At 47.3% G+C, this 143,692-nt stretch overlaps 2 protein-coding genes, 1 long non-coding RNA gene, 2 other non-coding genes and 1 pseudogene across 6 annotated transcripts; 3 read left to right on the forward strand and 3 right to left on the reverse strand.

The window, feature by feature from the left end:
• The first annotated feature begins 5,804 nt into the window (after positions 1–5,804).
• LOC115899220 lies at positions 5,805–18,711 on the forward strand. The gene is made up of 3 exons (XR_004058930.1): positions 5,805–6,698; positions 7,787–9,841; positions 18,366–18,711. It is a non-coding gene; the product is annotated as an uncharacterized LOC115899220 (long non-coding RNA).
• A 4,474-nt stretch (positions 18,712–23,185) lies between these two features.
• On the reverse strand, positions 23,186–23,372 carry LOC115892291. Its single transcript, XR_004052187.1, has one exon. It is a non-coding gene; the product is annotated as a U2 spliceosomal RNA (small nuclear RNA).
• Positions 23,373–34,846: 11,474 nt separating this feature from the next.
• Positions 34,847–36,845, forward strand: LOC115899706 (the record flags this gene model as incomplete). Its single annotated transcript, XM_030938126.1, is given in 3 exon segments — positions 34,847–34,978; positions 35,665–35,812; positions 36,808–36,845. Coding segments are annotated over 3 exon segments (318 nt in total), but the record flags the coding sequence as incomplete, so codon positions are not given.
• Positions 36,846–67,433: 30,588 nt separating this feature from the next.
• On the reverse strand, positions 67,434–99,928 carry TFRC (transferrin receptor). Its single transcript, XM_010381200.2, has 19 exons — positions 99,806–99,928; positions 94,746–94,808; positions 92,827–93,028; positions 91,607–91,802; positions 89,421–89,570; positions 88,808–88,910; positions 86,758–86,871; positions 85,366–85,464; positions 84,856–84,995; positions 82,412–82,569; positions 81,171–81,290; positions 79,721–79,806; positions 79,449–79,512; positions 77,669–77,736; positions 75,952–76,010; positions 75,664–75,745; positions 72,936–73,157; positions 71,436–71,576; positions 67,434–70,313 (listed from the first exon to the last, which is right to left on the reverse strand). Exons 2-19 carry the CDS (start codon positions 94,779–94,781, stop codon positions 70,071–70,073), a joined length of 2,283 nt encoding a protein of 760 aa, XP_010379502.1. The 5' UTR covers positions 94,782–94,808; positions 99,806–99,928; the 3' UTR covers positions 67,434–70,070.
• LOC115892153 lies at positions 90,245–90,305 on the forward strand. The gene has a single exon (XR_004052039.1). It is a non-coding gene; the product is annotated as a U7 small nuclear RNA (small nuclear RNA).
• A 39,620-nt stretch (positions 99,929–139,548) lies between the features above and the next one.
• On the reverse strand, positions 139,549–141,552 carry LOC104676387 (annotated as a pseudogene). The gene has a single exon (XR_004059595.1). The product of XR_004059595.1 is annotated as an RAF proto-oncogene serine/threonine-protein kinase pseudogene (transcript).
• Between the last annotated feature and the right edge of the window lie 2,140 nt (positions 141,553–143,692).

Genomic DNA, 143,692 nt, shown 5'->3' on the forward strand with positions numbered 1-143,692 from the left:
CCTGAAACCTCACCAGACCTACAATTAAAAAAGAGTGTTTTGAAAGTCACAGGCCCCTAGGGAGCGGGGAGAATGGTAGAGGAAAAAACCACCACAAAACCTCGGAAGCTAGAAAGCAGACGGGCTAGTGGCAGTTGAGAGCTGACCAAGAAAGTCACAAATCCCAGTGTGAGAGACCTTAACCGATCCCACTGAATCCTCAAAAGCCCAGGAACAGGCAGCCCCAGAAACCTCTGGAAGAAGAGGTGAGTGTCAGAAGGGCAATGCTCAAATACAGGGGATTACTGAAAAGCTATTGAAGAGTTAGTAAGGAGTTAGTAAGGACCAGGCACGATGGCTCACGCCTGTAATCCCAGCACTGTGGGAGGCCGAGACGGGCGAATCACTTGAGGTCAGGAGTTCATGACTAGCCTGGCCAACACGGTGAAACCCCGTCTCTACTAAAAATACAAAAGTTAGCTGGGCGTGGTGGCAGCCCAGCTGTAATCCCAGCTACTTGGGAGGCTAAGGTAGAATTGCTTGAACCCGGGAGGCAGAAGTTGCAGCAAGCAGAGATTGCGCCATTGCACTCCAGCCTGGGCGACAGCCAGATTCTAGCTCAAAAAAAAAAAAGCACCTCTCGGCAAAGTAGGAATTAAAGGGAGCTTCTGCAACCCGGCAAAGATCAGATACGAACAATCTGTAGCTCATACCACTTTTGTTTTGTTTAGTTTTGTGAGACAGTTTCGCTCTGTCACCCACAGAGGAGTGCGATGGTGCGATCTCGGCTCACTGCAACCTCCACCTCCTGGGTTCAAGCAATTCTTGTGCCTTGGCCTCCCAAGTAGCTGGGATTACAGGCACTCACCACCACACCCAGCTAATTTTTGCATTTTGCGTAGAGACAGGGTTTCACCATGTTGCCCTGGCTCCTCTTGAACTCGTGACCTCAGGTGATCTGCCCACCTGGGCCTCCCCAAGTGCTGGGATTATAGGCGTGAGCCACCACGCCTGGCCAGCTAATACCACTTTTTTTTTTTTTTTTTGAGACAGAGTCGGAATGCAGTGGCACAATCTTGGCTCACTGCAACCTCCGCCTCCCAGGTTCAAGCAATTCTCCTGCCTCAGCCTCCCGAGTAGCTGGGACTACAGGCACCCACCACCACGCCCGGCTAATTTTTTGTACTTTTAGTGGAGACGGGGTTTCACCGTGTTAGCCAGGATGGTCTCAATCTCTTGACCTCGTGATCTGCACACCTCAGCCCCCGAAAGTATTGGGATTACAGGCGTGAGTCACTGCACCCGGCCAGCTAGCACTACTCTTAATGGTGAGAGACTAAATGCATTCCCTGGAAGACCAGAAACAAGGTATCTATTCTATTCAACATTATATTAGATGAGGCTGGGCTTGGTGGCCCACCCCCATAATCCCAGCACTTTGGGAGGCAGAGGCGGGCAGGTCACCTGAGGTCAGGAGTTCGAGACCAGCCTGGCCAACATGGTGAAACCCCCATCTCTACCAAAGATACAAAAATTAGCCGGGTGTGATGGCGGGCGCCTGTAATCCCAGCTACTCAGGACTCTGAGGCAGGAGAATCGCTTGAACCCAGGAGGCGGAGGTTGCAATGAGCTAAGATCGTGCCACTGCACTCCAGCCTGGGCCACAAGCACAAAACTCATCTCAAAACAACAACAACATTATACCAGAGGATCCAGCCAGTGCAATCAGGCAAGAGAAAGAAATAACAGGCATAAAGATCAGAAACTGTTTATTAGCAGATGACATGCTGCTCTATGTAGAAATTCCAACGGAAGTCACAAAAAAGCTTACTAGAACTACTAAGTCAATTTAGCAAGACAGCAGGATTCAAGCTCAAAGTACAAAAATCAATGGTACTAGCAACAAACAACTGGAAAGTGAGGTTTAAACAACGGTACCATCTTATAACAGCATTACTGACAAGAGCCAAAAGGTGAAAGCCGCTTGGGCCAGGAGTTGGAGACCAGCCTGGGCAACATGGCAAAATCCCATCTCTACAGAAAATTCCAAAAAAAAAAAAAAAAAAAAAAAAAAAAATTAGCCAGGCATGGTGGTACACACCATAGTCCCAGCTACCCAGGAGGCTGAGGTGGGAGGATCACCGAGCCCAGGAAGTTAAGGCTGCAGTTAGCCATGATCACACTACTGCTCTCGGGCCTGGGAGACAGAGTGAGACCCTGTCTTAGGGAAAAAAAAAGGTGAAAGCAACCCAAGTGAACAGATAAACAAAAAGGGGTATATTCATACAACAGAATATGATTTACTCTTTAAAAAGAAGAAAATTCTGACATATGCTGCCATATAAATGAACCTTGAATAGGCTACGCCGAAGTGAAATAAGCCAGTCACAAAAGAACAAACACTGTAAAATTCTCCTTCTATGAGGCACCTAGAGGAGCCAAATTCTTAAGAGTCAGAAGGCAGAACGGTGGTTCTCAGGGGCTGCAAGAGGAGGGAATGGGAAGTTACCATTTAATAGGTACAGTTTCAGTTTCACAAGATGAAAAAAGTCCTGGAGATGGAGGCTGGGGATGGCTGTGCAACAGTATGATATATTTACCACCATTTCAGATGGTTAAAATGGTAGTCTATTATGTATATTTTACCAAAACTAAAAGTTTTAAAAATAAAAAAAAAATACTACCAAGAAAAACCAGTATCATTGACAATAGCATAAAAATAGGTACTATTTAAGGATATGTTCAATAAAAGATGGAAAAGACTGATATACCAAAAACTACAAAGCACTGCTGAGAGACAGTAAAGAAAACCTAGATAAATACAGAGATATACACTGTTCACCGGTCAGAAGGCTCCATACTGCTAACCTATCAGTTCTTCCCAAATTGATCATAATCCAAATCAAAATTCCAGCAGGCTTTTTTGTAGAAATTGACAAACTAATTCTAAAATGTATATGGAAGTACAAAGAACCCAGAATAGCTAAAGCAATTCTGAAAAGATAAAAACCAAGTTTGAGATCTTAGCCTGATTTCAAGACTTACTATGGTTTATAAACCCACAGTAATCAAGATAGTGTGATACTGGGATAAAGACAGACAACTGATCAATGGAACAAAACAGAATCCAGAATTAGACACACATAAACAATTGATTTTTTTCTTTTTCTTTCTGAGACGGAGTCTCGCACTGTTGCCCCGGCTGGAGTGCAGTGGAGCAATCTCAGCTCACTGTAACTTCCGCCTCCCGGGTTTAAGCAATTCTCCTGCCTCAGCCTCCCAAAGAGCTGGGATTACAGGTGCCCGCCACCACGCCCAGCTAATTTTTTGTATTTTTAGTCGAGATGGAGTTCCACTATGTTCACCAGATTGGCCTTGAACTCCTGACCTCGTGATCCGCCCACCTCGGCCTCCCGAAGCACTGAGATTACAGGCGTGAGCCACCGCGCCCGGCCAACAAGTGATTTTTGACAAAGGTTCAAAGGCAATTCAGTGGAGAGACACATCTTCCTAACAAATGGTGCCACTAGATCAGTTAGATCTCTACATGCAAAAAACTGGACATTAATTCACACCTTATACCACATACAAAAATTAGCCCCAAATGAATCCTAGATCTCACTGGAACACCCAAAACTATAAAATGTCTACAAGAAAACACAGGGGAAAACTGTTGTGACTCTGGGTCAGACAAAGATTTCTTGGACATGACACCAAAAATGCAATCCACAAAGTAACAAATTAGTAAATGAATCAAAATTTAAAACTTCTCTTTCAAAACACACCATTTTGCATCACTGATCATGATAATTTTTTTAGAAGACATTGTTAAGAGAATCAAAACACAAGCCACAAGCTGGAAGAAAAGATTTGCAAATCACATACCTGATAAAAGGCTTATATCCAGAATATATCAAGAACTCTTCAGAACTCAACGTGAAAAAAACCCACACAATTGAAAACGGGCAAACAATCTGAACAGACACATCACCAAAGACATACATATGGCAAATGAGCACATCAGAAGATGCTCAACAACATGAGTCACTGAGGAAACACAAATGAAAATCATGAGACACCACCACAGACATTAGAATGTCTGAAATTAGACACTGACCATATGACGGTGTGGACATATCAAAGACGTGGACAAACCAGAACTTTCAGACACAGTGGGTGAGTATATAAAATGTACAACCACTTTGGAAAACAGTCTGGCAGTTTCTTAAAGGTTAAATGTATACCTGCCACACGACCCAGCCATTCCAGTCCTAGGGATTTACCTAAGATAAATAAAAGCATACATCCATACAAAGACTAACAAAAGAGTTCAGAGCAGCTTTCTCTGAAAACCCATCAACAGGTCAATGGATAAACAGACTCTGGCACAGGTGTACAATGAACTGTTGATATGTGCAACCATGTGAACCAACTCCAAAATACTTCTGTTGAATGAAAGACGAGATTCCGTTTACAGTAAATGCTGCAAACTCAGATACAGTGACAGAAAGTAGACCAGCCTGTTACCCGGGGTGGGAGATGGCAGCGGAGCGGGGGATGGAGGGATTCCACGAGCAAACTTTTGGGGACTGGGGAATAAGGGGGATGTTCACTATCTTGACGGTGGGGGGTGGTTTCACAGGTGTATACATAGGCCACAACTTATTAAATTGTATGTTTTAAATATGCTCAGTTTACCATATGTCATTATATCTCAACAAAGCTGTTACTTAAAACGAACAAAAAGAAACACTGCATCTTCTAGACGAAGCACAAGGTGGGGGCTAATCTCGGGCTCAGGGGCCAGAGGGAAGAGTCTGACCCTTCCTCCCCAACGTCCGCTGGGCTCCTGGGAGGTGGGCACCAGGCTCCAAAGGGCCTGAGGTTTCTTCACTCAGGACACTGCAGGGGAAGCCCTGGCCCACCGCACACACCAGGAAACTGAAACCTAAAGACACTATGTTGCCCAAGGAAGTTCCACAGCTTGTAAGCGATATAACCAGATCAAAAGCAATCTGTGTGATGCCAAGGCCTTTCTCCCATTCATCTACCACAAGTTCAAAAACGTCGACCTGAAATAAGTAGGTGAAGATGTGTGTTGTGTGTACGTGTTTAAAACAGACAGTTCTCTCCACTGAAGCCAGACACTGAGAGCCGCTCTGGCCATTCCAGAAGCGTCAGGCACCCTGGGCACAGCAGCTGAACTTCCGGTGCGTGAGTGTTCGGGCGGCAGCGCGACAGGCATGGGATGAAGCTGACAAGCGAGTTTGAGTTTGTATGAGGAGTAGGCTAACCGGCTCCTCCAGCAGCTACCTCCAGCACCACTCCCTCTGCCCCCATAGGAGAGCAGCCAGTCTGGTTCAGGACAGGGGCCTGGGACCATCTGACTCAGAGCCACACCTCGGGCTGGGGCAGAGAAGGGTCCTAGCTAAGGCCTTGGGCAGACAGCAACCCTGCACCCATCCCCACCCAGGGGCAGGGGAAGCAAGAACCTGACAGTGCCAGGCAAGAGGTGAACAGCTCCAGGAGAGTAAGGCCCACAAGCAGCCCTCCAAGCCCCCCTGGGAGCACGAGGCAGTATGAGTAGGTCTGGCACTCAGGCCATGAGGTCTTGGCCCCTACAAGCCCTACCTCTAGACTGGGCTGGGAGCTCCTGCCCTGACAGGTGCAGAGCCCAGGATACCACAGCGGCCCATCTGCAAAACCTCCCCACGGTGGGGCCACAGAGGCAGCCCAGAGTCCTCTGGTGCAGATGCACCCTCCTCTCCCGCCCCTCTCACGCTGGGGTAGTGAAGTCACACCCAGAGACTCACCAGTTGCTCTCCCACCTTCTGCCCACTAATCATCCTTGGCTCTGGGCCCTCAGGGTAAATCAGCTGTGACAGGACAGCGTGGCAGGAGCGGGTCAGGCTCGTGCCGCGTCCAAGCCACTAGCTGTCACACTCACATCTCAGCTCACATGACCAACAGGGTTACAAGATAAGGTTCTGTTAATCCCATGCTGCCCTCTTCCCTTCTGTGGAACGTGTTTTGAGGACTTCAGGCAACCTGTGCTGACTGTACCATGCAGAGCAAATACCATGGAGGCACCCTACTGCCATCGAGGGGCAGGTGGAGGGGTGACCATCCTGTAGCTCTTCCCTGGGGCTACCCCTCTCTTCCCTCTGCACAGACCTGGCAGCCACCCAGACGTCCCGCGAGCTGCCTAGACTCTAAGAAGATGCCCCATCACTCCAACTACCATACACAGTACTGGTGGGGAGAGGTCCTGCCTTGCAGCTGAAAAGTGCACTGCTTCCTCCCTCCAGGGATGAAAGGCCGAGAGAACGAAGGCAGTGTGGAGACTACCCTCTTGCCAGTGACCTGCAGCTTCTCGCTTCCAAGCACACGAACTCCAGCTAAAAGAACTGGGCTTCTTACCTGCCGCCTTCCGCTGCCTCCCCGCAGACACAGCTTCAGCGATGCCCAGGCTGAGCGAGCAGAAGAGGTTCCCGCGGGCCGGGCCTCCCCTCAGGCAGTGGCTCGCAGAGCTCCCCGGTTCCCCGCACTCTTCTGTGCCCGACTCCCCACGCCCCTACATCCTGCGTTCCCTTTAGCTCCGGAGGCACCGTGGGGCCCGGGCGGCGGCCTGCCAGTCACCACCTCCTCCTCCGCCGGCGCCTCCGGGTCCTGAGCCCCTCGCCGGGTCCCTCTCCCTCCTGGGGCTCCTTTCCGTTCAGGTAGGTTTCCTGGACAGCCCGCACCACCTGTCCCTCCTGCACTCCGGGCAGCCAATTCGCCTCTTGCACCCCCAGGCGCCCCTCCCCCGCAGGCCCCCGGGGCCCCACCGGCCGGGCCCTCCCCACCAGCTCCGGGCGGCTTCGGCGCTCCGGGGCCGCTCCCAGGACCACCGCCTCCCGCCCCACGCTCTCCCACTGCCGCTCCCCCGGTTCGCCGGAACTTTCCGGCCCTTCCCCGCGCTCGCGGGGGCCTTCCCCAGCCTCGGGCGCCGGCTCGGGCTGCTGCAGCAGCCTCCGCGGGCTCCCCTCTCCGCGCTCCTGCACCCCGGCCCGGGCCTCGCCGCGCTCCTGCACTGCGGGGCTGCCTCCGCCCTTCTCCTGGTGCTGCCCGCGGGGCCCCAGCCCCTCCTCCTGCGCCACAGGCCAGCCCGCCGAGCCCGTCCACCGCGGCGGGCGCCCCCAGTCCGCGCCGTCCGGCGGCCCCCACACCACCCCCCGGCTGGGCTCGTGGCCGCGGCCGCCGCGCTCCTGCAGCCCCGGGCCCACCCCGCCCTCCTCCTGCACGGCCGGGCCCACCCCGCCCCGCTCCTCCACGCCGAGCTTCAGCCCGCGGAGCTGCTGCGGGCCCCAGCTGAGAACCCCGACGCGCTGCGGCTGCTGCTCCGGCAGCGCGGGGCTCAGCCCACCGCGCTCCTCCTGCTCGCCCCGCCGGGGGCCCTCGACCGGCTCGGCCCAGCGCACTCGCTTGCCCCCCAGAGGCCGCGCGCTCCCGCCCCTCCAGATGGTGCTGCCCTCGGCGCCCGCTCACACCGCCCGCCCGCCCCGGCCTCCCCTCCCGCCCCGGGCCGCCCCCGAGTCCCGCGCCCGCCTCCCCGCCTCGCCTCCGGGCGTCAACGTCCGCCCGCCCGCGCCCGCCGGGCGCCCGCCCCGCGCCGGCCCCCGCAGGTGAGCGCCCGCCCGCCCGCCGTCCCTCCTGCCGAGCTCCCCGAGCCCGCCTGCGCCTGCGCCGCCCCGGGGTGGGGTTGGGCGGCTCGGCCCGCCCCTTAAAGGGCCCGGCCTCGTCGCTCCTCCCCCGGCTCCTCCCTCAGCCTGCGGGCCCCACCCCGCTTTCCCCGCACCCCCAGGCCCGGCCTGCGCCTTCCTGCGGTGCCGAGGGAACTCGGGTGAGGAAGTCCCGCCGAGTCGAGGGGCGCAATGGAGGAGCGCCGGAACGAGTCTCTCATTCCGAGTAGCTACCGTCGCCCTGTGCAAGTGTGAAAGTCACTTCCGCCCGGCGCAGTTGTTGCAGCTCTGAAGTGAGGAGATTGGACTGGAAGGTTTCTCGGGTCACTCCAGTGAGGCTGGGATTCTCTAGCCCTAATATCACTGGAGCAACCCAAAGGCCCAGAAACCGGACCATCACCTCTCCTTCCCCGGGGCCAACGGAGGACTCCTGAAGGAGGGAGGATTTGTCTCAGGCCTGACAACTCCTGATGAGGACTTGGGCAGAAATAGCCCCAGGCGAGGGGACCTTCACCATTCCTGCACTGGAGCGGTCTCCTCCCTGCCCCACCCCATCCCCCACCCCAGAAGGGGAAAACCCAGAGCTCTGATTCCCAGCGCGGGGCAGCCTGCAGGCCCGGGTCCCAGCCCAAACGGAGGCAGCCCTGGGCAGCGGGCGCTTGGAACCCAAGGGCTCAGGGCCACTCAGCCCTTGTGACTGTCCCTCATCTAAAAGATGAGTGTAATAACAAGACAATTCGCTGTAGATGGCAGGATCAGACATTGGGAGCTGTGTAGGGCTGGCTCTTTCTGCACTCACACTGTCCAGCAATGGGCCCCAGGGCCATGGCCCGTGGGCAGTAGGGCAATGAGAAAGAGGTGGCTTCCGGAAACCTACACGAGACGCAATCTGGGTGGATCTGGGTGGCGGTGCCTTGCTTGCGAGGTGGGCAGAGCAACTTTCTACTGAATTATCTGACACTGTAAGTAATGGCAGCCCTGCCCCGGGGAGCTGTGAGGCTGGGCCAGGACCACCCGCCTGTTGCCTGGCTTCAGGAAAGAAAGTGGGGAAGACAACAGATTTGGGAGAAGGAACCTGAGGAGGTTTTTTCGCAGTCTCCCTCACACTGCCTCAGTCATGGCCATTGCTAAGGCTCACGGAGCCCAACTGTGCAAGGCCTGCACTCTGCACTTCTTCTCATCCAACCCCACAACAACCCAAGGAGAAACATAATGTCCCCATTTTACACGTGGTAGAACTGAGGTTCTACATGGCCAAGTGACTTGTTCAGCACCATACAGCTGGTAGTAGTGAAGCCAGGATTCAAATCCAGTTTTCCGACTCTAAAGTCTAAGTCACAGGCCAAGTGTGGTGGCTCACGCCTGTAATCCCAGCACTTTGGAGGCTGAGGAGGGCAAATCGTTTAAGCTCATGAGTTCAAGACCAGCCTGGGCAACATGGCAAAACCCTGTCTCTACAAAAAAATACAAAAATTAGCAGAGCATGGTGGCACACACCTGTAATCCCAGCTACTCGTGAGGCTGAGGCGGGAGGATCGCTTGAACCTGGGAGGTGGAGGTTGCAGTGAATAGAGATCACACCACTGCACTCCTGCCTGGGCAATAGAGCCAGACCTTGTCTCAAAAAAAAAAAAAAATCTGAGGCACAAAAAAGCAATGCCAAATCCAGGAGCCCTGCTTCAGGAAGCATCAGGACTAACTAGATTTTATTGGTCAATAGATGCAAACAACTGATTTAGAGCAAACTTCCCCTCCAGTAAATCAAGCTCCAAATCAAACAAAGCTAGGGGTCAAAGCGCCTCCACCGTGGTTGGTCCTGCTCCTAGGGCAGCCCAGCCCCCCATTTCCCCAGCCCCTCATCTCTCCAGTTTCCCTCAAGAAGCCAGAGTCACGCCCCATATGACCTCTAGTGTAGGGTTATCTGGAGCTTTAGGTTCAGAGGAAAGAGTGAGGTCTCCTGCTCCCTTCCTCCCTCCCACCCTGTTCCTCACCAACTCCTGGACGGTCCCCACCACAGGGTTGAGCACTGGGGCTATGCTGGGATGTATCCGTGACGCTGACCGTGGTGGCCAGAGAGACACCAAGGGAGACTGCTCTGCCACTAGGGAGCTGACATGAGGAATGAGCCCCAGACTAAAAACGTAAGTCTCAGGAGATTTGGGAGGTGGCCACAGGGATAACCCCAAGCCTCTAATTAACGTGCCTGAGCCAGTCTCCTCCTACATCTGGAACTGTAGGAGAGCTGCCCACAGCAGAATGACTCGGCAAGGAGAAGGGCTTGTCAGGTCTAGCTGGGAGCGGAGGTGGGCCAGGCTGCCAGAGGGAGGCTTTGGGTGGTGCCCTTAAGAATCTCCACCATGGGCAGTTTTGCACTGTGGGGTAAGCAAGAGGGCAAGGAAGGCCATTGCTGGGGAGCGGGCAGCCTGGCTCACACCTGCCGGCAGCTGCTAAGCCAAGAGTGGGTGGGTGCTGCTGAGGGATTGGGCTTCTAGTTTGTTTGTTTTTATTTTTATTTTTTGAGACGGAGTTTCATGCTTGTTGCCCAGGCTGGAGTGCAGTGGTGTAATCTCGGCTCACTGCAACCTCCACCTCCCGGGTTCAAGCGATTCTTCTGCCTCAGCCTCCCTAGTAGTTGGGATTACAGGCGCCCACCACCACGCCCAGCTAATTTTTTGTATTTTTAGTAGAAATGGGGTTTCATCATGTTGGCCAGGCTGGTTTTGAACTCCTGGCCTCAAGCAATCCACTCATCTCAGCCTCCCAAAGAGCTAGGATTACAGGCGTGAGCCACTGCGCACAGCTTGTTTTTAAATAAAGCAGTTTTAAAAACTGCTGTTGCAACCTTTTAGTGGGAGGTAAACTGAATATGGTGGATTTTGAATGACTTTTTTTTTTTTCATGAAAGAGGATAATAATAGAATAGAAAATATGAGAATGTTTGGCCAGATGTGGTGGCTCACACCTGTAATCCCAGCACTTTGGGAGGCCGAGGCAGGCAGATCACCTGAGGTCAGAAGTTCAAGGCCAGCCTGACCAACATGGTGAAACCCCATCTCTACTAAAAATACAAAATTAGCTGAGCGTGGTGGTGCATGCCTGTAATCGCAGCTACTTGGGAGGCTGAGACAGGAGAATCACTTGAACCTGGAAGGCGGAGGTTGCAGTAAGCTGGGATCATGCCATTGCACTCCAGACTGGGTGACAGAGCAAGACTCTGTCTCTCAAAAAAAGAAAAAAAAAAAATCAGAATGTAATTTTTGAACTTTTTGTTGACATACAACATGACTCCAGAGAAGTGCAGAAAGCTTGCATTCTTGCAGGCAATACACTCAGCACGCAGATCAAGAAACGGAACATAACCAGCACCTCAGAACCCCACCCTCCAAATGTAACTTTTAAAGAGATTTTAAGAAATAACCTTTAGCATGCCCTGTATATACATGGTTTACTTTTAACTTTCTGACCCCCTTGCCCTCCTAGAATAGAAACCTCCCAACAACAGGGACTTTCTTCTGGACACAGACAGCTAGAACGAGGCCTGGCACAAAGCAGGTGCCAAAAGTACCTGCTGAGTGAATGAGAGTGCAGAGTGCACCCCAGGTAGTGAAGGCATTGTTTCTGTGGAGTTCATATCTCATCGTTGTAAAGTCCATTTCTTTCTGTAGGTCACAGTCAAAACATTGAGAGCCACAGCTACAACTGGAGCGAGTCAGACACGCTGTGATTCAGGCCAGGGAGATGAGCATGGGTGAAGAACGATATACCAGCTAGCTCAGGGCTTCTGGAACTGTGTGCAGCTGATCACCTGGGCATCTTGGTGAACCGTAAATTCTGATTCAGCAAACTGGGAGGAGGATGCTGAGATCCAGCATTTCCACCAAGCTTCCCGTGGACCACACTCTGACTATCAAGGCCTTAGACGCAGACAGTTTAAATACAGCTGCACACAAGCATCACACAGAAAGCTTCAAAAATGCCGACGCCAAGCCAGGTGCGGTGGCCCACGCCTGTAATCCCAGCACTTCGGGAGGCTGAGGCAGGCAGATCATGAGGTCAGGAGTTCGAGACCAGCCTGACCAACACAATGAAACCCTGTCTCTACTGAAAATACAAAAATTAGCTGGGCGTGGTGGCAGGCACCTGTAATCCCAGCTACTCGGGAGGCTAAGGCAAGAGAATCACTTGAACCTGGGAGGCAGAGCTTGCAGTGAGCTAAGATCGCACCATTGCACTCAAGCCTAGGCAACAGAATAAGACTCTGTCTCAAAACAAAACAAAACGAACAAAATGCTCGTGCCCAGGCACCACCCTAGGACCACTTGGATGGGGGTTGGCGTCTCATTTTATTGTTTTGTTTTTGTTTTTTTTGTAGAGACAGGGTCTCAAGATGTTGCCTGGGCTGGTCTCAAACTCCTGGGCTCAAGCTGTTCTCCTGCCTCAGCCTTCTCAAAGTGCTGGGATTACAGGCATGAGCCACCCCGCCCAGCCTTAGCATCTTAGTTCTTTTGTTTGTTTGTTTGTTTTTGAGACAGAGTCTCACTCTGTCACCCAGGCTGGAGTACAGTGGTGTGATCTGGGCTCACTGCAACCTCTGTCTCCCGGGTTCAAGCAGTTCTCCTGTCTCAGCCTCCCGAGTAGCTGAGATTATAGGCGCCCACCATCACATCACACCTGGCTAATTTTTGTATTTTGAGTAGTGACAGAGTTTCACCATGTTGGCCAGGCTGGTCTCAGACTCCTGACCTCAGATGACCCACCCACCCTGGCCTCCCAAAATGCTGGGAGTACAGGCGTGAGCTACCGCCTGGCCAGCATCTTAGTTTTTAAAAGCTCCCTAAGAGATTCCAACCTGCTACTAGATGTGGGAGGTGCTTGGCTGAAGGCAAACGCTGGCGGGGAGGAGGAGCCAGTCTGTTCCCAAGCACACCCTCACTGCCTAGAAGGAGGCCGGGCTAAGGCCCAGGGAAGGGAGGGCTGGGATCAGGACAGTCGGATTTGACAAAGGACCACCATTTCTGAGTCAGGAGGGGATCACTTGCCTCCTGGCAGAGGTGAAGAGAGGGATTTCTGAAGGATTCTTAGGCGTGGTGCGTATCTGCTAACCCCCAGCCACATCCTCCCAGGACCGAGAACAGACTGTGCCTTCACCCTATTGCCCAAGTCGGGGGTCCCTGGAGCGGCCAAGGGGGCTGTGCTCATGTGCTCCGGAGCAACTCAGTTTTCAAAACCTTACTAGGCCATTGGGAGGAGGCACTGCCAGCTGCTCCCACACACCTGCCCCCTCTGCCCAACCACAGCAAGAGCCAAATGAGCCAAGAGATGACAAACGCTGAGGTCATCATGGGCTTTTCCCAAACAGCCTCATGGAGCCCTGGGCTCTGGTGCCCCCTGGTGGACACCTAGAGTTGTGCTTGGTAACGGACCCGCGAGTTCAGTTCCTGGTCATCTGTTGGTGTCAGGCACAGTCATTCCAGGTGTGGCCCCATACACCATCAAGGAATTTCTAGCGTGGCACGGTGGCTCACACCTGGAGTCCCAGCACTCGGGAGGCAGAAGCAGCAGGATCAGTTGACGTAGGAGTTCAAGGCTCCAGTGAGCTGTGATCCGCGCTGCAGCCTGGGTGACAGAGGGACACCCTGTCTCTAAAAAAAATTAAAATGTTTTTGAAACAGTGTCTTGTTCTGTCACCCACACTGGAGTGCAGTGGTGTGATCTCGGCTCACTGCAACCTCTGACTCTCAGGTTCAAGCGATTCTCCTGACTCAGCCTCCCCAGTAGCTGGACTTACAGGTACCCACCATGCCTGGCTAATTGTTGTGTTTTAGTAGAGACTGGGTTTCATCATGTTGGCCAGGCTGGTCTCCAACTCCTAAGCTCAAGTGATCCTTCCGCCTCGGCCTCCCAAAGTGTAATCCCCAAAGGGATTACAGGCATGAGCCACTGCGCCTGGCCAAAAAAAAATAATAATTTTTAAAAAAGAGGCTAGGCACGGTGGTTTACACCTATAATCCCAGTACTTTGGGAGGCCCAGTTGGGAGGACTGCTTGAGGCCAGGAGTTCGAGACCAGCCTGGGCAGCATGGTAAGACTCCCTACATACAAAAAATTTAAAAATTAGACAATTGTGGTGGTGTGCACCTGTCATCTCAGCTACTCAGGAGGCTGAGGTGGGAGGATTGCTTGAGGCCAGCAGTTCAAGGCTGCGATGGGGTATCATCACACCACTGTACGCTGGCCCTGGGCAGCAGAGCAAGACCCTGTCTAAAAAATAAATAAATAAACAAACAAACAAACAAACCTCTAGTGGAGGAGTCGAGACTAATCGTATGCAGGACGGGCCCCTTTGATTCTTCACCTACTCCTTCTTTAACTCCCTGAAATCTGACTTCCCCTGGAACCTACCACACTAAGTGTGGAAAATGTTGTGGTCAAGGCTTGCCTTTAAATGGTGAGGTACTGTGTCACTCTTGCACCTTTCTTCTGCCCTCTCCTTTGCTCAAATCTCCCCATTTGCGGTGCAGACACTGCACAGTCTTTAGCTGACTGTTCGTCTTCCTTCTGCTAAAATAGTGAGCCTCCCAGGCAAGCCCATACCTGCTCCTTTTTTGGCTAGCCTCTCCAACTGGGTAAGATCATTTCCACCCACTGCCACTCCCCAACTCCCCTCCCACAGCTGAGCTAATGAGGCCCCCAGGTACCGAGCTCCCTGCGTCTGCGGCTGCCTGCCTGAGCACTGATGTTGAGTGGACACCCAGACTTTTGTTCCATCTTAGAAGGTAGCAATAGAACCCAAACTCTCAGTTCCAGCTCTGCTTCCCTACTCCCCTGGCTCTCTCATTTGTCCAGAAAGCAGACTCAGGTTCTTAGCAGCCTCCTTCACCCATCTCCTCCTTCAGCACCTAATATGCCTACTTCAGCCCCAAATACCTCAGGGGTCCATCCTTCTGCCTCCTCTCCCGACTCACTTCCTCTCAGCTACCACTTTATTCCACGTAGAAAGAACCTGTGACCAAGTCCAAGCTTCCCCACATTCATTTTTCAAACGGTGATCAAGTACCTTTGGGAAGCCAGACACCTAACCATGAAGTGGCTTCCACGTGAGCTGGATCAAATCCTTCCGTTAGCCAGCCTGTGTGTCTCAGCCATGACCCCTCACTGGGAGATTGTAAGAATTACACAAGATAATACCATGATATGCACACCCTTGAATGACATTATTACAACAAACATTGTGTAGATGACCTTGCCGACTTCAGTCCCTGTACCTCCTTAATTCCCTATAATCTTCCTAAAACATCGATTTCATCAAGTCACTCCCTTACTCAAGAACTCTGCATTCCTCCCCAGTTCCACTCAGCACTGCCCCCCAGTTCCACGCAGCACTGCCCCCCAGTTCCACGCAGCACTGCCCCCCAGTTCCACTCAGCACTGCCCCCCTGTTCCACGCAGCACTGCTCCCCTGTTCCACTCAGCACTGCCCCCCAGTTCCACGCAGCACTGCCCCCCTGTTCCACGCAGCACTGCCCCCCAGTTCCACGCAGCACTGCCCCCCTGTTCCACGCAGCACTGCCCCCCAGTTCCACGCAGCACTGCCCCCCTGTTCCACGCAGCACTGCCCCCCAGTTCCACGCAGCACTGCCCCCCTGTTCCACGCAGCACTGCCCCCCAGTTCCACGCAGCACTGCCCCCCTGTTCCATTCAGCACTGCCCCCCAGTTCCACTCAGCACTGCCCCCCTGTTCCACTCAGCACTGCCCCCCGTTCCACTCAGCACTGCCCCCCAGTTCCACTCAGCACTGCCCCCCAGTTCCACGCAGCACTGCCCCCCTGTTCCACTCAGCACTGGCCCCCGGTTCCACTCAGCACTGCTCCCCGGTTCCACGCAACACTGCTCCCCGGTTCCACGCAGCACTGCTCCCCAGTTCCACGCAGCATTGCTCCCTTGTTCCCCGTAGGTGTAAGTGTTCTAGAAATCCCGGCAGCCCCTAGGAGATGATTCGTCACAGTAGCAGAGTGGAAAGTTGGGTCTAGAAGAGCCAAAAAGCCAAAACACAAAAAAAGCCACAGTGAAGATAGGTCTGTGGGTTAAAACTCAAGGAAATGCCATGTCTAGAAGACAAGGCAGTGAGTATGTCAGAAATCAGGGAAGCAGGCAAAGCAGCAGATACAAGTCACCCTCTGTAAGGATGCTAATCTGTAACTTCTGCAGAGACGAGCTTGTCCATAGAAAAAGGCATGTTCCTGGAACATTCGCTGTAGTTGTCCAAGACACCTCACTACCAGCAGACCCAGAGAAGGTGGCCGGGTGGTTAGGCACAGAGGAACACTCGCAGGGGAACGCAGGGCACCTACGAGATAAGTACAGCTTCTACGGTCTCACCAACAGCACTTCTGTGTTACTGGGATGCAGAGGAAAAGATTATAAAAGAATAAATTTAGGCCGGGCGCGGTGGCTCACGCCTGTAATCCCAGCACTTTGGGAGGCCAAGATGGGCAGATCACCTGAGGTCAGGAGTTTGAGACCTGCCTGGCCAACATGGTGAAACCCCATGACGTTTACTTAAAAAAGAAAGACGGTTAAAAAAAAAAAAAAAAAGTTTAAAAAGCAAAGTTCAGGCCAGGCACAATGGCTCACCATCTCTACCAAAAATACCAAATTAGCCAGGCGTGGTGGCATGCGCCTGTAATCCCAGCTACTCAGGAGGCTGAGGCAGGAGAATCACATGAACCCAGGAGGCAGAGGTTGCAGTGAGCCAAGATCGCACCACTGCACTCCAGCTTGGGCGATAAGAGCAAAACTCCATCTCAAAACAAACAAACAAACAAACAAACAAACAAACAAACAGAAAGTTCAGGGGGAGAAAACAGTACAACCTGCTTTAGCCCCTGGTTTCCCAGACCCTCATGCAATTGGTATTTAAAAACCAATCGAAAGCTTTAAAAAAAGTTGAAAAAGACCAGTGACACCTTGGGAACAAGATTGAAGTTTTGTTATTGCACTGGACTTTAAAACCTACAAAATAAGACCACAGTTTTTTGTTGATAATTGTGAGTGCCAACAAAAGCTATGGAATCTATCCAAGATACATTAAGGTCAAAGAGGGAAATTTATCATAGAAAATAAAGCACACCGGTGTGAAAAAAAAATAATGCTGGCCAGGCGCGGTGGCTCAGGTCTGTCTTGTAAACCCAGCACTTTGGGAGGGCGAGGAGGATGGATCACTTGACCTCAGGAGTTTGAGGCCAGCCTGGCCAACATGGTGAAACCCCATCTCTACCAAAAATACAAAAATTAGCCGGGCATGGTGGTGCATATGTAATCCCAGCTACTCGGGAGCCTGAGGCAGGAGAATCGCTTGAGCCCAGGAGGCGGAGGCTGCAGGGAGCCAAGATTGTGCCGCTGCACTCCAGCCTGGGTAACAGAGTGAGACCCTGTCTCAAAAAATAAAAAATAATGCTGCTTTCTGCCTGCATACTGAGTCCTTCTCATTTAAAATCCAGTTATGTATAACTATGAATATATGACACTCCTTTTAAATGTTCTATCATGCAAATGAATTTTTAATTTGGCAGGTTGAGATCTATCCTTGCTGAAACATATAGTTCATTTTAATCTCCAGACACAGAGGATTGCATGAATATAAAATTTTCTCAATCCTCATTCATGGACATTTTGAGCGTTTCCAATTTTTTGCTGTTACAAATAATTCTGTGATGAACATCTTGTATGCACGTCTCCTTGTGAGAACTTGGATGGACCTCTCTTCCAGTTTAGGTCATAGGCGTGCTGTGCATTTTCAGATATTGTCTGCAATGCCAAACTCTTTTTCCAAATGCATATATCAGTTTTCACTCTCACCATCAGCGTTTATGAGTTTGTGGGAGATTCTTACCTTCTTTTTCTTACATTGATTAAATTTATTATGTTTTTTTTTCTTTTTTTTTTTTTTTTTTTTAAAGGAACGGAGTCTCACTATGTTGCCCAGGCTGGAGTGCAGTGGCTATTCACAGATGCGATCCCACTACAGGGAGTTTTGACCTGCTCCGTTTCTGACCTGGGCCATTTCACCCACTTTAGGCAACCTGGTGGTCCCCTCGTCCTGAGAGGTCACCATATTGGTGCTGAACTTAGTGCAGACACCCAATCAACGTAGGGCACAGCTGCCCAGAGCTCCTGGGCACCCTCCTTCTCAGCCTCCCAAGTCGCTGGGATTACAGGCGTGCCCCACCGAACCTGGCAAGATTCTCAGCTTCTTTGCGATCACCTGAGAACGGTGTTTTTCCTCAGAGCTATTAAAGGCGGCTGTGCTTCCTACTTTATAGACGTTTTTCCTGCAGCCTGAGGCCATTGAATTGGCACTGAGAGTCTGATGCCATCCTGGGGCCTGGGCCTCACTGGTGAAGGGTTTTCCCCAGAGTTTATGCCACCTGGTAAGCGATGGGGTGATACCCTCGGGCCTCTAAGCCTCCTGTGTGTGGTGATAGACAGCGTTGCTGACATTCAGCTCTGCTGTTCCCTGTTCCTGCTCCTCGTTGGTTCCTAGAGGGAGAAGAAGTTGCCCTTCTCCAACAGGAACTCTCAGCATTTTGAACTCCGTGGGGGTAAGGACACAACCTCTTTGCTCCACTGCATTCATCTCCAGAATTTTCTGTTCCTTTCCTTGAAGGCCACGCTGGAAAGTTTCCGGCATCAAGTTGGACCTGCTGGTGCGATTGGTTCTGATGCTGCTCCTCTGCTGGGCGCCACCCACCTCCTCATCCCGGTCAGTGTCGCGGGTTGGGAAGGGAGCTCAGCTTTCAGCCCTCCACCTTACCTGGAAGCATTCTGCATGTTAATTATGTACCCAGACACTTAACAAATCCTCCTTCTACCAAGTGTATGCAAAACGCTTCCTGCACACCTAGAAACGCTTGCCACACGTGGCAGAGGGGTCACGTCTGTCACCCAGGACACAACTCCGCACCAAGGAATTCAAGAACCTAACAGAACACAGAACAGAAAAGACTGTGATCAAGCTCTAATACCTTGATCTGAGTGATAGTTACTGTTACATTTTTCAAAATTCATAAAGTTTTCACTTAAGATCTGTTGTGGGGGGAGGGGGCGAAGGGAGGGAGAACATCAGGGCAAATAGTCAAGGCAGGCGGAGTTTAACACCTGGGAGACGGGTTGATGGGTGCAGCAAACCACCATGGCACACGTTTGCCTATGTAACAAACCTGCGTGTTCTGCTCATGTATCCCAGAACTAAAAAAAAAAAAAAATAAATAAAAATAAAAACAACAAACAAACAAAAAAAAACTGTTCATTTTGTTGTATGTAAAATATACATTAATTTTTTTTTTTAATCCAGCAAAGTAAAAGTAGGCAGTCCTAGTATTGGCCATAGTACAAAACAATGAATAACTGTCAGTTTCCTTCCTTCCAGGTGTAGGAAGGTACATAAACAAAATCAAAGATACAGGAGAATCCTAGGCATTGGAGGAACAGCAAGTAAAAACAACAGTTATAATTTGAAAATGTTATAGAGATCAGGCATTATAATAATGCTTTTTACCTGCATTATTTCAATTAATCCTTGAAACAGTTTTTTGAAGTAGATACTTCTCATTCAATACATACTGACTGACTTCTACACGCCAAATATTGGGCTGGCTGGAAATCCAGGAGTGAGCAAGTCAGATATTGTAGCTGCTGCTTTTTTAAAAAATGTTTTGAGACGGAGTCTCGCTCTGTCACCCAGGCTGGAGTGCGGTGGTGCGATCTTGGCTCACTGCAACCTCCCCCAGGTTCAAGCAATTCTCCCGTTTCAGCCTCCTTAGTAGCTGAGACTACAGGTGCACCAACACACCCGGCTAATTTTTGTATTTTTTTTTTAGTAGAGATGGGGTTTCACCATGTTGGCCAGGTTGGTCTCGAACTCCCAGTCTCAAGTGATCCACTTGCCTCAGCCTCCCAAAGTGCTAGGATTACAGGTGTAAGCCACCATGCCTGGCTTATACGAGCTGTTTCTAGGAAGCTTAAATTGTTTATTTTATAAAAGAAGAAACTGGCTGGGTGTAGTGGTTCATGCCTGTAATCCTAACACTTTGGGAGGCCGAGGCAGAGGATATCTTGAGTTCAGAAGTTCGAGACCAGTTAGCCTGGGAGAGATAGTGAGACCACGTCTCTATAAAAAAGAAAATTAGCCAGGTGTGGAGGTGCATTCCTGTAGTCCTGGCTCTCAGGAGACTTAAGGTAGGAGGATTGCTTGAGCCTGGGAGGTCGAGGCTGCAGTGAGTTGTGATCACGCCACTGCACTCCTCCTGGGTGACAGAGCGAGATCCTGTCTCAAAAAAAGAAAGAAGAAACCATGAGAACCCAAGTAAGTTGCCCAAGGACACACAAGGAGATGATGGCAAAGTCCTTTTTTTTCACTCTGTCACTCAGGCTGGAGTGCAGTGGCGCGATCTCAGCTCACTGCAACCTCTGCCTCCCAGGTTCAAACGATTCTCCTGACTCAGCCTCCCGAGTAGCTGGGACTATAGGCATGTGCCACCACACCCGGTTAATTTTTTTTGGTTTTTATAGTAAAGACAGGGTTTCAACATGTTGGCCAGGCTGGTCGTGAACTCCTGGCCTCAACTGATCTGCCTGTCTCAGCCTCCCAAAGTGCTGGGATTACAGGCGTGAGACACCACGCCTGTCTGCAAAGTCATTATTTTTTGAACAAACCTCCTTATAACTTCAAGTACTTTACTCTTAACCACTGTATTAAAGCAGTGGCATTTAAATATCAAATATTCCATCTGCTACTCCACGTTTTCCAGCTCCCTTGCAGTTAGGCCCACAGGACTAGTTCTGGCCAATGAACCGTGAGACAGGACACATGTCACTTATTTAGCTGAGGGAAAGAGAGCTCTGGCTGATTCTCCAGTCTCTTTTTCTCACGCGATGATGGAGAGTGCTGCATGTTCTAGATGCTGCTGTCACAAAATGTGGGAAGTTCAGTCATCAAAGACCCCACTTGACAGAGTGGACGAGAACCCCTGCCAGCTCCGGGAGGAGCACGAATGAAAACCAAGCTTCTGTTCTGTTTGGTGACACAATTCATTGACGAGCCGGGGGAAGAAATGGAAATGTATTCGTACACTGCTGATGGGAGCACAAGTTGGTCCAGCATCTTGGGAGGCCAACCTAAAAGTGACCTAACAAAATTTTACATGCATAAGCCATTTAGTCAGGAAACTCTATTTCTAGGTATTTGTCCTATGGAAAAACCCTCTACTTGTACACAAAGATAGATAAATAAATAGATAGAAACACACACATACACACAAATCAGAGGTACTCTGTTAAATATAACATGCAGTAGCAAAATAGTTCAACCTACTTAGATGTTCTTTAAAAGAGGAATGATTTTTAAAAATATATGGCATATCCATGTAATGTCTAATCTCCTGTATTTTTAAAGAATAGATTTATTTGTATAGCTATGAATCAGTCAAAATCTATAATTAAGTGAACAAAGCAAGATGCTATGGTGTATATGCACACTTTTAATTTTACTGTTTTATGGAGGTATAATTGATGTGTAATACACTATACAATTTAGAATAGAAAACTTGATGGATTCGAGAGGGGTGCACACTGTGACAGCACCCCCACTATCACATGTCCATCATCTGTAAAAGTTTCTTTGTGCATCCTGGGTGTCTCTCCCTTTCACCACTGCTCACATCCTCCAGTGCTGCTACCTGTCGCCAGGCAACCAGCGATTTTCTGTCACTATCAATTAATTTGCATTTTCAAGCATTGTATATGAATGGAAGCAAGAGTTCCTTTTCATAGCTGAGTCGTAGTCTATCGTGCAGATTCAATACATTTTGATCGCTATCTGAGTTGTTTCCACTTCTTAAAAATACGTATATTTAGAGGGTTCAAGTGTAGGCTTCTTACGTGCACACATTGCAGAGTGGTGACGCCTGGGCTGTAGTGTTCCCATCACCTGAATAATGAACATTTTACCCAAAAGGTGGTTTTCCAGCCCTCACCTGCCTCCCACCCTCTCATCTTTTGGAGTCTCCAGAGTCTGTTATTCCATCTGTATGACCATACATACCCACTGTTTAGCTCCCACTTGTAAGTGAGAGCATGCAGTGCTGGACTCCCTCCCTTCCTCCCTGCTTCCCTTCCTCTCTTCCTCCTCCTCCTCCTCTTCCTCTTCCTCTTCCTCCTTTCATCTTTCTTCTTCCTCTTCTCTCCTTCTCTCTTTCTTCTTTTCTTTGACTGAGTCTCACTCTGTCACCCAGGCTGGAGTGCAGTGGTACAACCTCAGTTCACTGCAACCTCCCAGATTCAAGCGATCCTCTCGCCTCAGCTTCCTGAGTAGCTGAGATTACAGGTGCACACCACCACACCCGGATAATTTTTTTATTTTTCGTAGGGATGGGGTTTTGCCATGTAGGCCAGGCTGGTCTTGAACTCCTGACCTTAAGTGATCTGCCCGCCTCATGACTTTCTGTTTCTGAATTAGTTCATTGTTCCCACTTTTGAGCTATTACAAATAAAGCTTCCATGAACTTCTGAGCACAGGCGTTTGTGTGGATTCAAGCTTTCATTTCTCATGGATAACCCTACAGATAGAACGGCTGGTCACATGTTGGGTATTTATTTAACTTTTAAGGAAACTACCAAATTGTATTCCAAAGTAGTAGCGACAGTTTATATTCCCACCAGCAGCATGTAAAATTCCAGTTGCTCAACATCCTCCCTAATACTGAGTATAGTCTGTCTCTTAAATTTAGGCCCTTTTAATGAGCACGTACCGGCATCTCACTGTGCCTTCACTTGCAATTCCCTGTGACCACTCATGGCGTTGAACATCTTCCACCTGCTTAGTGCTCATTTGTGCATCTTTTGTTAAGTCTTTATTCAAATATTTTGCCCTTGTTAAAAATTTTGCTTGTCTCATTGTTGAGTTATAAGAGATCTTTATCTATTCTGGATATACATTATTAGATATATAATTTGCAAATATTTTCTTCCCATCTGTGGTTTGCCTTTTCATTTTTTAAATAGTACCTTTGAAAAGCAAGTTTTTCATTTTGATGAAGTCTAACTTTTTTTTTTTTTTTTTTTTTTGAGACAGAGCCTTGCTCTGTGATTCTCCTGTCTCAGCCTTGCAAGTAGCTGGGACTACAGGTGCGAGCCACCACGCCCGGCTAATTTTTGTATTTTGTTTTGTATTTTGGTTTTACCATGTTGGTCAGGCTGGTCTTGAACTCCTGACCTCAGTTGATTTACCTGCCTCGGCCTCTGAAAGTGCTGGCATTACAGGCGTGAGCCACCGTACCCAGCCTATGTATCTATTTTTTTTACCTGAACCAAACTGTCTTGGTTCCTGCGAGTTTATAAGCTTTGAAATCAGGTAGGGTAATACCTTTAGCTTTGTTCTTCTTCTTGTCCTTCTGTCCTTCCTTCTCTTTCTTCTACACCTACTTCTCCATCTCCTTCTCCAGGCACCAGATACTGCAATACCAGATTAATGAGTGGAATGGACAGAATAAGCACCTATTCTATTTGCTTGCTCTAGACACCCATTTAATATATTGTCCTCGAATAGAGGACATATCAAATACTAAGCTGGTAATATAGACTACACTTTATCTTTGCCAAAAGTCTGAGAAAGAATTGTTCTTTTCTAAACAAACAAACAAAAAAAAAAAAACTGCTTCTGGCTGGGTGAGGTGGCTCACACCTGTAATCTCAACACTTTGAGAGGTTGAGGCGGGCGGATCACTTGAGGTTAGGAGTTCAAGGCCAGCCTGGTCAACATAGCGAAAACCCCGTCTCTACTAAACGCAAAAATTACCTGAGTGTGGTGTCAGACGCCTGTAATTCCAGCTACTCGGAAGGCTGAGGCAGGAGAATCACTTGAACCTGGGAGGCAGAGGTTCCCGTGAGCCAAGATTGTGTCATTGCACTCCAGTCTGGGCAACAGAGAAAGACTCCACCTCAAAAATAAACAAATAAACAAATAATAAAAAATTGCAACCGAGCGCAGTGGCTCATGCCTGTAATCCCAGCACTTTGGGAGGCTGAGGTGGGTGGATCACCTGATGTCAGGAGTTCAAGACCAGTCTGGTCAACATGATAAAACCCTGTTTCTATTAAAAATAAAAAAAATAGCCAGGTGTGGTTGCAGGCACCTGTAATCCCAGCTACTGGGGAGGCTGAGGTGGGAGAATCCCTTGAACTCAAGAGGCAGAGCTTGCAGTGAGCTGAGATCACACCACTGCACTCTAGTGTGGGTGACACAGCAAGACTCCATCTCAAAAAAAAAAAAAAAAAAAAAAAAAAAAAAAAAAAAAAAAAGCTTCTCTGGGTCCTCCATATTTCCATATAATTTTTTTTTTTTTTTTTTTTTTTTTTTTTTTTTTTTTTTTTTTTGGGACGGAGTCTCGCTCTGTCACCCAGGCTGGAGTGCAGTGGCCGGATCTCGGCTCACTGCAAGCTCCGCCTCCCGGGTTTATGCCATTCTCCTGCCTCAGCCTCCCAAGTAGCTGGGACTACAGGCGCCCGCCACCTCGCCTGGCTAGTTTTTTTGCATTTTTTAGCAGAGACTGGGTTTCACCGTGTTAGCCAGGATGGTCTCGATCTCCTGACCTCGTGATCTGCCCGTCTCGGCCTCCCAAAGTGCTGGGATTACAGGCTTGAGCCACCGCGCCCGGCCTTCCATATAAATTTTAATATCACATTGTCAATTTATGTAAAAAAGCCTTGAATTTCTTGGGGGGTTGTGTTAACGCTATAGATCAATGTGGGAAAATTTGACATCTTAACAATTGCTATGGATTGAATGTCTTTGCCTGCCTCCCAAATTTACGTGTTGAAACCTGATACCCAATGTGGCGGTATTTGGACGAGGGGACTTTGGGAGATGATAAGATCATGAGGATAGAGCCCACATAGATGGGATTCGTGCCCTTACAACAGAGACCCTAGAGAGCTCCCTCACTGCTTCTGCTACGCGAGGACACAGTAAGAAGACAGCTGTCCGTGAACCGGGAAGCCAGCCCTCACCAGATACCAAATCTTCTGCTGCCTCAATCTTATACTTACCAGCCTCCGGAACATGAGAGATAAATGTTTGCTGTTTAAGCCACCTAATGTATATTGCTGTAGCCACCCAAACAGATTAAGACAATCATACTGAATCTTCCAATTCACAAATCAGATATATTTTTGCCAATTCAGAAATGTGGTATATTAATGGAAATCTTTCATTTCTCTCAACAACATTTTGTAGTTTTCAGCATTAAAAATTTTAACATCTTTTGTTACATTTTTTCCTAAGCATTCCATGTTCTTTAGCACTATTGTAAATTATTTTTTAATAATTATTTGATGCCATTACATAATACAAATGATTTTATTTTTATTTTTTTATAGAGAGACGGTTTCGCCACATTGTTCAGGCTGGTCTTGAACTTGTGAGCTCGGGCAATCTTCCCACCTCTGTCTCCCAAAGTTCTGGGATTACAGGCATGAGCCACAGCTCCCAACCAAGAATACAAATCATTTTAATATAGCAATGTTGTATCCCGTGGCCTTGACAAATTCATTTATTAGTTCTAGAAGATTTTTCGTAAATTTCTTGGGATATTATACAGAAGCAATCATAAACTTTGCAAATAAAAATAATTGTACTTATTTCTGTCTTAAAAAAAATTTAAGTTCTGAGATACATGTGCAGAACGTGCAGGTTTGTTACATAGGTATACACGAGCCAGGGTGGTTTGCTGCATCCATCAACTCGTCATCGAGGTTTTAAGCCCTGCATGCATTAGGTATTTGTCCTAATGCTCTCCCTCCCCTTAGCCCCCACCCCCCGACAGCCCCCGGTGTGTGATGTTCCCCTCCCTGTGTCCGTGTGTTCTCATTGTACAACTTCCGCTTACGGGTGAGAACAGGCGGTGTATGGTTTTCTGTTCCTGTGTTAGTTTGCTGAGGATGATAGCTTCCAGCTTCATCCATGTCCCTGCAAAGGACACAAACTCGTTCTTTTTCGTGGCTGCATTTACTTTATTTATGTATTTATGTATGTATGTATGTATGTATGTATGTATGTATTTATGTATTGAGACAGAGTCTCCCTTTGTCGCCCAGGCTGGAGTGCAGTGGCATAATCTTGGCTCAATGCAACCTCTACCTCCTGATTCAAGCAATTCTCCTGCCTCAGCCTCCCAAGTAGCTGGGATTACAGGTGCCCACCACCAAACCTGGCTGATTTTTGTAATTTCAGTAGAGACGGGGTTTCGCCATGTTGGACAGGCTGGTTTCGAACTTCTGATCTCAAGTGATCCTCCCACCTTGGCCTCCCAAAGTGCTGGGATTATAGGCGTGAGCCACTGCGCCCGGCCCAATTACACCTATTTCTGATCATTATACCTTTTCTTTCTTTTTCTAATCTTATCGCATTGTCTAGGGCTTTCCGAACAATGTTGAAAAGGTGGTGAGAGGAAAGGGGAGCGAGATGCTCACGTAGAACCCTCCAGCAATCATCCCCCACCCCCGCCCACCCCTGCCCAGGACCACAAAACGGAAAACTCTCAAGGTGAGAAAGCGCCTTCGTAAGAACCAAAAATCAGATGAGCAGTTGCGGTATCTGGTTTTCATATCATCTCAAGAAAAGAGGAGCTGGAGAGGACAGGAAAGACAGTCTCGAAATGCTGACATCACCTGCTGACATCACCCATCCCCTATCCCACGGCAGCAGCCCCACGGCACGGAGAAAGAGCCCCTGTGCTGGCGGAGGCAGAGCACAGTGACGACAGCACTTCGCGTTGTAGTCGGTGCTGCCCAGCCGCAGTGGAAAGCAACACAGGGCAGCACCCACAGGCACTGCATTTACACCAGCCCTCGCAAAGGCAAATCCTCAGTCCCAGTGGTGTGAGCCTGAGTTCTAGCAAACCACACACTGCCAGCTAAAGGGCTCTGGAGTCCTACATAAACTTGAAAGGCAGCCTAGGCCACAGGGATTGCAATTCCTGGAAACGCCCTGGAGCCAGTGGACTTGGGGTACACATGACCTAGTGAGACAGCAGTGGGGGCAGCCCAGGGAGTGCTTGTGTCAACCCTCACCCACCCCCAGGCTGTGCAGCTCGCAGCGCTGGGAGAGACTTCTTCCTTCTACTGGATGAGCGGAGAGAGGAGGAGAAAGAGGACTTTGTCTTTCCGCTTAGTACCAACTCAGCCACAGATAAATAACTCATCCAGTGGAGTCCTGAAGCTCCCCTGTTCTAGGCCCCAGCTCCTGGACAACATTTCTAGACACATGCCGGGCCAGAAGGAAATCTGCCACCTGGAAGGAAAGGGTCCCGTCCCAGCAGCATTCTTCTCCTCCTGACTAAATAGCCCTTGGTCCTTAAATAAGTACCAGCAGTCCAGGCAGTACTCGCCACGGGCCTTGCGTGAGACTCAGAGCCTTCCTGGCTTTAAGTGGAACCCAGCACATCTCAGCCACGGTGGCCACAAAGAGAGGTGCCTTCTCCTTGAGGAAAGGGGGAGAAGAGTAAAGAGGACTTTGTCTTGCGATGGGGGTACCAGCTCAGCCATAGTAAATAAAGCACCAACCAGACTCCTAAAGTCCCAGATGCCAGGCCTTAGTTCCTGGTGCGGAAATGCCATCCGCACCTGCTCTGGGCTGGAAGGGAATCTGCTGCCCTGAAGAAAAAGACACAAGCCTGGCTGCATTTGCCGCCTGCTGACTAAAGAGCCCCTGGGGCTTGAAGAAACATCGGTGGTAGCGAAGAAGTTCTTGCCACGGGCCTGGGGTGGTAGTGGCCATGGGGAGAGACCATGCTTGAGGAAAGGGGAGGGAAGAGTGAAAAAGACTCTGTTTGTAACTCGGGTGTCAGCTCACCCACAGGAAAATCAAGTGCCAAGTAGATTCCAAAACTTCCCAATTCTAGGCCCCAGCTCCTGGAAAGCATTTCAAGATTCCCCCTGGTTTCTAGACGCACCCTGGGCCAGGAGGGAACCCACCACCCTGGAAGGAAAGAGACAAGCCTGGCTGCACTCACCTCCTGCTCACCAAAGAGCACCTGGGCCTTAAACAAACCTCAGTGGGAGTGAAGCCACAGTTGCCGCAGGCTATAGCGGAGACCCAGTGCCGGGCTGGCTTCAGGTCTGACCCAGCATGGTCCTGAGGAGAGAGGCCATTTCTCTTACTGTCTCCTGTCTCTGAAGAGAAGGAGGAAGTAAAAGCTGAAAAACAACAGGAATGAAGTCAGTGGCAAGACCAGCCGGCGCCACTGATGACCAGGCCTGCGGTTAAAAGATTAACCCAGGCCGGGCGCGGTGGCTCAAGCCTGTAATCCCAGCACTTTGGGAGGCCGAGACAGGAGGATCACGAGGTCAGGAGATCGAGACCATCCTGGCTAACACGGTGAAACCCCGTCTCTACTAAAAAATACAAAAAGCTAGCTGGGTGAGGTGGCGGGCGCCTGTAGTCCCAGCTACTTGGGAGGCTGAGGCAGGAGAATGGCGTGAACCCGGGAGGCGGAGCCTGCAGTGAGTTGAGATCCAGCCACTGCACTCCAGCCTGGGCGACAGAGCGAGACTCCATCTCAAAAAAAAAAAAAAAGATTAACCCCCCACTCCAACCACATGTGCTATCTACAGGCATTCATCAATCACGACCCTGTCATGTGGACCCTTCAAGTTGTAAGCCCTTAAAAGGCCGGGAACTCTTTCTTCGAGGAGCTGAGTTCTTGAGACGCAAGTCTGCCAATGCTTCGGGCCAAGTAAAGCCTCTTCCTTCTTTAATCCAGTGTCTGATGGGTTTTGTCTGCAGCTCATCCTGCTACAGTGCCAGTGCTGGTGGCCATGGGAGTGCTTGTGTCACCCTCCCCCAACTCCAGACAGCTCAGCATGGAGAGAGAGACTCCGTTTGTTTGGGGGAAAGTGAAGGAAAAGAACAAGAGGCTCCACCTGGTCATGCGGGGAATTCTCCCAGATCTTTCTGGAGACCACCAAGGTGGTGCCTCTATGAGTCTGCCAGAGTCATGGTGTTACTGGGCTTGAGGTGCCTCTAATGCAGATATGACTGCAGTGACCAAAGACTTAGATCACAACCCTCAGTTCCCTTTGAATACCAGGAAAGCCTTCTCAAGAAGGACGGGAGGCTGGGCGTGGTGGCTCAAGCCTGTAATCCCAGCACTTTGGGAAGCCAAGGTGGGTGGATCACCTGAGGTTGGGAGTTCGAGACCAGCCTGACCAACATGGAGAAACCCCCATCTCTACTAAAAATACAAAATTAGCTGGGCGTGGTTGGGCATGCCTGTAATCCCAGCTACTCAGGAGGCTGAGGCAGGAGAATCACTTGAACCCGTGAGGTGGAGGTTGCGGTAAACTGAGATCACGCCGCTGCACCCCAGCCTGGGCAACAAGAGTGAAACTCCATCAAAAAAAAAAAGAAGAAGAAGAAGAACAGACCCAAATGTGGTGGCTCATGCCCATAATTCCAGCACTTTGGGAAGCCAAGGAGGGAGGATCACTTGAATCCATGAGATCGAGACCAGCCTGGGCAACATACTGAGACCCTGTGTCTACAAAAAATATAAAACTCAGCTGGACATGGTGGCACGTGCCTGTAGTCCCAGCTACTTGAGAGGCTGAGGTGAGAGGATTGCTTGATCCCAGGAGGCTGAGGCTGCAGTGAGCCATGATCATGCCATTGCACTCCAACCTGAGTGGCAGAGTGAGACTCTGTCTCAGAAAAAAGAAAGAAAGACAGATGGGTACACACAAGCACAGACTGTGGAGATCACAATAAATAATTCTTTAATGCCCAGGTGTAAACCAACATCCACAAGCATCAAGAGCATCCATGAAAACATGACCACACAAAATGAACTAAAGAAGACATGAGTGACCAATCTCACGGTGACAGAGATATGTGAACTTTCAGGGAAAAAATTCAAAATGGCTGTTTTGAGGAAGCTCAATGAAACACAAGACAACACAGAGAAGGAATTCAGAATCCTATCAAACGTATTTAACAAAAAGATTGAAATTTTTTTTTAAATCAAGCAGAAATTCTTGACCTGAAAAATGTAATTGACATACTGAAGAATGCATCAGATCTCTTACCAGCAAAACTGATCAAGCAGAAGAAAGAATTAGTGAGGTTGAAAGCAGCCTATTTGAAAATACACAGTCAGAGAAAACAAAAGAAAAAAGAATAAAAGACTATAAAGCAAGAAATAAAATAAAAACAATAAAGGACAACTACAAGATCTAGAAAATAGCCTCAGAAGAACAAATCTAAGCATGAGGTAAAGAGAGAGGAGAGAGGTCAGCATAGAACGAGATAGTAGCAGCTTCCCAAACCTGTCAATATTCAAATGCAAGAAGATTATAGAACACCAAGTAGATTTAACCCAAAGAAGACGACCTCAAAGGCATTTAATAATCAAACTCCCAAAAGTCGAGGATGAAGAAATAATTCTGAAGGCAAAAAGAGGAAGGAAACAAATAACTTCTAAGGAGCTCCAATATATCTTGCAGCAGACTTTTCAGTGGAAACCTTATAAGCCAGGAGAGAGTGGCATGATATATTTAAAGAACTGAAGGAAAAAAACTTTCATTCTAGAATAGCATATCCAGTGAAAATATTCTGAGGTCAGGAGTTTGAGACCAGGCTCGCCACCATGGTGAAACCCCATCTCTAGTAAAAACACAAAAATTAGATGGGTGTTGTGGTGGGCGCCTGTAATCCCAGCTACTCGGGAGGCCGAGGCAGGAGAATCGCTTGAACCCAGAAGGTGGAGGTTGCAGTGAGCTGAGATCGTGCCACTGCACTCCAGCCTGGGCGACAGAGTGAGACTGTCACAAAAACAATAATAGTAATAATAAAAGAAAAAGGCAAAAATTAAAACAACTAAACACAAACTGGGCAAAAGAGCTGAACCAGCCCTCCACAGAAGAGGAAATGTGGATGAATGCCTAATGAAAACATGAAGAGGGGCTCAGCCTAACAGGCGGAGATATCATGTGACACTCACCAGACTGGCAAAAATCCCACAACCCAATCAATGCCAGTGTTGGGGAGAATGGAGAGTCACAGGAACACCAGGCACTGCTAAGAACGGTTGTGAAATATGTTTTTGTTATGCTTGTATATGAAAGGGTGTGTATTGGGGGTTATGAGGAAAATTACATTTCTCACCTGGGATGAAATTTTAAAACTTGAAAGCTACTGACCCGAAGAAACTTGCACTTGTATATAAAAGAAATGCCCAAGAACGTTCCTAGCAAAACACAGTCCTAAGGGCTCCACCCTGGCCAAACACTCATCCACAGGAAGATGAAGACATTTCCCACACTCCCCTCAGACGACGGGAGATCACGCAGTAGTGAAAATGAACCACGTCAGTGTGGGTGGGTCTCAGGGAGAGAATGGAGATGGGAGATCACACAGTGACAATGAACCACGTCAGTGTGGGTGGGTCTCAGGGGAGAATGGAGGACAGAAATAGACATTGAGCAGATGCTCAGAGCCATGCAGCATAGGAGCAGCCACGCAGGAGAATTTCCTCACATCAAAGTTCAAAACTACAGTTGAGGCAACAGAGCAAGACCCTGCCTCAAAAAGACAAGGGAAAGTTCAAAAACTAAATGGCATATTTTTTACGTGTTTAGGGATGTACACATACACTGTGAAAGAAACGTACTATGAAGAAAAGTACGGGAAGAATAAAGACGAAAGCAGGAAGTGATTCCCTCTGTAGGAGAAGGGAAGGGACTGCATTGAGGCAGGGCCTCCAGGGAGCATCCAAAGTTATGTCTCTTCAGATTCTATTCCCTAAACCTGGTGGAGGTCCTATGTGTCCAATGTGTCAATATTCTTTATACCTCACCCATATTTTACAAATGCTTTATTTCTATTCAATATTAAGAAGACAGTTATAAACAAGATGCATTAAATAGCAAGGTGGCCGATGAACATCAGGAAGGAATATCCATGAGGTTCCACCCACGGAACTTCACCATGGATACCCTTGTGATCTAGGGCCTGGTCTCCCCTCAAGACACAGTCAGAGAGCAGAGGCCACACCATCATAGCAGGGGAGCAGGACCAGCTGGGACAGGGTCCTTCTGTGAACCTGCTGCATCGCCAGGCCGTGTGAACGGATTCGCTGCCAGAACTCACAGAACATCAGTATCAGCACCGAAACCTCACAGGAAAAATGGTAAGTTCTAAGTTTCTCCATTAATAGTAACTCTCAGATTAATCTCTGTCATCCATCACTTCTCCATGAAATAACTTTTTATAGCTTTGCATGGGTCTATTTTTCAATTTATATTTTATTTTACTGATTGAAAAGATATATATTGTGTGGTGTGTGATTTTTGTCTCTGTCAGTCAGGATAATCATAGTTTTACTTCTATTATTATTACAGCAATATCACTTAGTTTTTTTTTTAAGCTTTTCAATTCCTGAGGGTATTAATCAGGTTCTTTCTGTCTCATGAGACAGAAAACAAATCCAAACTGTGTAAGAGAAAAAGGAATGTATTGATCACAAGGACTGAGAAGCTCCCAGGCTTAACTTGCTTGGGATTCAACTACATGTACAGTTTCCAGTGGGGTCCTGTAACACTCTCTCTCTCTCTCTCTCTCTCTCTCTCTCTCTCTCTCTCTCTACTTCCCCAACATTGGCTCCATGTTTAGCTCCACGAACTTCAGACTTAAACAGCATCACTGGCTCCTGACCAGGATTCCAGCTCCACGAACCTCAAGCTAGAACACCAGCCTGGCTTCTCTGCAGGTCTCCAGCTCCAAAACCTAAGACATCAGCGGCAGTACAAACACCTCCCAGGGACTCCAGCTCCGGGACCCTCAGACTTGAACCACAGCACCAGCTCTTCCCCAGATCTCCAGCTCCATGACCCTCAGACTTAAAAAACAGCAGCACCAGCTCATCTGTGAATCTCCAGCTCCACGACCGTCCAACAAGAAACACACCAGCTCCTCCCCAGGTCTCCAGCTGAATGACCCTCAGACTAGACCAACACCACTCACCCCTGGATCTCCAGCTCCACAAACCTCACACTAGAGCAGAAACACCGGCTCCTCCGTGGGTATCCAGCTTTACAACCTAAGACATCAGTGGCAGCTCCGGCTCCGCCCAGGGGCTCAAGCTCCGGGTCCCTCAGACTTGAACCGCAGCACCAGCTCTTCCCCGGATCGCCAGCTTGATGACCTTCAGACTTAAACAACAGAAGGACCAGCTCCTCCCTGGGTTTCCAGCTCCACGACCCTCAACTAGAACACCATCAGCTCCTCCCTGGATCTCCAGCTGCACGAAACTCACACTAGACACCAACTCCGGCTCCTCCGCAGGTCTCCAGTGCCACAACCTAAGACATCAGAGGCAGCACTGGCTCCTCCCATAGTTTCCAGCTCCAGGACCCTCAGATTTGAACCACAGGACCACCTCCTCCCCTGGTCTCCAGCTGCAGGGCCCTGAAACGACAATATCAGCTCCTTCCCGGGTCTCCAGCTGCGACACTCAAACTAGAAAAACAACAGCTCCTCCCTGGGTCTCCAGCTCTACAACCGTCAAACTAGAACAACATCAGCTCCTCTCCAAGTCTCCAGCTCCACGGATCTCAAATTAGAACATCAGCTCCTCCCCAGGTCTCCAGCTGCATGACCGTCAAAATAGAAAAACACCAGCTCCTCCCTGGGTCTCCAAGCTCCATGACCCTCAGTCTAGAGCAACATCAGCTGCTCCTCAGGTCTCCAGCTGCACGATCAGCAAAGTAGAAAAACAGCAGCAAACAAAAAAACTTCCCCTGGTTTTTCTAGTTTGAGGGTCGTGCAGCTGGACACCCAGGAAGGAGCTGATTTTAATCTATTTTGAGGGTCGTGGAGCTGGACACCCAGGGAGGATCTGGTGTTTTTCTAGTTTGAGGGTCGTGGAGCTGGACACCAAGGGAGGAGGTACTGTTGTTCTAGTTTGAGGGTCGTGGAGCTGGACACCCAGGGAGAAGCTGGTGTTTTTCTAGTTTGAGGGTTGTGGAGCTAGACATCCAGGGTGGAGCAGTGTTGTTCTAGTTTGAGGACGTTTGAGGGTAGGCTGCATGACCCTCAAATTAGAAAACCACTAGCTCCCCTTAGGTCTCCAGCTCCACAAACCTCACACTAGAAAAACACCAGCTTCTCCCCAGATCTCCAGCTTCACGACCCTCAGACTTAAAGAAGAGCAGCTCCTCTCCGGGTCTCCAGCTCCACGAACCTCAAAATAGGAAAACAGATCCTCCCAGTGTCTCCGGCTCCACGATCCTCTGATCACAAAAACATTAGCCCCTCCCCAGGTCTCCAGATGTAAGAGCCTCAAACTTGAACATCAGCTCCTCCTGGTGTCTCCAGCTCCATGACCCACTGATCAGAAAAACATCAGCTCCTCCCCAGGTCTCCAGCTGCATGACCCTCAAACTAGACCATCAGCTACTCCCTGGGTCTCCAGGTGCAGGAGCCTCAAACTAGAACATCGGCTCCTCCCCGAGTCTTCAGCTGCACAACCCTCAATCTAGAACATCAGCTCCTCTCCGGGTCTGCAGCTGCAAGACTTTCAAACTAGAACATCCGCTCCTCTCCAGGTCTCCCGTTCCATGACCCACAATCTAGAACATTAGCTCCTCCCTGAGTCTCCAGCTGAAAGACCCTCAACGCGAACAACATCAGCTCCTCCCGGAGTCTTCAGCTGCGTGATCCTCAATCGAGAACATCAGCTCCTCTCTGAGTCTCCAGCTGCACGATCCTCAAACTAGAACATCAGCTCCTCTCCAGGTCTACAGCTGTAGGGCCCTCAATCTAGAACATCAGCTCTTCTCCGAGTCTTCAGCTGCGTGACCCTCAATTTAGAACATCAGCTTCTCTCACGGTCTGCAGCTGCAAGACCCTCAAACTGGAACATCAACTCCTCTCCGGGTCTCCAGCTCCATGACCCTCAATCTAGAACATCAGCTCCTCCCTGAGTCTCCAGCTGAAAGACCCTCAATGTGAACAACATCAGCTCCTCCCTGAGTCTTCAGCTGCACAAACCTCCATCTAGAACATCAGCTCCTCCCCGGGTCTTCAGCTGCAAGAGCCTCAAACTACAACATCAACTCCTCCCTGAGTCTTCAGCTGCACGAACTTCAATCTAGAACATCAGCTCCTCTCTGGGTCTTCAGCTGCACGACCCTCAAACTGGAACATCAGCTCTTCCCCGAATCTCCAGCTGCACAACCCTCAATCTAGAACATCCGCTCCTCTCCAGGTCTTCAGCTGCACAAACCTCAATCTAGAACATCAGCTCCTCCCCGGCTCTTCAGCTGCAAGACCCTCAAACTACAATATCAACTCCTATCCAGGTCTCCAGCTCCATGACCCTCAATCTAGAACATCAGCTTTTCCCTGAGTCTCCAGCTGAAAGACCCTCAATGAAAACAACATCAGCTCCTCCCTGAGTCTTCAGCTGCATGACCCTCAAACTGGAACATCAGCTCCTCCCCGAATCTCCAGCTGCACAACCCTCAATCTAGAACATCCCCTCCTCTCCGGGTCTGCAGCTAGAAGACCTTCAATCTAGAACATCACCTCCTCCCCAGGTCTTCAGCTGCACGAACCTCCATCTAGAACATCAGCTCCTCCCCGGGTCTTCAGCTGCACGACCCTCAAACTACAACATCAGCTCCTATCCGGGTCTCCAGCTCCGTGACTCACAATCTAGAACATCAGCTCCTCCCTGAGTCTGCAGCTGCACAAACCTCAATCTAGAACATCAGCTCCTCTCCAGGTCTTCAGCTGCACGAACCTCCATCTAGAACATCAGCTCCTCCCCGGGTCTTCAGCTGCAAGACCCTCAAACTACAACATCAACTCCTCCCTGAGTCTTCAGCTGCACAAACCTCCATCTAGAACATCAGCTCCTCCCTGGGTCTTCAGCTGCAAGACCCTCAAACTACAACATCAACTCCTCCCTGAGTCTTCAGCTGCATGAACTTCAATCTAGAACATCAGCTCCTCTCTGGGTCTTCAGCTACACGACCCTCAAACTGGAACATCAGCTCCTCCCCGAATCTCCAGCTGCACAACCCTCAATCTAGAACGTCCGCTCCTCTCCAGGTCTTCAGCTGCACAAACCTCAATCTAGAACATCAGCTCCTCCCCGGGTCTTCAGCTGCAAGACCCTCAAACTACAACATCAACTCCTATCTGGGTCTCCAGCTCCATGACTCACAATCTAGAACATCAGCTCCTCCCTGAGTCTTCAGCTGCACGGCCCTCAAACTGGAACATCAGCTTCTCCACTGGTCTCCAGCTGTAGGGCCTTCAAATGAGAACATCAGCTCCTCCCCGAGTCTTAGGCTGCACGACCCTCAAATTAGAACATCCGCTCCTCTCCAGGTCTCCAGCTCCACGACCCTCAATCTAGAAATCAGCTCCTCCCTGAGTGTCCAGCTGAAAGACCCTCAATGCGAACAATACCAGCTCCTCCCCGAATCTTCAGCTGCACAACCCTCAATCTAGAACATCAGCTCCTCTCCAGGTCTGCAGCTGCAAGACTTTCAAACTAGAACATCAGCTCCTCTCTGGGTCTCCGGTTCCATGACCCACAATCTAGAACATTAGCTCCTCCCTGAGTCTCCAGCTGAAAGACCCTCAACGCGAACAACATCAGCTCCTCCCTGAGTCTTCAGCTGCATGACCTTCAAACTAGAACATCAGCTCCTCTCCAGGTCTACAGCTGTAGGGCCCTCAATCTAGAACATCAGCTCTTCTCCGAGTCTTCAGCTGCATGACTCTCAATTTAGAACATCAGCTCCTCTCACGGTCTGCAGCTGCAAGACCCTCAAACTGGAACATCAACTCCTCTCTGGGTCTCCAGCTCCATGACCCTCAATCTAGAACATCAGCTCCTCCCTGAGTCTCCAGCTGAAAGACTCTCAACGCGAACAACATCAGCTCCTCCCTGAGTCTCCAGCTGAAAGACTCTCAACGTGAACAACATCAACTCCTCCCGGAGTCTTCAGCTGCGTGAACCTCAATCTAGAACATCACCTCTTCTCCGGGTCTCCAGCTGTAGGGCCATCAAACGAGAACATCAGCTCCTCCCCGGGTCTCCAGCTCCATGACCCACAATCTAGAACATCAGCTCCTCCCTGAGTCTCCAGCTGAAAGACCCTCAACGCGAACAACATCAACTCCTCCCTGAGTCTTCAGCTGCGCGAACCTCAAACTAGAACATCAGCTTCTCCCCTGGTCTCCAGCTGTAGGGCCTTCAAATTAGAACATCAGCTCCTCCCCAAGTCTTAGGCTGTACGACCCTCAAATTAGAACATCAGCTCCTCCCCGGGTCTCCAGCTGCACAAACCTCAATCTAGAACATCAGCTCCTCTCCGGGTCTCCAGCTCCATGACCCACAATCTAGAACATCAGCTCCTCCCTGAGTCTCCAGCTGCACGGCCCTCAAACTAAAAAACCCCAGTTCCTCCCCAGGTCTCCAGCTGTACGACCCTCCAATTAAAATAACATCAGCTCCTCCCAGGTCTCCAGCTGAATGATCCTCAAACTAGATCACCTCTCCCACCCGGATCTCCAGCTTCACGACCCTCACGGAGGAACAGCCACCCCGGCTCCTTCACTGTCTTCAGCTCCACAACCTAAGACATCAGTGGCAGCACCAGCTCCTCCCCGGACCTCCAGCTCAACGACTCTCAGACTTAAAAGGCAGCGTCGGCTCCTCCCCAAGGCTCCAGCTCCACCGCCCTCAGATTTGAACAGCGGTAGCACCAGCTCCTGTCCAGGGCTTCAGCCCCGTGACCGACCCTGAACAATCCCTTCTCGTGAAATTCAGCAGTCAAGAAAACTGCAGCCGAAGTAAATGAATAAATGTTTTGTTTTCAAATCGATGTCTCTTTCATGTTCATGAGTTAACTTTTCTACTTTCCATTAACCTTGCAATCTACTTAAGTCCAATGTGAGATAGAAACACACCATTTGAAATCACGTTTAAAAACTGAGTAATTTTTAAAATACGATCACACAGCCGTAGACGCAATCTTATTTCTCTCTGCCTGTGCAGAAGTCTTATGAAAATTCCAACTATGAATTCACTTTGTTGAGATTCCCAGAATACACATTAATTCCAAATGTTACTCCCCTCCTTAAAATATTTTAACATGTTCCCCATCACCCGAGCATAAATGCCAGCTCCCATCCACAGCCCACAGTGCCCGGCACGGCCCTGCCCTCTGCCCTGGCCTCTGCTGTGGCCTAAGGTCTCTCCCCTGTGCCCTTCCCTTCCTGCCGGACAGGCCTCTGTCCGTTCCTCAAACCACACAGGCTCAGGCCTGACTCCGGGCCTTTGCCCTGCTGTGCCCTCTGCCTGGGGTGCCTTTCCCGGGCTCCACATCCTCCTCTCGACTCGCTCAGCTCCAGCCTGCTGGTTGCCCCTCGGGTGGATGAACACACGGTGTCCTCCCACCCCACCGGCCTTTGCACAGGCTCTTCTCTGTGCCAGACACACTCCCCCTCTCACCATCAGGGGTTACTCTCTTTTTTTTTTTTTGAGACGGAGTCTGGCTCTGTGACCCAGGCTAGAGTGAGTGGCCGGATCTCGGCTCACTGCAAGCTCCGCCTCCCGGGTTCACGCCATTCTCCTGCCTCAGTCTCCCGAGTAGCCGGTACTACAGGCGCCACCATCTCGCCCGGCTAGTTTTTTTGCATTTTTAGTAGAGACGGGGTTTCACCGGGTTAGCCAGGATGGTCTCGATCTCCTGACCTCGTGATCCGCCCGTCTCGGCCTCCCAAAGTGCGGGGATTACAGGCGTGAGCCACCGCCTGGCCGGGGTTTACTCTCTAAATACCATTCATTCTCGGAGTCTCCACTGAAATATCGCTCCCTGCCCACCCCCCTCACTGGGACTTCACCTTGGTTAGGTTGCCAACCCCCATCTCCTGACTCCAGGAAGCTAGATGCCATCCTAGCACTCGGAACTTCCCCATTGCCACATTTTGCACACCTGTGATTACTGTGTTGGGTTGGTGCAGAAGTCATCGCGGTTTTTGCCATTACTATTAATGAACTGCGGCAGCGGCTCCTCCCTTTTTTTGTGTGTCATTATTTTTAATGACTGCTGCCCCAACCTATTAGAATCACTTATATTTATTCATCCATCATCTGCCTTCCCCTCTAGAAAGGAAGCTCCATGAGAATAGAGGCCAGATCTACTCAAATCACTCCAGCTTCCCAGCACACTGTCAATAATCATTTCCCGACTGACTGACAGAGAAATGCCGTCACTGTTGCTGGGATGAGGCACACGACACGCCCCTTTGAAAGCCACCATCACAGACAGTTAGCATTTGCTCTTCCCTCCTGCACCCGTGGCGTGGCTGGGCTTAGGCTGATCTAGTCTGGGCTTGACTCCAGGCTGAGCGTGGGAACCATGTGTGCGCCACACGCCTCTCATCCTGCAGCCAGAGCCGCTGTTCCCCAGGGCACGTGCATCTCGTGGGGAAAATCAAGAGCCTTAGAGGGCAGGCCTGGCAGTGCCCGCACATTCCAGACTGCTGCTCGTGCTGTGTCTGTGCAAATCTCGTTGGCAGAAGCAAGTCACCCAGCCACAAGCAACACCGATGGGATGGGTAAGTCCGTCCACCCTCCCTCGGGCCCTGGCGAGGCTGCAGCTGCGAGCTGTGTCACACTCTTACCGGGGGAGTGAAAAATTGAGGCCCAACATTAAATCACCCACAGCAAGAAATGTCGGCCTCTGTGTCCCCACTCTGGGATCATTCCTCACCAGCGGGTTCCCCTGAGCTGACTTCCCTTTGCAATGGTGTCTGCAGGTTTAGCCCAATGCTGTTCCCCGCGGAGGACAGAGAAGCCTCAATCGGCCTCTGTCTGTTGGGAAGAACAAGATATTAGCTTGGCGCAAAACAACCGCAAGCCCCAGGGGGCCTGCACCCGGTGAGACAGGAGAAGGGCAGAAAACTGTGGGAGCTCAGGAAAGATTGCATCCCCAGCCACTCCCCTGTGTTCCCAGTCCCTCCCCTGCATCCCCAGCCCCCTCCCTTGCATGCCCCCGTCTCTGCTTCCTTTCTTTCTTCCTCTCTGTGCCTTTCTTTCTTCTTTCTCTCTTTCTTTTTTTCTCTCTCTCCCTCCCTCCCTCCCTTCCTTCCTTTCTTTTTTTTTTCAGGATCTGGCTCTGTCATCCAGGCTGGAGTGCAATGGCATGATCTTGGCTTACTGCAACCTTCACCTCCTGGGCTCAAGCAATCCTCCCTCCTCAGCCTCCACAGTGGCTGGGACTACAGGTGCACGCCACCACACTCAGCGAATTTTTTTTTTTTTTTTTAGAGACAGGGTTTTGCCATGTTGCCCAGGCTGGTCTTGAACTCCTGAGCTCAAGCAATCCTCCCACTTCAACCTCCCAAAGTGTTGGGATTACAGGTGTAAGCCACTGAGTCCAGCCTGCTTTATTTTTCTTTACACTACTTGGAAACTTTTTTTTTCTTTTTGAGACGGAGTCTCACTCTGTCTCCCAGGCTGGAGTGCGTGGCATGATCTCGGCTCACTGCAAGCTCCGCCTCCCTGGTTCCAGCGGTTCTCCTGCCTCAGCCTCCTGAGCACCTGGGACTAGAGGTGCGCATCACCACACGTGGCTACACCTTGATCTCAGAGACTTCTGGCCTCCAGAACCGCGAGACAATAATAGGTTTCTATTGCGGAAGTCCCCAGTCTCTGGAACACTGTTAAGTAGCCCTGGGAAGCTGGCACAGAACCCGGCCGGCCCTCCTGGGCGAGCCGCTTCCTGCCAGGCTCTGGGGCGGGGGTGGCCTTTCACGGATCTCCTCCAGCGCTTGCCCCTGTTCTGACTTGTATTTTAGGAGCGTCTTTTGTCTTCCTAATGTTGACAGCCTCACACAGGTGGCGTCGTACTGGCATCCGAGAACCAGCACTCACGTGTGCAGTACTTTCAGAAATTAGTTATATTTCTGCATGGTCATGGTCATACTCATAAATCTAATTGGACTTCTTTTTTAAGAACGTGAAACAAAGCTTGACTTCTCCATTGTCGTGTAGGCCTCAGTTCCCGGAGCTGTCCTGTAAGTTTCGTGAAAAAAGGTGCTCCCAACCTGTACGTGGGATCTCTCAGCAGCTGCCTCATAGCCTGGGCCGTGGACAGCTCTGAAGTCAGAGGAGTGGGGCTTCAGTAGGTTGCGCAGGGCTGAAATCCTGGCTGTCACCCACGAGGAAAGACCAGTGCAGCAGAATGGTCTCTGAAGCAGTGAAACATGGTCAGGAACCATCAGTCAGCAAGCCATCCCTTTGGAAGTTCTTCACAGGACAATACGTCTCAGAATTTTTAACACATAGTGAAGTGTCACGAGGTGGCTGACCCGTCCCGTTCCTACTGATGTACATTTGTATTCAAAGTAGAAACAGAAATCGTCTTCTACATAACCAAGTCCTGAAAATCGCTATAGCTCTTAAGCCACGTGATTCGTCAGAACCACATAAGCTGACCCACCCCAGCTCATGACCACGTGGACAGACTAGGACATAACTGAAGAAGCGTCGGTATTTTATATGTATCAAATTTCATTTTTAAAAGACATTTTTAGGAAACAAAAATGTTATAGAACAAGTTTTAATGTTCCACAAAAGTATAAATAGTAGAAAAGGAAACTAGTGCGTGTGAACTAGGACTCCATGAAAAGTACCCAGTGGTTGAAGCTGCACGACTCCGTGGACAGAAGTTTGCATAAATATTTAAGCGATGTTAGTTCCTGAACATCAGGACTGAACATACAAGCAAGCCATGGCAGGTCTGCGGCCAGAGCCCTCTGGAGCCCTCGCTGGGGGGCTGCCATTACCGGTTGAGGAGGGGAGATGTGCCACTCACCTCTCCCAGGGAGCCCCCGGCCACAGACTCTGGAAAGAACATGAAGAGCAGTGACCAGGCAGTGGGTGTACCTGCGTCCCCTTCTGGGCCCCTCCTGCATCCCCTGCCCGCATTGAGGCAGCAGGGTTCATAGGAGCTCAGGGGCCATGTGCGGGACACTCCAGGAAGGACCACGCAGACTGAGCTGGGGGTCATGGAGAGAGGACCTAGGGGAAGGGCAGACACCCCATGCCTCCCCACACTCTGCCCTCTGCCCCCTGCCCCCTGCCCCTGTCCCCGGCAATCACCTGGGTCTGTGGCAGCAGCTGTGGCAACAATGGCAGAGGGCAGGACCCAGCCCCGCGGGGGAACCTCCTCTCCACATGGGGCTCCAGCAGGATGGGGCCAGCCCCACTGCTTCCTTCTCCCTCATCTTCCCAGCACGTGGCCCAGGCCTGGCTCAGCCGTGAGAGTGCAGAGCTCAGGAGGTAACTAAGTCCCCGGCTTTCTAGCTAGAGAATGAAAATGAGGGTTCCCAGGGAGAAAAGACATTTTAGGGAGATTCGAGAGAGGGAGAGTCTTGGTAAGTGGCATGTGGCCTCCTGGACTGCCCTGAGCTGCTCACATGTGGATCTGAGCTCATACACAGACCTCAGCCTAGACCCTGGTGGTGCACACACAGGGCAGATGCAAACAGCACTGAAGGCTTTGAGAAAGCAACTGGCTGTGGAAACCCAGACCACAAAATGTTAGTTGAAACTTGCAGCCTGAATTTAATCGGGTTAATGCTCACTAAAACAAACCAATACACAATCCACGCTCTTCACTGGAGTAAAATAAGATGCAGAGTCTCCAAACATAATATTCATGGTGTCCAGAATGCAATTCAACCTTACTAGGATATGAAGAACCAGGAAAATCTCAACTCACGCAGGAACCAGCCAGCCCATGCCCATGCCAAGACGACTGAGGTGTTGTGATCTGCTGACAGAAACATGAAAATAGCTATGATACAATCACTCCACCCATAGTCACAAACAATCTTGAAACGAAGAGAGAAAGGAGAAAATCTCAGGAAGGAACTAGAAGGTGTACATATAAACCAAATGGACATCTTAGAATGGAGGGGCAATAAGTTCTTTTTGAAAAAATCCTCACTGGCTGGGATTATAGCAGAGGTAAAGAAATATCAGAATGGAACAAAGAGTCCTACAGAATCGAATATAGATCGAATATAAATCGAATCCACAGATTCGAATATAGATCAATGGAAATTATCCAATCTTAACAACAGAGAAAAACTTGAGAGAGGCATGTTTTAAATGAGAATATCTTCTCGTGGAGACGCAGTGTGCAGACCTAGCTCGTAACTCTCCTGTCACTGGAGGGGCAGGTGAAGGAGACCTACGTGGAGATGGATTCACAAATTCCAGCAAATATGGATTCCAGGTGAAGTGTGAAAAGTTCACGATGTACATTTTATTTCCTAGAGAGTGATGCACTGTGTAAAATTAAATCACCCCAAATATAATGACAGAGACAGGATGAAAATCAAAAGATGAAAAATGAAGGAAACGCCAGGCAAACCCTCATCGAAGACACTGGGATAAGTCATGTTAGTATCAGGCAACGTAGGCCTTGAAGCAAACAAAATCACCAGGGATAAAGAGAATAAATAAATATGACAAAAGGGCCAAGAAAACAGCAATCCTAAGTGTGAATTCACGAAACGCCAGAACTCTAAAATACTTGAAACAAAAATTTAAAAACCCAAAAAGAGAAATAGACAAAGTCCACAGTGAGGAATGGTAACACTGCTCTATTAATAAAGATTATACTAAAAAGATAGAAAATTCTCAATAACGTAGGTTTTCACTTTTTAAAAGGTAGAAAAAGGAAACCAAAATGAATCAAAACCAAGCAGGAGTAGGGAAATAATAAAGGTAAGATCAAAAAACAACAAAATTATTTTAAAATACAATAGAGAAATGAATGACACCAAACTTAATTCTTTGACTAAATTTGAATAAAATTGATGAACTTCTAACAATACCATTGAATAAAAAAGAAGGGGAAGGAGACACAGTTTACGAACATTGGAAGAGAAAGATGGGTCATCGTTACAGACGCTGCAGGCATTAAGGGATAAACAGGGCATAATATGACAACTCCACACACATGAGCTCAACACTCTGGTAAAATGGATGGATTCTTCAGAAAACACAAACTCACCCATGTGAAAGCAATACCCTCAGAGGGTTATTTTCATTCCCAAACCTTCTAACAAAGAAATCTCCAGGCCCATTTTTTTGCTAAGAAATTCTAATAAATATTTCACAAAGAAATGCCATTAGTTCTACACAATGTCTTCAAAGAATAGAAGAGGAGGAGGACTCCCCGAATTATTTAATGAGGGCAAGTCATCAGGATACCAAATCCAGACAAAGAGCATTCAAATAAAGAAAGCTACAGATCAGTACTCCTCATGAACATGGACATAACAGTCCTCACTCAAATGTTAGCAAATCGAATCTGACAATAAACCAAGAGAGTAAAGAGTACCACACTAGAGTCGAGTGGTGCTATTTATTCCAGGAATGCAAGGGTGGTTTGATAGCTAGAAAAGTTAAATCAACTAATATAATACATCATATTAACAGTCTAAAGAATAAAACAACATGATCATATCAATTGATGCCAAAAGGCAGTTGACAAAGGAATATCAATTTATGATAAAAACTCAGCAACAAAGATTAGAGGAGAACTTCTCCAACCTGAGCAGGGCATCGGCAGAAGGTCTGCGGCTAGCATCACACTCAACGGTGAGGGACCCATGCTTTCTCAGCGGGATCAGGAAGAAGATAGGGATGCCCAGATTTTCCAGTCCTATTGGACATCACACTTAAAATCCCAGTCAGTACAATAAGGCAAGAAAAAGAAATAAAATGCATATTGATTGGAGAGAAAACAGCAGTGTCCTTAGTTGTAGATGACATGATTTTACACACAGAAAACCCCAAGAAACACAAAAACTAAATAAATAACTCCCAGAAATAATGAATGAATTTAGCAAAGTAGAATTTATGATCAACAAACCTCATATTTCTACATTTACATAGAAAGCCAATCATATTTTTACATAATAGCAATGTATAATAGGAGGTTCCATTTTTTTAAAAAATGCCATTGTATAAAGGTCCAAACAATGAAACATTTAGGTGTGAATCTTTCCAAACATGTACAGGATCTCCATGTACTGCAAGAAGCCTATGAAGACAATTTTTGCATGTATATATAAATAAATGAAGAAACAACATGTTCATAGATTGAAAGACCCAACATGGTAAATACATCAGCTCTCCCCAAATTGATCCGTAGATTAATGCAATTCCAATTAAAATCCCACAAAAATGTTTAAACTGAGTTGATTCTAAACTTTACATGGAAGGCAAAGGACAAAGAATATGCAACTTAACACTGAGGAACAAAGTTGGAGAACACAAAATTAAAACTCCTTTTTTTTAAGACTTACTGTAAATCTGCAGTCAACCAGACGGCGACATTTGCAGAGTAGCAAAAGTATAGATCCTTGAAACAGAATACAGTGTCCAGAACACAAATATGCCAAATATGCAAAAGGAGCTCATGGAAAGAAGGAGCCTTTCCAACAAACCGCTATGAATCATGTTGACAGGCACATGCAAACATCCTCAATCTAAACCTCACATCTTATGAATATTTAACTGAAATTAATCATAGATCTAAATGAAAACTACGAAAGTATAAACATTTTAGAAGAAAGCGTAAGAACTCTTCATGGTCTGTTATTAGGCAAAGAGTTTCCTAAAATCAGGTGTAAAAATTGATGTACTCCATCACAATGTTTAAAATTAAACTTTCGCTGGCTGGGCGCGGTGGCTCACGCCTGTAATCCCAGCACTTTGGGAGGCTGAGGCAGGCGGATCACGAGGTCAGAAGATCGAGACCATCCTGGCTAACAGTGAAACCCTGTCTCTAAAAATACAAAAAAATTAGCTGGGTGAGGTGGCGGGCGCCTGTAGTCCCAGCTACTTGGGAGGCTGAGGCAGGAGAATGGCGTGAACCTGGGAGGCAGAGCTTGCAGTGAGCCGAGATGGTGCCACTGCACTCCAGCCTGGGCGACAGAGCAAGACTCCTTCTCAAAAAAAAAAAAAAATAATAATAATAATAATAAAATTAAACTTTGTACTAAACAACATCTCAATTCAATTGCACCCTGGTAAAACGCCAGTTCTAGCTGGACGTCTCAGAATCCTCTGCACCAAGCGTGAAAGGATGCTGGCTTCCCACACCTGCTGTAGTCAGTTGCCAGAAACCTAGAGGCTTAAAGCAATCGAAGCTTCCCCCACAGCTCTGGAGGCATGAGGTCCAAAACCAAGGTGTGGGCAGGGCCTGCTCCAGTCAAGGCCTCTCGGGTCTGTGGGACGTGGCGGACGGAGGAGGCACCTGTGGGACGGTCGTCACATCAGTCCCAGCAGAAGCGCCTGAGCTTGCCGCAGCATCCTGAAGAGAGTTGGGGAGGAGCAGTCAGCAGCTGCGCCCTCTCTGTCTTAGCAGAAACCGGAATAAAGGCACAGGTGGCTGCAGCTGCGTCCAGCGCCACCAGATGGGGCCTTTGTGAGCCATGGCCACACGGAAGGACCTCAGCATCTTCAAAGCACTCATGACGTGGCAGAAAACCAGTTGGGAGGAATATTTGCTCCCTCACCGACACGCAGACAGCCTGACCGTCGTGTGAATACAGAGACCGGGGGGTTCCTTCCGAAGGCTGTTTAAATTCCCATCCTGTTTTCAACTGGGCATTCATTTAGTGGTCTTGGCTTTGGGGATTATAAAAATCAATGTTCTGTTTGTTTCTGTCCCTCAAATGCACTCAGTTGACCTGCTCCCGTCCCCAGAAGGCGACTAACACTTAAACCGCTGGTCAGCTTGGTCATTACCCCAACCCTGCATGACGATGGAACCATCAATACCACTTATCTTTGATCTTTTTTTCCTCCCCAAGCACCAGCTCAGAGGAGGCCAGCGGGCTCCCTCTGGCTGGGGAACGTTGCACCGGCCCCAGGAGCTTCACCCCCTCCTGACGTGATGTGTGACTCTGGGACCTCCTCACACTCCCGGCCCTGCAGCCTACTCCCCTGCATGCCCGTTCCTGGGAGAGTCTCAGGGACTGTCCAAGAGCATACCTGGCCTTTTCTCCATGACCTTCTCCTGGGCTCAGATCAGCATAAGGAGAGCCAGGATGGAGAGCTCAGGCCTCAGTTTCCCCTCAGTGTGGCCCCAGGGCCTGGGGTGGTGATTGCCTGAGGCTCCCCAAGTGTGGTGGCAGGTATTGCTGCTGGTATTGTGGTGGGGGGAGTGCTGGGGTGGACGGGTGTTGATGGGTGTTGTGATGGGTGTTGTGGTGGGCAGGTGTGCACTCAGGTGTTGTGGTGGGCAGGTGTTGTGGTGGGCAGGTGTGCACTCAGGTGTTGTGGTGGGCAGGTGTGCACTCAGGTGTTGTGGTGGGCAGGTGTTGTGGTGGGCAGGTATGGACTCAGGTGTTGTGGTGGGCAGGTGTTGCCACGGGTTTGTCACCTCTTTCTGCCCCAGGAAAGTGCTGGTTCCCAAGAGCACTCCCAGATGTTGGGTTGAGGTTTTCCACTATGGGCTCCAGCCCGAGTTCTGGGCCCTGGGAAATTCTCTCTGGACGCTGTGCTCTTACCCCATTCGTGGACATTGAGCTATTGGTAAGTCTTTACAAACAATACTGGGTCCACTATTCTGAGAGGAGCTGAACTCCTGTGTGAGACACCACATCTGAAACCAGGGCCAAAAGCACAGATGGAGTCTTCCTTTGCTTCCCCAACAGAAGAGTGCACAGGAGCCTGGCACTCCTGGACCTGAAGAAACCCTGAAAGTGTTGGTATCTGCAGATCCTCTTCAAAAAGAGTTGGCGAATCTCCTCAGACTGCAAGCTGACCCCAGCCTTCTGGGAGCCAAGAGAGAGAAAGAGTCTGCGGATCTCCCTGCTCAGTAAACTGGCTTTCATTAAATACTCCCTCTGCATAAGCAGCATTGCCCAGTGTCCGGGAGCTTAGAAAAGTTCTGTTTCAATGTCTGAAGAAAACGAATTGTTTCTTTTTCCGATGTCAGGGAGGAGCATTTGACTGCCAGTGTGGACTGAGGGGTCTTGGGATCAGCTGCGTCTGTAGACATCTCTCTTCCCAATGTGCTTTGAACTGACCCTCTGTGTCTGCCTCGCCATCTCCTCTGCTTACCTAGACACTTGTGAAGCCTAACCCAAGCCCTTCTAGGAATCTGTGGTGTGGCTCAGCTCCCTCTGTAGGCATCTCTTGGGGTTAAACATTTTCTACTCTGCTAAGGCAGGGCCATCTATTCTTCAGCTTCATCTTCAGAAGACACCGAGCCCTTCCCCACCCTCCACACCAAGTCCGTGGTGCCCTTGAGGCCATAGGGTTGCTGCCATAGGATTTTTGTATTGAGTGCTCTCATTCCAAGCAACTGTGAGAGATTTCTATGGCAGGGCCTCCGGGTTCCTGTCAAATTAAATTGTAGTTGAGTGTTGGGTGCTATTCAAGAAGCATCCCCTTTCTCCTTCCTAACAGAGCCCTGAATTATTCAGTCACGTGGTTTGAAACATGGGGTGGGTCCTGGTTGACTTAACCAGCACTGTCTCACCCTATGTCACAGTTATTGGTTCCAAGGTGGGTGCATAACTGAGGCTCATGCCAGGTGCCACACAGCCCTCCCTTGGTCCCCCTAATGGACTTGGGGATGGGCAAGGGTCTGAGTTGTTCCAACTAGAGTCAAATACAAGTTGTGCTGGGTTGTTAGGAACAAGAGTGTGCTTGTTCATGCTCCCTCTTTGGTGAAGAATTCAGCCTCAGAAATTGTTCCTGGAGATTTTGCCATGCGCAGAATGATTCTGACTTCACTGAAGGCAGAGCAGAAAATTGGGAAGAGACTGAGTCCTGGTGGCATCCATGAGCTTCTGTGCTCAGATTCACCCTGAAGCCTGGCCCGCTTCTGAACTACCCACCTGAGTCAATACATTCCCTTGTATTTAAAGTCAAATTGAGCTGGAGTTTTAGTTACTTGCACCTGCAGGTGTTCTGTGACGCTGGTACTGTGAGTTTGCATCTGAGAATATTGACAGTGTTTCTCTCATGGTTGAGTCAATCATTTCAAGGATGCTCTGAGGGTAAAAAGAATGATCAATTGTGAAGCAGTGAATTCTGCTGCCAGGCACAATTCATTGGGCAATAGAAAGCCTCATTTCCTGGGCAGTAGCAAGTTTCATTGTACATAATTACATATCTTGTTTCTGTCTCAGCCTCCTATTTTTTCATATGCAAAGGAGGTAAGGAAGTCCACACCAGTCCAGCAGCCGATATGCCTCTCAGGCGTGATCCAAAACAGAACTGAATTACGCATTGTTAAAATTCATCGTCATTATTCATATTTCTGAATATTTAAATTAGAAATTCTGAAAAAGTAGTTTGTTTCAGAGGTAGTTTGTGTGTATGTAGGTGTTTTGTCAGGATCAAAAGTTTACTTTTTATTGTCTGATTGAGTTTAATTTACATATAATAGAATATAGTAATTTTAAGTGTACAAATGAATGCATTTTGATGAATATATATAGTTATGTACACAACACTACCATTGAAATACATTTCATTACCCCAAAAATTCCCTTGCATGCTGCTGTAGTCAGTGACCACCCCCACCACAGCTCCTGGCAGTTGCTTTCTTTCACTATAGTTTTGTCTGTCTTAGAGTTTAATACAGGCCACGTGCGGTGACTCATGTCTGTAATCCTAGCACTAGACTGAGAAGGGAGGATCATTTGAACAAGGAGTTTGAGACCAGCCTACGTAACATGGCAAAACCCTATCTTAAAAAAGAAAAAATCGCCGGGCGTGGTGGCTCAAGCCTGTAATCCCAGCACTTTGGGAGGCTGAGACGGGCAGATCACGATGTCAGGAGATTGAGACCATCCTGGCTAACACGGTGAAACCCCGTCTCTACTAAAAATACAAAAAACGAGCCGGGCGAAGTGGCGGGCGCCTGTAGTCCCAGCTACTCGGGAGGCTGAGGTAGGAGAATGGCGTGAACCGGGAGGCGAAGCTTATAGTGAGCCGAGATTAGGCCACTGCACTCCAGCCTGGGATACAGAGCGAGACTCCGTCTCAAAAAAAAAAAAAAGAAAAGAAAGTTGTTATGAATACTTATATTCAGGCCTTTGTGTAAACAGATTTTCACTTCTCTTGATTGAAAACATAGGAGGAATTATTATTTTTTAAGTTATAAATTTTTAAATGATTGTCAGTTACTTTAAAAAATGTAAATTCTTAAATTTAAAAGTTTAGGGTGTCTGACAACCCTGACAAAAGCAAGTAATGGAGAAAGGATTCCCTATTTAATAAATGGTGTTGGGAAAACTGGCTAGCCATATGCAGAAAACTGAAACTGGACCCCTTCCTTACACCATACACAAAAATTAACTCAAGATGGATTAGAGACTTAAATGTTAGACCTAAAACCATAAAAATCCTAGAAGAAAACCTAGGAAATGCCATTCAGGACATAGGCATGGGCAAGGACTTCATGTCTAAAACACCAAAAGCAATGGCAGCAAAATCCAAAATTGACAAATGGGATCTAATTAAACTAAAGAGCTTCTGCACAGCAAAAGAAACTTTCATCAGAGTGAGCAGGCAACCTACAGAATGGGAGAACATTTTTGCAATCCATCCATCTGACAAAGGGCTAATATCCAGAATCTACAAGGAACTTAAGCAAATTTACAAGAAAAAAACAAACAACCCCATCAAAAACTGAGCGAAGGATATGAACAGACACTTCTCAAAAGAAGACATTTATGCAGTCAACAAATATATGAACAAAAGCTCATCACCACTGGTCATTAGAGAAATGCAAATCAAAATCGCAATGAGATACCATCTCACACCAGTTAGAACAGCGATCATTAAAAAGTCAGGAAACAACAGGTGCTGGAGAGGATGTGGGGGAATAGGAACACTTTTACACTGTTGGTGGGACTGTAAACTAGTTCAACCATTGTGGAAGACAGTGTGGCAATTCCTCAAGGATCTAGAACCAGAAATACCATTTGACCCAGAAATCCCATTACTGGGTATATACCCCAAGGATTATAAATCATGCTACTATAAAGACACATACACACGTATGTTTATTGCGGCACTATTCACAATAGCAAAGAATTGCAACCAACCCAAATGTTCATCAATAATAGACTGGATAAAGAAAGTGTGGCACATATACACCATGGAATACTATGCAGCCGTAAAAAAGGATGAGTTCGTGTCCTTTGCAGGGACATGGATGAAACTGGAAACCATCATTCTTAGCAAACTAACACAGGAACAGAAAACCAAACACCGCATGTTCTCACTCCTAAGTAGGAGTTGAACAATGAGAACACATGGATACAAGCAGGAGAAAATCACACACCGGGGCCTGTCAGGGGTTGGGGGGCTAGGGGGACGGATAGCATTAGGAGAAATACCTAATCTAGATGATGGATTGATGGGTGCAGCAAACCACCATGGCACGTGTATACCTGTGTAACAAACCTGCACGTTCTGTTCGTGTATCCCAGAACTTAAATTATAAAAAAAACATAGATGCCGGGCGCGGTGGCTCAAGCCTGTAATCCCAGCACTTTGGGAGGCCGAGACGGGCGGATCACGAGGTCAGGAGATCGAGACCATCCTGGCTAACATGGTGAAACCCCGTCTCTACTAAAAAAAATACAAAAAAAAAAAAAAAACTAGCCGGGCGAGGTGGCGGGCGCCTGTAGTCCCAGCTACTCAGGAGGCTGAGGCAAGAGAATGGCGTGAACCCGGGAGGCGGAGCTTGCAGTGAGCTGAGATTGCACCACTGCACTCCAGTCTGGGCGACAGAGCGAGACTCCGCCTTAAAAAATAAATAAATAAATAAAAATAAAAAAAATAAAAAAATAAAAAAATAAAAATTAAAAAAACATAAAAGTCACAGGATGTTTGTGATAGTATCTATTCCACTGATGTTGACATCACACATGGTTGACTACGTGGAGACTCCAGGTGAAATTTCTTGCCGTTCTCAGTGCCAGGAAAATCTGTATTTCTGGATAAAACTCAAAAAGTTTAGAAAAACATTCAAGTTTCATAGTCTAGCGCTCTAACACTGGAATCTTTTCCAAATTTAAGGTTTAATGATTCACTTAAATCTAAAAATAGGAGGTTGCAGATGTATTTAAACAGTGTACCCAGGTAGGATGTTTATATATTAAGATTAAAATGGTCTTCTAAAGTTTACTAATTCTACTATAGCCTTTATTGTTTCATGTAGACATAACTTTCCGATTCCCAGGAGAATTTAAATAATTAATTCAAAGCAACTATTACCTTAGTTCTCGATTGGGATATCTATTTATGCATTTGAAGCTTTAGATATGTATTTCAAATTAGAAACGTGTGCTGGTCATGGAAAGCTGTGACTTAGAGTCTCAGGTAAGTTATTTTCATGTGAACATACTGCCTTTAATTGCTGTTATGCCCAGAGCAATTAATAAATACCCTTGGAACTGAATGAGTGGTTAACTGCAAATATCACAATATATCTTCTTAGTGGGCATGATAATTAGACACATTTAGTCCTTGCTGTGACCTAAGAAAGGAATTTTTCTCATTAAATGTTTAATGTCTCACCCTGTTCGTCCAGCCGGAGTGACTGATTCAGTGTGATGTGAATTCGGTTTTATAAAAGACCCTTCACTGCCACCTGCACTCGTGCTTCCTGTAGTATTGGAACTGGCAACTTGTGTACAAAATAGATACGCTTCATGTTCTTCCAGAAAAACACAAGCACTCCCCTTACTCATAATACACACAGAACTAGGTCTTCTATTAAACTGAACATCAGGGCCCGCTGGGCGAACTGCCCGAGTGTCGGGAAGGGTCCGGGCCGCTTCGCTCCACGCCGGGCCACGGGCCGACCCGAGGGCTGTGGGGGACTCGCGCGTGGGCACCCGGGCCTGTGGCGCTCGCTGGGCCTCACAGAGCAGGACGGGGCTGCATCGAAACTCAGGCCTCTGCTGTGTCCCAACTCGGGCGGGACGCTGAAGACCTGGGAGCCAGTTTCCTTTCCTGTAACTGCGGTTCTAACCCCCGCCCTGCCGGCTTCTCCTGCGCTTAACGGGGCGGCACGTGACACCCCGGGGCAGAGCTGGACGGAACCTTCTTCCTCAGACATCAGAGTCCGCATCAGCAGCAACAAAATAGGGAGGCGGGGCGGGGGGGGCAGGATGGGAGGGGGGAGCGGGGAGGAGTGGGAAAGCAGAGGGGGGAGCGGGGGAGCGGGGAGGAGTGGGAAAGCAGAGGGGGGAGCGGGGGGGAGCGGGGGGGAGTGGAAAGCAGAGGGGGGAGCGGGGGGGAGCGGGGGGGAGCGGGGGGGGAGTGGGAAAGCAGAGGGGGGAGCGGGGGGGAGTGGGAAAGCAGAGGGGGGGAGCGGGGGGGGAGCAGGGGGGAGTGGGAAAGCAGAGGGGGGAGTGGGAGGGAAGCGGGGGGTGGGAGCGGGGGGGGGAGCGGGGGGAGCGGGGGGAGAGGGGAGCGGGGAGGGAGGGGGAACGGGGGAGCCGGGGAACGGGGGGGGGAACGGGGGGGGAAGGGGGGGAAGCGGGGTGGGGGGAGCTGGGGGAGGGGGGAGAGGGGAGGGGGTGAGCGAGGTGTCTCCAGCTGTGTCGGGACTGTGGCAGAGACTCAGCAATAATCAGTGTTCTTCTCTTGTTTCATCCAATCATACATTAAAAGAATAGGTGGGGTTATCATGGATGTTTATATTGATTCCTGGCACCAGGCAAATACACCTTTCCTTGTCATGCTGTTTTCTCTCCCCAGGTGGTTTGAAGAGCTTCGTTTTGGGCTCGATACTCCTGGAACGCACATGAGAAACAGCCCCCAGTGCTTTGCACATTTCACAGCAGGTGCAGCTCTTCATTCACTAACTCAGACATGAAAAAACAATTTTTTTTAAACAACTTCTTTTTTTTTCTAATCAGTTCAGTCGTGACCCTGAGCCATCACCCCTCCAGAGTGGCAGGACATTCCTCTCCACCATTGTTGGGGTGCCACGATTTCACTACTAATCAAAGGCTCCTTGGTTGCTGAAAAGTGGGAGACATACCTCTAATAATCGGTCTAGAGTGTCAGTGCTCACGTCCTCATTTTCCAGTTCCACAGGGGCCCCCAAAAGCCCAGAAGGTCTCATTTCGGGCATCTTACAGACCATGGGAACCTGGCAACGCTGGGAACCCGGGGGCCAGCACCCACCTCATTTCACCCTGTCGCTGTTTCCGTCGCCCTCTAGGTATTGCCACGGAACAGTGTTGGGACCCACTGGAGATCTGACTGCTCCCAGCCTGGGAAACTGCCTTCTCTCCCTCCACTGATCTCATGATATTTCTGCTTTCCACCCCACAGAAATCCTTGAATGCAGCACAGAAGGGATCGGTAGTTGCCTGGTGTGAAGCAGAGCTAAGCCCACAGGAGGAAGCAATATTGCAATGGACTCTGTCATTGATATCACTAGTCTGCGAATCTGTTACCACTATGGTCAAGTTTTTATATTCACTTTAAGATTATAACTCATTCTGCTCATTGTATTCAAGGCAACATCTGCCCAAAAAGATACTCTGGCATTAATTTATGCTTTTCTGTTTACAAATGAGAATTCATAAGCAAATTGAGGTAGCAATTACATTTTTTTAGATTGAAGGCAAAACAGAAGACACGTACACAACATCAGTGAAACAGAACAGAGAGCCCAGAAACAGGCTGAAATACAGCCAGCCGATCTCTGACAAAGCAGCAAAGACTATTCAATGGAGAAAGGAGAGTCTTTTTAACAAACGGTGCAGGAACAAGTGGGCATCCACAGGCAAAAAAAAAAAGAAAAGAAGTTAAAAATTAACGTTTGTAAGTAGATATTAGACCAGTATATGAAATGTAAAATCAGCCAGGCGTGATGGCTCGTGCCTGTAGTTCCAGCTGCTCAGGAGGCTGAGGTGGGAGCATCGCTTGAGCCCAGGAGGCTGAGATTACAGTGATCACGTCTCTGTACTCCAGCCTGGGGGACAGAGGGAGACACCAGTCTCAAAAAAAAAAAAAAAAAAAGTAGTAAAAATGGCCATTGTTTCCTTGTTCCTGATTTTATAAATGAACAATTCAGTCTTTTACCATAAATTTTGGACGCTAGCTGTAGGTTTTATCAGGTGCCGTTTTATCAGTTTGAGAAAACTCCCTACTACCCCTAGTTTTATAACGAAAACAGTATAAATCTGTACAAGATGCTATTTCTGCATCTATGGCATGATCATGCATTTTCTCCTTAATTCTGTCAATATGGTGAGGTACCCTGATTGATTTTTCATGACAACTTTATTGATATATAATTTACATACAATAAAAATCACCCTTTAAGGTGGGCATGGTGGCTCATGCCTGTAATTTCAGCACTTTGGAAGGCCAAGATGGGCGGATGTCTTGAGCCCAGGAATTGCAGACCAGTCTGGGCAACATGGTGAAACCCTGTCTCTACAAAAAAATATAAAATTAGCCAGATATGGTGGCAGGCACTTCTAATCCCAGCTACTTGGGAGGCTGAGGCAGGAGGGTCGCATCAGCCCAGGAGAGGAAGGCTGCAGTGAGCAGTGATTGCACTACTGCACTCCAACCTGGGCAACAGGGTGAGATCTTGTCTCAAAAAAAAAATTTTTAAAGACATTAAATTAAAAATATTAAACAAAGGCTGGGTGCAGTGGCTCACACCTGTAAATCCCAGCACTTTGGGAGGCCGAGGTGGGCAGATCACAAGGTCAGGAGTTCAAGACCAGTCTGGCCAACATAGTGAAAACCTGTCTCTACTAAAAATACAAAAATTAGCCGTGAGTGGTGGCGGGTGCCTCTAATCCCAGCTACTCGGGAGGCTGAGGCAGGAGAATCGCTTGAACCCGGAGGCGGAGCTTGCAGTGAACCGAAATCATGCCACTACACTCCAGCCTGGCGACAGAGCGAGACTCTGTCTGAAAATAAATAAATAAATAAATAAATAAATAAATAAATAAATAAATAAATAAAAATAACGGTTGGTTGGATGCAGAAAATAGTTTAAAACATTTTTAAAATTAAAAAAAATCAGCCAGGCGCGGTGGCTCACACCTATAATCCCAGCACTTTGGGAGGCCGAGGCCGGCGGATCACGAGGTCAGGAGATTGAAACCATCCTGGCCAACACAGTGAAATCCCGTCTCTACTAAAATACAAAAAATTAGCTGGGCGTGGTGGCGGGCACCTATAGTCCCGGCTACTTGGGAGGCTGAGGCAGGAGAATGGTGTAAATGCGGGAGGCGGAAGTTGCAGTGAGCCCAGATCGTGCCATTCACTCCAGCCTGGGAGACAGAGCGAGACTCTGTCTCAAAAAATAAAAATAAAAATTAAATTTAAAAAAATCACTCTTAAAAAAAAAAAATCACTCTTAAAAAGTGAATTCAGTCTTTAAAAGTACACAATTCGGTGGTTAAGACATGCACAGAGCTGTATAACCAGCACCCCGATCTAATTTTAGAACACTTTGTCACTGCAAAAAGACACCCCATACCCATTAGCGGTCACTTCCCGCTTCCTCCTCACCCAGCCCACGGCAATCATTCATCTACTTTCTGTCTGCAGAGATGTGCCTGTTCTGGACATTTCATAGAAATCAAATCATACCGTATGTGGTCTTTGGTGAAGGGCCTCTCTCACTTAGCATAGTGGTTTCAAAGTACACCCTTGTTGTAGTACTTTATTCCTATTTTTCAGAATGTTTTATTGTGGTAAAATACACATAGCATAAAATACACTATTTTAGCCACTTTTAAGTATACAATTCACTGGCACTAAGTACATTCACAATGTTGTGTAACATCACCACTATTTCCAGAGCTTTCTCTTCATCCCAAACAGAAACTCTGTGCCCATCAAGCAGTAACTTCCCATTTCCTCTGTACCCAGCCCCTGGTAACCTCTATTTTACCTTGCATCTCTGTGAATCTGCCTAATTTGGGTACCTCATATAACTGGAGTCAATATTTGTCCTTTTATGTCTGGCTTATTTCACTTAACATAACGTTTTGCAGGTTCTTCCATGTATCAGATTGAATCCTGGCACCACATCTGTAATCCCAGCATTTTGGGAGGCCGAGCCTTGTGGACTGCTTGAGCCCAGGAGTTTGAGACCAGCCTGGGCAACATGGCAAGGCCCTGTTTCTACTAAAAATACAAAAATGAGCCGGGCGTGGTGGCGGGTGCCTATAGTCCCAGCCACTCTGGAGGCTGAGGCAGGAGAATGACTTGCCCATGAGCTGTTTCTGCCTCTGTGAATAAAGTGGCAATGAACTTTGGTGTAGAAGCACCTGTGGAAGCCCCTGCTGTGAGTTCTTTTGGTAATTAACTGGGAGTGGCATTGTTGGATGACATCATGATTCTAGGTCTAGTTTTTGTGAGGAACCCACCAAGCCCTTTCCACAGCAGCCGCACCACTCTACATCCCTACCGGCAACGTGCAGCATTCCAATTTCTCCACATCTGCACCAATACCTGTTATTTTGCTTTTTAAAAAATAACTATCATGGCTGGGTGTGGTGGCCCATGCCTGTAATTTCAGCACTTTGGGAGGCCAAGGCGGGCGGATCACTTGAGGTCAGAAGTTCAAGACCAGCTTGGGTAACATGGCGAGATGCCGTCTCTACCAAAATTACAAAAATTAGCTAGGCATGGTGGTGCATGCCTGTAATCCCAACTGCTCAGGAGGCTGAGGCAGGAGAATCGCTGGAACCCGAGAGACGGAGGTTGCAGTGAGCTGAGATCATGCCATTGCACTCCAGCCTGAGCGACAGAGCGAGACTCTATCTCAGAAAAGAAAAAAAAAAAAAAAAAAAAAAAAAAAAAAAACTGTCATAGGAGGTGTGAAGCAGGATTTTTGGTCTTTGTGGTCTTGATACATTTCCCTCATGAGCAGAGATGCTGAGCACCTTTTCAGGTGATTACTGGACATTTGTATATCTTCTTTGGATAAATGTCCATTTAATCCCTTTGCCCATTTTTAAAATCAGATTTTTTTGTTTTTTATATATTTTTATATAATCTTTTATCAGATATATGATTTACAAATATTTTTCTCTCATCCTGTTGGTCATTTTTTCTCACTCTCTTGATAATATCCTTTGCTGCACAGATGTTTTTCATTTTGATAAAACCCAATGTATCCATGTTTTGTTGCTGTTTCATGTGCTTTTAGTGTTGCATTCAAGAAATCATTGCCAAATCCAATGTTACAGAGATTTTCTGGCTGGTCATAGTGGCTCAAACCTGTAGTCCCAACACTTTGGGAGACTGAAGCAGGAGGATAGCTTGAGCCCAGGAGTTGGAGAGCAGCCTGGGCAACATGGCAAAACCCTGTCTCTACAAAAATACAAAAATTAGCCAGGCATAGTAGCTTGCACCAACAGTCCCAGCTACTCAGGAGGCTGAGGTAGAAAAATAAGTTGAATCTGGGAGATCAAGTCTGCAATGACACTCCAATCAGGGTGACAGAGTGAGATCTTATCAAAAAAAAAGAAAGAAAAAATTCCGTTTTTTCTTCTAAGAATTTTATAGTTTTAGCTCTTAAGGTTAGGTATTTAATCATTTAAGTTAATTTTTGGGCCAGGTGCTGTGGCTCACGTCTGTAATCCCAGCACTTTGGGAGGCCAAGGTGGGTGGATCACCTGAGGCCAGGAGTTCGAGACCAGCCTGGCCAACATGGCAAAACCCTATCTCTACTAAAAATACAAAAATTAGCCAGGTGTAGTGGCAGGCACCTGTAGTCCCAGCTACTCGGGAGGCTGAGGCAGGAGAATTGCTCGAACTCGGGAGGTGGAGGTTGCAGTGAGCCGAGATTGCGCCACTGCACTCCAGACTGGGCAACAGAGCAAGACTCCATCTCAAAAAAGAAAAAGGTAATTTTTATATATGGTGTAAGGTAAGGATACACCTTTATTCTTTTGCAGATAGATACCTAGTTTTCCCAGCACCGTTTGTTAAAAAGACTGTACTTTTCCCATGGAGTGCCCTTGGCACTCTCGTCCAGCCAGAATTTATTTCTGGGCTTTCTATTCCATTTCACTGGTCTATGTGTCTGCCCTCACGCCAGTACCACACTGTTTTGATTATTACCTCAGTTTTGTAGTAAGTTTTGAAAAATCAAGAAGTGTGAGTCTGTTACCGCCCAAGGTGTTCACCTTGCCCGCTGCCTAGACAGAGCCGATTCGATTCATCAAGGCGGGGGAATTGCAATAAAGAAAGAGTAATTCAGGCAGAGCCGGGCTTGTGGGAGACCAGGGTTTTGTTATTACTTTTATTATGACTCAAATCAGTCTCTTGGTGGGTGGGGAGAGCCAGTGACCTGGAGTGCTAACTGGTCAGGGATGAAATTCCAGGGAGTCAGAGCTGTCTTCTTGTGTCAAGTCAGTTCCTGGGTCGGGGTCACGAGATCAGATCAGCCAGTTTATCGATCCGGGTGGTGCCAGCTGATCCATCAAATGAAGCGTCTGCAAAATATCTCGAGCACTGATCTTAGGAGCCGTGTAGGGAGGGTCAGAATCGTGTAGCCTCCAGCTGCATGGCTCCTAAACCAGAATTTCGAATCTTGTGACTAATGATAGTCCTACAAAGGCAGTCTCGTCCCCAGGCAAGGAGGTCTGCTTTAGGAAAGGGCTGTTATCGTCTTTGTTGAAACTATAAACTAAGCTGCTCCCAAAGTTAGTTCAGCCTACGCGGAGTAATGAACAGGGACAGCTTGGAGGTTAGAGGCAAGATGGAGTCGGTTAAGTTAAATCTCCTTCACTGTCTCAGTCATCATTTTGCAAAGGCAATTTCGAGTCCTCCAACCTTGTTCTTCTTTTTCAAGACGGTTTTGGCTATTCAGGGTCCCTTGAGATAACCACATGAATTTTGCCTTTTTTTTTCTTTACAGAGATAATCAAGTCACTACATGAATTTTTATTTTGTATTTTATTTTATTTTATTTTGAGAGGGAGTTTCACTCTTGTTGCTCAGGCTGGAGTGCAGTGGCGCAATCTCTGCTCACCGCAACCTCCGCCTCCCAGGTTCAAGCTATTCTCCTGCCTCAACCTCCCAAGTAGCTGGGATTATAGGCACCTGCCACCAAGCCTGGCTAATTTTGTAGAGACGGGGTTTCTCCATGTTGGTCAGGCTGGTCTCGAACTCCTGACCTCAAGTGATCTGCCCGCCTTGGCCTCCCAAAGTGCTGGGATTAGAGGTGTGAGCCACTGTGCCCTGTGTGAATTTTTATTTTTTATTTTTTATTTTTTTGAGATGGAGTTTTGCTCTTGTTGCCCAGGCTGGAGAGCAGTGGCACGATCTCGGCTCATTGCAACCTCCCCCTCCCGGGTTCAAGGGATTCTCCTGCCTCAGTCTTCGAGTAGCTGAGATTATAGGCACCCGCCACCACGCCCGGCTAATTTTGTATTTTTAGTAGAGATGGATGGGGTTTCTCCATGTTGATCAAGCTGGTCTCGAACTCCCGACCTCAGGTGATCCGCCCGCCTCAGCCTCCCGAAGTGCTGGGATTATAGGCGTGAGCCACCACGCCCAGCCAGAATTGTTTTCTTAATATCCTTTCGGAATGTTCATTGCTAGTGGGTAATAATGCAGCTGATTTTCCTGCGTTGATTTTGTATCTTGCCATGTCTCTGAATTCTGGAGTGAGATGTAACCATTTTACTGTGGATTCTTTAGAATTTGCTACATGTAAGAGCATGTCTTCTGTGAACAGAGATGATTTTACTTCTTCCTTTCCAGTTCAGATGGGATTTATTTTTGGTCGAGTTGCTGTGACTACAAGGGCTACTCCTGTGCTGAAGAGAAGTCCTTATCTTCTTTCTGATCTTTGGGGTAAAGTTTTAAGAAATTCACCATTGTATATGATATTAGCTGTGGGTTTTTCAGATATAACCTTTATTATTTTGAAGGAATTCCCTTCCATTCCTAGTTTATTGACTGCTTTATCATGAAAGTGTGTTGGATTTTGTCAAATACTTTTTCTGTATCGATTGAGATGATCGTTTGGGGTCCTCCACTTCATTCTATTAATGTAGTGTATTACATTGGTTGATTTTCCTATGTTGAACCGTCCTTGCATTTACAGAATAAACCTCATTTAGTCACAGTATATAATTATTTTGATAAGCTGCTAAATTTGGTTTGCTAGTATTAAACATTTTGCATCAATATTCAAAATGGCAGATGGGTGTGGTGGCTCACGCCTGTAATCCCAGCACTTTGGGAGGCCAAGGCGGGTGGGTCACGAGGTCAGGAGTTTGAGACCAGCCTGGCCAACATAGTGAAACCCTATCTCTACTAAAAATACAAAAATTAGCTGGGTGTGGTGGTGCGCACCTGTAATCCCAGCTACTGAGGAAGGTGAGGCAGGAGAATCACTTGAACCCGGTAGACGGAGGTTGTGGTGAGCCAAGATCGTGTCCCTGCACTCCAGCCTGGGTGACAGAGCAAGACTCATGTCTCAAAAAAAAAAAAAAAGAAGAAGAATTCACCAGTGAAACCATCTGGTGAGGAAAAGGCCAGTGTCTCACTGATTCGACCTTAGTAGTTTGGAGTCTATTCAGATTTTCTACTGCTTTATGAGTCATTTTTGGTATATTGTGTATGTCTATGAATATGCCCATCCATTCTAGGTTATGCAGTTTGTTGGTATACAATTGTTTATGCTATTCTTTTATAAACCTTTTACTTTCTGTTAAATTGGTAATAATGTCTCTAATTTCATTTCTGATTTTAGTAAACTGAATCTTCTCTCCTTTTATCTGATTCCACCTAGTTAAAAGTTTGTCACTTTTGTTGATGTTTTCAAAGAAAAACTCTGGTTTCATTGATTTTCCTTGTTTTTCTATTATCTACTTCATTTGTCTCAGCTCTGATTCTTTATTATTTCCTTTTTTCTAGCTTTGAGTTTAATTTGCTCTTCTCTTTCTAGTTCTTTGAGGTGTACAGTTAGGTTGTTGATTTTAGATCTTTCTTCTCTTTTTAATATAATTATTATTTGTCAATTATGCCTCATAAGAAGAAAAGAATTCTGAGTAAAAAGTAAAATAATACAGAATTTGTCAGCTACATAAAAAATAAAACACAGCCATATTTTATTTACAAAAGAAACATTTTATGTAAACAGACATATTCTAAAAGTGAAAGGATGAAAATAGATCATGCAAATATTAACCAAGGGAAAAATTATATGGCTATATTAATATCAGACAAAGTAGATCTAAAGGAGAATTACAAGACATAAAGATACACATTTCAAAGTAATAAAAAGATCAATTCCATAGGAAGCTCATAAATTTGTAAATACCTAATAGCATAAATTTCAGTTATCTAAAGCTTACAGAACTATAAACTATGGTTTATAGTTTATAACTATAGAAGTAATATACAAGTCCAGCCAGGCACAGTGGCTCACCCCTGTAATCCCAGCACTTTGGGAGCCGAGGCAGGTGGGTCATGAGGTCAACAGATCAAGACCATCCTGGCCAACATGGTGAAACCCCGTCTCTACCAAAAATACAAAAATTAGCTGGGTGTGGTGGTGGGCGCCTGTGGTCCCAGATAGTCAGGAGGCTGAGGCAGGAGAATTGCTTGAACCCAGGAGGGAGAGGTTGCAGTGAGCTGAGACCATGCCATTGCACTCCAGTCTGGCGACAGAGTGAGACTCCATCTCAAAAAAAAAAAAAAAAAAGAAGTAACACACAAGTCCACAATCACAGGGGACACTAATCCACTGTTTGCAGTATTTTTCTTTCATGTATAGATTTACAACTATACATTTCCCTCTTAATGCTGCTTCTGCTGCATCTCATAAGTTTTGGTTGGCATATTTTCTTTTTCATTTAGTTATCTTAAGGTGTTATCTAATTTCTCTTGTGATTCTTTGTTAGCTCATTTGTATTTAAGAGTGTTAATTTCCAGCCTGGTGCAGTGGCTCGTGCCTGTAATCCCAGCACTTTGGGAGGCCGAGACGGGCGGATCACGAGGTCAGGAGATTGAGACCATCCTGGCTAACACGGTGAAACCCCGTCTCTACTAAAAAACACAAAAAACTAGCCGGGCGAGGTGGCGGCGCCTGTAGTCCCAGCTACTCGGGAGGCTGAGGCAGGAGAATGGCGTGAACCCGGGAGGCGGAGCTTGCAGTGAGCTGAGATCCGGCCACTGCACTCCAGCCTGGGCGACAGAGCGAGACTCTAAAATAAAATAAAATAAAATAAAATAAATAAAATAAAATAAAATAATGAATGAAATGAAATGAAATGAAATGAAATGAAATGAAATGAAATAAATTAAAATAAAATAAAGCCGCTACCGCGGCCTGTGCCCGCCCGTGTGGCGCGGGCCGGAGGAGCCGTGGTGGGGTCGGGCGGAAGCGGCTCCCGCGGAGGGTCGTCCCCGCCCACGGCCGCCATCGCGCTCACCTGCCCCCTGCCGGGCGGTCCCTCCGCGCGTCCGGAAGGAGACGGGGCTGAGCCGCTCGGGCGAGACCATCGCGTCAGCTGAATTCAGCGGAGATGCGACGGCCCGGGGCGCTGCGACCCGAGGAAAGGAACTAACGGTCACGTCACGGCCAAGATCCAGACCGGCCGGGCGCCGTGGCTCACGCCTGGAACCCAGCACCCTGGGAGGCCGAGGCGGGCGGATCATGAGGTCAGGAGTTCGAGACCAGCCTGGGCAACACGGCGAAACCCCGTCTCTACTAAAAATACGAAAACTGAGCCAGGCGCGGTGGCGGCGCCTGTGGTCCCAGCTACTCGGGAGGCTGAGACTGGAGAATGGCGGGAACCCGGGGGGCGGAGCTGGCAGGGAGCCGAGATCGCGCCACTCACTCCAGCCTGGGCGACAGCCACTAGTCAAGGCTATTGTAGAAGCTTCCTGAAAGGAGCTACATAATCTTCAACAAGAGAAAAACTCCGTCTCAAAAAAAAAAAAAAAAACTGAGACTTGTTTTACCACCCAATGTATTAGTTCATTCTCACATTGCTTTAAGGAACTACCTGAGACTGGGTAATTTATAAAGAAAAGAGGTTTAATTGACTCATGGTTCCGCCGACTACACGGGAAGCATGACTGGGGAGGCCTCAGGAAACGCACCATTGTGGCAGAAGGCAAAGGGGAAGCAGGTGCATCCCACATGGCTGGAGCAGGAGGAAGACAGCAAAAGTGCTACACGCTTTCAAACTCCCCGATCTTGTGGGATCGATCACGAAAACAGCAAGAGGGGATTCCGCCCCCATGATCCAACCACCTCCCACCAAGCCCCCTCCCCCAACACTGGGCATTACGATTGGATGTGAGATTTGGGTGGGAACAGAAATCCAGGCCGTATCACCCGGTGTATGGTCTGTCTTGCTGAATATACCACGTAGACCTAAAAGTTACTTTGCAGTTGCTGGATGTGTTGTTCTACAAATGTCAGTTAGATTGAGGTGGCTGATACACTGGTTCAAATAATTTGTCCCGATTTTTTTGGTCTAGTTTCTGTATTTACTGCTGAGAAATGGGTGTTAAAGTCTTTTATAATGGCAGAATTTTCATTTCTTTTTCATGTATTTTAAGGTGCATACATACTTATAAGTGTGCTATCTTCCTGAATGGCCCTTTTTACAATTATAAAATGCTCCTATTTGTAGTACTATCCGTTTGAAGTCTTTTTAATCTGATATTTATATAACCATTCCAGCCATACTATGCTAGTGTACACGTTGTATTTTTTCCCATCTCTTTCAATTTATCTGTCTTTAAAGTTTCTTATAGGCAGCATATAAATGGGTCTTGATTGCTTTTTAATTGTCAGTCTCGATTAGAATGTTCACACGTCAATAATATAATTGTGGACATGGCTGGACTCGGCAATGCCAGTTTACTAGTTTTTTGTTTGTTCCTCTTTTGGTTTCTGCCAATTCTTTCCCTTTTGAGGTCACTTCTCCAAGTTGTACTCCCCTCCACAGTTCGCCTACCTTTGTTTACATCTCAGGTTTGGGAGAGCTTCCCCCTGTCTTACCGAGCTTACAGCTGTAAGCAGCAGGAGGGATAGGTTGTAGGGGGCTTATGTGGTGACAATAGAACCAGGGCCCCCATATATGCTTTCATGAAGATCTGGTAGATAATTCTCATTGATGCATAGACAACTTTGAAAGTGTACGTAAGAAGTTGGTAACGGCCAGGCCCAGTGGCTCACACCTGTAATCCCAGCACTTAGGGAGGCTGAGGTGGGTTTATCACTTGAGTCCAGGAGTTTGAGACCAGCCTGAGTAACAAGACAAAACCCCACCTCTCAAAAAATACAAACATTAGCCGGGCATGGTGGTGCCTGTCTGTAGTCCCAGCTACTCTCAGGAGGCTGAGGTAAGATGATAGCTGGAACCCAGGAGGTGGAGTTTGCAGCTAACTGAAATCACGCCACTGCAATCCAGCCTGGGTGACAGAGCGAGACCATCTCAAACTAAAAAAAGAAAAATGGGTAATTGTGGAGATTTAGAGGGATGACAACTCTGGAGACCAAGAGGAAAATACTTTTTAATACAGACTTTTCTGCACTTCGACCGTATGTGAATATTTTCAAAAAAGGCATTAAAAATTATACAAAGCTGGCCAGGCGTGGCGGCTCACGCCTTTAATCCCAGCACTTTGGGAGGCCAAGGCGGGTGGATCACCTGAGGTCAGGAGTTCGAGACCAGCCTGGCCAACATGGTGAAACCCCCTCTCTACTAAAAATACAAAAATTAGTCAGGCGTGGTGGCGGGCACCTGTAATCCCAGCTATTGGGAGGCTGAGACAGGAGAATGGCTGGAACCCGGGAGGCAGAGGTTGCACGCAGTGAGCCAAGATCGTGCCATTGCATTCCAGCCTGGGCAGCAAGAATGAAACTCCGTTTCAGAAAAAAAAAGAAAATTATACATAGCTGTCCATTTGGGATGGATTAAGCATGAGGCAGCTTAAAGGGCAAATGTAGCAAACTGCAAAGGCTTTATTTAACTCAGCACCTAAACCTGTTGACAGCCACAAGTTAGACATTGGTATCCGATATTGAATTCCAGGCAAAGCTGTCTTGCAGATAACCAGGTGTTTTACAAATATTTGTTCAGGGCAGCTTCCTAGCCCATCACGTTCTCTCACACAGGTGGTATCTCCCACAGAATACAGCAGTTTAATAATTGCCTTGCTTCTCAAGGGTATGAATGTGGATAGTTTGGACAGGGGAAAGCTGGGACATAGGTGAGGCAATTAGAAAGCTTCCCAGTTCTAGGGGCCACAATTTTTGCAGCCATACTTAAGAATCCTGGTTGGCACTTGTAGCAATGAGGTTAAATTGTGTAATGGATTTTTTGGCAACCACATGGCAGAAAGCCAAAATAAGAAAACTCTTAACAATTATGCCTTTTGCTATAGAGCTGGTGTCCACGAACCATGTGGCAACTGAGTAACTGAAGTGTGGCTAGCCGAAACTGAGATGTGCTTGCTTGAGGTACAAGGGAGTTTGAAGACATGGTATGGAACATGCCTGTAATCTCAGCTACTCAGGAGACTGAGGCACAAGAATTGCTTGAACTTGGGAGGTAGAGGTTGCAGTGAGCAGAGATCATGCCACTGCACTCCAGAGCCTAGGGAATGGAGCAAGACTGTCTCAAAAAAAAAAAAGAAAAAGAAAAAGAAAAAAAAATGCCAGGCATGGTGGTAGCTCACATCTGTAATCCCAGCACTTTGGGAGGCTGAGGCAGGCAGATCACTTGAAGTCAGGAGTTCGAGACCAGCCTGGCCAACATGGTGAAACCCCCATCTCTACTAAACATATAAAAATCAGCCAGGAGTGGTGGCGGGCGCCTGTAATCCCAGCTACTCAGAGGCTGAGGTAGGAGAATCGCTTGAACCCGGGAGGTGGAGGCTGCAGTGAGCCGAGATTGCCCACTTAGAAGACAGCAGCAATCATGTACCTTGGTATTTACCTAAGGAGCTGAAGACCTAGGTTCACAGAAAAAACATGCACACAGGTGCTTATCAGTTTATTCATAACCCCCAAAACTTAGAAGCAACAAGATTACTTAGCAAGTAGGTGAGCTAGATAAACTGTGGTAACTGCAGACAACAGAATATTGTTCTGTGCTAAAAAGAAATGAGGTAACACATCATGAAGACATGGAGGAAACAAATGCTATTGCTTAGTGAAAGAGGCCAACCTGAAAAGGCTATATTCTGACTCCAACTGCATGACATTCTGGAAGAGGTAAAATTACGGATATCTTAAGATCTGTGGTTGCCAGGATCTTACAGAAGAGATGGATGAATGGGCAGAGCACAAGATTTACAGCAATAAAACTATTCTGTAAGCTACTAGAATGGTATTACACATTTGTCAAAAACCGCAGGAGAACAAACCCTAATAGAAACAGTAGACTAACGGCGCTGACGGCGCACCCACGCAGGCTGCCCATTGTAACATGCCGCTGTGGTGCAAGGTGCTGGCAGTCATGGAGGGTGTGTACGTGGCAGAAACGGTGGGTATGTGGGAATTCTGTTTAATTTTGCTATGAGCCTAAAACTGCTCTTTTTAAAAAATTTATCTAAAAAGCAACTCAGTGTTTAAGTATTTTATTAAATCAGGTAAGGAATCTCCACATTGTTGCACATAACAGCTTTTATACAATGATAAGGACATATCATTTGTTTACAAAGAAAGTCTAAAATTTCCACAACATTCAAAGAGCTAACACAGTAAAGGTCATGCAAGTTCTAGAATAGCGAATCATGACAGAACTCACTAACTGTATCCTTTACCTCCAAAAGGCCCATCTCCTTAACGAGAAGACATCTGAAGACCAGGAGCTTGTCACGAGTCTGGTATTTCATTCGGGAAGAGTGAGCCTGTTACCACATATTGGCTTGACAGGAAGTAACTCAACCCTACTATAGAAGAGGGTTTTCTGAAGAGACTGACTGCTGCAAAACGTATGCCCTTTATTCATGTTGTGTTACACTATGAGTATGTCACACGTAACAACCAAACCAGGAATCTCGGCTATGACCTGTTCACATAGCTACACTAAACGTCAGTCCAAGATAAAAGAGGAGACTAAAGATAAAACTGAAGATTAAAGAGACTGTGAGTAGTGAAACGATTCCAGTGAGGCTGTAAATCTAGGTGAGTTACACTAAGAACCTCAAGAGACCCCTATGAGCCTCTTCCTAGGAGGCAGTTTCAAACTGCCCTATGACAAACAGCTGATGGTCACGTTTATAACGATGGTTCACTCATGTAGCTTCAAACTTATTCATACCTACATTTAATTTATAACCACGAATGGGTAGGCAGATGTGTCAAAGATCTTCTGGGGACTCTCCCTCCCCACACCCCCCAAACCTCCTATACAAAGTCCCCCTGCTTTAAGTCAAAAGGCCAATTCTGGATTAAAACTTGTCCGCACTAAGTTTACAGGAGGTAACATGCAAATAAGGTGATAAAGTTAAAATGACTTGTCAATAGCAAACATTATAAATGTATGCTACTATCCCATTAAGTAGAGGACCTGGAGAAACCACAAAGATAACAAAAACCCACGTTAAATTTCAAATTTTGTAGTAATTTCATTTTACAGTGGTTGAATTTACCCACCAAATGCTTAATGACCACAAAATGTTTCTGCAACTAAAACTAAAAGAGGGAATTATAGGAGTTGGGAATACATGTTAGATACTAACGATCTTCAAGCTTTGAAGATGTCATTGCATGAAGAAAATTATGGGAAACACTGCTCCCGATAATTACTTACACCCTTCAGTGTAACATATGGAGACCACTGTCTCCGATACAGACCCTGTGGTAGGTAAAAACTACCTTGTTCTTTATACATTATGGAAGACACTGCTCCCGATAATGTGTTAGGATTGTGACAAAGGTACTGGAAATTTTGCAAAATGGGAATTAGAGTTATACCTTGGATAAACTGAGCTATAAAATTGTGCAGGAGTACTTCCACAGCCTTTAAGTGACATTTATTTATAACTTGGTCACAATTCATTGCATTCAGGAAAACTAGCATTCTTATCTGGTCAGTGCTCACTTCTTAGCAACCCCTAATTAAATTTAATTCATCTCTAAATCTTAGCTTCAACGTTATTCAATTACATTTGGCTTGCGGCTGTTTTCTAAAACCCCTAACTATTGACCATAAATGCAAAACTTCCAGTATCTGTTGAGTTTTATTAGCAGATGCTGCTTTTATTTAAAAAAACCGACAGTATAACTGTCATAATTATGGAAGGCACTGCTTCCGATAATTATATTCTATAAAAAAAAAACACCATTTATAGTGAACTCTGTCACTGATAAATAAACAATAAATATCTCAGTGCCAAAAGGACAGAAGGCTCTCCCCTAAGATTAACACTCTGGCCAAAGTTTGGCAGTGTATTATTCTTTGAAGTCTGACAAACAGAGTCTGCAACTAAACACCTGAAACTGGTTGTCTTTCAATGCGCTTTGGAAGAAACAAACATAACAAAGAACTAAATGGAGGCTTATGGGGGAAGGGACAGAGGAAAAGAAAATATACTAAGTCTTTGGCTTCTGGTCCCCTCTTTTCATAAATGACATTGAGGTTAACATATTAAGGCCTTATTCCTGCACTCAACAGTGGAGCCTCATTTGATCCAGCAGAAGGACCTCCATTTCAGACCTCACTGGCAAGAAAACAAGCCCATCTCTTCTGAAAGTTAACTGTTTCTTTCAGGAATAAGGAAACCAGCTACATTCCTTCAGGAAAGGCTTAGATCTCATTTGGAGAAGGTCTTTCGACCTGGTGTCTCCTATCCAGCATCAAATGAAGTTGGAGGATCACTCGAAGTAAACGACCACTTATAACCTTCAGCAGAGACCAGCCCTTAGGGTTCACAGCGATCATTTACACAACTGGTTTCTGACATTTTCATTAACAACAGGAAAGAGGCAGTTACCATTACACAACACTCACGATTCTAGAGAGAGGGGAATATTCCATCAGGGACATTTTTTAAGTGGTCATTCACTTGAACTTGAAGGACAGGTTGTCTACCCTGGATTAAAAGCTGCTGCCTAAAGACATCTAGTAGTACCAAGATGATGGGATGGAATTTTAACATCAGGTTTTGAAGCCCTACTGAAAACGTAGCACAATCAGCGCGAGTCTAGAAACTAGACTATCCTGCTGTTCTGATGTAAGCTACGGGTATCACATTTAAAACTCATTGTCAATGTCCCAAACGTCACCAGAGAGGGCATTTGCAGCTCCCTGAATAGTCCAAGTAGCGAGAGCCAACTGGTTTCTGAACAGCGTTTCATTAAAAGCACTGTTATTTTGTCTACGCAGTTTCAAGTTCTCCAGTAAAGCTGACAGTGTGTGAGAGCCGGAGCCCCAGAAGACATGTCGGAAAGGAGACTCTTTTGGAGACACATAGGGTGAGAGGAAGTAATACTCCACCTATAAAACAAAACGTCAGGCAATTTACACTTTCCTGTGACTTCTGTAGTAAAACAGCTGTTCACTTCAAATGTAAAATTTCCCAAATTAAGAATGCTGATCACTCTTTTTTTTTTGAGACAGAGTTTCTCTGTTGCCCAGGCTGGAGTGCAATGGCACGATCTTGGCTCATCACAACCTCCACCTCCCGACTTCAAGCAATTGTCCTACCTCAGCCTCCTAAGTAGCTGGGATTACAGGCATGAGCCACCACGCCCGACTGATTTTTGTATTTTTAGTAGAGACGGGGTTTCTCTATGTTGGTCAGGCTGGTCTTGAACTCCTGACCTCAGGTGACCTACTTGTCTCAGCCTCCCAAAGTGCTGGAATTACAGGCGTTGAGCCACTGAGTCCAGCCAGCTGATCAGACTTTCTATAGCAGAGTAAGGAAAAAAGAATGCTGAGAACCAGGCCAATGCTAATCTTCTAAGGTTAAAATTCTAAAGGAGGCTGGGCACAGTGGCTCACGCCTATAATACCAGCACTTTGGGAGGCAGAGGCCGGTGGATCACCTGAGGTTGGGAGTTCGAGACTGGTCTGGCTAACATGCTGAAACTCCGTTTCTACTAAAAATACAAAAAATGAGCTGGGCGTGGTGGTGGGCACCTGTAATCACAGCTACTCGGGAGGCTGAGGCAGGAGAATCACTTGAACCTAGGAGGCAGAGGGTGCAGTGAGCCAAGATTGTGCCATTGCACTCCAGCTTGGGCAACAGTGAAACTCCGTCTCATAAATAAATAAATAGATAGATAGATAGATAGATAGATAGATAGATAGATAGATAGATAAATAGTTTAAAGGAAACTGATTCATTTTACAAAGGAAAACTTTAAATGTGTTCAGATTCTTTTCCCCATTGGAGCATACCCGGAAGGTTTACAGCAAGTCTCTTCCAAGAAGACTAGGTTTGTCCAAGGTCTGAATGAGCAGAAATAGAAAATGACAGCTAAGCCATGAATGCTCCCTTCTTCCCTTCCTAAAGGAATTCTAGCTCCTAGAGTTTGTCCATGCTGCGGAAGTGGAAGATTATCCATTAAAATTTTACACATACTTTAGTTCCTCCTTTCCCAAAAGTTCACTTACTCTCATGACACGATCATTGAGCTTCTTCATGACAAACTTGTCCGTTTTCTCAGCATTCCTGAAATCTGTTGTTAGTCTGGAAGTAGCGCGGAAAAAGTCTCCACGAGCAGAATACAGCCACTGCAAACTCAGGCCCATTTCCTGAAACAGACATTCTTCGCTATGAGCGGTTTTGTTTCTAAGGATGCTCTTTTGCGTGCCTTTCTAATTTAACGTGTGTTAATAAGATTCTGATAAAAGGAACTCGCAGATAAGCTCAAGACTCCGAAAGCACCTTGCACAGGGTTCCAAGCTCTATAGACTGTGATATACACTCTATTTCAGCCCAGCATGTAAGAAAACCATTCTCATTAAGAATTTAAACATAATTATACAATCCTATGTACTATATTGTTTCCAGTTCAATTCTCCTTTTGGGGGAAAACTTCCCTATAGGGGAAAACATTGTGGTTCAATGTACTTCAGGATCGTTATCTCCATCTGGTAAGTTCCATTTTCAACAGTTACAATTCATTTCAAGAAACAAATAAGTGGCCGGGTGTGGTGGCTCACACCTGTAATCCCAGCACTTTGGGAGGCTGAGGCGGGTGGATCACATGAGGTCAGGAGTTTGAGACCAGCCTGTCCAACAGGGTAAAACCTCAGCTCTACTAAAAATACAAAAACTATCCAGGCATGGTGGCACACACCTGTAATCCCAGCTACCTGGGGAGCTGAGGCAGGAGAATTGCTTGAACCCGGGAGGTGGAGGTTGCAGTGAGCCGGGATCGTACCATTGCACTCCTGCCTGGGGGACAAGAGTGAGACTTTATCTCTCAAAAAAGAAAAAAGAAAAAAAAGGAAAGACAAACATAAAAAGATTTGGTTATCAGTGATTTACTTCAATTAAGAGATCTGTTAAAAAATCAACTCCTAGTACCATAAAACCATCTGGAGGCCACTTAATATTAATTTTATTAATTTATTTAGAGATGGGATTTTGCTATGTTGCCCAGGCTGGGCTCCAGTAGTTCTCCTGCCTCAGCAGAAGTAGCTGGGGCTACGGGCGTGCACCACCTCACCCTGCTTATCAGTTTCACTTAATGGAATATTTGAATTTTAGATGCACGGGATCAATATGAGACAGAATCCTACTAGCTGTGCTGTCTTTCCATCCATGTCATGTCTGAAACACACACAGCCCAACTCCTGGCTGAGATCGTCATATTCTGTGACGGGCTGCCTGGGAGATGTGAGTGACAGAAAACCTGACACTGCTCTAGATTCTGAAACACTGCTGAGCTCTGTCCTAGGTCTGTAACCCACAGCCTCCCAACTTCTGTCAAACAAGTTACAAATTCTATGTAAAATTATACCTCCGTTCACTTTAAAATGTTCTTTGGCTACAATCATCCTTCCACCCACCGGGAACACAGAGGAACACATCACACTTCAAACTATTTGACATTCAAGTAGTTTGACATTCCAAGCAGTAAAAACATACTTGGAATCAGTGCTCACCTTTACATCTGCTCTGTACTGGTTCAGATCCCTCAAAAACAAAAGCAGCTGGCTGTTGTACCTCTCATAGTCCAGGTTCAATTCAACATCATGGGTCAGTTTAATCACGAACTGACCAGCTACTTCTGCCACTGCTCGTGCCACTTTGTTCAGCTCAGGAATCTTCTCCACCAGTTCCTTATAGGTGTCCATGGTAGTGCCCAAGTAAGGATAATCTGTGTCCTGCAAAAAAAGCAAGGCTATGGCACTCACGTGAGTTCTACCAGCAAAAGCCTCACATTCTGGCTTCCCCATCGAGGTAAGTTACTACAGCTCCCCGCTTCTTCTAACATATCCCCACCCCAATGTGATCTTGTTATCTGCTGCTTTAAGTACATTCTTGCTACTTCTCTGAATCTAACCTACTCCTAGAGTGACGACTTTCTTCCAGGTTCTACAGAATCCCTGTTCTATCGTATCATATGCCTTGAATAGATTTCTAGCCAAATTCCTTAAGGCTGTACGTCTTCCTCTCTGGGAAGTTTGGACCTTTATCATGGAAAAAGAGAACATACATGAAATGTACCTTGAGACAAGGTCTCACTCTGTCACCCAGGCTAGCGTGTGCTGATGCAATCCTGGCTCTCTGCAGGCTTGAGCTCCTGGCTCAAGTGACCCCCCCCCCCGCCTCAGCCTCCCAAGAAGCTGGGACTACAGGTGCCACTGGGCAGCTTAATTAAAAAAAAGTTTGTAGAGATATAGTCTAGGCATGTTACCCAGGCTGGTCTCACTCCTGGCCACCTCAGCCACCCAAGGTGCTGGAATTACAGGTGTGAGCTATTGCCCCCAGCCTGATGAAAATGCTGTTCAGCTGGACTGTCCAATAGGTAGGCCACTGCTCAATCATTCAAGAAAATCAGCCTCGTTTTTTTGTTGTTGTTAGACAGAGTCTTGCTCTGTCGCCCAGGCTGGAGTGCAATAGCGCGATCTCAGCTCACTGCAACCTCTGCCGCCTGGGTTCAAGCGATTCTTCCACCTCAGCCTCCTGAGTAGCTGAGATTATAGGCATGTGCCACCACACCCAGCTAATTTTTTTGTATTTTTAGTAGAGATGGGGTTTCACCACATTGGCCAGGCTGGTCTTCAACTCCTGACCTCAAGTGATCCACCCACCTTGGCCTCCCAAATGCTGGGATTACAGGTGTGACCCACCACACTCATTATTAAAACTCATACTTAAAGAAGTTTTAGCAATAAACTCAAATGCTAATTAAGCTAATTGAGATTAACAAGTCTATATTAAAACTGATAATGACGGAACATGCAATAATTACATGTGTATAACTTTTTTTTTTTGAGACAGGGTCTCGCTCTGTCGCCCAAGCTGGAGTGCAGTGGCTCCATCTCAGCTCACTGCAACCTCCATCTCCCAGGTTCAAGTGATTCTCCTGCCTCAGCCTCCTGAGTAGTGGGCTTACAGGTGCCCGCCACCACATCCGACTAATTTTTTGTATTTTTAGCAGAGACAGGGTTTCAACATTTTGGTCAAGCTAGTCTCAAACTCCTGACCTCGTGGCCTCCCAAAGTGCTGGGATTAAGGGAGGAGACCACCCCTCATATTGTCTTATGCCTAATTTCTGCCTCCAAAGAAAGAAGTAGAAACTAAAAGGCAGAGGCAGACAGCCCAGCGCTGGACGCTGGGCCTAGTTAAAGATCGACCCCTGACCTAACGGGTTATGTTGTCTGTAGATTCCAGACATTGTATGGAACAGCATTGTGAAAATCCCTGTCCTGTTCTGTTCAAATTACCAGTACATGCAGCCCCCAGTCACGTACCACTGCTTGATCAATCACGACCCTCTCACGCCGAACCCCTTAGAGTTGTGAGCCCTTAAAAGGGACAGGAATTGCTCACTCAGGGAGCTCGGTTTTTGGAGACGTGAGTCTTGCCAAAGCTTCCGGCCCAATAAAGCCCTTCCTTCTTTAACTCGGTGTCTGAGTGGTTTTGTCTGCGGCTCGTCCTGCTACAGGATTATAGACGTGAGCTCCCACGTCCGGCACTTGTGTATAACTTCTTAAAACATTTTAAGCACTCCAGTAAACTTGGTCTCAAAGTTGATACAAGAAGATCCATGACCAGGTGCAGTAAGTAGCTCTTGCCTGTAATCCGAATGGTTTGGAGGCTGAAGGGGGAAGACTGCTTGAGGCTGCAGTGAGCCATGATTTGGCCACTGTACCCCAGCCTTGGTGACAGAGCAAGACATCATTGTCAAAAAACAAACAAAAAAGAACCCCCCAACAACTAAGATACATGCAAAAGCAAAATGGAGTCACTAGTGTTAACAAAAATGCAACCCTGAAGAGAAGGATCTCACCCTTCTATGTCTGATAACAAGGACTAAGGGTTTTGTTTTCCTTTTTACAAAAACTACAACCTTACAGAGGCCACTGCCACCTTGCACCAAAAAAATTCTCTTGTGAGAAAGTCTGCCGAGCAACTGCCTGTAAACCTTGACTGATCTTGGTAGTCAAGAATAATTATCTCAAAATAACTATGTCATCCTTGTCATTTGTCCTTTAAAACCTTGTTTTCCTTTACCTCTCTGAATAAAGCACATAGTTGACGATAGCACAGGCATTCCCAGTGCAATGTCCCATTTCCAAATAAAGATCATTTCCTTTCAGAGCGCCTCTCGCCATCTGTCATTTAAATGAACTGATGTAATGCTTTTGAGCTCCTCAGACTTACCTCACAAAAACAGAAAGAAACTGCTGGGATTCCAGAATACGCAAGGAAAGGGAAAGCAGCATTGTCTAAAGTGAGCTTCTCACTGCAAGAAGAAAGAATGTGTCTTTAGAAAGTTTTTTAAAGAAGACTGTTCTATCATGCTAGTCCTCACATCCAAAAGAAATTCTTCAGTTGAGTATCTTTAGGTGCAAGTAAGCCCAGTGCAAGGACAGATTTGGATTCTACCGGGCACAGGAAGCAGAATCTCCGCTTTCCTATTAGTTTGTTCATTCACTTTTCTCAACTTACACTTTGCTGGCCCAGTTGCTGTCCTGATAGAGAGATCGCCCAGTAACTGGATGTTTCACCTGTAAGATAAGAAAGTATCATTAAAACTAACCTTTTGGAACTTATTTATTCAGGCCAGTCACTAACATGTTACTCTATAAAAATTTATAAATAGAAAACTTGTATTATATCTTCTTGAAAGGAAATTATTCATGACAGTTAAAACAGTCTCAATTTTAAGTTACTACTAACTAGGCTCATGTTTTCAGTTCCTTTAGTTACGGTTAGGAAAAAATGTTTACTTCTTAATTAACATTTTAAAAGTGGGCCTAGGCCAGGTGGGGTAGTTCACACCTGCAATCCCAACACTTTGGGAGGCCAAGGTGGGAGATCACTCGAGCCCAGAAGTTTGAGACCAGCCTGGGCAACAGAGCAAGACCCTGTCTCTTTAAAAAAAAAAAAAAAGCCGGGCACAGTGGCTCACACCTGTAATCCCAGCACTTTGGGAGGCCGAGTGGGAGGATCACATGGTCAAGAGATCGATACCATCCTGGCCAACATGGTGAAACCCCGTCTCTACTAAAAATACAAACATTGGCCAGGTGTGGTGGTGCATGCCTGTAATCCCAGCTACTCGGGAGGCTGTGGCAGGAAAATCACTTGAACCCAGAAGGTGGAGGCTGCAGTGAGCCAGGATTGCTCTACTACACCTCAGCCTGGGCAACAGAGGGAGACTCCGTCTCAAAAAAAAACACCCAAAAAACCACGGTGGCATACCCACAACTGTAAAAGCCCTCTTCAGGCTCCATAATCCTATCTTGTTTCTGGTTTCTTCCTTCTAGTGCATCTTTTTTTATTTTATTTTATTTTATTTATTTATTTTTTTTTTTTGAGACGGAGTCTCGCTCTGTCGCCCAGGCTGGAGTGCAGTGGCCGGATCTCAGCTCACTGCAAGCTCCGCCTCCCGGGTTCACGCCATTCTCCTGCCTCAGCCTCCGGAGTAGCTGGGACTACAGGCACCCGCCACCTCGCCCGGCTAGTTTTTTTTGTATTTTTAGTAGAGATGGGGTTTCACCGTGTTAGCCAGGATGGTCTCGATCTCCTGACCTCGTGTTCTGCCCGTCTCGGCCTCCCAAAGTGCTGGGATTACAGGCTTGAGCCACCGCGCCCGGCCTCTAGTGCATCTTATGCCACCAACCTAACTGGTAAATTCATTATTGCCTTGCTTGAGATCCTATAATCCCTAGTATCCCTTTGGATAAAAGCCAACATCTGCTGTCTGACTTGTATCTAACTTCACTCACTCCAATATAGTCTCTAATCCCATTAAGCAAATGTTTTCTTTCATATGCTGCTCCCTCACTCAAAACTATGGCAATTCTTTATTCGATGAATATTTCGTACGGCTGTCTCAAAGTATAGTTCAAGTTGATTTCAGCCTTCCTTAGCATTGTAACTCTACAGACAATGCCCTGTGGGCACTGCAGCTCAGGCCTCGTGGCATTTTGTTATATATTCCTAAAGAGATGACACATTTTTTGAGATTGCAACCCTTCATATACCTCCTCATCTCATGCGGTTCAACAGGCAAGTATCTCTTTAATAATGCTGCTATAGAATTTATTCTCAACTCCTAGTTTTTGTTACTGACTACGGTTTTACATATCAGTGTTTTTTATCTCAGGTCGATTCAACAAAAACTGAAGTCATACATTTTGGTAATGAGGTATATACTCACATCTTGCATTGTTTTCTCAATAAGCGTATACAACAATGGGCTGGCAGAAACCTTGAAGTTGCTGGTACCTGAAAAGAAATTACTTTATCATTGCCCCTCTCCACTCCAGTAATTTTCACACTGCTACTTCTACAAGTACTTGACAAATAAGACAGTAATCTAGATCAGTGGCCCTACGCAACAGCTATCCTATTCATCAAGTAGACAAAAGTAATTCTGGTATCAAGTTCTTTAGCAACTATGATAACTTGACTCAAGTGAGGCTCTTACTAATCCTTGAGTTTGCATACTATAATCCTAGTGATCTTTTTAAAAATATCAGCAGTTTTAGGTTCAGCAGCAAAATTAAGAAAAAGGTACCTAGAGGTCCCATAAATCCACTGCCCCCATACATGTGCAGCCTCCCCCATTAGCAATTTCACATTTGACTTTCTGGTTCACCCAGGTTAGAGCTACAACATGCTTGCTATACTCAGAGTTTAGTTTCTTCTCACCTCAAAATAGTCCAGACTTATGGTCCTAAAACTTTAGTGCATCAGAATTACCTGGAATGCTTGTTAAAGTTTTTTGTTTATTTGTTTGGGTTTCTTTGCTTCAGGATACTTTGTCCTTAAGAAAATAACAGGTTTTTATTCCCCAAGCGTTGCCCAAAAAAAAAAGCCCAGTTTTTTTGTTTGTTTTTTTGAGATGGAGTCTCGCTCTGTCACCCAGACTAGAGTACAAAGGCACCATCTTGGCTCACTGCAACCTCTGCCTCCTGGGTTTAAGTGATTCTCCTGCCTCAGCCACCTGAGTAGCTGGGATTACAGGTGCCCACCACCACGCCCGGCTAATTTTTGTATTTTTATAGTAGAGATGGGGTTTCACCATGTTGGCCAGGCTGGTCTCGAAATCCTGACCTCAGGTGATCCGCCTGCCTTGGCCTCCCCAAGTGCTGGGATTACAGGTGTGCGCCACCATGCCTAGCCAAAAAAGCCCAGTTTTTAGACCAACACTCCCATTTCTGACTCAAAGGTCTGGGGTGGACCTGAAAGTTTGCATTGTAACAGTTCCTGATGCTGCTGATCTGGGGGCCACATTGAGAACCACCCACTGCTCTAGACAAGGCAATATGTGTTCACTGTGTAACCTGACTATTTAAAGGAAGGTTAAGATACAGGCTGAGGGCAATGGCTCATGCATGTAACCGCAGCATTTTGGGCAGCTGAAGTAGAATGCCTTAACTCAGGAGTTTGAGACCAGCCTGTGCAACATGGCCAAACCCCACCTCTATAAAAAAAATTAGCCAGGTGGCTGAAGTGGGAGGATCACCTGAGCCCAGGAGGTCAAGGCTGCAGTGAGCCAAGATTGTGCCACTGCACTCTAGCCTGGGCAACAGAGTGAGACCCTGTCTCAAAAAAAAGCTTCCTTCCACTTCAAAGTAGTTTACCCGGCCAAGCATGGTGGCTCACGTCTGTAATCCCAGGCCGAGGCAGGCGAATTGCCTGAGGTCAGGAGTTCGAGACCATCCTGGCCAACATAGTGAAGCATAGTCAATTTTTTGTACTAAAAATACAAAAAATTAGCTGGGCGTGGTAGTGAGCACCTGTAATCCCAGTTACTCGGGAGGCTGAGGCAGGAGAATCACTTGAACCTGGGAGGCGGAGCTTGCAGTGGGCCAAGATTGTGCCATTGCACTCCAGCCTGGGCGACAAGAACGAAACTCCATCTCAAAAAAAAAAAAAAAAAAAAAAAAGTAGTTTCCCTGAATTCATAAATAGCCAAAGAAAGGGATACTTACCAAGCACCGCTTTATCCAGATTAATATAAGTGAAAGCCTTTAAATGCAAGGATGAAAGGTATCCCTAGAAGAGAAAACACTAATAAGTATAAATCTGTTTATTTATCACATACAGTAGCAATAGGGATTCATTTTCAATTCTGGACTCTATTCAGACTAAGCGCAAAGGCAAAAATGGTAAAATCAAACCTCTAAGAACTTCATTTCTGGAGGAGAGCCCGAGCCCACAAGCTCCGGTGCCCAATATGGGAATAGATGATGATAAAGAATACCTCTAGCCATTCAGTGGCACCAACCGATCCAAAGTCTCCAGCACTCCAACTGGCAAAGATAATGCTCCTGCTGGGCTGAAACCCATCTGAAAGAGAAGAAAGTTAGCTTGATCTTGGGAACGGTTATACACGGGCAGGGATGGAAGGTATCCCACTTCAGATGAATCAGAAGGTCTAACTCCAAGATAGCAGATTCCAAAACCTTTTTTTTTCTGAGCCAAAAAAGAAAAAAAAAATACTAACAAAATCTTGGAGACTCCAGGTGAAAGAATAAAAGAACAGGAATAATTTTTTTTTAAGTAACCTACAAAGAGCCATACAGGAGATCTGCAAATAAGATTGTGAGTACATAGCAGGGCCAGTCGTCAGTCGCCCTTTTACAATTTCATTCTTTCAGTTCCTTAACTTCTGGACCCAGAGATCACTGAAAACAGTGTAAGCATGATGATGCACATCTTGAGAACAATTTGCATAAAGTAAATCAAAACAACATTGGATTTTTTAAAAATAACTCTAAAATAAAATAAAAATTCACAAATTCAAGTTATAAGAAGAGTTTGCAGAGAAACTACATTTGTGACAGCGCCTTTTGGGGATACATGTATCACTGTCCTCCATCCCACCCACTTCCCTCAGTATTTTTTTTCCTCCATTAATGTACTCTGTATTGAAGATAAGCATTGCAATTTGCCCTGTGACCCAAAGATTCAAGAATATGATGGTTTTGAATGTGTGGGTGGGTAGGAGTGTGAAAGAGTGGCAAGCAGGACAGAAAGGCTCAAAAATAAACAAAAGAGGCGGGGCACGGTGGCTCACTCGTAGCAGTTTGGGAGGCTGAGGCGGGTGAATCACTTGAGGTCACGAGACCAGCCTGGCCAACATGGTGAAGCCCCATCTCTACTAAAAATACAAAAACTAGCCAGGCATGGTGGTGGGCACCTGTAATCCCAGCTACTCAGGAGGCTGAGGCAGGAGAATGGCTTAAAGTCAGGAGGAGGAGGTTGCAGTGAGCTGAGATCGTGCCACTGCACTCCAGCCTGGGCAACAGAGTTAAAACTCTGTCTCAAAAAATAAATGAATAAACATAACAAAATTCCAATAGCTGTTAGGTCTCAGTACATGAGTATAGAGGTATGCTACTGCTTTCCAATAGATTACTTAGGGACTATGGTCCGCCTTATCATGCTGGATACATCAAACTAAGCACTGGGGCTCAATAATCCACTGTCTCAAAGAAACTGGTGATTTTCAGCACAGCTAAGACATTTTATGGAAAGCTGTTTCAAAGAAAAAGGCAGCTACACCAAAAGACAATCTGCCTTGTATTTAAGAACTAGAGTCTAGCAGGAGGGAACCACAGGAATGCAGGCAAAGTAAGCAAAGCACAGTACAACATCTAGAACTGTATGTAGTGCACCAATATTCAAAGGAACCAAAATTTGTACTCTACCTTTTAAGACCATATCTGAGAACATCTGGGCAAGTTTCAATAGGAGAGCTGTCCCTACACTGGATTTTGCAGCTCCGGGGCCCCACGCATCTCTCTGGGCCCCAACTATAACATAGTGATCTTTAAAAACAAAAGAGGAAGAATTTACATAATAAGCTTCTAAACTTTTCTACAATGTGCTCATCAGTAGAAAGGTAAAAGTGCAGTATATGTATTAAGAATAAAAGCACCTTACTTCAAATCTGACTAAAAACTCTAGGAATTAAAAATTCACATGAGAATATTAATTTTACTTTACTAGTAGAGCTACTTTTTTCGGACACTACTAATTAAATTTACTGACTTCTTAAGTGAAAGAATAAAAGAACAGGAATAATTTTTTTTAAGTAACCTACAAAGAGCAATATGGGAGATCCGCAAATAAGATTGTGAGTACATAGCGGGGCCAGTCGTCATTTTCTTATTTCTTAGCTGGTGTTGGCTATTTGAGTGCATTTAAACTCAACTCTAGGGACTGGCAAACTACAGCCTGCATACCCATTCATTACGTACAGTCTATGCCTATTTTCTTGCTTCTACAGAGTTGAACAGCTAAAACAGAGACTGTATAGCCTGCAAAAGGTTTACTATCTGCCCCCTTAAGAAATTTGCTTATCACTGGTCTAGTCAATAACTTAGAATAGATTTTCTAGTCACAATGGTCAATTTTTAACAAGATTTCCTAGGGCCTGATTACCTCCCAGTAAAACTGACACATAGGCCAGGCGCAGTGGCTCACACCTGTAATCCCAGCACTTTGGGAGGCCGAGGCAGGCAGATCACCTGAGGTCAGGAGCTGACCTCATAGAGCCTGACCAACATGGAGAAACCCTGTCTACTAAAAATACAAAATTAGCCATGCATGGTGGTGCACGCCTGTAATCCCAGCTACTGGGGAGGCTGAGGCAGGAGAATCGCTTGAACCTGGGAGGCAGAGGTTGCAGTGAGCCGAGATCGCACCACTGCACTCCAGCCTGGGCAACAAGAGTGAAACTCCTTCTCAAAAAAACAAAAACAAAAACAAAAAAATCTGACACATAAACAATTCACTTTAGGACAGATAAGATTAAGCACTTCATAAAACCAAGTCAAGCCAGCATCGTACACCCCCTCCTTCTCTAGCCACATCCTTAAGAACAGCAAAGAAAACAACAACAACAACAACAAAATAAAAAACCAAGGGGGGTGGGGGCGGTCTTTACCTGGTTCTACAAAGCCTTTAATAACTCCAAAGATGTTAAGAATTTTTGTCTCTTTCAGCACATTGCTCACCGTGAGCTTCACACTCTTGTTTTCCGAGGTTACCATCTTACATGTAGAGTCTGTTTTCCAGTCAGCGGGACAGTCTCCCTCCATATTTCTAGAACCAGAAAGCAGGCATAAGTTCTGAGTTATTGTTCCTTGCCCAAAGTTTACTTCTGTCTAGTGAGGTTCTAGACTGAGAGGACATATAAACAAAACTTACTCTAGGGCAGGCGCAGTGCCTCACCCCTTTAATCCCAGCACTCTGCGAGGCCGAGGCAGATGGATCACAAGGTCAGGAGTTCAAGACCAGCCTGACCAACATGGTGAAACCCCGTTACTACTAAAAATACAAAAATTAACTGGGCATGGTGGCGGGTGCCTGTAATCCCAGCTTCTCAGGAGGCTGAGGCAGGAGAATCGCTTGAACCTTGGAGGCAGAGGCTGCAGTGAGCCGAGATCACGCCACTGCACTCTACCCTGGGCAACAGAGCAAAATTCCTGTCTCAAAAACAAAACAAAACAAAACAAAAACAAAAACAAACTTACTCTCTAGTGGTGAACCATTTGTGTCTTACTTTGATCTGTAGGCAGCCAACTGAAAACCACGAATTCCTAGTTTAAGCAATATTTTACAAAACTTCTAACTGTCCTCCTCTGACACATGCCTTTCTGCCAGACACAGTTATGTAGTTTGTATTTGGAATACATACCAAGATGGACTCAAAATGAAGTTCTTTTAATATATAAAAGGATATTAATACATTTTTTTTTTTTTTTTTTTTTTTTTTTTTTTTTGAGACGGAGTCTCGCTCTGCCGCCCAGGCTGGAGTGCAGTGGCCGGATCTCAGCTCACTGCAAGCTCCGCCTCCCGGGTTCCCGCCATTCTCCTGCCTCAGCCTCCCGAGTAGCTGGGACTACAGGCGCCCGCCAGGTCGCCCGGCTAGTTTTTTGTATTTTTAGTAGAGACGGGGTTTCACCATGTTAGCCAGGATGGTCTCGATCTCCTGACCTCGTGATCCGCCCGTCTCGGCCTCCCAAAGTGCTGGGATTACAGGCTTGAGCCACCGCGCCCGGCCAGGATATTAATACATTTTTATGTTTCCCAACTGTCACCACTAATAAGGATAGTATACATTCTTATCTCAGTTATAAAAAATATTCCTTAGCTGGGTGCAGTGGCTCACACCTGTAATCCCAGCACTTTGGGAGGCTAAGGCAGAATTCCTTGAACCCAGGAGGTGGAGGTTGCAGTGAGCCAGGATCACACTACTGCACTCCAGCCTGGGCAACAGAGTAAGACTATCACAAAAAAAAAAAAAAAAAAAAAAAAATCCTATGCTTCCCCCGTCTAATTCCTCTGTGTTACCCCCAAATAACAGCTGTTCCTAAGGGGGCTTAATTACACAAATATAGGTTGAAACATTATTACTCCCCTACTACATAAGGGTAAGATGCGTCACTGGCTTCACAGGTTTGTTATGACTTGTAGGTGGTAAGTAGAATGAGTCAACAAAGATCACCTATGCTAAATGCCTCTTAGCGTTATCAATGGTCATAGTACGTTACACACTCCTTCCTATGCTAAAAGGCCTCTTAGTATGATCAATAGTCATGGTATGTTACACACTCCCTCCCCTATGCTAAAGGCCTCTTAGCATGATCAATAGTCATGGTATTTCACGTACTCCTTACATACAGACGTTCTTCATTTGAGACTATCAAGTAGAATATATTTTCACTATCCAATTATGTTAAAGAAACAGGATCAGAGAGCCTATGTCATACAGGAGATAAATGCTTTCATAAAGGTCTGAAATTCGATCTCTATCCTATAACAACAGGAAATGAGAAATATGTCCACATCCAAATCAAAACTAATGCTACGTCCTGTAATGGAACTGGGCTGTTTTTAAAGAGGAACACTAACACTACAGGGAGGATATCCAAGAGCGCGCCATGACCACAAATGGTTTCTCTGGAAACCAGCATGAGAAGTGAGGCTTCTCAACCTACAGGCAAGGAAACTGAAATCATCCCGTGTTGCTTAGAAGAAAAATCCAGACAAATGGATGTTTCAGGGAGTAGGATTTTATCCCAATATGAATTCTAACAGATTCTCTCCACTAACTGAATGGGTTGCCATAGGCATCGTGCCTCAGCACAGAAGTACTCGAGCAGAAGTTAAGCCAGGAATCTTGCACAAGGAAGTCCAAAGTCCATTATTAAGATCTCTTTATAGAGAAAAATTCATTTTTATCTGTACCAAGGTAACAGCTAACCATCTTCCAAATTCCCAAATGTGGAAAATTTTAATCATGTTTAACATTTTAATCAACAAATTACCGTTCTTCCCTAACCATAAAACCTCACCCTGCAAGACAGCTGTCAAATAAAAACTTACCCAAACAGCTTTTCGGCAGCAGCTCTGGAGATCGTTTGGACAGGTATATTAGGCAATCCTGACGACTGAGATGGTGGAAACTGAGTGTGATTGAAGGAAGGGAATCCAGGTGTGTAAGGGTCACCTGTTCCCAGATGAGCCTAGGAAAACAAAAGAGCAATTCGCTCCATCACATACTTCCTCAAAAGTGGTGTAAGATTCAGATTTGGTATAAGGCTGCAGCCCAACCTTAGTTTACCAACTTAAAGCCTCAAAAATCTGAGTGGCTCTACAATGTGACTCCTGTTTTCATGGCACGTGGAAATTCTCAGTTCAAGGCACTATTGATAAAGTACTTTTACCAACAAATAATAAAGCCTCAAAGTCAATGTAATCTATCTTCTTGCTTACTGCTAACGCCCTCCCAGAAAAAGAGCACTGAAGGAAGACACAGTGCTATTTCTGCTAATATAGGAATACAAGAACAATTCAAAAAACTCAAAACGGCGATTTACTCAAGAAATAACTCACATGGCCGAAGAATGAAAGGTCTGCCTTAACAATGGGAAATTTAGTCCGGTCCATATATATCAAGACACCAGTTGCATTTAAGCTTTCAGCATTTGCAACCTAAAAGAAAACATATAAAGCTCAGAAAATGAAAATCTGATCATACGAAATGAGAATACATCTTGGGCATTATGCTAAAGGCCAAATGGTTACAGAGGACTAAACTTATAACACTTCCAAATATTTCATATTGTTTATCTGGTAATATGTTAATTGTTTCCTGAAAAATTAACTCACTTGTTTGCAAAGTAAGAATAACGGGCTGGGCGTGGTGGCTCACGCCTGTAATTCCAACACCTTGCAAGGCTGAGGCAGGCGGATCATGAGGTCAGGAGTTTGAAACCAGCCTGGCCAACATGGTGAAATCCCATCTCTACTAAAAATACACAAATTTGCTGGGCTTAGTGGCAGGCGCCTGTACTCCCAGCCATTCGGGAGGCTGAGGCACGAGAATCGCTTGAAACTGTAAGGCAGAGGTTGCAGTGCGCCACTGCACTCCAGCCTGAACAAAAGAGCAAAACTCCGTCTCAAAAAAAAAAAAAAAAAAAAGAATAACGAAGGCCAGGAGTGGTGGCTCACGCCTGTAATCCCAGCAATGTGGGAGGCCGAGACAGGCGGATCACCTGAGGTCAGGAGTTCAAGACCAGCCAGGCCAACTTGGTGAAATCCCCCTCTACTAAAAATGCAAACATTAGCTGGGCGTGGTGGCAGACGCCTGTAATCCCAGCTACTCAGAAGGCTGAGGCAGGAGCATCGCTTGAACCCGGAAGGCAGAGGCTGCAGTGAGCTGCGATCACACCACTGCACTCCAGCCTGGGCGACAGAGACTCCATCTCAAAAAAAAAAAAAAGAAAAATAACAAAAACCCATCTAAGACAACCAGTTTTTGGAGTCCCACTGTCACCCAGGCGGGAGTGGCACCAGTCACATCTCACAGCCTCCAGGGCTCAAGCAGTCCTCTCACCTTAGCCTCTCAAAGTGCTGGGATTACAGGTGTGAGCCCTGCCACTTCTTTAAAAATGCAGAAATCACCACTGTCCTTTGATATGTTCCAATCTAGTTCCTTGTGTATGTTTAGCTATTTATTTTCCTTTTTATAAAACATGCTTTTAACTGTATTCTGTATATGCATAAAACTGAGTTATACAGACAAATGGCTTTCACTTAGGCATTTCTGATTAGAGAAGTGGAACTTATTTGATTTGTTTAGCACTTTTAATAAATTGTATTATCTGGTATGAGAGTTTAAGATTGCTGGTTTTCAGAATGTAAGAATATTAACAAGAAATATAATTTACCTGAAGAGTAAGGTACCAAAGTACTGTATTGAATATTATAATAACCCACACTCACCTTTTCTGCAAAGGTGATTTTTCCTGCTCTGACAATCACTATAGATCCATTCACAGGAGAGTCTAAATCCTCAAAGTCTTTTTTAGTACCAAAATTAGCATGGACCAGTTTACCCTAGAACAAAGACATTAGATTTAATGAGCATTATGGTATTGGAACAGCTCTAAAATCTTGAGACAGAAGAGTTTTATAGATCAAACCTAAGACAGGCAACCCAAGTAAGAGATAAAAGGAGTCCAAGGCCTAAAAAAGACATGAGTTGTAAAAAACTTTATAATTTTTAGGTCAGAGGTATTAGAATAAAATCAAGAGTTTTAGCCTCCTATGTCTTTCATGCTTTTATCCCACACTGCCTTTCATGTAAAGGGTATTTAGATTAAAGAGGCCTATGTAGACTGGTCATGGGACTGGAGGCCTGGAACAATCTTCGCCTTGAGGACATCATAGAAAGAGGTTTTAACTGAAAGACCTGACAATACATCTGTCCCAAAATTAAAACACCATCTATTACAACAAAGTGACTTGCATACACCAACTTTGGATGTGTCATTATGTTCCTAAGCTAAGAAGAGTCCAGATGAACAGCTATAAACAGACACTAACGCCAAGCACCTGAACACAGAAAGCTGGAAGCTGAAGAAAAATCTTCAATGTTCTTTAACAGAACAATCTACCATCTCTAAACTCCTGGCTTACAGGCAGCCAGGCAAAGGGATAAAGCACAAGTATCCAGAAAGGCAAGGAATCACCGTTGAACTGCACCTGTCTCGAAAGGTGTCCACTGGAGACGCCCGACGCACCAATGTGATTTTTTTTGAGCCGAATTTCGCTTTTGTTGCTCCTGCTGGAGTGCAATGGCGCAATCTCCACTCACTGCAACCTCCGCCTCCTGGGTTCAAGGGATTCTCCTGCCCGTCTCCCAAGTAGCTGGGATTACAGGCACCCACCACCATGCCTGGCTAATTTTTGTATTTTTAGTAGACTTCAACATGTTGGCCAGGCTGGTCTCTGACCTCAGGTGATCTGTTTACCTTGGACTCCCAAAGTGCTGGCATTATGGGCGTGAGCCACCACGCCCAACCACAAATGTGATTTTTAAGCTGAAAATTATTCCATCTATCTGTTCTCTATTTCTGTGTTAATTTGACTGTATCTGCCTAAGTTTAAAAAGATCAAGGGCTGGGTGCAGCAGCTTACTCCTGTAATCCCAGCACTTTGGGAGGCCGAGGTGCGTGAATGGCTTGAGCCTAGGAGTTTGAATTCAAGACCAGACTGGTCAACATGGCAAAACCCTGTCTCTACCACAAAAAAAATATAATAATCATAATCATAATAATAAAATAAAAAATAAAAATTAGCAGGACGTCCCAGCTACTTGGGAGGCTCACTTGAGCCTGGGTGGTGGTGAAGGTTGCAGTCAGCCAAGCTCACGCCACTGCATTCCAGCTAAGGCAAAAGAGTGACACCCTGTCTCAAAACAAACATAAAAAAAGATCAAGCATTAATGAATCAAGCTAAGACTAGGCCCCAGCCAAGATGGCTATTTAGATCTGTCCCCACAGGGAGGATATGCATTTGTTTAGCAAATACTATGTATGTCAGCCATTCTCCAAAGCTCTGCGACATGGCAGTAAATAGAACTAGCCCATGGTTCTTCATCTGGCTCACATTCTAATAAATAGAACTAACCCAGTTCTTCATCTGGCTCACATTCTAATAAATAGAACTAACCCAGTTCTTCATCTGGCTCACATTCTAATAAATAGAACTAACCCAGTTCTTCATCTGGCTCACATTCTAACGGAAACAAAGGCATAGATAATGTCAGGTGCTATCAGTACCATAAAGAAAAAATAAAGCAGGATATGGGGAAAGTGATTAGAGAGAGAAGACATTGCATGTTGACTGTGTCATTAGAGGGTTGAAAACCAAAATATCTCATGATAATTTACATTTTACAAGTAAATATGTAATTCCTAAGAACAGAAAAGATGAGTTTTGAATAATTCAAGAGGGAAAAGCATCTCATGCACTGTTTTGCCTTACTTACAGTAACTGTTGCAGCCTTACTATATGCCACATAACCCCCAGGATTCTCCACCAGGTAAACAAGTCCACCATTCTTATCAACTATGATCACCGAGTTTTGAGCACTGTTAAAAAGATGAAGCCTAAAGTCATCCTTTCTAGAAACACAATAGCTTACATTTAGTATGTCTTGCATTATTTGGCTTCAGGAAATTTACCTCTAAATCTTAAGCCTAATTTTTATTTTAAAAGCCTTTGGGCCACATGTGGTGGCTCACGCCTGTAATTCCAGCATTTTTGGGAGGCCGAGGTGGGCAGATCACCTGAGGTCAAAAGTTCGAGACCAGCCTGGCCAATATGGTGAAACCCCACCTCTACTAAAAATACAAAAATTAGCTGGGCATGGAGGCGTACACCTGTAATCCTAGCTGCTTTGGAGGCTGAGGCAGGAGAATCACTTGAACCCAGAAGGCAGAGGCTGCAGTGAGTAGAGACTGTGCCACTGCACTCCAGCCTGGGTGACAGAGCAAGACTCCGTTTCAAAAAACGCCACAATAACAAAAAGTCTTTGCTATATTTAGCACACCTGGAAATAGCTACTTGTATAAAAACAAGTTTACCATCTTTCAACATACCTGTCTTTGACCTGAATCTTAACAAAATGCTGATCACGCCAGACCTTGCTGAGTTTAAATTCACGCAATTGATTTTCAATATACAATGCAAGATTTTCATCTTTTTGAGATCCAGCCTCACGAGGAACATAGGAATTTTCATTCAGCAGCCTGGAGGAGAAAACGTCTTTTACCTGAACTTAAGTTTAATTTAAAATAAGCATTTAACTCAAGGATTGAACAAATTGTTTTGAAAGCAAAATATTATCCCTCATAGTTTAGATAAACGAACTGTGACCCAACACTTTTAGATTGACCAGAATAACACAAACTAAGAAAAAAAAACTGTGCCCCAAATTGTATAACTTCACAGCTTCTTTACCCACTATAAAGGACCCCTTCAAGAGCCTCATCATAACACAATGTATCTGCTGAGGGGAAATGAGTAGCTTCCAGGAGATCTACTATAAAGTCAATTATAAAATCTAAGATAGTACTACTGTGCTAAACAGGGTGCATGGTTTCAATTTTCACCTACTTGTGAAGCATTTCTGAATACCCTGAAGCAAAGCTGCTCCTTGGCCTGATCTCCCATCGTTCTTTCTATTTACTCAGCTTATTCTCACATGTTTGTGGGGTGGACTATACTCTCACTTCATCCATAACGTCTGGTGTACAGTAAATAAGCACAAAAGCATCAACTAGATGAAGTAGAAAATGCCATAACTGAAGACTAAAGAATTATAGTACCACGGTAACTACAGGAAGCTTGAAAAAAGGAAAAGAAAAATTTATTATTTGCACAGAAGCATGGATGTACAAAGATAGTAAAACTCTATACGGACAAGTGTTACAAGCTCTTAGAATCTGTCTAGCATGCTTTCTAGCTTTTGCCAGAAAGCCCATTAAAAATAAAATATAAAATAAAAATCCGGCCAGGTGCGGTGCAGGAGGGTCACCTGAGGTCAGAAGTTCAAGACCAGCCTGGCCAACATGGTGAAATCCCGTTTCTACCAAAAAAAAAAAATTAGCAGAGTGTGGCAGCACAAGCCTGTGATCTCAGCTACTCAGGAGACTGAGGTAGGAGAATCACTTGAACCTGGGAGATAGAGGTTGCAGTGAGCTGAGATCGTGCCACTACACTCCAGTCTGGACAACACAGTAAGACTCCATCTCAAAATAACTAAATAAATAAAAATAAAAATCTAAGGACAGACCAGCCTGGAAGACATGGTGAGACTCTTGTCTCTTAAAAAAAAAAAATGAGCTGGGTGTGGTGCTGCGTGCTTATAGTCCCAGCTACTCAGGAGGCTATGGTGTGGGGATCGTTTGAGCCTGGGAGGTTGAAGCTGCAGTGAGATGAGATCGTACTACTGTATTCCAGCCTCCACCAGAGGGAGACACTGTCTCTGGATACTTATTGGCCTATGGGTTAATGGGTGAGTATCAGCAGAAACTAAGAAGCGCTAGAGACTTAAGTCAGGCAGTTAAATTACCCATGATCTAGAAGATGAAAAAGGCTACTTCTGGCATGTATTGCTTCCTATAAAAGAGAAAAGCTACTGATGTCCTTGTCAACAAAGCAGAGCTTAGTACAACATTATAAGAGGTTAAGAAGAGCCAGATGCGGTGCCTCACGCCTGTAATCCCACCACTTTGGAAGGCCAAGGCGGGCGGATCACGAGGTCAGGAGATCAAGACCACCCTGGCTAACACAGTGAAACCCTGTGTCTACTAAAAACACAAAAAATTAGCCGGGCGTGGTGGTAGTCGCCTGTAGTCCCAGCTACTCAGGAGGCTGAGGCAGGAGGCAGAGCTTGCGGTGAGCCGAGATCGTGCCACTGCACTCCAGCCTGGGCGACAGAGCAAGACTCCTCAAAAAACAAAACTAAACAAAAAAACAAAAAAGAGTTTAAGAAGAAAAATCAGAGCCAAAGAATGACAGCAAGCAATGAGCTACAAAGATCGGGAAAACATCAAGGGCCTATGAATTTTTTAAGAAAAAGGAGACTCCCTAGAAGGTCTACCTTTTTTCCTACCAGTATAGTTTCAGTTCTTTACAGGCCCCTCACCCTCTTTAGCTAAACATGGCAAGTCTTGTCTTCTCTGAAAAGCCATTCCCACAGTGTCACCATTATTGTTTCCCTGCGGCCTATCATAATTCCTGAATTACTTGTCTAGATACTTGCAAAGTAGCTCACGCTCACTTGATGGTGCTGGTGAAGTCTGTGGTGTCCAGTTTCTCTGACAACTTTCTCTTCAGGTCATCCCAGTATAAGCGAGATGCTGCAGGGAAGCCCTCTTCCGGCTCCTCCCTCACTGGAGACTCGGTTCCTGCCAGTCGCTCACACTCAGTTTTTGGTTCTACCCCTTTACAATAGCCCAAGTAGCCAATCATAAACCCTAAAGAGACAAAGTTCCAGAGCTGAGCTCAGATTTTCACTTGTCATCTATCCCTGTTAACACTTTTCAGGTAAGCCTTGAAAATACTGGTTTTCAACTTCTAAGTAGTTTTAAAGTATATAACGCATCTCAGTTTTGTATCCTTTAAGCCATTGAATAAATTGTGTGCTAGCTTTATTTCAAAGAGCTACCTATTCAAAACATAGGTGCTTTTTCCAAAAGGCCTCCTTGACACATCAGACTGAGCTTCCACACCACCAGTATCCTGTGTATGTTTCAGTGTAACATTTGTTTCCTGGTGGAGTGGGAGCAAACAAAAAAATTCATAAGTAAAAAGAAAACACTTGCTCGTCGTACTGAAAGAATTCATGGGTCTCTCTTTCCAACCAGACTAAATTCAATGACAGGTATAGAATCTACTCATGATTGTCTTCCTAGCGGCACTTAAAAAGGCACAAAGTGGACGGGTAAAGTGCCTCGTGTCTGTAATCCTAGCACCTTCGGAGGCCAAGGTGGGCAGATCACGAGGTCAGGAGTTCGAGACCAGCCTGCCCAACATGGTGAAACCCCGTCTCTACTAAAAACACAAAAATTAGCCAGGTATTGTGGCGCACACCTGTAGTCTCAGCTCCTTAGGAGGCTGAGGCAGGAGAATCGCTTGAACCCAGGAGGCAGAGGTTGCTGTGAGCCAAGATGACGCCACTGCACTCCAGCCTGGGCAACAGAGTGAGACTCCATCTCAAAAAAAAAAATTAGCCAGGTGTGGTGGTGAGCACCTATAGTCCCAGCTACTCACGAGGCTAAGGCAAAGAATCGCTCAAACCTGGTAGGCAGAGGTTGCAGTGAGCCAAGATGGTGCCACTGCACTCTAACCTAGGCAACAGAGTAAGACTCTGTCACAAAACAAAACAAAACAAAACAAAACAAAACAAAAAGGCACAAAATAACCATATGCTAAGCTGAAATAACAGACTTCCCAGAGTTGGTCATGGAAAATACTGAAGTTTGGAATGGTCATTCTTACCAATCAAGAAAAAGATGATCACGGCAATAGTCCCATAGCAGATATTTCCATTACACCTTTTTGGTTTTGTGCCATTGGCCTTTGTGTTATTGTCAGCATTTTCTTCTTCATCTACACCAAGTTTCATCTCCACATGACTGTTATCGCCATCTACTTGCCGAGCCAGGCTGAACCGGGTATATGACAATGGTTCTCCACCAAACTGTTTTGGGGAAAAAGACATGATGAAGAACAGGCACAGGAATGTTTAGGAAAAGCTTGCTTAGGTATACGCTTGTTATTGGGCCATTACTATGACTTGCTATGTATTCCTCAGTGTTTTCCTTTCAAACCAACATTCTTCCCTGGGCCCAGTCAAGGGCTAGTTCACACTGGTCTTCTCAGTCAGTCTTTCCTTTTCTGTAAATGGTTTTTTGCTTTTTTTTTTGAGACAAGGTCTCCCTCTCTCTCTCAGGATGGAGTGCAGTGGTGTCATCATAGCTCACTGCAGCCTCAAAATCCTGGGCTCTACTGATTCTGCCATCTCAGTCTCCTGAGCAGCTGGGACTAGGGGCACAAATCACTTTAGGATACTATGCAGTAACCCAGACCATGACGCTGGCAGGAGCCAGGGAACAAGAATAAAACAAGGTTATAAATAAGCAGAAATTCTGACTAAGCATAAGATAGAAGACAGAAAAGAGAGAATAGGCCAGACACAGTGGCTCATGCCTGTAATCCCAACACTCTGAGGGGCCAAGGCAGACGGATCATTTGAGGTCAGGAGTTTGAGACCAGCCTGACCAACATAGTGAAATCCCGTCTCTACTAAAATAAAAAAATTTAAAAATTTAAAAATTAAAAAATTAAAACAAAACAAAACAAAACACCAGCTGGGCATGGTGGTGCACGCCTGTAATCTCAGCCACTCAGGAGGCTAAGGCACGAGAATTACTTGAACTCAGGAGGCGGAGGTTGTGGTGAGCACTCCAACCCGGGCAACAGAGCCCACACTGAGACTCCATCCCAAAAAATAAAATAAAAATAAATAAATAAATAAAAGAGAGAATCGAGGTCTAGATAGTGTGTCAAGAGTTAGGCTCCTTTTCATCATGTCCTGGATGGCTGTCTTTTCTGTATGTTCTTTCAGCTTTCACTCATACTGTCTACTCAATGTTTCTTAAAATTTCATTTTTTTTTTATAGAGATGGGATTGCTATGTTGCCCAGGCAAGTCTCAAACTCCTCAAGTGATCCTCCTGCCTCACCTCCCAAAGTGCTGGGATTACGGGAGTGAGCCACCACACTTGGCCTCATTCAGCCTTTGGTTTTTTTTTTTTTGAGATGGAGTCTCCCTCTGTTACCCAGGCCGGAGTGCAGTGGTGTGATCTCGGCTCATTGCAACCTCCGCCTCCCAGCTTCAAGCAATTATCCTGCCTCAGCCTCCCGATCAGCTGGGACTACAGGCATGTGCCATGACACTTCCGCTAATTTTTCTTTTTTTTTTTTTTTTTTTTGTATTTTTAGTAGAGATGGAGTTTCACCGTGTTGGTCAGGCTGGTCTTGAACTCCTGACCACAGGTGATTGACCTACTTCAGCCTCCCAAAGTGCTGTGATTACAGGCGTGAGCCACAACGCCCGGCCAACTTTGCTTTTTACCTCTCTCACTAAGAAGACATTTTGATCAGTGCTTTCTTTAGTTCATCTTATCTACTCGGCTGCCCCTCTACCACACCCAGAACCACGCTGTGAATTCTTCCAAGACCTTCTATAATTAACCCTACTGAATGCTGAACTCTGTGGGATCAGTTATGCCTCAAGACCAATTCAAATGTAAATGAATACCTGATAATAGATTTGGGTTATTATTTCATGCTTCAAGTCATGCTTGTATATTTCACATTCTTGCAGACACAGAAATACAACTGAAAATATCTTACCAAGTTAGAGAATGCTGATCTAGCTTGATCCATCATCCTGAACTGCCAGCCACACAGAAGAACCTGGGTATCAGAATAGAGAATTACTGAGAAAGATACTACCGGATCACATTAGTGAACTTTCTATTACCAGGCTAAATGTTATATCAAATTTTTAAAATACATTATCACTTTTCTAGAAAAGGCATTTAACCACAATTTACATGACAAGTAAATTAAGTGTGATCCTTTTTAATATTTGTTATATATGTATTTCTTTTTTTTTTTTTTTGTAGAGACAAGGTCACTCTATGTTGCCCAGGCTGGTCTTGAACTCCTGATCTCAAACAATCCTCCCACCTTGGCATCCCAAAGTGCTGCGATTACAGGCATGAACCACTATGCTCTGAGTAGACAAAAAAGTGACACATACTGCCGGGTGTGGTGGCTCACACCTGTAATGCCAGCACTTTGAGAGGCTGAGGCCGGTGGATCACCTGAGGTCAGGAGTTCGAGACCAGCCTGACCAACATGATGAAACCCCGTCTCTACTAAAAATACAAAAATCAGCTGGGCATGGTGGTGTGCACCTGTAATCCCAGCTACTCGGGAGGCTGAGGCAGGAGAATCACTTGAACCCGGGGAGCGGAGGTTACAGTGAGCCAAGATCACACCATTGCACTCCAGCCTGGGCAGTAAGAGCAAAATTCCATCTCAAAAAAAAAAAAGTGACACACACAAAAAGACAACAGACTATCACTTGAAAAAATTAAGACTAAAGCAGACAAGACCAGTTATGCTACGAATACCACAAACCATCTTCAATGGAAAGGGGAAGAAATCCTGATTCTGACTGAATGAATAGTTCTACAAGTGATTCGATCTTTGACACAAAAAGAAACACGAAACACAGATTATGCTATTTTACAGATGAAGAGGCCACTTATCAGAGAAACTAGGTGGCCTGTTCAAGGCTGAAAACTGATAGATTATCACTTAGATTGAGTGAAGTTAAATGGGTTACTGGGTTATAGAAATTGTATTCTCATCTCTGGAAATTTAAGACATTAACCTTAACTTCTGTCAAAGCAAAATACATCTCTGTAATCAAAGTCCTATGTTAAGTTAAAGGCCTTAACTGAAATCTGAATTTTCGGTTTGAGGGCATCTAGATACGTTAAAGTGATATGATCCTGAGATTTGCAAAATGGACATTTATTGGACACTATTTTAAAGCTTTTCCTATATATGAGAACACTGAGAGCATATTAAACACGCACACGGCACAAAGCCAGCTGTGAGGTATATGCAAATTGTAAAGCAAAGGGTATGATAACCAGCATTAAGAAAAAGCTTTCTGGCCAGGCGCGGTGGCTAACACCTGTAATCCCAACACTTTGGGAGGCTGAGGCAGGTGGATCACAAAATCAGGAGTTTGAGACCAGCCTGGCCAAGGTGGTAAAACCCTCATCTCTACTAAAAGCACAAAAATTAGATGGGCGTGCTGGTGGGCACCTGTAATCCCAGCTACTGGGGAGGCTGAGGCAGGAGAATTGCTTGAACCCGGGAGGCAGAGGTTGTGGTAAGCCAAGATGGCGCCACTGCACTCCAGCCTGGGCGACAGTGAGACTCCATCTCAAAAAAAAAAAAAAAAGAAAAAAAGTTCTAAAACCCATTACAAAAAAATCCAAGCTTTAAAGACCAGCGTCCATATGCAATGGGTCATATTCTTAGAAGCATAATCTTTTTTTTTTGGAGACAGAGTTTCAGTCTTGTTGCCTAGGCAGGAGTGCAACAGCACGATCTCGGCTCACTGCAACCTCCGACTCCTGGGTTCAAGTAATTTTCCCGCCTCAGACTGAGTAGCTGGGATTACAGGCGCCCACCACCATGCCCAGCTAATTTTTGTATTTTTAATAGAGACAGGATTTCACCATGTTGGCCAGGCTGGTCTGGATCTAAGGTGATCCACCCACCTGGCTTCTCAAAGAACTAAGATTAGTTACTTGATAAGAACATCCCAAGGAAATTGAAGGCGTGAGCCACTGCCCGGCCAGAAGCACAATCTTTTGCCCCTTCTGTTACAAAATGCTTATCACTGCCACCACCAGAGCAGTAAGGACCCAATCACTAGAGCAGACCTGGAAGGCCCCACCCTGAACCAATTTTAATCATCCTTTTCCAGGAAAAAACATCTTGCAGGGTTTAACACTCATCTGAACCATCATTCCTCAAGTTTTCTAGTTTTAGATTAATTTTAAGAACACAAAGCGATGGCCGGGCACGGTGGCTCACACCTGTAATCCCAGCAACACTTTGGGAGGCCGAGGGGAGCAGATCACCTGAGGCTGGGAGTTTGAGACTAGCCTGACCAACATGGAGAAACTCCATCTCTACTAAAAAAATACAAAATTAGCTGGGCGTGGTGGCGAATGCCTGTAATCCCAGCTACTGGGGAGGCTGAGGCGGGAGAATCGCTTGAACCCAGGGGAGGTGGAGGTTGCGGAGAGCAACCATTGCAGAGAGATCGCCATTGCATTCTAGCCTGGGCAACAAGCGTGAAACTCCGTCAAAAATAAATAAATAATCTAAGCTGCTTGTGTATGTTTGGTGTTCTCAATGGTGACTGAAAACAACAATTCAATTTTTCACATTAATAATGAAGTTCAGGCAGGCAAAACGTAGCCCCACGTTTTGAACCATGAAATGGAACACATTCACTGCCTAACCACTTCACTACCCTCTATTTTCTCCAAAATCTGACGGAATCCAGCCCATCTTTTTACCCACTAACATTCTTCTCTGTTCCTTGAGGTCCTCCTCATTTCCTCCAGGCTGAGCTCAACGGCCATCTCTATGAAGCTTTCCCTGACTGACTTCCCTATCCTGTAATAACTGGTATTGAACGACCTGATAATGAGTAAAAATATTGTATTTAACAGTACTGGGGCATCTTGATGCATGATATTCCAAATGATATATAATGAATTCCAAATGAAAAATATAATGAAAACATTGGACCAGTAATCTTTTCCCGTCCCCATCACTCTTCTGGTTTAGTAGGGAGTTTTTTTTTTTGTTGTTGTTTTTGAGATGGCATCTCGCTCTGTGGCCCAGGCTGGAGTGCTGTGTAGCGATCTCAGCTCACTACAACCTCCGCCTTCCAGGTTAAAGTGATTCTCGAGCCTCAGCCTCCTGAGTGGCTGGGATTACAGGTGTGCACCACTACACCCAGCTAATTTTTGTATTTTTAGTAGAGATGGGGTTTCCCCATGTTGGCCAGGCTGGTCTCGAACTCCTCACCTCAAGCGATCTGCCTGCCTTGGCCTCCCAAAGTGCTGGGATTACAGGTGTGAGCCACCATGCCCGGCTAATTTTTGTATTTTTAGTAGAGGCAGGGTTTCACCATGTTAGTCAGACTGGTCTCGAACTCCTGACCATAGGTGATCCGCCTGCCTCAGCCTCCCCAAGTGTTGGGATTACAGGCGTGAGCCACGGCACCCAACCAAGGATCAGTTTTAACATAAATTGGATTGTGATCCAATTCAGGTTTGGCTGGGAACCTTGCTCCATGACATGTAAATACATTATCAGAGGCAAGCAACTGCCTCGCCTTAGGGCAGAGTTAGCCAAACTGCTGTGTATCTAACAACCTTCAACACAGGCTAGGTTTACAGCCACCATTACTTGATAAGAACATCCAAAGGAAATTGAAGGATGCCATGCTCTATATAACCTTGCAATATCGATGACAAAAAATTATTTTAACTCTGGATTTTCTTGAGAAGCATATTGTAACCCAAAATTGAGGGCGGGGGGTGGGGGGACCGACCAGCAGGGTCCACAAGTACTCTAGAGAGCTTAACCGTAATTTTCACAGTAAGTTTAGCATACAAGTATGGGGTGGCCAAATATAATTTCCTACTTTAATTCTCTTATCAACGGGGAAGAAAATGGAAAAAGCTGCAGAGTCCAGTCCCCCGGATAAGTGATGTACCCAAGGTCTCTACAAGCAGTGAGCACAGGGCAAGTGTTAACCGAAAAAAGCCCAATCAGAATGTATTTTCTTACCCACCCTCCCAACCTTAAAGAACTGTCCAGCAGAATGTGACACAACGGCCTCTCGGGCGCCCATCAATACAGCACAGCCCTCCAACCACACCGCTCATCTCCAAGTATCTTTCACAAATAAGTCACTCCTATGGCTCCCGTCTTGTCGTGAGAGCTGCTAGCAATATGCTTAATGTCAACACCTGCGGCGTTCAGTCGGATTCTGCCTTGAGAAAACTGAAGTCACACACATGGCGAACAGGCAGAGCATGGCAAGATCAGGTTGTACCAGAGCCGAAGGGTCAGTTTACAGAAGCCCGTATCTAATTAATGCCTGTAACACGCTAGGTAACCGAATCGGGGACAGCTCTGTCCCTTTCCGCAGTGAGAGCGGGGCCTGCCCGGAGCCCGGGGAAGCAAAGGTTTACAAGCCCAAGGTCACCCACGGATCCCAGCCTTTCCCTGGGGCGACTTCCTGGAGCAGCGCAGCCACGTGTCCCCCAGACGCCGCACGCCGCGCAGCTGCACCGTGACTGCGCCCGCGCTCCGGGACCCGCAGCCCGGAGCCCGGAGCCCGCGCACGAGGGCCTGCAGCCTGCAAGGGCGAGGACCCGAAGTCTGCGAGGCTGAGAGCGACAGTGGGGTACACCTGCTCTGGTCCTCGGAGCAGTAAGAGAAGCCATTCGTCGCTCTGTGACCGAGGCGGCGGGCAAGAAGGCAGCGAGAAGGGAAGGGACGAGAGGCGAAGGGACGAGGCGAAGGGACGAGAGGAGAAGGGACGCCTCTCCGCACAGCCGCCCGACCCCGTGCACCTGCAGCTGCTCGAGGTGCCGCCACAACAGCCCCTTCCCCACAGGCTCGCGGCCCCGCTCCATCCCGGCCGCCCCGCCTGGGGCCGCCGCCGCCTTCCCGCTCCCCGCGCGGCCCCCTATGGCTGCTGGACAGCACCGGAGCGGCCGCTCCAGCAAGGCCCGCAGGATGAAGGGAGGACACGAGGGTCGGCGTAGTTCTAGAAGCCCGCAGTCACTCACACTAGCGCGTCCTCCGTCCCGCGCCGCCCCAGCAGCCAACCGATATCACGACGCTCTGAGGGGAAGGCGGCCCCGAACCGGCGGTTTATAGCCTGGCCCCGCCCCCGGCCCCCCGGGGTCTGTGCGTCACTTCCTGAGGCACGTACGCTCCGCGAGGTGCTCTGACAGATCGCCTGGGGGCGGGGATGCGCGCGCACCGGGCGGGGCCCTCCGCGGAGGGCGCTGCGGGCGAGGCGAAGGCGAAGGGAAAAGGCGCCAAGGCAGCAGGTGCCCCGAGGAGCGGCGCGATGGGCGCGCTGGCCTCTGCCTCGGCGCCTTCCTCCACCCTGGCAGCCTGGCAGCCTCCGCCTGACCTTGACCGACCTCCAGTCCCTGCAGTGCAAGGTCAAATCTGTTGGCGTTGACGCTCAAATGTTGGATACTTGCACTGCAGCAGTTCCTTAAAATGTATGTGCAAGATGAAATGTTAGGTAACCATTAAAGCCGCTCTTGTGAAGATGTATTTTGCAGCCTCAGAAATACAAAAAGGAAAAGAAAAGCAAAATGCAAATTTTTGTTCAGAATGTATACAAGCTGCACTGTAACCAAGAGTAGCGGAGTGCTTTGCATAATGTTTAATGCATGAGGGAATAAAAGGGAAAATAGAAACAATCGGGTGATAGAATTGTAGATTAACTTTCGCTTTCATTGTCATCATTGCTCTTATTGGATTGTGCAATGCATAACAAATAAAATTCAATTCTTATCACTGTTTAAACTCTTTCCGAACAATCACACCCTCTCCCTCCCTCTGGTCAGTAACCTGCAGGCCAGGGAGGTAGTAGCTACAATGCAAGAAAACAACCCAGACCTTAAAAGCATTGCACATAAACTGACCTTCAGCGCCCTTAGGGACACAGAACAGCCCTTTAAGAAGCAAATCTGTTTCTCGGCCTTGGGCTTTTACTTTTCCCTTTATTTTTTCTGCTCTAAGGTAGAGAAAGTACTTGGGATTATCTCACCGCCTTTCTCTTTGCTCCCATTCTCTAAAATCTCTCTCCCCAGAGAGAAGTGTTTAAAAGTCATTGAGTTGCCGGGCGCGGTGGCTCACGCCCTAATCCCAGCACTTTGGGAGGCCGAGGTGGGTGGATCACGAGATCTGGAGCTCCAGCCCAGCCTGACCAACATGGTGAAACCCATCTCTACTAAAAAAATTTCAAAAAAAATTAGCCGGGTGTAGTGGCGCGCACCTGTAATCCCAGCTACTCAGCAGGCTGAGGCAGAAGAATGGCTTGAACCCAAGAGGTGGAGGTTGCAGTGAGCCAAGATCGCACCATTGCACTCCAGCCTGGGTAACAGAGCAAGATTCCATCTCAAATTAAAACAAAAAAAAAAAAGTAATTTGAGCAGGAGCATTGCTGCACCTTAAATTATCTAGTCAGGAAAAGGTTAAGGACGCACTTCCACAGAAGGCCTACCTTAACATTCAGATACCAGGCCTGCTCCCCTCTGCTTTTCCTTCTTTATTTTTTTAATTATTAATTTTATATATTTGTATTATTATTATTTTTAAGACAGTGTCTTGCCCTGTCACTCAGGCTGGAGTACAGTGGCATGATCTCGGGCTCACTGCAACCTCTGCCTCTGGATTCAAGCAATTCTCCTGCCTCAGCCTCCCAAGTCGCTGGGATTACAGGTGTGCACCACCACGCCTGGCTACTTTTTGTATTTTGAGTAGTGATGGGGTTTTATCATGTTGGCCAGGCTTGTCTTGAATTCCTGACCTCAGGTGATCTGCCCACCTTGGCGTCCCAAAGTGTTGGGGTAACAGGCATGAGCCACCGTGCCCAGCCTATTTATTTTCTATTTTTTATTTGACACAGAGTTTGCTATGTAGCCCAGACTGGTCTTGAACTCCTGGGCTCAAACAGTCCTCCTGCCTCCGGCCTCCCACAGTGCTGGGATTACAGGCATGAGCTACCGTGCCTGGCCTGCCTTTCCTTGACTGAAGTATCTTTTAAAAAGAAACAAACTATGCTGGTATTTGCCGGTGAAGATCTTATACCCTCATGGAGGATGTAGGTTTAAGTGGACATATGAGATGGCTAATCCCTGTAATCCCAACACTTTGGGAGACCGAGGCAGGTGGATCACCTGACGTCAGGAGTTCAAGACCAGCCTGGCCAACATGATAAAACCCCATCACAACTAAAAATACAAAAATTAGCCTGGCTTGGTGGTGCACACCTGTGGTCCCAGCTACTCCAGAGGCTGAGGCAGGAGAATCATTTGAACCCAGAAAGGGGAGGCTGCAGTGAGCTGAGATCGCACCACTGCCCTCCAGGCTGGGCAACAGAGCAAGACTCTGTCTCAAAAAAAAAAAAGAAGAAGAAGAAGAAGAGAAAAATATGCTTAGGAGACATTTAGAGGCCAGGACCATTTGGACATGAAAATCCAAATCTCAAAAATTTATATTCGCTGAAATAAAACCATAAACATGACACTAAAGAGGCTGTCAATTATATTTTATTTTTATGCTGTTATTAGTATTAACAGACACTGCAATTAAAGTCCACTTACTAACACTTTGACTATTTATTTACATCTTTATTATTTATTTATTTTTGAAACAGTCTCGCTCTGTCGCCCAGGCTGGAGTGCAGTGGTACGATCTCGGCTCCCTGCAACCTCCACCTCTGGGGTTCAAGCCATTCTCCTGCCCCAGCCTCCAGAGTAGCTGGGATTTCAGGCCTAAACCATCACCCCACGCTGATTTTTTTTTTTTTTTTTTTTTTTTTTACTAGAGACGGGGTTTCCCCATGTTGGCCAGGCTAGTCTCGAGCTCCTGACCTCAAGTGATCCACCTGCCTCAGCCTCCCAAAGTGCTGGGATTACAGGCATGAGCCACCATGCATGGCCTATTTTTTTGAGATGAGGACTCACTCTGCCACTCAGGCTGGACTGCAGTGGCGTGATCATGGCTCACTGCAGCCTCCACCTCCCAGGTTCAACTGGTTCTCCTGTCTCTCAACCTCCCAAGTAGCTAAGACCACAGGTACATGCCACCACGCCTGGATGATGTTTAATATTTGCAGAGACAGAGTCTCCCTATGTTGCCCAGGCTAGTCTCAAACTCCTGGGCTCAAGGGATTCTCCCACCTTAGCCTCCCCAAGTGCTGGGATTACGACATACCAACCCTTTGTGACTGAAGGCTTTGCAGAATCTCCCTCCTCTGCAATTTCAAGTAAGTGAATATAAATTTGTCTTGTTTTGTTCCAGAACCTATACACGCTAAGAGGCAATACAAAGGTTCATGCCAGGAAGATAGTGTTACAGGTAGAAGTTCAAATGTTTTATTTTTTATCTGATTTTCACTGTTGTTATTGTTGCCATTATTACATAGTATTACCTCTGTTTGGGCTCAGAAACCAATACCCCAAAAATATGGCATTTTGACGTGCTGAACTAAAGAAACCTCAAGGCCTCTCTGGCCTCCCTCCCCTCCAGCTACAAAAGCACAGAGTGAAGTTGAGGTTCCTTTGTCTTCCTGAGATCCGGGTCCACCAGAAACGAGCAGTTGGTTTTTTCTGCCCCTCTCTGTAAGACCAAGAATGTAACCACATCTGACAAATTAATGTTTCCTGATCCATTCATTCTCATTCTCCCTGGTAATCTCCTCAATAGAATTCCTCTTCTGGGCTGGGCACAGTGGCTCACACCTGTAATCTCAGCACTGTGGGAGGACGAGGCAGGTGGATCACCTGAGATCAGGCATTTGAGACCAGCCTGGCCAATGTGGCAAAACCCCTCCTCTACTAAAAATACAAAAATTAGGCCGGGCGCGGTGGCTCACGCCTGTAATCCCAGCACTTTGGGAGGCCGAGACGGGCGGATCACGAGGTCAGGAGATCAAGACCATCCTGGCTAACACGGTGAAACCCCGTCTCTACTAAAAATACAAAAATTAGCCGGGCACGGTGATGGACGCCTGTAGTCCCAGCTACTCGGGAGGCTGAGGCAGGAGAATGGCGTGAACCCGGGCGGCGGAGCTTGCAGTGAGCCGAGATCGCGCCACTGCACTCCAGCCTGGGTGACAGAGTGAGACTCTGTCTCAAAAAAAAAAAAAAATACAAAAAGTAGCAGGGCATGGTGGTGCATACCTGTAATTCCAGCTACTTGGGAGCCTGGGCAGAAGAATCACTTGAACCCAGGAGGTGGAGGTTGCAGTGAGCTGAAATCGTACCATTGCTCTCCAGCCTGGGCAACAGAGCAAGATTCCATCTCAAAAAAAAACAAAAAAGAAAAAAAAAAAACTCCTCTTCTGTCTTCTCCCGTAACCTGGTTTGCCAGGAGCTTCTGAAGCCTGTCAGGGGATAAGCAGTCACTCTGTGATTGTCCCTGTGCCTGCACATGGTATGTTAAATAAATTTGTGTGCCTTTTCTCCTGCCAATCAGCTTCACGTCAGTGATCTTTGAACCTCCAGGGGGCCCAAGGCCTTGGCCCCTATACCTGTCATTTCTGGACATCCAGTAACTTGGATGTTTGCAATGAAATATATTTTTGGCAACCTTTATTTAATATCTAGGCCGTGTACGGTGGCTCATGCCTGTAATCCCAGCACTTTGGAAGGCCGAGTGGGTGGATTACTTGAGATTGGAATTTCAAGACCAGCCTGGCCAACATAGTGAGACCCCGTCTCTACTAAAAAAAATACAAAAAACATAATTTGCGTGCATGGTGGGGCACATCTGTAGTCCCAGCTACTTGGGAGGCTGAGGTGGGAGAATTGCTTGAACCTGGGAGGCAGAGACTGCAGTGAGCTGAGATCACACCACTGCACTCTAGCCTAGGTGACAGAGCGATAAGACTCCGTCGAAAGAAAAAAAAAACCCTACATACATACATAAATACAAACAAAAATAAATAAATTCCAAAAGCTAAACTCAATGGCCAGCCCCTCCCATGGGAGTAACTCTCAAAATGAGTACCAGCAAACTCCAGAGACAAACCCGGACCGCGGGAGACACAGGACCCAGACCGCGGCAGACACAGTCACAGAGACAGACCCGCACTGCTGCAGACACAGCCCATACCAAGCTGGGCCCCTGTGAACCCCTTTACTCCAACAGGTGGAGGGACCAAAGTAGGATCTGGGGCACCTCTGACCTTAGTCAGGATGGAGAGAGTAACCGAAGCACATGCAGAGTGTAGGAGTGCACATCTGGAAATTACTGGAAATTGTTCAATTATTTGATTTTTTTTTTTTTTTTTTTTTGAGACAGAGTCTCATACTTTCGCCCAGGCTGGAGTGCAGTGGCACCATCTCGGCTTAATGCAACCTCCACTTCCTGGATTCAAGCGATTCTCCTGCCTCAGCCTCCTGAGTAGCTGGGATTACAGGCACCCGCCACCACGCCCGGCTAGTTTTTTGTATTTTTAACAGAGAAAGGGTTTCACTATGTTGGCCAGGCTAGTCTTGAACTCCCAACCTCATGATCCACCCACCTCGGCCTCCCAAAGTGCTGGGATTACAGGCGTGAGCCACCGCACACAGCCTAATTATTGGAAATTATTATTGGAAATGATTTAATTTCCAACCCTCCACAAACTATTCCATGAGGCTTACCTAACCCTGGAACTAAATCTCTTGCAGTTCTTCTGAATGGTACACGGAAACCCCGGAATTGTCATAAAGGGAAGGAGATTGACAAGGAAAAAGACACCATGAGCTACGGGGAAAAGAAAAGAGCACAAAGCCTAGGGGGCCAAGAAGCTGGAGTTCTCAACTCTCCCGAGCCTGGGTTGCATCAGCTCTAAAATGGGAATAAAGGCCAGGCGCGGTGGCTCACACTTGTAATCTCAGCACTTTGGGAGGCTGAGGCGGGAGTATCATTTGAGGTCAGCCGTTCAAGACCAGCCTGACCAACGTGGTGAAACCCTGTCTCTACTAAAAACATGAAAATTAGCTGGGTGCCAGGCGTGGTGGCTCACTCCTGTAATCCCAGCACTTTGGGAGGCCAAGGTGGGCGGTTCACAAGGTCAGGAGATCGAGACCATCCTGGCTAACATGGTGAAACCCCGTCTCTACTAAAAATAGAAAAAAAACAAAAATTAGCCAGGTGTGGTGGTGGGCGCCTGTAGTCCCAGCTACTCGGGAGGCTGAGGCAGGAGAATGGTGTGAATCCGGGAGGTGGAGCTTGCAGTAAGCCGAGATTGTGCCACTGCACTCCAGCCTGGGCGACAGAGCGAAACTCCGTCTCAAAAAAACAAAAAAAAGAAAAGAAAGGAAATTAGCTGGGTGTGACGGCAGGCACCTGTAATCCCAGCTACTCAGGAGGCTGAGGCAGGAGAATCACTTGAACCCAGGAGGTGGAGGTTGCAGTGAGCTGGGATCGTGCCACAGCACTCAAGCCTGAGTGACAGAGCAAGACTCCTTTCAAAAAATAAAAATAAAAAATAAAATGGGGCAAAAAAACCTTACTCCAAAAATTCCTCTTTTAGGGTCTAGAAGACCCTAAAAGCAATGACTGGCCCTATCGTAGACTCTTGGTCAGCATGGTTGAGTCAGAGTCCCCATAGGGCGGAATGGGGTCAGGTAGGAATGTGACAAGGAAGATGTCTGCAGACTGGGATGGATGTGGGTTCATGGAGAGGAAGGATGAAGCATTTCAGCAGAGCAGAACTGGCCACCTGAAGGCTCTGTAGTGAGAAGGAGCCTGCGGTGTGTGTTAGAATTCCTAAGGAGATATCTGACAGCTAATTCAGGGGAATCACTGCTGGAGACAAGAGTGCAGGATGATTAACCACAAAATTCTGCCTCCCTCTCCTTTTCACCAAGAGATGAAAGCAGTCTTGCTTTTTGGTGAGAGAGAACTGGCAGGAAAAGGAAACCAGATAAGCCACTTACCTAGTGAAGGAGCCCCCGTGGGCAGGGCACAGACGCTCATGCCTGGAATCCCAGCACTTCGGGAGGCAGAGGTGGAAGGATCACTTGAGGTCAGGAGTTCGAGACCAGCCTGGCCAACATGACGAGACACCGTCTCTACTAAAAGTACGAAAATTAGCCAGGCGTGGTTGTGTGCGCCCGTAATCCCAGCTACTCAGGAGGTTGAGGCAGGAGAATCATTTGAAGCTGGGAGGCGGAGGTCACAGTAAGCTGAGGCTGGGCCATTACACTCCAGCCTGGGTGGCAAAGTGAGTCTGCCTCAAAAATAAAATAAAAAGCCCCAGCCTAGAAATTAGCAACTGCTCTCAGTGGGCCTGTCACCACTGTGCTGCAGAACCATGTGCATCAGTCATTGTTCTGTACTTCATTTTCCCTGTCTGCCATGTGGAAATAATATCCCTTTATTGCCTTCATTCATTTACCAGTGAAATAAAAAGTAAGAAAACTCCTTAAACTACATGGTTATACAAATTTAAGGTGTTACTAGTGCAGAGCCCAGTCTAAGTGAGTAAATGTGGTGGTGACGGGTCGAAGCTTTAAAAAAAAAGGAAAAGGAAATTTTTTTTTTTCTGGCTCTGTCACCCACGCTAGAGTGCAATGGCACAGTCTCGGCTCACTGCAACCTCTGCCTCCCAGGTTCAAGTGATTCTTCTGCCTCAGCCTCCTGAGTAGCTGGGATTACAAGTGTGTGCCACCACGCCTGGCTAATTTTTGTGTTTTTAGTAGACATAGGGTTTCACTGTGTTGGCCAGGGTGATCTGGAACTCCTGACCTCATGATCCACCTGCCTTGGCCTCCCAAAGTACTGGGATTACAGGTATGAGCCACCATGCCTGGCCCTTCAAGGCCTTTTGAATGCACCTATTCCAGAAAAAGTGACTTGGTCATTGATAATAGTGGATACGAAAAGGTAATGCCGTCATTATTTATTGAGTACTGTTGTGTGCTGGGAAAGGACATGTAAAGAGGTAAGAAGCAAATCTGTACCCCCGAAAAGGCAAAAAATGTAGATGGGGAAGCATAATGTATATTTACAAGAATTTATATTTGAAGGCCAGGCCTAGTACGGTGGCTCATGCCTATAATCCCAGCACTCAAGGGGCCAAGGCAGGAGGATTGATAGCTTGAGGCCAGGAGTTCAAGACGAGCAGCCTGTGCAACACAGTGAGACCCCCTATCACTCCAAAAAACTTAAAAATTGCCAGGTGTGGTGGTGCTGCCTGTAGTCCCAGCTACTCTGGAGGCTGAAGTGGGAGGATGGCTGGAGCCCAGGAGTTCAAGTTTGCAATGAACTGTGATTGCACCACTGCACTCCTGTCTGGGCAACAGAGCAAGACCCTGTCTCAAATAATCATAATAATAAATATATAATGCTAGTCACCGTGGCTCATGTGTATAATCCCAGTACTTTGGGAGGCCGAGGTGGGCGGATCACCTGAGGTCAAGAGTTCAAGACCAGCCTGACCAATGTGGCCAAATTCCGTCTGTACTAAAAACACAAAAATTAGCCCGGCATGGTAGAAGATGCCTGTAATCCCAGCTACTCAGGAGGCTGAGGCAGAAGAATCGCTTGAACCTGGGAGGTGAGCCGAGATCATGCCATTGCACTCCAGCCTGGGCAACAAAAGCGAAACTTTTGTTTTTTTGTTTTGTTTTGTTTTGTTTTTTGAAGCGGAGTCTCACTTTGTCACTGAGGCTGGAGTGCAGTGGTGTGATGTCAGCTCATTGCAACCTCCAACACCCGGGTTCAAGCGATTCTCCTGCCTCTGCCTCCAGAGTAGCTGGGATTACAGGCGCGTGTGACCACGCCCGGCTAATTTTTGTATTTTTGGTAGAGACAGGGTTTCGCCATGTTGGCCAGGCTGGCCTCAAACTGCTGACCTGATCCACCCACCTCGCCTCCCAAAGTGCTGGGATTATAGGCATGAGCCATCACGCCCGGCTAGAATCCCAGATATTTCTAAAAATAAGAGTTTGTAGCCGGGAGCTCGACTCTTAAGACACGAGTCTGCCGACTCTCCCGGCCGAACAAAAAAACCTCTTCCTTCTTTAATCTGGTGTCTGAGGAGTTTTGTCTGTGGCTCATCCTCCTACACAACTGATGCTCCAGAAATCTCTGGATACCGTTCGACAGAAATGCAGTGCATTCATATTGCCGTTGCAAGCTAGCTGATTTGCTTAAATTTCCAGAATGCATACCTACCTTTGATAAGGAGAGTTATTGAACTGATAAAATTATAGTATGAATGTATATATATTAAACGTTGTTTCTGGGCCATACAGCAAAACCCTGTCTCTACAAAAAATACAAAAAAAAAAAAAAAAAAAATTAGCCAGGCGTGGTGGCACACTCCTGAAGTCCCAGCTACTTGGGAGAACGAGGCAGGAAGATCCCTTGAGCCCAAGAGTTTGAGGCTGCAGTGAACCGTAATCATGCCACTATACTACACTGGGCAACAGAGTGAGAGCCTGTCTCAAAAATAAATAAATAAACAAATAAATAGATAAGTTTTTAAAAAAAAAACAACTTGTTTCCAAAATATAAATTAGTCAGTTTGGTTTTTCTTATTTGCATCCTCTTTCTTTCTTTCTTTCTTTCTTTCTTTCTTTCTTTCTTTCTTTCTTTCTTTCTTTCTTTCTTTCTTTTTCTGGATGGAGTTTCGCTCTTATTACCTAGGCTGGAGGGCAATGGTGCCATCTTCGCTCACTGCAACCTCTGCCTCCCAGGTTCAAGCAATTCTCCTGCTTCAGCCTCCCAAGTAGCTGGGATTACAGGCGTGCACCACCATGCCCAGCTAATTTGTATTTTTAGTAGAAGCGGGGTTTTACTATGTTGGTCAGACTGGTCTCAATCTCCTGACCTCAGGTGATTCACCCACCTCGGCCTCCCAAAGTGCTGAGATGACAGGTGTGAACCACCGCACCCGGCCTCTTTCTTTCTGTTTTTATAGAGACAGGACCTTGCTATGTTGACCAGGCTGGTCTTGAACTCCTGGCCTCAAGCAATCCTCCCGCCTTGGCCTCCCAAAGTGCTGGGGTTGCAGGCGTCGGCCACTGTGCCCCGCCTTCATGTGCATCTTCTTTTGACATCTGAGCTTGCAACTCTCACTTATGTCTGAGTTTCCCCTCCTCTGTGGCTGGGACCTCAAACAATAATACTTCTGATAAACTGGGCGCCAGATGGCCAAAGATTGCCTTAAAAAAAATGACTAAGCAAGAGGCCTTTGAAAAGGGCACGGTGAAGTGGGGGTGACTGATGATGTCAATGGGAAAAATGAAGAAATGTGTGAAGAAAACATTTGCAAACCGACGTCTAAATCTAAATCCCAAGTCAGCAAATCTAGCATTCAGGAAAAATACCTAATCGGCAGAAACTTTTTGATTTCTTCAACTTCGTATACACAGTAGACAAATTTTCCTTTGGTTTGGAAAACGTTCCTGCCAAAACTTAGATTTCTTATACATGGAAATGTGGTCAAGGAGGCAGCTGTACGGTGGTTACATTTGTGAGAGCTGGACCGGCTTTCCTTGGTTCATCTCACACAGTCCCCTGAGTGGTAGGAAAAGCCATATCCCAGGGCTGGGGTGCCCAGGGGTCAGAGTGCACTAACGTTCGCTGAGCGCCGTGGTGTGCAGGTACTGAGTTGGGGGCTTATATTTGTGGCATCTTACTTTGGCCCCCAACAATTCTGTGAAATAGGTATCATACCTGTTTTATAGATGAACAAGTAGAAGTGCAAAGAATACAAAAGAATTGGCCGGAAGTGGCACAGCTTTTAAATAGCAAGACCCTAATTTCATATCTCTGCAATTTTTTTTTTTAATGAATGTTAAGAGATATAGAGATGGGGATCTCACCACGTTGTCCAGGCTGTTCTCCAACTCCTGTGCTCAAGCAGTCCTCCCGCATTAGCCTCCCACAGTGCTGGGATTACAGGTGTGAGCCACCACGCCCGGCCAGGTTTCTGTATTAAAACCACTTTTTACTCTATCTCAGGTATGGAAATATGAAAATACTGTTGTAGCAAGCAGGTAGTTGAAGCTCTGCACTCAGGGTAGACTGCCAGGCTCCAACCAGGACCTTACAACAATACCCATGCTTGGAAGGTTTGAGTCAACATTATAGCTGAACTGGATGCCAGGAGCACAAAACAAAAGATCCCAATATATAAAGACAAGCTCATAAGGTACAGTGTGCCTGGTGCCACTATTCTCCAGAATGCTTCCCAGAAGTAACATATCTGGGCACCCTGGCACGGGTTTATACTCTCAGCTACTTGGAGGTGCTGAGGCGGGAGGATCATTTGAGCCCAGGAGTCGGAGGCCAGCCTGAGCAACATGCTAGGAAGGGGAGTAGGCTTCTGTAATAAGGTTGAGTCCAAGTAGGTAATGGCAGAGAGAATTCCAAAGAGAGAGACAGTTCTGGCACGTGAGCCAATCCTGCTAGCCAGGGCCCCTCCAACCCACTATTTCAGGCTGACCACTTCTGTGTCAAGATCTGAAATCCAGCCTTGACTTTATTTTATTTATGTATTTTTTGAGACAGCTCTGCTGTATGGGCCAGAATGCAGTGACATGATCATAGCTCACTGTAACCTCAAGCTCCTGGGCTCAAGCGATCCTCCTGCCTCAGCCTCCCAAGTAGCTGGAATGACAGGCGTGCACCACCACATCTGTCAAATTTTATTTTTTTTTGTAGAGACGGAGTCTCACTGTGTTGCCCTGGCTATTTTTTAACTCCCCAGCTCAAAGGATCCTCCAGCCTCGGCCTCCCAAAGTGCTGGGATTACAAGCATGAGCCACCACGCAGGGCTAATTTTTAATTTTTTTGTAGAGACGAAGTCTCACTATATTGCCCAGGCTATTCTTGAACTCCTGACCTCAAAGGATCTTCCAGCCTCCTCGGCCTCCCAAAGTGCTGGGATTACAGGTGAAAGCCAGCACGCCTGGCTCTAGCCTTGATTTTATTAAGGTACAGGCAGGTTTCCCTACAGGGTGGTAAGATGGTAAGATGAATAAAGGTTAGGTTGGTTTTGAGATCCAGGTAGAGGCTAGACTCTAGCCTAGTGCTTCTTTTTTTTTTTTTGAAACGGAGTCTTGCCCTGTCACCCAGGCTGGAGTGCAGTGACACAATCTCTGCTCACTGCAACCTCTGCCTCCCGGATTCACACAAGTCTCCTGCCCCAGCCTCCCGAGCAGCTGGGATTACAGGCACCTGCCTCGCGCCTGGCTCATTTTTGCATTTTTAGTAGAGATGGGGTTTCAGCATGTTGGTCAGGCTGGTCTCGAACTTCTGAACTCGTGATCCACCCGCCTCGGCCTCCCAAAGTGCTGGGATCACAGGCGTGAGCCACCACGCCCAGCCTGGCCTAGTGCTTCTTAAACATTCCTATGAGCCCCGTGCAGTGTCACATCTGTAATCCCAGCACTTCGGAGCCCAAGGCAGGAGGATTGCTTGAGCCCAGGAGTCCAAGGTTACGGTGAGCTATGATTGTGCCACTGCAGTCAAGCCTTGACTACAGAGTGAGACCTTGTTTCTTAAAAAAAAAAATATATATATATATATATATATATACACACACACACACACATATACATATACGTACATATTATTTATTTTTATTATTTATTTTTTAATTTTTTTGAAAGAGAGAGACAGAGTTTAGCTCGTGTCGCCCAGGCTGGAGTGCAGTGGTGTGACTTCGGCACACTGCAACCTCTGCCTCCCAGGTTCAAGCGATTCTCCTGCCTCGTAGCTGGGATTACAGGAATGCGCCACCACACCCAGCTAATTTTTATACTTTTAGTAGAGACGAGGTTTCACCATGTTGGCCAGGCTGGTCTTAAACTCCTCACTTCAGGTGATCCACCCGCCTTGGCCTCCCAAAGTGCTGGGATGACAGGTGTGAGCCGCCGCTCCCGGCTGGATACGTCTGATTTTCCACTTGTTCACAGAAGAGAGAGGCTCCGAATCTGTGAGCGGGTGAGCCTTTAGCGGCTCATGTTCCCCTTCTCCTCACCTTGTTCATGGGTAAATATGATGAATATACCCAGGGGTCTACAGTGTGCCAGGCTGTTTTCAGCCCTGGTATAAAGCCCTGCCTCAGAATGTCCCCTGGGTTCTCTCTGACATCTGATCCATCAGCGGCCCCATAGGGGAGGGTCTTCCAGAATCCTGCCGTTCCACTTGTACAGCACCAAAGGCCTTTGAAGCACGAAGAGAAGCATCCTTGCTTCCTATTTAGATATCCAGGCAAGTGGCCGACATGGAGGGCCCAGTAAAGTGCTGCATCATTATCTACTTCCAAGAACTCTTGTGAGAACTAGCTAGGCAGAAAATAGGAGAATGCCATGACTTATGTGAGGGCAGCATGTGATGCGCTGAAGGTCTGATACCCACACGCTTCCGTTTGGATCTTGCAACATCAGTCGGATTCCTTCTGACTCTCCTTCTGCTCACTGTACAAATACCAATTTGTGATTTATCTCTTTTAATTTAATTTTTTATTTATTTAGAGACAGGGTCTCACTCTGTCACCCAGACTGGAGCGCAGTGGTGTGATCATAGCTCACTGTAACTTCGAACTCCAGGGCTCAGGCGATCCACCCACCACAGCCTCCTAAGGAGCTGGGACTACAGATGCCACCACCCTAGCTAATTTTTTCTTTTTTTTTTTTTTTTTGAGACGGAGTCTCGCTCTTGTTGCCCAAGCTGGAGTGCAATGGCATGATCTTGGCTCACCACAACCTCCGTCTCGTGAGTTCAAGCAATTCTCCTGCCTCAGCTTCCTGAGTAGCTGGGATTACAGGTGTGCACCACCACACCTGGCTAATTTTGTATTTTTAGTAGAGATGGGGTTTCTCCATGTTGGTCAGGCTGGTCTTGAATTCCCAACCTCAGGTGATCCTCCCACCTCAGCCTCCCCAAGTGCTGGGATTACAGGCGTCAGCCACTGCACTCGGCCGCTCCAGCTAATTCTCTTGGGGTCTTGCTAGGTTTCCCAAACTGGTCTCCAACTCCTACCCTCAAGCAATCCTCCTGCCTGGGCCTCCACAAGTGCTGGGATTACAGGCATGAGCCACGGCGCCTGAGCATGACTTCTCTCTCTAAATGCCAGATCTTTATTCTCAGGTGCTGCTGGACACTTCCATCTGGAGGACCTACTCAAATGCAAGCTGCCCAGAGAGAACGCAACATCCCACCTCCCAAAGCTGGTGCTCCTGCCTCCTCCGTTCCCCGCCCCTGCAGCACCATGCCCACAGATTCAGGGACAGTCCTGGCAGTCTTGCGGGGTGGGGGGGGTGTCCCTCCCTGGGGCCACCTGGAAATATTTAATGTTTATGCAGTGGAGCTCCTTTGGCCTCAGTTGGTGCCTGGACACAGATGAAACCAGCTTATTTATCAGGAGATAACTTCTTCAAACCAGCTGTCCTGGGGTTAATCACAAAGCTGGGTACCGCTGGTGATTAGCATCTAGCAAATCCCAGCATTTCCATTTCAAATGTTTAGTTGAGAGCTCACTCCTGAGGAGAGTTTCAGGTTTCCACAAGGAAGGAAATGAGGTATTGACACGTCCTGCTTCAGCACCTCAGGACGTCACCCAAATCACGTCCTTCTGGAAAAAGAGTGAGTCTTCAGCTCGGCCCAGCTCCATGTCACTTGGCCTGTGCTGGGCAATGATTTTGCTCTGCAGGGCACCAGGTAAGGCTTTGAAGGAGGCTAAACACAGCAAACAGAACTGTTTCTAGAGATACACTGACAGGTACATAAGTGCATAAAAAATAACCGAGAAGGACACAGTACACTGACATGTTAGTGATAGGGGAACTGAGGCCGGCGCGGCGGCCCACGCCTGGAATCCCAGCACTCGGGGAGGCCGAGGCGGGTGGATCACCTGAGGTGGTGAGTTCAAGACCAGCCTGACAAACATGGAGAAACCTCGTCTCTACTAAAAATACAAACTCAGCCGGGCGTGGTGGCGTGTGCCTGTAGTCCCAGCTACTCAGGAGGCTGAGGCAAGAGAATCACTTGAATCCAGGGGGCGGAGGTTGCAGTGAGCTGAGATTGTGCCATTGCACTCCAGACTGGGCAATAAGAGCAAAACTCCATCTCAAAAAAACAAACAAACAAACAAAAAATAGGTAACTGAGCATAGGGGACTCTGTACTATTTTCTCAATTTTTCTGTAAAATTGTTCTAAAAAATGTGGCCTACTTAAAATGAAAAAAAATAGAAAAATAAGGTGAAAAAGTGACTTGTTAAAAGTTCAGGAGTTACATAATAAATGCAAAAGCCAAAATCCAAGGGACTGTCTTGTCCTCTGGCACTTCAACCCAAACGCATACTTTTCTTAGTAAAAACAACAAAATTAAAAGAGGTAGTTAAAGCATATTCTAAGAAATAGAATATCTTTAGTGCCCTACCACTTAGTACTATATGGCACTTTGGCACACTGACCTGAGGAAGCTTCAAGGTCTTCTCCACCTTCTGACCCAAGTTGAAGCTTCTTATCTGCCTATGATCCAGACCCTCCTTCTCCTCCCTGTAGTACCAAGAATGTAAACACACCTGAACTGACCCTTTCAGTGTCAAAGATAACTATTTACAAGTTAATCTCTGTTCCCAGATCCATTAATTCCCCCTAGGAATAACAGAATTCCTCTTCTCGCCTCCCCCATACTCTGTTTTGCCAGAATAAAATTCTGTGCCCTGTTGGGAGATGGAGGATTACTCTGGATTACTCTGTGATTCTCCCCATGTATGCATATTAAATGAGCTTGTATGCCTTTTCCCGTCAATCTACCCCCCTCCTTTTTTTTTGAGACAGTCTTTTGTCACCCAGGTTGGAGTGCAGTGGCACAATCTCAGCTCACTGTAACCTCCACCTCCCAGCAATTCTCCTGCCTCAACCTCCCAAGTAGCTGGGACTACAGGTGCATACCACCATGCCTGGCTAATTTTTGTATTTTTAGTAGCGACGAGGTTTCACCAATTTGGCCAGGCTGGTCTCAAACTCCTGGCCTCAAATGATCTGTCTGTCTCGGCCTCCCAAAGTACTGCGATTATAGGCGTGAGCCACCACGTTAGACCAATCTGCCTTTTGTGAATTGATTTTTTTTTTTTTTTTTTTTTTTTTTTTTGAGACAAAGTTTTTGCTCTTCTCGCCCAGGCTGGAGTGCAGTGGTGTGATCTCGGCTCACTGCAACCTCTGCCTCCCGGGTTCAAGCGATTCTCCTGCCTCAGCCTCCTAAGTAGCTGGGATTACAGACGCCCGCCACCACGCCCAGCTGATTTTTGTAATTTCAGTAGAGATGGGGTTTCACTATGTTGGTCAGGCTGGTCTCAAACTCCTGACTTCGAGTGATCCACCCGCCTTGGCCTCCCAAAGTGCTGGGATTATAGAGATGAGGCACCGTGCCAGGCTGTGAATTGATTTTTTAGTGAAACTTCAGGGAGTCAAGGACCTTGGCCTCCACAGTACCATCTGGATTATTGGGAACAGGTACAAAATACAAAGGGCCAGCGAAAACTCTCAAATGAATGATTGAGATTATAAATTTAGAGAGGAAGGACTCCTGCCTTTCTGTGACAACAACACTTCAATGTCAGCAAAATGGGACTTGGATTTGGTTTTAATGCTTATGTATATAAGGTTATCTATTGCCAGGAGACTGATAAGATTAATCAGAGTCCATCTGTCCCTTCCAGGCACACCTTTACTTTGCTACTGTTTCTCACGGCCATAAATCCAGTAGAGCAAGAAACAGCAAGATTAGCAGAGGGCCAGAAATTTAGATTCTGGGCCATTTTACCTGATAAGTCTTTTTGTTCTTTTCTCTTTTTTTGAGATAGGGTCTCACTCTGTCGCCCAGGCTGGAGTGCAGTGAAGTGGCCATGGCTTACTGCAGCCTCTATGTCCCAGGCTCCAGCCATCCTCCTGCCTCAGCTTGCAGCTGGAACAAGAGCCTCCACCCTCGGCTACTTGTTTTGTAATTTTTGTAGAGATAGGATCTTTCTATATTCCTCGGGCTGGTCTCAAACTCCTGGGCTGCAGTGATCCACCCACCTTGGCCTCCCAAAATACTGGGATTACAGGCATGAACCATCGTGCCCAGCCAGAAACCAATCTTAAAAGACTATATACTGTAATGATTCTATTTATATGACATTCTGGAAAAGGTGAAATTATAGAGACTTAAAATACATCAATGGTTGCCAGAGGCTTAGAAAGTGAGGTAGGCTGAATAGGTAAACCATATATGATATTTCAGGGTAAACCATATACGATATTTCAGGGCAGTGAAACTCTTCTGTTTGGTACACGAGACTCTGCATTTGTCAAACCCATAGAACTGGCTGGGCGCGGTGGCTCCCGCCTGCAATCCCAGCACTTTGTGAGACCAAGGCCAGCGGATCACTTGAGGTCAGGAGTTCGAGACCAGCCTGGCCAACATGGTGAAACCCCATCTCTACTGAAAATACAAAAACTAGCTGGGCGTGGTTGGGGGGTGTGCCTGTCCCAGCTACTGAGGCAGGAGAATCACTTGAACCTGGGAGGCAGAAGATGCAGTGAGCCAAGATCGCACCACTGCACTCCAGCCTGGGCAACAGAGCAAGACTTCATCTCAAAAAACCAAAAAACAAACAAACAAACAAAAAAAGAAAACATTAGCTGGCCGAGCGGCATGTGCCTATAGTCCCAGCTACTCAGGAGGGTGAAGCAGGAGGATCCCTTGAGTCCAGAAGTTCATGAGCTATGATTCTCCCATGGCACTCCAGCCTCTGTGACAGAGCAAAACCCTGTCTCTAAAACAAAACAAACAAACACACAAACAAAACCCATAGAGTACAAACTTCTCTACAGCACAAATTTCAACCTTAATATATGCAAACGTTAAAGTGGGAGTGGGAGGGGTCCCAGAATGGAATGCAGACTGTGATAAAGAATCTCACCATGTTACAATCATGACCTAACATTCAAGGGGGTGGAAGGGAAGTGCTGGGTATTGAAGGGGAAGGAAGGGAAGTGCTGGGTATTGAAGGGGGTGGAAGGGAAGTGCTGAGTATTGATGGGGAAGGAAGGGAAGTGCTGGGCATTGAAGGGGAAGGAAGGGAAGTGCTGGGCATTGAAGGGGGTGGAAGAGAAGTGCTGGGTATTGATGGGGAAGGAAGGGAAGTGCTGGGTATTGAAGGGGGTGGAAGAGAAGTGCTGGGCATTGAAGGGGAAGGAAGGGAAGTGCTGGGCATTGAAGGGGAAGGAAGGGAAGTGCTGGGTATTGATGGGGGTGGAAAGGAAGTACTGACTATTGATGGGGAAGGAAGGGAAGTGCTGGGTATTGAAGGGGAAGGAAGGGAAGTGCTGGGCATTGAAGGGGAAGGAAGGGAAGTGCTGGGCATTGAAGGGGAAGGAAGGGAAGTGCTGAGTATTGAAGGGGATGGAAGGAAGTGCTGGTGTACGTGACTTTGGAAATGAGTGATGACTGTAAGACTAAAGATAAAAGGAACTGTACATAAGCACTGAGCTCTAACAGGGAAATTTTTTCCCATGGGGATATGGGTTAACAACCGTGAAACCACTCTACATGTACGCTGGGATTGAGTGGATGGCAAGCAGAGGGAGCCAGGCAGCTCACCGTTGTCTACACACACACACGCTTCTCTCTTGCTTATATTAATGTGTATATAAATATATATACATTAACAACTGTGTGTGTATATATATACACTCATATAAATATATATACACTAATTATCATGTATGTGTTTATGTGTGTGTATGTATTATACAAGAATCACGTATGTGTGTTACATACATGATGGTTAATGTTTATATATTTATATGTGTGCACAGGTTAGTACACACATATAAAAACTCTAGGCCGGGCGCGGTGGCTCAAGCCTGTAATCTCAGCACTTTGGGAGGCCGAGACGGGCGGATCACGAGGTCAGGAGATCGAGACCATCCTGGCTAACACGGTGAAACCCCGTCTCTACTAAAAAATACAAAAAACTAGCCGGGCGCGAGGTGGCGGCGCCTGTAGTCCCAGCTACCCGGGAGGCTTAGGCAGGAGAATGGCGTGAACCCGGGAGGCGGAGCTTGCAGTGAGCTGAGATCCGGCCACAGCACTCCAGCCTGGGCGACAGAGCGAGACTCCGACTCAAAAAAAAAAAACTCTAAAGCAAGTCGGCCAGACATGGTGGTTTATGCCTGTAATCCCAGCACTTTGGGAGACCAAAGCAGGAAGATCGCTTGAGCCTATGAGTTCGAGACCAGCTTGGGCAACTTGACAAAACCCTGTGTCTACAAAAAATACAAAAATTAGCCAGGTGTAGTGGCACGTGCCCATAATCCCAGCTACCGAGGAGGCTGAGGTAGGAGGATCACGTGAGCCTGGAAGGTCAAGGCTGCAGTGAGCTATGATCACACTACTGCACTCCATCCAACCTGTGTGACAGCGTGAGACCCTGTCTCAAAAAAAAAACCAAAAGTATTAAAAAGAAAACACAACAAGTACAGAGAAAGTCAAGAAAACGGAGTTGTGTCTTTGAAAAGACCAACAAAATTGACAAAGCAGCCTGGCGCCTGGCACTTTGGGAGGCCAGGGTGGGAGGATCACTTGAGGCCGGGAATTAGACACCAGCCTGGGCAACACAGCAAGACTCCTAACCCCCAAGTCTCTACAGGAAATTATTATTATATATATTTTTTTGAGATGGAGTGTTGCTCTGTTGCCCAGGCTGGAGTGCAGTGGCACGATCTCGGCTCACTGCAACCTCCACCTCCCGGGTTCCCGCCATTCTCCTGCCTCACCCTCCCGAGTAGCTGGGACTACAGGCGCCCAACACCGCGCCCAGGTAATTTTTTGTATTTTTAATAGAGACGGGGTTTCTCCGTGTTAGCCAGGATGGTCTCGATCTCCTGACCTCGTGATCCGCCCGCCTCAGCCTCACAAAGTGCTGGGATTACAGGCCTGAGCCACCGTGCCCAGCTGAAAATTTTAAAAAATTAGTCAGGCATAGTGGAAACCTGTAGTCCTCGCTGCTTGGGAGGCTGAAGCAGGATTGCTTGCGCCAAGGAGTAATCGATGGTCAAGCCACTGTACTCACTCTGCCTGAGTGGCAGAGTGAGACCCTGTCTCAATTTTTTTAAAAATTGACAAAGGTTTTGCTAAACTGACCATTTTAAAAAGAGAAAAAGTGGCCAGGAGTGGTGGCTCATGCCTGTAATCCCAGCACTTAGCACTTTGGGAGGCCGAGGCGGGTGGATCACAAAGTCAGGAGATCGAGACCATCCTGGCTAACACAGTGAAATCCCATCTCTACTAAAAATACAAAAAAAATTACCCAGCGTGGTGGTGGCGCTTGTAGTTCCAGCTACTCGGGAGGCTGAGGCAGGAGAATGGCGTGAACCCGGGAGGCCGAGCTTTCAGTGAGCCGAGATCATACCACTGCACTCCAGCCTGGGCAACAGAGTGAGACTCCGTCTCAAAAAAAGAGAAAAAGTTCAATATATGAACATCAAGAATGAAAGAGAGGATATCACTATATACCTTACAAAAAAAAAATTTTGTATTTTTAGTAGAGATGGGGTTTTGCCGTGTTGGCCAGGCTGGTCTCAAACTCCTGGCCTCAAGTAATCCACCCACCTTGGCCTCCCAAAGTGCTGGGATTACAGGTGTGAGCCACTGTGCCTGGCCTAAATTCTTCTTTAGCATCATGCAATCTGCCTTCATTGAGAAAAGTTATCGTGAAAAGCCACATGGAACTCAATATTGCACTTATTGTAGGGGCTATTATTGGAAGCTAGTGATCCTGAGAACTTGCCTAGAGTTTCAGTACAAGAAAAGGCTGGCTTCTCCTGATTAATGGTCATCTTATTTTTTTTTTTTTTTTTTTTGAGACGGAGTCTCGCTCTGTCGCCCAGGCTGGAGTGCAGTGGCCGGATCTCAGCTCACTGCAAGCTCTGCCTCCCGGGTTTACGCCATTCTCCTGCCTCAGCCTCCTGAGTAGCTGGGACTACAGGCGCCCACCACCTCGCCCGGCTAGTTTTTTTGCATTTTTTAGTAGAGACGGGGTTTCACCGTGTTAGCCAGGATGGTCTCGATCTCCTGACCTCGTGATCCGCCCATCTCGGCCTCCCAAAGTGCTGGGATTACAGGCTTGAGCCACCGCGCCCGGCCAGTCATCTTATTTTTGACACAATTTGTAATAACTTTTTTTTTTTTTTTTTTGAGACAGAGTCTTGCTCTGTCGCCCAGGCTGGAGCACAGTGGCGCGATCTTGGCTCATTGCAAGCTCCTCCTCCCGGGTTCACGCCATTGTCCTGTCTCAGCCTCCTGAGTAGCTGGGACTACAGGCGCCCGCCACCACACACGGCTAGTTTTTTATATTTTTTAGTAGCGACAGGGTTTCACTGTGTTAGCCAGGATGGTCTCAATCTCTTGACCTTGTGATCCACCCGCCTTGGCCTCCCAAAGTGCTGGGATTACAGGCGTGAGCCACCGCGCCCTGGCTGAGCCTATTTTCTTATCCATAAAACAATACCTACTTCACAGGGTTGTTCTGAGGATTAAGATGATCTATGTAAAATAATTAGCCACACAGCCTATAGCAATGCTCAGTAAATGGTAGCTAGTATAACAATTATGGGTTTTTTTTTGTTTGTTTGTTTTGAGACATTGCCCAGGCTGGTCTTAAATTCCTGGGCTCAAGCAATCCTCCCGCCTCGGCCTCCCAAAGTGCTGGGATTATGGACATATGTTATGGACATATGATTATGAACCATATCCGGACAAAGGAAGTCCCTCTCCAGGATCACCTGAGGCTAAAGAGGCTGCGTCACCCAAGATCACACTCCCTCCAGGGACAGCTGCATTCCTGACAGGGCCATCCCAGCGCCAGAGTCACTCCTGTTGAGAGACGCTGAGGCCTTTGTTTCCTGAGCTCCAGGCCAAAGTCCCCTAATCCTGCAGCCCTGCCTCCTCACAGGTGTTAATCCTGAGGGCATTTTTCTTCTTTCTTTCTTTCTTTTGGAGAGGGGAGGGGGACGGAGTTTCACTCTTACTGCCCAGGCTGGAGTGCAGTGGCACAATCTTCGCTCACTGCAACCTCCAACTCCCGGGTTCAAGCGATTCTCCAGCCTCAGCCTCCCGAGTAGCTGGGATTACAGGCGCCGCCACCACACCCGGCTAATTTTGTATTTTTAGTAGAGACAGGGTTTCACCATGTTGGTCACGCTGGTCTTGAACAGCTGACCTCAGGTGATTCACCTACCTCGGTCTCCCAAAGTGCTGGGATTATAGGCATGAGCCATGGTGCCCGGCCTCCTGAAGGCATCTTTAATAAACTTCCCGGTCACAAATCTCCCTCTTGGTCTGCTTCCCAGACACCCAACCTCTGTCAGTTGTACGGCAAGGTTGTTAAATGGCCCTGTCTCTGACAATCTAATGTATTTCTCTCCACAATGGCTTATACCCTCCTAGTTCCCCTGACAGGACACTGTCTTCTCGGGGATGCATCTAGACCTGGTAATTTCTAGAAACTGATCGAAGTTAGAGACTGGGAGAAAATACGGAAATCCTAATCGTTTCTGTACCAGTTCCCATCCTTGCTTCCTACTTCAGCCCTGCCCAAATGAAAAAAACAAAAATTAGCCGGGTGTGGTGGTGCACACCTGTAGTCCCAGCTACTCAGAAGGCTGAGACAGGAAAATCATTTGAACCCTGGAGGCAGAGGTTGCAGTGAGCCGAGATCGCGCCCCCACAGCCCAGCCTGGGCAACAAACTGCAAAACTCCGCCTCAAAAAGAGGAAGATTACAACTCCAAGACCAGCCTGGGCAACATGGTGAAACCCTGTCTCGACAAAAACACAGAAATTAGCCTGGCGTGGTGGTGGGTGCCTGTGGTCCCAGCTACTCAGGAGGCTGAGGTGGGAGGCAGAGGTTGCAGTGAGCCAAGATCATGCCACTGCACTCCAGCCTAGAGCGAAACCCTATAGTAAAAAAAAAAAAAAAAAAATCCACAAGCAACTAAAGAGGAACAAACCAGATCAGACTTCCCAGAAGTACTTGGCACTGAACTTCCGTCACTCTGAAAGGATTTTTGCCAAAGCCGAGCTTTCTTGTTTTCCCTCTGAGGCAACAAGAGGGGAAAGCCCGGTGTCTGGCTTGGGTAGGAAAAGCTGCAAAATCTTCAAAGCTGATCAAGGTTTTAAACGTTCGCAATAATGAGTTTCTTTTTTTTTTTTCTTTTTTCTTTTTTCTTTTTGAGACGGAGTCTTGCTCTGTCACCCAGGCTGGAGTGCAGTGGCGCAATCTCGGCTCACTGCAACCTCCGCCTCCCGGGTTTAAGGGATTCTCCTGCCTCAGCCTCCCAAGTAGCTGGGATTACAGGCGCCCGCCACCACGCCTGGGTAATTTTTTGTATTTTTAGTAGGGACAGAGTTTCACCATGTTAGCCAGGATGGTCTCAATCTCCTGACCTCGTGATCTGCCCGCCTTGGCCTCCCAAAGTGCTGGCATTACAGGCATGAGCCACCACAGCTGGCCGAATTTTTAAATTTTTTGTAGAGATGGAGTCTCGCTCTGTTGCTCAGGGTAATCTCAAACTCCCGGCCTCAAGCAATCCTCCCACCTTGGCCTCCCAAAGCACTGGGATGACAGGTGTGAGACACCATGCCCAGGCATGAATGTGTCTTTAAACATACCTTTTACTTTCTTTTCTTTTTTAACCGTAGTCGTAACAGCTATTTACTTGGGTACAATTTTCTCTAGAATATTTTTGGTCTGTGGGGCAAGTGAGAGAAGCTGCCTTTTCGGGGGAAAGAGCTCTCAGTCCTCCGGTCTCCACTGGAAGTTCCATCTTTATTTTTAAAGGAATCTGGTCTTGAATCTGTTGACCAAGCACATCCTGGTAATCTATTGTCAGATGAGAAATGTTCTGGATTTCCAACTTATACCATGCGTGATAGATGCTGAGTTTCAAGCATAAAACTACTCTAGTTACCAAGATCACACTGCTTTTATGTTGATATAACTTAATTTTATTATTTGCTTTACCTCCCACTAGAATAACATATTTCCCACTTTTCTTGTCTATGCTCTAAAATGCAATTACTGCTTAAGTAGCATATTATATGAACCATCCTTTTACACTACAGTTTATTAAGTATATTTAAAAAATGGCTTTTCACTGGGCGCGATGGCTCACGCCTATAATACCAGCACTTTGGGAGGCCAAGGCGGGTGGATCACGAGGTCAGGAGATCGAGACTATCCTGCCTAACACGGTGAAACCCGTCTCTACTAAAAATACAAAAAATTAGCCAGGCGTGGTGGCGGCGCCTGCAGTCCCAGCTACTCGGGAGGCTGAGGCAGGAGAATGGTGTGAACCTGGGAGGCAGAGCTTACAATGAGCCGAGATCGTGCCACTACACTCCAGCCTGGGTGACAGAGCGAGACTCCATCTCAAAAAAATAAAAAGTGGCTTTTTTCTTTTTGAGACAGGGTCTCACTCACCCAGGCTGGAGTGCAGTGGCGTGATCTTGGCAGCCTCGACATCTGGGCTCAAGCCGTCCTCCCACCTCAGCCTCCCGAGTAGCTGGGACCACAGGCACACACCACCACACCTGCCCTGCTACTTTATTTTTTGTATCTTTTTGTAGAGACAGGATTTGACCATGTTTCCCAGGCTGGTCTTGAAGTCCCCGGCTCCAGTGATCAGCCCACCTTGGCCCCCCAAATTGCTGAGATTACAGGCATGAGCCTCTGCACCCTGCCCAAAGCAGCTTTTCTTTTACAAGGATTTATTGGTCTGTGGTGCATCTCCCTCAGTATCTTTGCGTGGTTCTTTTCTTTTTTGTTTACTGAAGTTACCCATCATGAACTATTGGTTGGTTATTTATAAAAATATTTTTAGGTTTCTGCACATTATATTTATTTGCCCACGTGGGCCCCTTGAGCATCGGAGCTAGGAAGTGAAAGATTTTTACCACCCATCTCATCCCTCCTCATCACCTGTGGATACACAAACGGAGGTCCACGGAGTCCCTTTGAAGAAGGATTGTTGCAGCTAGGTGAAGGCCAAGGCAGGTGGATCACTTGAGCCCCGGAGGTTGAGGCTGCAATAAGGTGTGTTTGTGCCACTGAGAGAGAGACTCTGCCTTTAAAAAAAGTGCAAGCTGCAAAACGGTTGCCTTTTGGTTAGGAGGTGGGTAGTGGGAGCAGTAGAAATTGACTGGAAAGAGGCATGAGGACACATTCCTTTTTTTCCCTTTTTTATTTTTTATTTTATTTTTTGAGACAGAGTCTTGCTCTGTCACCCAGACTAGAGTGCAATGGTTTGATCTCGGCTCACTGCAACCTCCACCTCCCAGGTTCAAGTAATTCTCCTGCTTCAGCCTCCTGAGTAGCTGGGATTACAGGTGCCTGCTACCATACCCAGCTAATTTTCGTTCCCTTTTCTATTTTTTACATAAAATAATTATATGTTTTTAAGTGCCTCTTTTGTTGCATTCAGAGTGCGGCTCTCCAGGGACCACAAAGGTCTTTTAGAAGCCTCTGTATGTATTTATAGGTTAAACAACAACAACAAAACAACCTTAAACATACACAATAGTGATTTAAAAATAAAAAGAATTTTTCATATTGGATGAGAAAGAACTTCCCAAGTTAGTTGTCTTGACATATTCAGACACGACGGGCTACCAGCTTGGAGTGGTTGTTTAAGAGTGGCAATGGTAGGCTTATGGTAAGCCCATTGTTTGACGTAACCCAAACACGGCCTAGTTGATTTTAGCCATGTTCACAGCCATCGTAGAAGCAACTAGCCGCGCAGTACCGTACTAGTCTGAAACACCTCTCCACTTGTGAAAAAGTAGAGGATCATTGTGGGATCTTAAGAAAAATTTCTGGACCATAGCATATCTCTGCAGTGAAAGAAAAGTAACATAGTTTAATGTGAACAAAAACCTGAGACTCACCCGAGACTCACCCCCACACCCCACCAATGCTTACCACACTCCTAACAAAGGAAGTGAGAATGGGAACCCCCAAAGGCCCCCAGAACCTATATACGCCTCTTTCTATGTGAAAACGATAGATCAGGAGGCCAGAAAACGTGATCGTCCCCTTCACAGCACGTTCCTAATTAATGATTCAAAACTTTAGCAATCCATAATTTTCTTTTTTTTCCTTATAGAGGGCCTACCCTATTTCTAGATAATCCCACAACAGATACTAAATAAAATCTTACACAATTGAATTGAAGGAAGTAAGCTTTGTTTGTGTAGTACCCGGGTGAGTTTAGAGAGTACAAACATTGCCCATAACTTAGTATAATAGATGTCACAAGCATCTTCCCTATATCACCTCAAACAGAAAAAGAAAATGCAGGGGGATTTAAAGATGTGAATGGGAAAGGCCAAACTATAAGCCTTTTAGAAAAAAACTATATAGAAAAATACCTTATTACGTTGGGATAGGAAATGATTTTTTCCTTTCCCAGCCCCCACTTTTTTTTTTTTTTTTTTTTGCGTTGGGCAGCCTCCTGAGCCACAGTAGGCTCAGAGACTCCAGTTTTTTTGTGTTTTTGTTTGTTTGTTTCTTTGAGACGTAGTCTTGCTCTGTCACCTGGGCTGGAGTGAAGTGGCGTGATCTCGGCTCACTGCAGCCTCCGCCTTGTGGGTTCAAGCAATTCTCCAGTCTCGGCCTCCCAAGTAGCTGGGATTACAGGTGCCCGCTACCACACACATCTAATTTTTTGTATTTTTAGTAGAGACGGGGTTTCACCGTGTTGGCCAGGATGGTCTCGATAGTCTCCTGACCTTGTGATCCCCCGACCTCAGGATTCCCTCGCCTCCCAAGGTGCTGGGATCACAGACGTGAGCCACTACGCCCGGCCCTGTATCTGTTTCTAAGTAGAGACAGAACTCAGCCTCACAAAGTGCTGGGATTACAGATGTGAGCCACCGTGTCTGGCTGGAAGTGATTTTCAAAATCAGACATAAAATGTGCAAGCCATACAAGAAGATTATTGATAAATTCTATTCTACTAAAAAACTCAGAATTGATATTTATTCAAAGATTCCATAAAGAAAGCAAAAATCAAGCTACAAACATATTTTAACATACATAATCAAAAAATTATTTGCATACAAAATATGTTCTAATTCTTTAAACTATTTATATATGTTATATATACTATTCTGAAAACAAAAACCAGAACCCAAGACAGACAAAGCATGTGGAGCTAGTGTGGCTAAGTTGAGGTGGGAAATTAAAGTTGCAACAAAGTTACTGACTGTCTCCAACCTGTTTTGTGGTGTGACACATGGCATAATAATAGCTCCTTCCTCCTAAGGCTTTCGGAGCTATAAACCACAGTGTGTCTAAAACACCTTGCCCAGGGCCTGGCACGTGGCAAGAGCTTAACCAATGGCAAATGGTTGGAACTATAAATAAATAATCATGTCAGAGCCCAGTGGGAATCAAACTCAGCTTCCTAAGTCCTCCATGACCTAAACAGGATTGTTCCAGACCGTGTGGCAGAGGTTAAGGGGCCTTGACAATGAAGGGAAGAATTCCCAAGTTGTTTCTCCTGTTCCTCCCTCTCTCTGTCCCTGAGGCAGGAGCTGTTTACTCCAGAGTCTCCCACAGATATCCAGCAGGGCTCAGCCTCAGGGTATCCACAGGATTCTGGGGGTGGACATTCTCGGGAGGAGAAACCATCTCAACTAAGACACTGTCCTCTCTCGTCAGCAAAGATACTCCAACTTACGTTTTTGTTTTCTTAATTAATTACTGTTTTTGAGACAGGTTCTCTTTCTGTCACCTCAGCTGGAATACAGAGGCATGATCACTGCTCTCTGCAGCCTCAACCTCCGGGGCTCGAGTGATCCTCTTGCCTCAGCCTCCCAAGTAGCTGGGACTACAGGTGCAATGCCCAGCTAATTTGTTTGTTTCTTTGGGTTTTAGTAGAGATGAGGTATTACCGTGTTGCCCAGGCTGGCCCTCTCACCTCAGCCTCACAGAGTGCTGAGATTATAGGCAAGAGCCACCATGCTGGGCCAATTTACATTTTTTGATAGGAGAAACCAACTTACAAAACTTCCTTGGCCGTAACTCAGGTGCACTGAAACCAGGAACACTTACTCTGAATAGTTTTAGCTCATGAGATAAGTTCCACCAAATTATTGGCTCATTCGTAAATTGTCTATTCTTTTTTTTTTTTTGAGACAGAGTTTCACTCTTGTTGCCCAGGCTGGAGTGCAATGGCGCGATCTCGGCTCACTGCAACCTCTGCCCCTCAGGTTGAAGCGATTCTCCTGCCTTAGCCTCCCGAGTAACTGTAACTGGGATTACAGGCACCCGCCACCACGACCAGCTAATTTTTTTTGTATTTTCAGTAGAGATGGGGTTTCACCATGTTGGCAAAGCTAGTCTCAAACTCCAGACCTCAGGTGATCCACCTGTCTCGGCCTCCCAAAGTGCTGGGATTACAGCTGTAAGCCACTGCGCTGGCCTTTCTTTTTTTTTCATTTTTTTCTTTTTTTGAGATGGAGTCATTCTCTGTTGCCCAGGCTGGAGAGCAGTGGCACAATCTCGGCTCACTGCAAACTCCGCCTCCAGGGTTCAAGTGATTCTTCTGCCTCAGCCTCCCAAGTTACAGGTGTGTCCCACCACACCCAGCTAATTTTTGTATTTTTAGTAGAGATATGGTTTCACCATATTGGCCAGGCCGGTCTTGAACTCCTGACCTCATGATCCATCCACCTCAGCCTCCCAAAGTGCTGGGATTACAGGTGTGAGGCACTGTGCCAAATTGTCTATTTTATCATAATTACGTTTATGAATGTTAAGACACAAAATACAAAAATGAAAAGGAAGGGACTGAACAGCAACAGAAAGAATGATTAGAAGGAGGCTGGATTCCATCAAGCGGGTCCAGGCCAAATGCTGGGGGCTCCACCGGCCCTTCTCCATGGAAGGACTGAAACTGATACCCCTCCCTGCTGGGACTGTGGAACCAGGAGGCTTTTCATAACAGGCCCAGTGCTTGGTGCCCATGGAGGCTGGAGCAAAAAAACCTTCATGGGCTGGGCACGGTGGCTCACGCCTGTAATTCCAGCACCTTGGGAGGCCAAGGCGGGCGCATCACCTAAGATCAGGAGTTCGAGACCAGCCTGGCTAACATGTGAAACCCCGTCTCTACTAAAAATCCAAAAACTGGCTGGGCATGGTGGTGTGCATCTGTAATCCCAGCTATTCGGGAGGCTGAGGCAGGAGAATCACGAACCCAGGAGGTGGCCGAGATCACACCACTGCACTCCAGCCCGGGCGACAGAGTGAGACTCCATCTCAAAAATAAAATAAAATAAAATTTTAAAACTTCATGGGATGAGCAGAGACAGCCCTGTTCACACGGTAAGTACACCCATTCTTAGGGAATTTTGTGTCTTAGGTTTTTTTTTTTTTTTTTTTTTTTTTTGAGGCGGAGTCTCGCTCTGTCGCCCAGGGTGGAGTACTGTGGCCGGATCTCAGCTCACTGCAAGCTCCGCCTCCCGGGTTCACGCCATTCTCCTGCCTCAGCCTCCAGAGTAGCTGGGACTACAGGCGCCCGCCACCTCGCCCGGCTAGTTTTTTGTATTTTTTAGGTAGAGACGGGGTTTCACCGTGTTAGCCAGGATGGCCTCGATCTCCTGACCTCGTGATCCGCCCGTCTTGGCCTCCCAAAGTGCTGGGATTACAGGCTTGAGCCACCGCGCCCGGCCCCATTTCATTCTAAGACACTTTGAGGATTTGTTTGTGTCAGGAGTGCTTCGGGCCAGGAGCTTTGGTTCCTCTCCGAAACACTGAGGGAATGTGGACTTACTGTCGATGAGATTTGGGCCAAGCAGCTCCGACCCGAAGGACACAGGCCATGCAGTCCTAGTACCCCACAGAGCCAGGGGCCGGGCAGGGGTCCCAGGGATGGGGGCAGACGCCGTATCCACCTTGATCCACCTTGTCCCCCTCTCACAATCAAGGGCTAGAGAGCAGAACCCAGAAGTGGGGGCCACGCTGGATCCCCCAGCCTGTAGGTTGGCATGGGCCCTCCCCGGGGACCAAGGGAGGCCCAAAGGTGAAAGTCAAGCAAATAGCCTCCCTCTCTTGCCCTCTCCACCCTCAACCCCTTGGCTCTCAGCCCAGGCAGGCGCCCGGTCGGAATAAGCGCTGGATGTGTGCAAGACAGAAGGAACATCCAGGGTGCGTCTCCTACACCGACAGCTGACAGGAAGCCAGACCGAAGATCAAGAAGAAGACACCCCAGTTTCCCCAAACCCACATGGAAAATAGCTGCAGGCCGTCTGCAGGGAATTTCACGAAAGGAAACTGAGCCGCAGAGTCATGGACTGGCATAACGACCGCCCTCCTGTGAGCTGCTGCTAACATTCTGCCACTCTCGCAGTTTCTGAGCCACACAAGCATTGCCTTCTAAACCAAGGGAAGAACTTGCTGTGTCAGGAAAATGTATCGCAACATCATTCTCAGGATGAACATGTCTCTTTACTTTAGATCTTTATTTATCTTTCTGCCAGGTGACCAAAGTAGGACCTGAAGAATTATCCTCATACCCTATCTCAAAAGAAAAGGAAGAAGGTGACTGAGCTGAGTGGGGTGGTGCACCCCTGTAATCCCAGTCACTCGGGATGCCACGGCAGGAGCACTGCTTGTGTCCAGGAGTTCGAGACCAGCCTGGGCAATATAGCAAGAACACGTCTCTAAAAATAAAAATAAGTTACTGGACAGAATGAATGAATGGCTCATCCTGTGTTTTGCCGAGGGTTTTTAGATGACCCCAACTTCTCAGAACCTGGCTCTGAAAATCAGTCATCCCCACAGCCAGCCCATGACCGTCTCCGCAGTGGGGTGAGCTGGCCTTTGGGTGGCTTTTGGGGAAACTGCCTTTAGCTCTACATGCCACAAGGATTTGTAGAAGCAGCTCCCAAGCAAACCCCGAGAGCAAAACTTGAGGCTCCACAGAAGATGCACCAACTCCCTGTTCCAGGTAAACTTAAGGCCAGGCCAGGGTCTCCCATGTCCCCCTACCCGTCAGACCTACAGGGAAGACAGGGCCATGGAAGTGGCATCCAGACATCGAGTCCTGTGGAAGGTAGGAGTCCGGGTGGCCCCGTCTCTCCAGCAGGCAGGAGGGCCATTGGGGTCCCGGCTGTAAAGAGGCCAAAGCTCCTCTACTTGGAGACGCCTTTCGTGCTCATTTCCGCAGCCTCGTCCAGTGCTCCTCCGTCTTCAGTGTGTGCCTGACTCCCCTTGGAATCTTGTTAAAATGCAGTCTGCCTCAGTAGTTTTGGGGTGGGGCCTCAGGTTCAGCCTCCCTGTGTCCCAGTCAACAGTTAGGACCACCATACAGTAACAAGCCATCTACTCATAGGTAAGTGGTCAGTGACTAAGGAGGACCCGTCAGGCCGGATGCAGCTGGGATATTTCTCCCCATCGAGATTCATGGAATGAATAATGATAGCTAACACCAAGAAAGCACAACCGCCGCTCTACACCCTTTACACGAACTCATTTAATCTTCAAATCCGCCCTAGGAACAGGTGACTAATATTACCCTATTTACAGATGAGGAAACCAAGCACAGAGAGGTCAGGAGACTCACCTAGGCTGGTGAGTAGCGAGCTGGGATTTGAACCCAGGCCATCTGGCTCTGGGGTCGTGGGTCTTGACAGATGCTGGCACTTCTGTGCCTTGGGACTGTATAATGTGAGCAATTGCACAAGACTCTGAGGATGGAGTGTGTTGTCTCGGCCGGGCTGAGACAAATATGTCTGTGATCTATTATCAGAATCTTTTCAAACCATGATGAGCTCTCCAAAGTTTGTTGCAAAACACTGTAAGCCTTCCCCTTCGCCAGGCTTGGCCCAGAAAATACCTTTTATCGTCAAATGACTTCAAAGCTTGTTTGTATTTTAATAGAAGCTTAGTTTCTTAGGAATTCTGAAACCGTGTTTAAAATAATCAGTGTGGGCTTCATGATTTTTATCTTGAACTTCCTCACTCTGGGAGACAGGCCGTATTCATGTGCTTCAAACATCTTGTCTCGTTTGTGGGGAAATGGGGCCGTGTCAACCTCTCGTTTGTTCTGTTTGATCCACAGCCATGTGTGGTCATGGGAGGAACTCCTGGTAGTGGGGGCTGATCGCTGGTTCAAGGATCAGAATAAGAAGGTTCCAGTCCTGCTCTGTCTCCAGTTAGCTGTGCGGCCTGATCGGCTCATAGCCCTTCTCGGGGCCTCAGTTTCCCCATCTGTACCATGAAAGGTCTGGCTGGAAGCTCCGAAGTGCTAGACGTGGCGCATTCTTTCTGAGGGGTCTCGATCTTTGTCAGGGTTTCCCCAACAGCTGCTGATTTTCTGCATGATTTTCCTGCCGAAGGGTGACTGGTTCCAGCAAAGCGGGGAGCACCCAGTGAAGGCCCAAAGAAGGTGAGGAATTCACGGATGAACAAGTGTTGACAGAGATTCAGGCTTCCTCTCGGTGGTTCTGGGTCCCTTCCACTTGTTCCCAGCACTCACCTTTCCTCATGTGGCCCGAGCACCTTGATATCTCACAACCCACTTGACTTCTTCCAGTTCCGACTTCCACCCCTTGCTAGATTCCCTCGCCATCTCCCCGCTGCCCACCACTGAGTCCACATTCCTTACCAGGCTCGCAAACCCCCGTGTTCTGCGGACCTCCCCAGAGGCCTCCTCGCCCCCCAGCCTCTAACCGCAGTTTTCTTCTTGTCCTGGGCTTCCCTGTGAGCCGGCCCACTGCTTGGGGTGCTTGTCCTCCCTTGCTTGACCAGTAAACTCTGACTCATCCTTCAAGACCCTCCTTGTGAAACCACCTTTGCAAAAATCAGAACAGAAAATTACGACAGTGAATAAGATCAGACCCAGCTGACTCATCTTGCTTCTAACCTCGAAACTGTCTTTGTTCGTTCCTAGGCACAGGCTGAACTCTCTTTGGGAAGGGAGTTAGTGTATAGTTTATATGAGAGCCCTTCCCAGAAGGCTAAACTGTTCTCACAAAACAAATGAAAGGCCACCAGCCAGCAAGTCAAGACGAGAGCGGCTGGAATGCTAAATATTCCCAGCCATTATTCCGGAGGCCGTGAGAGTTGCAGCCTCCCCAGTGAGTCTTGAAGGTAACTTCACTATTGGGAACCGAAGACTGGCCTTTGGAGATGTCTTCTCAGGTTTTTGCGTCTCTAACAACCAGATAGCACCATGTAGACCTGCCAGCCAGTTCTGTGGCCCATCCAGGAACTGACTCAGCAGAAGTAAACAGTTTCTGTTTGTTTTTTGTTTTTTTTTTGAGACGGGGTCTCCCTCTGTCCCCCAGGCTGGAGTGCAATGGCGCGATCTCGGCTCACCGCAACCTCCGCCTCCCAGGTTCACGCCATTCTCCTGCCTCAGCCTTCCGAGTAGCTGGGATTAGAGGCACCCACCACCATGCCTGGGTAATTTTTGTATTTTTAATAGAGATGGGGTTTCACCTTTTTGGCCAGGCTGGTCTCGAACTCCTGACTTCAAGTGATCCGCCCACCTCAGCCTCCCAAAGTGCTGGAACTACAGGTGTGAGCCACTGCGCCTGTCCAAAGACTCCCTGTGATTTCACCCCCCAGCCAACCAGTTAGCACTGCGACTCACAGACCCCCTACCCACCAAAGTATCCTTAAAAACACTGATCCCAAGTTTTCCAGGAGACTGATTTGAGTAATAACAAAACTCCAGTCTCCCGCACAGCCGGCTCTAAGTGATTTCTCTTTCTCTATTGTAACTGCTCTGTCTTGATAAATCAGCTCTGTCTAGACAGTGGGCAAGGTGAACCCCGTGGCAGTCACGCGTGGAGAGCGTTTTCCAGGCAGCCTTTTATGATCCATCATGGTGAAGCAAGTCATCCATCATTCGTGTTTCCACCGTATCTGGTGCTGAGCACTGTGATTTCCGATCCACCATTTTATTTGTTTGGATGTGTTCAGCTGCAAGTAACAGATTGCCTCACTAACCGTGGCTTAAGCAACAGAGACATTTAATTATCTCTCAGGGCCGGGCACAGTGGCTCACATCCTGTAATCCCAGCACTTTGGGAGGCCGAGGCAAGGGGGTCACCTGAGGTCAGGAGTTCAAGACCAGCCTGGCCAACATGGTGAAACCCCATCTCTACTAAAAATACAAAAAAACTAGCCGGGCGTGGTGGTGTGTGCCTGTGGTCCCAGCTACTCGGGAGGCTGAGGCAGGAGAATGGCGTGAACCCGGGAGGTGCAGGTTGAAGTGAGCCGAGATCCGGCCACTGCACTCCAGACTGGGCGACAGAGCGAGACTCCGTCTCAAAAAAAAAAAAGAATAATAATCCTCTCTCAGGCCACCTGGCAGTGGCCCCATTAGGGTTAGTTCTTCAAGGACCTAGGACCTTTCCCTTCTGTTATCCGTAGTGGGGTGGATGTGTCTTGCCTCCTGGCAACCAGATAGTGGCTGCAGCCTCAAGCATCACATCCTCACAGCTCAGCATCCAAGAAGGAAGAAAGGCGGTGGGGGAAAGCACCTTTTATTCATGAGTGTATCTTTTTCAGACAGAAAATCCTTACTGTAAAGCACCCAGCAGAGATTTCCTTATATACGATGAATTGGCCAGTGCCAAGTCATGGGCCCCACCAACCAAGACTAACCATTGACAAGGGATTAGTATTGCAGGATTAATAGGATTGCAGGATTAATTTTGGACAGTCATGGATCATCCCCTGTGGCTAGGTACATTCAGGCTTCTCTGGTCAAGAAATAAGAGAAATGAACTTTGGGTAGTTGATTCGGCTCCGCTGAGGTCCATGGACCAACAGCATTGGTATCAGCTGAGAATTTGCTGGAAACGCAGAATCTCAGGCCCCGCCTTCAACCCAGTGAATCAGAATCTGCATTTGAACAAGATCCTCCAGGCCAGTCTTGCGCAGCCACAGTCTGAGAAGTGCTGTGGTTACCCGAGTCAAATTTTACGTGCTAGTGCTTTTGTTGTTGTTGTCGTCGTCGAGGCAGAGTCTCACTCTGGTCACCCAGGCTGGAGTGCAGCTGTCCCTATAGGGAGAAGGGATTATGTCTTATTGATCTTTATAGGGAGAGGGATTATGTCTTATCGATCTCTATAGGGAGTAGGGATTATGTCTTATCGATCTCTATAGGGAGAAGGATTATGTCTTATTGATCTCTATAGGGAGAAGGATTATGTCTTATTGATCTCTAATGGGAGTAGGGATTATGTCTTATCGATCTCTATAGGGAGAAGGATTATGTCTTATTGATCTCTACAGGGAGAAGGATTATGTCTTATCGATCTCTATAGGGAGAAGGATTATGTCTTATCGATCTCTATAGGGAGAAGGATTATGTCTTACCGATCTCTATAGGGAGCTTGGCATAATGGGTTCTCCACAAAGCTGCTTAAATAGATGAGGAATGACTTTCTGAGTGTGGACTCCTATACCTGCTCTTGGCCTCTTTTCCTACCTTTGGCATCTATCCCTGCACTTTATTGTTTTAAATCAATTTATTTATTTATTTATTTATTTATTTTTGAGATGGAATTTCACTCTTGTTGCCCAGGCTAGAGTGCAATGGCGTGATCTTGGCTCGCCACAACCTCTGCCTCCCAGGTTCAAGCGATTCTCCTGACTCAGCCTCCCGAGTAGCTGGGATTACAGGCATGCACCACCATGCCCAGCTAATTTTTTTTGTATTTTTAGTACAGATGGGGTTTCTCCATGTTGGTCAGGCTGGTCTTGAACTCCCGACCTCAGGTGATTCACCTGCCTCGGCCTCCCAAAGTGAGTGGAGGCATGAGCCACCACGCCCAGCTGATTTTTTGTATTATTAGTAGATATGGGGTTTCTTCATGTTGGTCAGGATGGTCTCGAACTCCTGACCTCCAGATGATCCAGCCGCCTTGGCCTCCCAAAGTGCTGGGATTACAGGCGTGAGCCACTGTGCACAGCCTATTTATTGTATTGTATTTATTTTATTTTTGTTTTAATTTTGAGATGGGGTCTCACTCTTTCACCCAGGCTGGAGTGCAGGGGTGTGATCACAGCTCACTGCAGCCTCAACCTCCTGGGCTCAAGCGTTCCTCCTACCTCAGCCTCCAGAGTAGCTGGGACCACAGGTGGGAGCAAATCACACCCAGCTAATTATTTATTTTTAAATTCTTTCAATTTTCTGTAGAGGTGGCGTCTCATTTTCTTGCCCAGGCTCCTCTCAAACTCTTGGGCTCAAGTGATTCTCCCTCCTTGGCTTCTCAAAGTGCTGGGATTATGGTGTGAGCCGCTGCACCCGGCCTATTCCTGCACTTTATTAGAGGTGCCAATTTTCTTTCTTTCTTTTTTTCTTTTTTTTCAGACGGAGTCTCACTCTGTTGCCCAGGCTGGAATGCAGTGGCGCGGTCTCAGCTCACCACAACCTCCACCTCCCGGGTTCAAGAGATTCTCCTGCCTCAGCCTCCCGAGTAGCTGGAACTACAGGCGCCCGCCAACATGCTGGGCTAATTTTTGTATTTTTACTAGAGTCGGGGTTTCACCATGTTGGCCAGGCTGGTCTTGAACTCCTGACCTCGTGATCGGCCCACCTCAGCCTCTCAAACTGCTGGGATGACAGGTGTGAGTCACCGCGCCGGGCCCAGATGCTCCAATTTTCACTTCTTGACCTGACCAGGCACCTTAAAATGTCCACACTCAAAACCTGACTCTCAAGTGCCTGAAGCCAAAGACATCTTTGTCCTTAGAAAACAAAATTCCTCCCATAGTCTGCAGTCATGAAAGCATCTGGCAGTGTGGATGTGTACTCGCTTTGACAGTCCTGTTGTATGTGTAGCTTTTGTTGGAAGGTTCTGGTGGTGTGGACGTGTACTCACTGTTGACAGTCCTGTTGTCTGTGTAGCTTTTGTTGTGAGCCGCCTCAAATGCTTTTTTGGAAGTAGGTGCGGTATAAATAATAAATAAATGAGTGAATATCTGGAAGTGTGGCTGTTTTTATTTAATCATGGGAGAGTGTGGTTACCTCTGCGATAAGTCCCTCTGGCCAAGAGTAAACAGGATGGCCCGGCCCTGTCTAGAATCTAAAAGCTGCAGGCTGATACAGAGGACGGGTGGGGTAGGGGCTGGTTTGGGACTCGGCCTTCCTTTTTGGTGCAGCTTGCTGGTTGTGTAGTAGGTGAGTTTCAGAGAGAAAAAGGTCTAAGGCCTCATCACTGCCATCAGAGCAACTGTCTGTGTGATGAAAGCATCCCTCTGCCTGGGCCTCAGTTTTCCCAAGTGCATAACAAGGAATTCGGGTTAGCTTGCCTCAAAAGGCCCTTTCAACTTGGCTGGTGTGTGTGTTTTGGGGGAGAGGGTCTGTGAGGTGCTTCCCAAAGCGAGGGTGGGGCTGTCCACGTAGGGCAGAGGGGACAGGCAACGGCACCCTGACCACCTTCCTTCTCAACCACCTGCGGCCGTGGGCCTCTCACAGGAGCTGGGAAGGAGCTGAGGGGAGGGCTCACTGGCCCCCCTGCTGTAGAAGGATGTGGTTCCCATTCTTGAGGCTGTTCTCTCCAGGGCAGGAGGCTCAGCAACAGAGAGACCCTGGCGCCCCTGCTCTGTGCTTTTGGCTCAGGGGACTGTCCCCTCCATGCTCCAAGTGGATTCAGTGGCCAGCCTCTTCCCCACCCGGCCCCAACCAGGACAGAGCAGGCAGGGAGGGAGGAAAAGGGTGCCAAAGTGGGGTGCTTGGGGCACAGACAACCCTCCGGTGCCTGGGAGACCTGAGGGGATCCTAAGTGATGAGACAGCAGCAGGGGAGGCCCTCCACAGTGCCCTGGTGGAGGAGAAGAGGGGCTCACATTTGCTCTGCTGCCCAGGCTGCAGTGCAGTGGCATGACCACCGCTCACTACAGCCTCCATCTCCCAGACTCAAGTGACCCTCCAGCCTCAGCCTCCTGAGTAGCTGGGACTACAGACATGTGCCAAGATGCCTGGTTAATTTTTATTTTAAGTGGAGATGGGGTCTTGCTATCTTGCCCAGGCTGGTCTCAAACTCCTGGGCTCCAGCGATTCCCCAACCTCAGCTTCCCAAAGTGCTGGGATTACAGGCATGAGCCCCACGCCCACAGCATTGCTGGCTTTAAAAATGATGACGGGAGGCCGGGCGCGGTGGCTCAAGCCTGTAATCCCAGCACTTTGGGAGGCCGAGACGGGCGGATCACGAGGTCAGGAGATCAAGACCATCCTGGATAACACGGTGAAACCCCGTCTCTACTAAAAAATACAAAAAAAAACTAGCCAGGCGAGGTGGCGGGCGCCTGTACTCCCAGCTACTCGGGAGGCTGAGGCAGGAGAATGGCGTGAGCCCAGGAGGCGGAGCTTGCAGTGAGCTGAGATCCGGCCACTGCACTCCAGCCCGGGCGACAGAGCGAGACTCCGTCTCAAAAAAAAAAAAAAAAAGAAAGAAAGAAAGAAAATGAAGACGGGAGCAACAAGCCAAGGGATGCAGGTGACTGACTGCCTGTAACTAGCGCAGTGGCTCATGCCTGCCATTGCCTGTCCTCCCCGTCCTCTGCGGCCCTCTTGGCTTCTGTATCACTGTCACGTGTAGCAGGGCCAGGTTTGCTGAACTGAACCAAAGCAAGAAGAGGAGGGAAGGGCTGTGAGAAGCGTCCATCATGAGGCTCTGCGTCCTCACCTCCCAGGCCTGGCCTGGCCTCGCCTCACCTGGGGCAGCAGCTTGACATGTGAGTTTTCAGGACTAAGCCTGAAGATCAGCCAGAGGGAAGCTCCTCACCCCTCGGACCCAGCCTTTCCCTTCCCCGAGGCTTTGTGGCCACAGTCCTAGAAGATGGAGACATGCTTTGGACTAGCCTCCAGGAGTCAGGGCCCCTCACTTCTTTCTTTCTTTTTTTCCTCACCTAAATTTGTTTTATTAAAATAACATAAAATTGAGGGGCCATCAGATAACTGTGTTTTGTCAGGTGCAATAAAAACAAAATTAAAACCCAAATCATCAAGAAAACGTCTTCCTTGTATACACATGATGTGACTAGAGAAACAAGCCTGTCAGAGAAACAAGACTGGCCCTGCGGCCCCCCCATGGGGGCAGCCCCTGGAAGACAAAATTCAGCATGATGGAGACGGCTCCCTGAGAGGGCGGGGATGGGGACTGGCTGGGTGCCTTGCCTGGAAAACCATCCCAATGCACTGGACACCTCAGAAGCTGTGAAAGGAGGACGTGTCCCCTAAGAAAAGTCCCATAGTACCAAAGCAGGCTCCTTCGGGCGGCCAGAGTCTCGGCAGTCCTGGGCTGTTTGGCGCCTTATGTGCAAAACGTCTGGCACTGCACCACTCTGAAGAAAGTCTCGCCTGTGACATGCATTCCTCCAGAAGCTGATTTCCAAAATCCCATGTGTCTCCACATCAGGGCTGGACTGCCTGCTACCTTACTTCCTCAAAATACTCATGTAGCCAACAGCTGGGCTGGGCCCCTGCTTTTTGTACTACCATCAACATCTACTTGCGCATCTAGAGAAGGTTGGGCCTTGAGCATGGGGGACGTGGGGAAGGAGCAGGATGCACCAGCACTGCAAATGGCTTCCTTCTCCCAGAGCCCAAAGGAATAGAAAAGAAGGCACCATGAATTTAAGGCCCTGTGAGCAGTCTAGAAGGTCCTTAGCAGCAGCTTCTCTGAAAACATGTGTTTTGCCTCTGGAGAAAGGGAGAGAAAAGTGGTGCCTGCTGGCTTCTTTTCCTCCCCTGGCAGCCTGAGGGCAGGTGCAAAGTGAACTAGAAGACAGGCAGCCTCGGGGACGTGGTTGGCGTGCAAGCATTGATATCCTCAGTGTGGGCTGCCCGATGCAAGGATGGCTCGGAAGCGCTCCAGCTGATCTTCGGTAGACAGTGTTGGAGCAGCTCAGTGGAAGACAGGATCTGGGGAAAAAGAGGCCTCTCTTCCTTTACTTTCTTCACACAGTCAGCTACCAGCTTCTTCATTGCTTTGGGGCAGTTCTTACATAGCTTACTAAGATCTGGGGAGGCACACCCTCGGCCCACCATGAAGATGATCTGATCTCCGTTGTTGGTGTGAGAGTAAGGAAGCTCCCCCGTCATCAGCTCATACGACACGATGCCATAGGAGCAGACATCCGACTGGAAACTGAATGGGTTGTTATCCTGCATTCGGATCACCTCTGGGGCCATCCACAGGACAGAGCCAGTAGGTTGTTCAACCTGCTGAGAACCACTCCAGCGTGACTTTTCTGTTGCCAAACCAAAATCTCCAGTTTTCACTGTTAGGCCTTCATGGGGAAATGTATTGTTGGATTTCATGCCACTGAGGCTGATGTTCTTTGCATGCAAAAAGTCCATTCCCTGAGCCATCTGCCAGGCAGTGTCAATTAGCTGGAACATCTGAAACTTGGTCTCCTGGACATGCAGGTGTTTGTAGAGGCTGCTGCCCTCGCACCACTGGGTCACAATTGCCAGGTTGTCCTTTGTCACGTACCCCATGAAAAGCAGAATGTTCACATGCCGTGTTTTGCACAGAACAGCCACCTCATTCCTGAAGGCCTGGAATTGCTCTGGGTTTGGATCGACAACCTTTAGGATCTTTACTGCAACGTCTCCGTGCCATTTGCCCTTATAAACAGTTCCAAAAGAGCCTGAACCAATCCGAGTGGACAGCATCACTTCACTGGCTTCTATTTCCCAGTAAGAGCTTGAATCTCTCTGTCCACGAGGCCTAATTTTGTTTTTCGCCTGGGTCCCAGATACTGGTGCCCGCTCTCTTTGTGCTGGCATGGGTGTTTTTGGCTGTGACTAGCCTGTTGGGCTCAGATTGTTGGGGCTACTGGACAGGGCTTAAGGTGAGGCTGATTCGCTGTGACTTCGAATTGCATCCTCAATCATCCTGCTGTCCACAGGCAGGGTGGTGCTGACCATGTGGACATTAGGTGTGGACGTCCACCTCTGCCTCTGGGAGAGGGAACCTTCAGATGAGGAACTGGAGGTGTTAAAGGTGAAGGCGTGAGGTGTAGAACACCTGTGCTGAGAACTAACAGGCATCCTGGAAACAGACGCTCGCATACGACGCATAGTCGAAGAAGGTAGTGCTGGGACTCCACTATCACCAATAGTGGAATTTGGAAACAATAGGAGTTGTCCGATATGACTCCAGTCCACACACATAGTAGGTACTTTGGTGCTACAGTGCTCACGAAATCTGTAGCCACAAGTCTGACACCGAAATCCACTGAGCAGGAATTTCTGACAGATGTCACACAAGGCGAGCTTCAGGAACATCGTCCCAGCAAAGCTGTGTGTTGTCAGCGGAACACCATCCAGGAAATCTACTTGAAGTTTTTCTCCAATCAAAGAGGCAGCATCAGTATTCCAGTCTAAGCGTGCTTTTTGACCTTCCTGTTGGTGGAGAAGTCTGGACACTGCACCGCACTCTGGTGGCAGGCCCCTCACCTTGAGGGCTTTCATAAGGCAGTCATGCAAGCTCATTCCATTTCGCACATGGACCACGGTTCTTTGCTTGTTCGGCAAGAAAACACGGATAGTGTTGCTTGTCTTAGAAGGATCTGGGCGTTTGCCATCATCTGATGCCCGGCGCTGACAGCCGAACTGCTGAACTATTGCAGGAGAGACGCAGCTGGAGCCATCAAACACGGCATCTTTGAATCCAAAACCACGGCTGATCGTCTTCCAAGCTCCCTGTATGTGCTCCATTGATGCAGCTTAAACAATTCTTAAACCCAGGGAGCCAGGCCACCCCAACGTCCTGTCCTCGGCACGGGTGAGGCAGCGGGAGGCGGTCACATTCGGCATCCCCAGCCCAGGGGACGGACCCCGAGCAGCCCCCGCATCGGAGCACACGCCTCAGGGCACGCGCCCCAAAGCCCGGGAGCTGACCCTTTTCGGGGCCCAAGGAAAGCAGCAGAAAACCCTCCCCGCCTCACAGCCGTTCTCCTCTTACTCCCACCATCTAGGATGGCAGCCCAAGCGCCCGCGATTCTTTTTTTTTTTTTTTTTTTTTTGAGAGAGGATCTCACTATGTTACCCTGTCTGGTGTTGAACTCCTGGGCTCAAGAGATCCTCCCACTCAGCCTCTTGAAGAGTTGGGGCAACAGGTGCCCACGACCACACCAGTTCCCACACCAGCTCCCACACCAGCATCACACCAGCTCCCACACCAGCACCCACACCAGCTCCCACACCAGCATCACACCAGCAACCACACCAGCACCCACACCAGCTCCCACACCAGCTCCCACACTAGCATCACACCAGCTCCCACACCAGCACCACACCAGCTCCCACAGCAGCTCCCACACCAGCATCACACCAGCTCCCACACCAGCACCACACCAGCTCCCACACCAGCTCCCACACCAGCACCCACACCAGCATCACACCAGCTCCCACACCAGCATCACACCAGCTCCCACACCAGCACCCACACCAGCTCCCACACCAGCTCCCACACCAGCATCACACCAGCTCCCACACCAGCATCACACCAGCTCCCACACCAGCACCACACCAGCTCCCACACCAGCATCACACCAGCTCCCACACCAGCTCCCACACCAGCATCACACCAGCAACCACACCAGCATCACACCAGCTCCCACACCAGCACCCACACCAGCTCCCACACCAGCTCCCACACCAGCATCACACCAGCTCCCACACCAGCATCACACCAGCTCCCACACCAGCACCACACCAGCTCCCACACCAGCATCACACCAGCTCCCACACCAGCTCCCACACCAGCATCACACCAGCAACCACACCAGCATCACACCAGCATCACACCAGCTCCCACACCAGCTCCCACCAGCTCCCACACCAGCATCACACCAGCTCCCACACCAGCACCACACCAGCTCCCACACCAGCTCCCACACCAGCACCAACACCAGCACCCACACCAGCTCCCACACCAGCATCACACCACAAAATATTAGCCAACCGCAGCCGGGCGCGGTGGCTCAAGCCTGTAATCCCAGCACTTTGGGAGGCCGAGGCGGGCGGATCACGAGGTCGGGAGATCGAGACCATCCTGGCTAACACGGTGAAACCCTGTCTCTACTAAAAGAAAAAAAATACAAAAAACTAGCCGGGCGCAGTGGCGGCGCCTGTAGTCCCAGCTACTCGGGAGGCTGAGGCAGGAGAATGGCGTGAACCCGGGAGGCGGAGCTTGCAGTGAGCTGAGATCCGGCCACTGCACTCCAGCCCAGGCTACAGAGCGAGACTCTGTCTCAAAAAAACAAACAACAACAACAACAACAACAAAAAACCACACAAATGGAGTGGGCACAGTGGCTCACGCCTGTAGTCCCAGCACTTTGGGAGGCCGAGTCTGGTGGATCATTTGAGGTCAGGAGTTCAAGACCGGCCTGGCCAACCTGGAAAAATCCTTTCTCTACTAAAAGTACAAAAATTAGCTGGGCGTGGTGGTACACACCTGTTGTGCAGTTACTTGGAAGGCTGAGGCAGGAAAATTGCTTGAACCCGGGAGGCGGAGGTTGCAGTGAGCTGAGATCGCACCACTGCACTCCAGCCTGGGCAACAAGAGCAAAACTCCATCTCAAAAACACAAAACAAAACAAAAACCCCACAAATGTATTAGGTCACAGTTCTGTGAGTGGGAGGTCCAGGCACAGCATGGCTCACTGCTTTACAAAACCAAAATCAAGGTATAGGCCAGGCTGCCTGCCTCTCTGGAGGTTCTGGGCATGAATCTGCTTCCAGTCCTGTGCAGGCTACTGGTGAAATTCAGTTGCATGTAGTTTGGGATGAAGGGCTTGTTTCCTGCTGGCTGCCACCTGGGGGCCTTTCTCAGCTTCTAGAGGCCACCTGCGGCCCTTGGCTTGTGGCTCCATTCCTTCATCTTCA

Source organism: Rhinopithecus roxellana, chromosome 1 (assembly GCF_007565055.1).
Source record: "Rhinopithecus roxellana isolate Shanxi Qingling chromosome 1, ASM756505v1, whole genome shotgun sequence".
In the NCBI taxonomy this organism is placed as follows: domain Eukaryota; kingdom Metazoa; phylum Chordata; class Mammalia; order Primates; family Cercopithecidae; genus Rhinopithecus; species Rhinopithecus roxellana.

What these genes read in the sequence shown, in the direction of transcription:
- TFRC (XM_010381200.2), bottom strand. Translation starts at nt 94,781, where the DNA reads ATGATGGATCAAGCTAGATCAGCATTCTCTAACTTG. An exon ending in GTAAGGCTGCAACAGTTACT is followed by an intron (nt 86,872 to 88,807) that starts GTAAGTAAGGCA and finishes TCTTTGTTCTAG; the next exon opens with GGTAAACTGGTCCATGCTAA. An exon ending in AAATCACCTTTGCAGAAAAG is followed by an intron (nt 85,465 to 86,757) that starts GTGAGTGTGGGT and finishes GTTTTCTTTTAG; the next exon opens with GTTGCAAATGCTGAAAGCTT.